Source organism: Cornus florida, unplaced genomic scaffold (genome assembly GCF_030987335.1).
Source record: "Cornus florida cultivar Cherokee Brave unplaced genomic scaffold, ASM3098733v1 CherokeeBrave_3.0.0_Hap2_Chr11, whole genome shotgun sequence".
Lineage (NCBI taxonomy): Eukaryota > Viridiplantae > Streptophyta > Magnoliopsida > Cornales > Cornaceae > Cornus > Cornus florida.
In genome coordinates this window covers 30,978,971-31,123,149 of record NW_026775581.1, presented here as the reverse complement: position 1 = coordinate 31,123,149, position 144,179 = coordinate 30,978,971, and the positions used below count along the sequence as shown (strand labels likewise).

At 36.6% G+C, this 144,179-nt stretch overlaps 5 protein-coding genes and 2 pseudogenes across 8 annotated transcripts; 4 read left to right on the top strand and 3 right to left on the bottom strand.

Moving 5' to 3' along the window:
* The first annotated feature begins 4,789 nt into the window (after positions 1 to 4,789).
* On the top strand, positions 4,790 to 4,888 carry LOC132287491 (small nucleolar RNA R71; annotated as a pseudogene).
* Positions 4,889 to 35,481: 30,593 nt separating this feature from the next.
* On the top strand, positions 35,482 to 46,107 carry LOC132284836 (respiratory burst oxidase homolog protein C-like; annotated as a pseudogene).
* Positions 46,108 to 74,996: 28,889 nt separating this feature from the next.
* LOC132284632 (respiratory burst oxidase homolog protein C-like) lies at positions 74,997 to 81,600 on the top strand. 3 transcript variants are annotated; one of them, XM_059786749.1, is made up of 13 exons: positions 74,997 to 75,151; positions 75,246 to 75,633; positions 75,743 to 75,905; positions 76,019 to 76,067; positions 76,280 to 76,390; positions 76,499 to 76,921; positions 77,005 to 77,391; positions 77,488 to 77,583; positions 77,694 to 77,809; positions 77,893 to 77,998; positions 78,074 to 78,111; positions 79,095 to 79,582; positions 81,060 to 81,600. In XM_059786749.1, the coding sequence occupies exons 2-13, from the start codon at positions 75,249 to 75,251 to the stop codon at positions 81,173 to 81,175; spliced, it is 2,478 nt and encodes an 825-aa protein (XP_059642732.1). In that variant the 5' UTR covers positions 74,997 to 75,151; positions 75,246 to 75,248; the 3' UTR covers positions 81,176 to 81,600. The 3 variants fall into 3 exon arrangements, with proteins under 3 accessions (XP_059642732.1, XP_059642733.1, XP_059642734.1); XM_059786750.1 differs by having other exon boundaries at positions 74,999 to 75,151; positions 77,896 to 77,998; XM_059786751.1 differs by having other exon boundaries at positions 74,999 to 75,151; positions 79,107 to 79,582.
* A 2,541-nt stretch (positions 81,601 to 84,141) lies between these two features.
* On the bottom strand, positions 84,142 to 98,279 carry LOC132284633 (uncharacterized). 2 transcript variants are annotated; one of them, XM_059786752.1, is made up of 12 exons: positions 98,069 to 98,266; positions 97,722 to 97,850; positions 97,331 to 97,454; positions 97,062 to 97,201; positions 96,806 to 96,950; positions 95,832 to 96,010; positions 94,180 to 94,417; positions 93,281 to 93,361; positions 92,933 to 93,078; positions 90,488 to 90,595; positions 89,946 to 90,034; positions 84,142 to 84,865 (listed from the first exon to the last, which is right to left on the bottom strand). In XM_059786752.1, exons 1-12 carry the CDS (start codon positions 98,135 to 98,137, stop codon positions 84,355 to 84,357), a joined length of 1,959 nt encoding a protein of 652 aa, XP_059642735.1. In that variant the 5' UTR covers positions 98,138 to 98,266; the 3' UTR covers positions 84,142 to 84,354. The 2 variants fall into 2 exon arrangements, with proteins under 2 accessions (XP_059642735.1, XP_059642736.1); XM_059786753.1 differs by having other exon boundaries at positions 84,750 to 84,865; positions 89,838 to 90,034; positions 98,069 to 98,279.
* A 2,591-nt stretch (positions 98,280 to 100,870) lies between these two features.
* On the bottom strand, positions 100,871 to 101,665 carry LOC132283187 (germin-like protein subfamily 3 member 4). Its single transcript, XM_059785113.1, has one exon. The coding sequence runs from the start codon at positions 101,643 to 101,645 to the stop codon at positions 100,953 to 100,955; it is 693 nt and encodes a 230-aa protein (XP_059641096.1). The 5' UTR covers positions 101,646 to 101,665; the 3' UTR covers positions 100,871 to 100,952.
* Positions 101,666 to 103,504: 1,839 nt separating this feature from the next.
* LOC132286550 (ribonuclease TUDOR 1-like) lies at positions 103,505 to 121,629 on the top strand. Its single transcript, XM_059788899.1, has 17 exons — positions 103,505 to 103,707; positions 104,626 to 104,791; positions 106,554 to 106,628; positions 106,752 to 106,865; positions 106,953 to 107,057; positions 108,649 to 108,855; positions 108,989 to 109,204; positions 109,282 to 109,389; positions 111,507 to 111,677; positions 111,783 to 111,980; positions 112,072 to 112,437; positions 112,520 to 112,750; positions 117,256 to 117,444; positions 117,518 to 117,604; positions 117,693 to 117,887; positions 120,062 to 120,442; positions 121,089 to 121,629. Exons 2-17 carry the CDS (start codon positions 104,642 to 104,644, stop codon positions 121,275 to 121,277), a joined length of 2,982 nt encoding a protein of 993 aa, XP_059644882.1. The 5' UTR covers positions 103,505 to 103,707; positions 104,626 to 104,641; the 3' UTR covers positions 121,278 to 121,629.
* Positions 121,630 to 123,169: 1,540 nt separating this feature from the next.
* Positions 123,170 to 127,916, bottom strand: LOC132287040 (calnexin homolog). The gene is made up of 6 exons (XM_059789502.1): positions 127,690 to 127,916; positions 127,519 to 127,588; positions 124,113 to 125,242; positions 123,954 to 124,025; positions 123,749 to 123,862; positions 123,170 to 123,636 (listed from the first exon to the last, which is right to left on the bottom strand). The coding sequence occupies exons 1-6, from the start codon at positions 127,783 to 127,785 to the stop codon at positions 123,487 to 123,489; spliced, it is 1,632 nt and encodes a 543-aa protein (XP_059645485.1). The 5' UTR covers positions 127,786 to 127,916; the 3' UTR covers positions 123,170 to 123,486.
* Between the last annotated feature and the right edge of the window lie 16,263 nt (positions 127,917 to 144,179).

Here is a 144,179-nt window from a genome sequence, read left to right as displayed (position 1 = left end):
TTATTCCAGTCGCTCCTCCTATAGAAGCTGGACCGTGCAAGGGGCTCCTCATCTAGGGGCACTCTGTAGCGCTGGTTAAGAAGGATCTGCGTGATAAGGTGTCCGAAGGGCAGGACCTTGGACCGCTTAGGGTCCTTCCTTGAAATAAAAGAATCATACAGTAACCTCATCACGCTCCAGATGAGGACTGGGATAAATACCCAGCAGCCCGTGTAAAAAGCGTAAAGAGCTGTCAAGTAGTCATGACGCCTCTGGATCTTGTGGCCCGCCATGTAAATGTTCTGAAAAAGAACTGTGTCGATGAACCAGAGGTCGTCAGGCAAGAAGGTCCCGGTGGCGAATGTCTGACCACCGGCATGATGGCCTGTCAAGGAGATAGCCATGTCAGAAAATGAAGGCCTATGCAGCCTCGGGTATGTCTCTGCAAGCTCAGGTGGACACCGGTGTGGGCACAGGCAAGCACGGGCCAGAGTGTCAACTGTGATGACAATCTCGTGGCTGTCCAGTGTAGTGATCATCTCTGCGGTAGATCGTGGCGAGGGCTGGAGATGCTGAAAGAATAGTTGCACCAGTCGCGGGTATACAAGGCCGGTGACTGGGGCAAAGATGGCTGAGAGGCCCCGCTGCATGATATCCTGATAGCCAGACCGGGTCAGGATAGACTCGGAGAAGTACGCAGTATCGAAGTACGACTCCTGAGCCACGGTCATAGCTGCATATCTCGACAGCAACTGGTCATGGCGCTGAGCCGGTAGAGGTGGCTGCGGTGATGGCATGGCGGCTGCATCTGCCTGATGGCGCACAGGAGAAGGTGATGGTGTGAAGGCTGGAGGAGCCTGGGATGTAGATGGCATGTGTTCAGCTCCCTCCTCAGCCTCGTGGGATGGGGACTGAGGGGGAGTAGCCTGTGTGGGCTCCACCGGAGCATGAGATGGCTCGGCAACCATCTCTATCCTGGGCCGTATATGTCTGTGGGGTCGCTGTGGCCCCGAAGATCTCCTGGCTGTAGTCTTGTACCGCGGAGGCATGATCTGTAAAAAGACAAGAAAATTTCAATATAAGTCAGTGCCAGATATAAGAATTTAGGTGCATAATAGAAACATGTATGTCAAATAAGATAGACAAAATACGGATGACATGAATCTATGATGATGATGATATGTGAATCATGCTAAGCAATGTAGGTATGAAATGCATCCAATGTGGAATATCACAGGCATTGTGCATATAAAGATAGCATGAAGACGATACAAGATGAATGGAGTGTGTATGTATGATCTGTGAAAGTTCGATCGATCGAACTTTAAGTTCGATCGATCACAGAAATTTTCGATCGATCGAAGTGAAAAATGTTCAAAAGTTGGATCGATCAAAGTGAATTGGATCAATCCAACACTTGGATCGATCGAAGCATGAAAGTGCACAAGATTGGATCGATCGAAGATAGTGAAATGAAGTTCACTACTTCGATCGATCGAAGCACAAGTTCGATCGATCGAACTGTGCGAATGCCGAATTTGAAAAGTCACAGATCTATGAGATCTAGAGCATGGGGCCCACACAAACGTGTTTGTGGGCCCATCTACACACCAAACATCCCATCCTCAACACCCAAACACTCCCCAAATGCCAAATCAAATCAAAAATCCCCAATTTGGTTCGGCCGAATGCATGCGTGAATATGTATACCAAAATCATGAAATTGATGCTTCAAAATGGATGATTAATACACATACAACATAAATCAATATAGAAAATCATGAATCATGCATTGATTAAACTTTTAAATCAAGAAATGGCTCGCGGTTTACCTCAAAACCTAGAGGGATGAGATGAGAGAGAGGGTGCGAAGCCGCGGTGAAAATAAGGCTCTACCTTGCCGGAATTGGCTCGCCGGAGATGGGGAAGATGATTGGAATGGAGGTTGGCCGGATTGAGATGAGATTGAGAGAAGAGGGAGACTAGGGTTTGGTTTGTTTTTGAAGTTGGATCGATCCAAAGTGATCGATCTAACTCGGTTATATTTTTAAAAACACGATATGCAGAGTTCGATCGATCGAAGATGGAGTTCGATCGATTGAACTTAGGTCTCCACTCTTAATGGCATTTTTTTTTTTTTTTGAAATTTTTTTTTTTTTTTTTTTTTTGGAATAAATTTTGAAAAATCAAAGGGAATTAAATTAATGAGATGCAAATTTCGATCGATCGAAGAAAGATTTCGATCGATCGAAGAGGATAAAGAATGTACAAGTTTAAGGGTTCAAGAGTTGATATGTGCTGGAACCTTGGATCGATCGAACTTGGAATTCGATCGATCGAACATGAAAAATTTTGAAAAGTCCCGAGAGCATGCATTTTGGAATTTGGATGCAGGTCCAAAATTTTTCTTAGTGTTGGGACTCATGATCGATCGAACCACATGTTGGATCGATCGAAAGGTAGTTCGATCGATAGAAATGAGGGAGGAATAGGGTTTTGACATCTTACGAATTTCGGTGCTAGTCTTTAACGTCTCTAGCAAAACCTTAGGCTCTTTCAGCCCGGATCAAAGATCTTGCAATGCATCCCCTCCTTTTTGGGATGAGAGATGTTTCGAGTCACTCCCAACAAATGGTTCTTAGAAGAACTTGTTGGGGTAAACTCAAAAGACGTCTTGAGTTCTTTGTCAAAACCTTCCTTAGGCTTCCACGCCCTTTCACAACAAGAGTTCAAAATCACTTTTCTGGCATGCAATGCTGAAGATGAAGATGAAGTCTTTGAAACATTGTTCATGCACAAAAGCTCATTTCTTTCACAAGCAAGATCATGATATTCCTCTACCACATTAACCTCTTCTTCATAATTGTCAAATGGATTGGGTGTGGGGTTAAAGATGTTCAACTTCACTCTCATGTGCCTAAAAGAAATCTTCATTATCCCCGTCCTACAATTTATGTTGGCATTTGAGGTTGCCAAGAAAGGACGGCCAAGGATAACCGGAATTTGGTTCTTTGGATTGGGCACCGGTTCCGTGTCAATGACGACAAAGTCAACCGGGAAGAAGAACTTATCAATCTTAATCAACACATCCTCAATTATCCCCCTAGGCTTCTTAATGGATCGGTCGGCAAGTTGTAAAACCAACGACGTCGGTTTCAATTCACTTAGGCCCAATTTTACATAAACCGAATAGGGAAGAAGGTTAACAATAGCCCCTAAGTCAAGAAGTGCCCGATTGATGACATGTTCACCAATGACACAAGATGTTGTAGGTGCACCGGGGTCCTTAAACTTTCGCAAAGTGTTGTGTTGTAGAATGGAACTCACTTGTTCGGTTAAAACCACCTTTTTTGATGTTTGGCTCTTGTTCTTCCGATTTTGGGTGCATAAGTCTTTTAAGAATTTGGCATAAGCCGGAATTTGCTTAATTGCATCCAAAAGTGGAAGATTAACTGTGACTTGCCTAAACATATCCATTATCTCATTGTTCTTGGTCTTTTGCCTTTCTTTTGAAATGGACCCTTTCAAGACGTCCGGAAATGGAGCTTTTTCAAAAACTCTTTCAGCATTTTCTTTCAAAGAATTTTCAGCATTGGACTTGTTCGATTCATTGGATTTCAAATCACTTTTCAAAGAAGAATCATGAATAACATTTTTCAAAGAACTTTTCTCAAACACATTTTTCAACACTGTTTTCAATGAATCTCTTTGGAAATCATCTTTCAACTCACAATTTGAGGGCTTCTCATTCTCAAGATCATGCACATGCAATGAAGGAGGAATAGTGTGTGGAACGGGACGGGTGACAACTTGAGGTTGTACTGGTTCACTCTCTTCATTAGGCATTCTAACTTGATTGTCTACTACCCTACCACTTCTCAAGGTTGTTACCGCATTGACATGCTCAACATTATGCCCTTCCAATGAGGATTTGGTTTCTACAACACATTGTTGTTTGATTGGGGCATTCACGTGCATCTTTCCTTTCTCTCTAGCATTAAGTGTTTCAGCTATTTGCCCTACTTGGGTTTCTAGCTTGGCAATTCACTGAGAATGAGAATGCAACAATTGAGTATTTGCTTCTAGAGTGCCCAAAGCATTTAAAACCTTTTCCTCAAAAGCGGAACCTCTAGAATTTCCTTGAGAATATGATTGGTTAGGAAAATGAGAATTAGCAAATTGATTTCCTTGTGAGTTATATGGTCTTGAACCTTGGGATCCTTAGTTTTGAAGTGGAGGTGGAATGTATTTCCCTTGAAAACCGCCTTGGGAAGAGTTTGAGCCCTCCCCTTGGTTTTTCCAAGAAAAATTAGGATGATTCCTCCAACCGGGATTGTAATGATTACCATAAGGATTGTTCCCTTGGTTCACAAATGTTGCATTAACTTGCTCAATGGGTTCATTTTGAATTTGTCCATGAGGACAATTAGAAGTAGAATAAAGAACACTAGAACAAGTCATACATGATTCATTTTGAGCTCTAGGAGAATGATTAGGAAAGGAAGACACTTGATTCGCCGAGTTTTGATTGATCAATTGATCAAATTTTTGAGATAAAGACTTCATCTCGGCGGTTATATCATTTGAGTGGTCAACTTGATGTAAGCCAACACTCTTCCTACCTTGAGAATTTCTACCATTCCTAGATGACAATGTTCTATGCAAAGAGTTTTCACTCATGCTCTCATAAAGACGCCACACGTCTTCCTCTTGTCGGTCTATATAAGAACCTCCCATTGAAGCATCAACCATGCCTTTATAATTGTCCGATAAGCTTTCAAAGAAGAATTGGACCAATTGCCATTTAGGCATGTCATGGTGAGGACACTTCCTAAGCAATTCATTGAAGCGTTCCCATGCCTCGTGGAAAGTTTCTCCCTCCCCATGTGTGAATTCCCTAATTGCGGTTCTCATAGCATTGGTCTTCGAAACCGGATAGTACTTTTTCAAAAATTCTTGTTGCATTTCTGCCCAAGAAGTTATAGAAAAAGGCCTAAGGTTGTTGAACCAATACTTTGCCTTATCTTTAAGGGTGAATGGAAAAAGTTTCAGCCTTAAAACTTCTTCCGGCATGTCCGTGTATCAAACGGTAGAACAAACTTCAAGAAACTCATCCAAATGCTTGTAAGGTTCTTCACTAGAAAGTCCATGAAAGTTAGGTAGCATTTGGATAGTTTGTGCTTTAATCTCATAATGGTGTGCTCTAAATGGTGGCAATTGAATGCATGTGGGTGCATTATACTCATTAGGCACATAGTGATCTCTCAATGCGGTGGTGGATTAGCAACTTGAGGTGCAACATGGACACCTTGGTTATATTGAGCTTGATTAATGATGGGGGGTTGTGGTGCATACATTGGCCTTGGAATTCCCATTGGAATTTGGCCTTGTTGTTGAGGAGGTTGATGAATGTATGGCCTAGGCATGCCTAATGGAACTTGCATATTATCATTTTGCACATTAGGGTGAAGGATGCCTTATTGGTCTATGTGACCAAGGTCTTCAACATGATCATCATTGAGAGCATCCATTGGTAGATTGGTTCTATGTGAACTTCCTCTTCCCCTTGGATTCCTAATAGTGGATTCTAAATGCAAATCAAGAGGGACAAGAGTAGGTCTCAATGAACGACGACCATGCATGCACAATGCAACACGAATAAGCAACTTTCTCAACAATGCAATTAAACTTCACAACCACAATTTTCAAATGCAATGTATGTCAAATAAATGCCTCCACGTGGGCCCCCGATTTAACTAAGGAGATTGAGTAAGAAGGTCTCACAATAGTCCTTTAGCACTTCAACTCCAAATTTAAAAGCTTAGCTTAGCAAAAAAATTTTAGCAACTCTTCATTTTAAGCATTTTTCCTTTGCTTTGCTTTACTCCTTAGCTTGGAAGTTCTTTGCTAGCTCCTTGCTCAATGCACCTTGTTCATGAAGAACAAACTTAACAAGTAATCAAAAACAGAAAATAAAAAGAAAGTAAAGACACGATCAAAAGAGTACTAATCCTAATTGAATTTCACAATTTGACGTTGCCAATTTAAAATCCCCGGCAACGGCGCCAAAAACTTGCTGTCGGTTTCCTTGATGGAGTCGCCACAACCAATAAAGCTTGAGAGTTGTGTGTGTTTAGGAGGTGGCCAAGTTTTACATTTATAAAAAGCCACTACTACCTTTCTTTATATAAAATATAGATAGGGCGAGTAGGGATCGTCCCAAGGGATTTGATGGTGTATCGAATTGTGAAACTATGGTAATTAGGGTTAGTAGGTCAAGTGATCACACAATTGGTTGGTTGGTTGATTAAGCTAAATTGAATTCAACTAAATAAAATAATATGAGGTAAATAAGAGAGAGAGGTCTTGGGGTGTAGAGATCACCACCAAGCAATACTTTTCTATACTACTAACAAGTGATCAATTGAGGGTAATGGATGTGTTGCAATATGATAAGGGTGTGTGTGCATTAGGTTGATTTAATTGGTAAGGATGACAAATCAAGCAAGTATTGTCTAAACATTATGTGAAGAGCACAATATATCTAAGTAATAGATCAAAACAAGTCATTAATCCTTCATTAAGCTCACAATCCACATGCAACACAATATTAGAGGAATATGCCATTTGGACTCACAAGCATGGAACATCAAACATCAAGATTAGATTGTCCTCCCATCTAACATTATACTACCACTACACTAAATCTACACTACTAGCATGAAAATAAAGCTATCTAGACTAGGGGAGAGGCACAAACCATCAAGAATAGGCATAAACCATCAAATAAACCAAAATAGCATTCATTAAGCATATCATCTTGATAATCTCTAGATCTATAGCCTCAATACACATAGACATGCATCAAAAACACTAAATCTAGATATAAACACATGAATATCCTACTCTAGCATACATAGACATATGGGTAGAATAGAATAGTCAATTGGAAGCATTAAACCATACAAACCATGAAATAATCAAGATTTATATATACATGAATATCAAAATGTATCATACAACACTAATCCCTCAATAATACACAAGATTAGAGTATAGAAAGCATGCTTGGGGCTAACTCTAGCCCCAAGAAGATGTCTAGCCACTTATGGTAGTGATGATCCAACCCTCAAGGGCTAACTCCATTACTGCTCCTTGTAGATGAAGATCTCCTCCAATGGTTGCTCTAGCTTCCTCCCTTCTTCCTCTCCAAGAATAGCCTCCAAGATGATTTTCAATGTGTGACAAGAGACTCTAGGCTCCCCTCCAAAAAGTGTATCATATTCCTTATATAGGTAGGTCAAATACACCCTATGATGAGCTGTGGTCGTGCAAGGCATATTCTCCAATGATTGGGTGAAGGACGGAATAAATGAGCTGGACTTTAACTTTTTCTCGCTGGAGGAAGTTCGATCGATCGAACCTTAACTTGGATCTATCGAACTGCATCTTGGATCGATCGAAGTGGTCTGACTCCTCTGGATAAGGACAAGGCTGAGATATTTCGAAGATATTTATGGGGAAAAGGACAAAAGTGGTTGGTAGGCGTACAGCTGTGGATAAGATCAATCATTTGAATAGGACAAAATAGGGTTCGATCGATCGAAGGTGATGTTGGATCGATCGAACTTGGAATTTCAGCAAAGGCCAAGGTTGGATCTATCGAGAAGTACTGTGATCGATCATAGATGTTCGATCGATCGAACTCTAAGTTGGATCGATCGAACTTTTCAACTGCACAACTTTGATTCCTTTTTGCTCCTTGCTTTCTCCACTTTGCTCCCTCCTTTGGTTTATCTCAGGATTGCTTGAATTAAGCTCTTATTTGGCTGAGTTAGCTCAATTTTGGGATTAGTGCCTGAAAATATAAATAACACGTAATAAGTCTAAAACGGTAAAGTAAGATAGATAAAGGTACTAGAATGCTTAAGCTTAACGGGTTTAAATGCGCACTTTTCAGTGCTCATCAGAGGATACTTGTTACGAATAGTAACCTTGTTCAACTCCCTATAATCGATACACAAGCAGAGTGAACCATCCTTCTTTTTTACAAACAAAACCGGTGCTCCCCAAGGTGACGTACTCCTACGAATAAAACCCTGGCTGAGTAATTGCTGAATCTAATCCCTCAACTCTCTCATCTCCACTGGTGCCATCCTGTATGGTGCTCTAGCAATAGGCGTAGTGCCTGGAGCTAAGTCAATCACAAAGTCAATCTCTCAACTAGGTGGCAACCCTGGAATCTCCTGAAAAATATCTGAAAAGTCATGTACAATTGGTATGCGATCCAATGACACAGAAACCTCCTCCTCCGTTTTCGCCTCCATATGAAACAAATAAGTGTTACTGTCCCCATTAGAATGTGGCATAGCGACAACGTACATATCCTGACCAGGTATGGTAAACACAATAGATCTATTAAAACTATTAACTTGGACATGGTAGTGAGATAACCAATCCATCCCAGGTATCACGTCATAAGTGTGCATGTCCAGGACCAGTAGATTGGCTAAAAATCTGAGTTTACCAATATCTAGTGTCAAAGGCCCATTACTCTCATGTAAAAAGGTAGTATTGCCCTACGGTGTAGAAATACCCTGAGGTCTATCACATACCTTCGTCATCCCAGATAAAAGCAACAAAAGATCTAGCTACAAATGATTGTGTATCACATGTATCAAATAAAACACGTCCATGTGAACCATGAATAAGAAACTTACCCTCAACAGCCTGAGGTGCCCGAACATCCTGTGGCATGGGGTTGTATACCCTGCCATAATGCAACTGCTGTGGTACCTGTCCCTGAGACTATGGTGGTGTTGGTAAAGTTGGATATGTTTGACCATGAATCTGCCGAACTTGTGGAGCAGGTAAAGGTACCGGTGCCCCCAGTCCCTGCTACACATGTTATCCCTGTCCCTGTCTTACTTTAGGACACTATCTGGAGGTGTGATTATACTCTCCACAAGTGTAACAACTACCCTGGAATGTACCAAATGGACTCGTCTGTCAATTAGCTTATGGCTGACCCTATCCTGCCTATGGTCCCCCATTCTGCTGCCTCTAAGTAGGTGCCCCATTCCTGTGAGCATCTGAACCACCCTTGTGCTTCTTTCGAGGCTGTTGTCCTTGGAATTTGCCCTTATCACCCTGTTGGTGTCCATTGCCATTCCCTTTCTTAGCTGACTGATTAGCAAAGTCTCTGTCACCCCGCTTCTCACCTCTAGCCTGTCTGATGTCCACTGTCAACTAATACTGCTGCAAAGCGGCGTCCACTACCTGAGTATAGGTAGTGTAGGCTGGACTACCTATAATAGCTTGCATAATAGACCACATGAGTCCTTTAACGAAACTATTTTGTTTATTCTCCTCTGTATCCACCTCCTCTGGAGCAAAAAGAGATAAGCGCGTGAACTGCTGCTCATACTCTGCTACTGTCATGTTTCCCTACTGCAGATTAAGGAACTCTGTCTTCATAACTGCCCTAACTACATAAGGAAAGTATTTCTCATCAAAGCGAGCACTGAACTGATCATAAGTCATTGACATCCTCTCCTCTGCGGTGGTAACTGACTCCCACCACTGTAGTGCATCTCCCACTAGCTTGAAAGTAGCAAGCATCTGCTTCTAAACATCCGTGCACTGAACCAGATGAAGATGTTGCTTAATATCCTGTTTCCACTGGTGAGCTGCTTTCGCATCGGTGGAGCCTGAGAACTCAGGTGGGCTCCCCTTTGTGAAAGAACTCCTAGCCTTCTCCCAAGTATCAGTCTGAACCACTAGTGCTGGTATAGGTGCCTACTGAACTTATGGTTGATTTCAAAGTACAGCTGTTACTCCTACATCTATAGCCCGACCAATGAGGTCATTGATATGAGGAGGATACTATAGATCTCCTTCGTGATCCTGAGTCTGCTAAACTTCCTCCTGATCTTCGTGAAACTGACCGTCATCATCCTAAAACCCACGCCTTGGCTGCACTTTCTCCATTTGCTGACGCAGTAGGAGATATTGTTGCCTACGTGCTGTTCTCCTTTCCTTTCGGGTTCCTTGCATGTTATATCCTCTCCTAGCATTAATCATTCTGTTAACACAGAAAGACAGACATCAGTACAATTTCTAAATGGACCGTTAAGGAATACAACGAATCCTAAATTTAAGCTCTAATCAAGAAAAAACGCTACGCGGAAGTCTTAAACAATATAACCCTAGAGACACTTGAACCTGGAGTGCTTTGATACCAACTGTGATACCCCTCGACTCCGAGACATGGGTTGATCAGGCCCAAGCTTGAACCCGATGGAATATCAAACAATTAATATTTAAAACGATCACAGATTACAAAAAAATGAATTACTAAATAAATAAATAAAAGCTGAAGGAAATCTAAAAAATATAATCCTTAAAAATTAAATGCTTAAAATCCCGCATTTCAAAAACCTCCAATAGTTTAACAACTTGAGAATCCATATCTAGTGGACCCCTAATTAAAACCAAACTGAAATAAAAGTAGACTGAAAGAACATCCAAAGTTAAACCACGGAGAGAAGTCCTACGTCGTCAGAAGAGTGAGTGATAGTCTCTACTCAGCACAATCGAGTCTACGACTAGAACTGTCGAGCACCTGAAAAATAGAAGTGGGTCAGGCTCACGAACAAGTTCTATCCTACTACAATCCGAACAGAGACTCGATACACATGTACATCCTAAACAATTTAACAATAACTATATAGTCTGTAAATATATATATATATTCACACTAAAGGACTCTCACTAGACTATAGGCCGATCTTAACCTGAATAAAGGCAACATGCAAGATGCACCCGAAGTGGGCATGTATACCTAAGCCTAACAAGGTACACCTCCAACCATCATAGCCAGCTATGCATCCTAATGCATATACGTGCCCTAACCATCGATCCTGAGACTCAAGCTCATATCGAGGTATCATAACAATATACTTAAAATCCATCCGGAATATATAGTAGTGCAGCTCAACTATTCATTACCTTGACACTACAAATCAATAGGATCTAACTTTTAGTTAATCCATTCCTTAAATCCAGAGTAGGTAGGACGTAGCATTTTTTTGAGCTAATCCCACTTGTATGCCACCGTCCCATACCGGTGCATACAATCCATCCATCCAGTAGTTGATAATACAGATAATGAAAGTAAATATCAACTAATTCATACATCTAACAATTGATAATTAAAATATTAAATGTAAACATCAATTGTTCCATACTAAGCATGATAAAATTTTGTAATTTAACAGGCTTATTTGACACTATTCCGCATAGTCCAATAATTGATAATATAGATCATACATGTAAACATCAATTAATTTTAAGGAAGCATAATAGAATATATAAATTCACATGCTTATTTTATAACACTGGAACATGATTTAATTATAAAATCCATTCATGAAAATTGTTAAAGTAATGTTAAACAATTTAAATCCTCCGCATCTAAAAACAGTATACTAGTTTGTGTAAGAATTTTATACTGTTCGAGCTATAATATAAAGTGGTTTATTATGCACTAACAAGGCCCTTGGGAGATTTAAATAAGCTTAGGATACCTCTGAAACCTCCTGTATAGCTTCTAATTAACCTGGAACTTCAAAATCCAAGTACCAAAACAAACACTGTCGTTGAAACTAAAACAAAATTGAAAATCCACAAAGGAGCAAGCTCTAAGAAATGTAGAGCATGCTCCAAAAATATGTAGAACAGGCTCCAATAATATGTAGAGCATGCTCCAAGAAAGTGTAGAGCAGGTTCCAAAAATGTAGAGCATGCTTCAAGAAAGTGTAGAGCAGGCTCCAAGAAAATGTAGAGCATGCTCCAAGAAAATGTGGAGCCGTCTCCACTCCTCCCAGCCTGCGTCTTCTCCGACGCCAGCTAATTCCAAACTTTCTGATCATCTGTCCTCCATTCCTAAAGTTCCTAGGTGTCTAAAAGTAGGTCCAGTGTGTTCCAGAATTAATTAAATTCATTGTTCATTAATCGACATCAATTAAAACATGAATTATGCAAGAAAATTTTAAAAAAACAATCAAACATAAATTCATGTAAAGGCATACCGTAATAATTGAAACTAACATGCGAACCAGATTAATCTTTAATGTTTATTTACTCCTGGAGTTGTGTTAGGCATGTAAAGAACACGAGTCAAAAAGAGAGAGTTAGGAATAGAACTTGCCTTTAGGTCTCAGTCTGAAACCTTGCACCGTCATCTTCCTAAATTCTCCGGCACAATCCGACTACTGTAAACCCTCCTCTGTTCTCTCTCTGCCTCCACAATCGTGAATAGGGTTCTAAAACCCTAGGCAGAACTTAATACGTATTTTTATAGGTTTACTCAAAACCTAAGTTCAATTCAAACCCTAAACTGAACCCTAGTCGGCTCATAGAATAAAACCTAATTTATAATCTATGTTGGCTACCAATACGTGACTTCTAAAATAAAAACCTAATGTGCAACATTTTAACATAAACCCTAATTTAATCCAATTAAAACAAGTTCCAACAAAAATACATTTAGTCAATTAAAGAAAATAAAAAAAACCATTAATTCAATTAAATAAAATAATTAATCAAATAAAGCAATTTAAATACACAATTAAACAATTAAATTAACCCAAATAATAAAAAAAAATTAAATAATTAAGCACATAAGCAAATAATAACACAAAAATAAAATAAAAACAACAACTAAAATGCTGAGACTATCCTTTTAAAAATTAGGGGTATTACATAAATCTAGTGAGTTAGCCGCTCAAATAGAAGCCTTAAACCATAGGTTTTATCAAATCTTATCATCTGGCTTTGCTCCTATTGTTAATCCATAAACTGCCTTGCCAAAGAACGTTTGTTCAATCTGTGTTAATCCTAACCATTTTGTTGACACTTGCTCTATGCTGGGACAATCATCTGAGATCCCACTTAAGCAAGTGAATGATGCATTCTCTGGACCAGCTTATAGTCTATATTCTTCTACATATAATCCTGGCTAGTGAGATCATCCTAATCTATCATGGCGTAATTAAAATTAGGGAACTGATGTTCCTCAATCATAGGGGCAGTATCAAAAGTCATCCAATCCTATGCCACAAAATATTTCTTTCAACCAATCTGGTATTTACCGTCCACCTCAGTTTAGGAATCAACCCACTCAAGCTTCTAATCTTCCACTTCCTCCTAGAAATTCTGCTTTTGAGGATCAAGTACTCAATGCTCTTGTTAATCTTAAAGCAAATACCCAACTTATTAATTCTCATTCTCAAGCCATAGCAAAGCTAGAGGCACAAGTTGGGCAAATAGCAAGTACTCTATCTCGAAGAAAGGATGGAAAGCTGCCTAGTTAGCCAATAGCCAACCCGAAAGGGCAGGCTTACATGATTGATGAAACCAATTCTATAAGTATTCATCTTGAGCAAGTTCAGCCTATCACTACATTGAGGAGTGGTAAAGTGGTTGATAACCAAGTTGAAAAAGGACAGGAGGAAAAAGAAAGGCTTAGGATTCCCATTGTTCCTATCATTCATAATCCACATCCCAATGATGTTTCCTCAAGTTCTATTCCACAATCTACAAGAGGAGTTGAAGGTGGAGTCACTTCTTTATCTACTCCTAACCCTGAGACAGCTTATGAGCCAAAAACGCCTTATCCTGAACGTCTCAACGAACCCTCCCACTTTGGTAAACAAGGGGAGAAAATTTAAGATATGATGGAGGTCTTTAAAAAGGTCAAAATCAATCTTCCTCTGCTTGATACTATAAAGCAAATTCCAACCTACTCCAAATTTTTAAAGGAGTTGTGCACTCTTAAGAAAAAATCTAAAAGCCAAGTTCCTAAGAAAATTTGTCTCATCGAGCAAGTCAGTGCTATTCTTAAGTATAACACTCCTCTAAAGGTTAAAGATCCTGGTGCTCCTATAATTTCCTGCGTCATTGAAAATAATGTGATAGAGCGAACACTTCTTGATCTTGGAGCAAATGTGAATCTTATTCCTTACTCGGTGCATGAGAAGCTAGGCTTGGGAGAATTAAAACCTACGTCGGTTGTTCTACAGCTTGCTGACCGTTCTATCAGACAACCACGAGGTATTGTTGAAGATGTACTTATAAAAGTGGAAAAGTTCTATTTTTCGGTCGATTTTCTAGTTCTTGATACAGAACCGGTCCACGATTCCAAAAAGTATATTCCAGTAATTCTTTAGCGACCTTTTCTAGCCACAACAAATGCTTGCATCAACTGTAGGACTGAAGCCATGGATTTATCTTTTGGGAATATGAAAGTCAAGTTAAATATCTTCAATGCTATTCATCATCCCCACGATGATAGTGAATGCTTCTTCCTTGATATTATCGATGAGTTGGTTGAGGAATCACTCCCAAATATTTTATCCAAGGATCCTTTAGAAGCTTGTCTAAATCACTTTAATTATGAAGATTTCGATATCGATTCTTCAATAGCTGAAGTGAATTCCTTGCTAAATTCCACTCATATCACAGATTTTCCTCCATGGAAATCTAGGTTAGAGCCTCTTCCACCACTTTCTAGTACTCCGCCTATTCCTTCCTTAGAGTCTCCACCTAAGCTTGAGCTTAAGCCACTACCGAAAAAGCTCAAGTATGCTTTCTTGGGTTCAAATGACACCCTCCTGGTAATCATTGCTTCCAATCTTACAAGTTCCCAAGAAAGTAGTCTCTTAAAAGTTCTTGAGCAAAATAAAGAGGCTATTAGGTGGAGTGTGGCTGATTTAAAAGGAATTAGTCCCACAATTTGCATGCATCAGATTCATTTGGAGGAGGATTCTTAAACATCTCGGGAACTCCAGCGAAGATTGAATCCTAATATGAAGGAGGTAGTTTTGAAGGAAGTTATGAAGTTGCTAGATGCAGGAATAATCTACCCCATCTCAGATAGCAAGTGGGTGAGTCATACTTAGGTAGTACCTAAGAAGATAGGTATTACAATAGTTGAGAATTCTGAGGTAAAATTAGTTCCACAACGCACCACCACTGGATGGCGTGTGTGTATTGATTACCGAAAACTTAACTCTGCTACTAGAAAAGATCATTTTTCACTTCCATTCATTGATCAGATTCTAAAGCGATTGGCTGACCAGAGCTATTATTGCTTTTTAGACGGATATTTCGGCTATAATCAAGTGGCCATTGATCCTAAGGATCAAGAAAAAACTACTTTCACTCGTCCATTCGGTACGTTTGCATATAAACGGATGCCTTTCGGATTGTGTATTACGCCAGCAACATTCCAGAGGTGTATGATGTCTATCTTTTCGGATGTGGTTGAAAAGTTTCTCGAAATCTTTATGGATGACTTCTCTGTTTTCGGGTCCACATTCGAAAACTATCTCCAAAATCTTCCCCCAGTGCTTCAGCATTATAGGGAAACCAATCTTATTCTTAGTTAAGAGAAAAGCCATTTTATAGTTCAAGAAGGAATTATTTTAGGCCATATCATTTCAGAGAGAGGTATTGAAGTTGATAGAGCTAAAGTAGATTTGATCTCTAAATTGCCTCCTCCTACCTCCGTAAGGGGAGTGCGGTCATTTCTTGCGCATGTCGGGTTCTATCGACGCTTTATTAAAGATTTTAGTAAAAATTTTGGTCCTTTGTGTAATCTACTTGCAAAGGATGCTCCTTTTATCTTTGATGAATCATGCCTTGACGCTTTCTAAAAGCTTCGCTCTCTTCTTTCTTCAGCTCCTATAATGAATCCTCCAAACTAGGCTCTTCTATTTGAGATTATGTGTTACGCATCTGATTATGCTATGTATGCTGCCTTGGGACAATAAGTAGATAAACTTCCTCATGTTATTTACTATGTGAGCAAAACTCTTTTAGATGTACAATTGAATTATACCACTATTGAAAAAAAGTTGCTTGCAGTTGTCTTTGCTTTGGACAAATTCAGATCATATCTATTGGGTTCCAAAGTCGTAGTCTATTCTGATTATTCTACTTTGAAACATCTTCTTTCTAAAATAGAAACCAAACCCTGTTTGATTCAATGGATCCTTTTGCTTCAAGAGTTTAATTATGAAATCCGGGATAAGAAAGGGTCAGAGAATGTTGTAGCTAACCATCTTTCTAGAATTCTGATTGAGGATACCTCAACTTCACTTTCAGTTTGTGATTTCTTTCCGAATGAACAACTGTTTGAGGTTTCTCATAAGGATTTACCTTGGTTTATTGATATTGTGAATTACCTCGTAATAGGCAAAATTCCTTTGTCCTGGTCAAAGCAAGAAAAAGATTGATTCTTCTCCCAAATTAAGATGTACTATTGGGAAGATCCCTAACTATCCAAATATTGTGCTGATCAAATCATTCGTATATGTGTTCCTGGGAGTGAGTTTCTTAGTATTCTGACCATCTCTTATCGTTTGGCATGTAGAGGTCATTTCAGTGCAAAGAAAACTGCAGCTAAAATTCTTCAATGTGGTTTCTTTTGGCCTTCACTCTTTCAGGATGCATACTTGTTCTATAGGACATGCCTTAGATGTCAGCAGCTATAATCAATTTCTAGAAGGAACATGATGCCCTTAACTCTAATCTTAGTTATTGAAGTTTTTGATGTTTGGGGTATTGATTTCATGGGTCCTTTTGTTTTGTCCAGTCATAATGAATACATTCTTGTGGCTGTTGATTATGTGTCTAAATGGGTTAAAGCAGTAGCTACTAAAACCGTTGATTACGCAGTCATGGTTGAGGTCATTCAAATGAACATTTTTAGTCGGTTTGGTATGCCACGAGCTATTATTAGTGATGGGGGTGCTCATTTCTTAATAGGTATTTCCGTACTTTGGTACAAAGATACACCATCACTCATAAAGTTGTTTCTCCCTATCATCCCCAAACAAGTGGCCAAGTAGAAATATCTAATCATGAAATTATGAGAATTCTTGAAAAAACGGTGAAGTCAGATCGTAAATATTGGTCTTCTAGATTGAATGATGCTTTATGGGCTTACCGTACTGCTTTTAAGACTCCGATTGGAATGTCACCTTACCATCTTGTCTATGGTAAAGGGTACCATCTTCCTGTAGAGTTAGAACATAGAGCTTTCTAGGCCATAAAAAAACTCAACTTTGATATGACATCTGCTGGTTTTAACAGGAAGCTTCAACTAACTGAGCTTGAAGAATTATATAATGATGCTTATGAGAATGCTAAGGTTTACAAATCAAAGGCTAAGGCATTTCATGACAAGCATATCTTACGTAAGACTTTTGAGCCTGGGAAGAAGGTTTGGTTGTTTAATACACGACTGAAACTTTTTCCTGGAAAGTTAAAGTCACATTAGGAAGGTCCATACATGGTTATTTTTGTTACACTTTACGGTGCAATAGAGATACAAGATTGTAAGACTGGATAACTGTCCAAGGTCATTGGACAGAGACTTAAACCCTATATCAAGGGTAGTGTGCAAAGAGGCACAGTTGAGGAGTAGAGCTTCATGATCCCATTTACTTAGACTAGAGAGTCAGTTTACGTCGAGCTATCGACGTTAAACTTAGCATGTTGTTGAGATGTCGACGTTAAACTTAGCATTTGTATATTGTATCGTAGTTTGATTTCATTTTTTGTTTTCATTTATTTTAGTTTATGATTTAATTATTTTTCTAGGTTTTAGTACTTTTTAGATTTAATTTTATTTATAGTTTAGTTTAGTTTTAGGTTGAAAATGAAAAAGAAAATAAAAATTGAAAAATAACAAAAATCCAAAAATTTGTCTCAATGTTTGAGCCTAAAAGTTGGGGCTCGAGCATCAGTAACTACAGGCTCGAGCATCAATACCTCAAGCTCGAGCCCTCCATCATCGTGAATTTAGAGATTGATGGCGGCAGGCTCGAGCTCATACCCTTAAAGCTCGAGCCTAAGGTTCTAAAAGTTTTTAAATCAGAAAACTAAGTACTCCATCTCATAGAACATAAAGGACATCCATTCTCTATATAGGCTCTCAAGTTATCTTAATATTCATATTCATTAATGCTTCATATTTTTGTCCCAGATCTGCAGGAAATATAAAGGTAAACTTCTCTTTCTTCATCCTCTTTCCATTGGCTTTTCCTTAGTTCATTAATTTTCTAGATCTAATAAAGGAGAGTATGAGTTATTCTTTGGATATATGAGTCTCTGAATTTTGTTTATACATCATCCACATAGACTAGTTGTTTAGATCCACTCTTAATTGATTATTGAACTAAGTTTTGTGATCTGATTTGGTGAAGTCTAGGTAACGCTCGAGCTTTACAAGTTTAGGCTCGAGCATTGGCTGAAGCTCGAGACTGAAAGTTGAAGCTCGAGTTTCAAAGCAAGTAAAGCTAAGAAAAGCATAAAAAGCAAAAATAAAAAAAATTATAAAGTAAAACAAAGCAAAAAACTTAAAAGTTTCTTGAAGTTGCTTAAGGACCCACGTGGAGGCATTTTATCTTATTGTTTATCATCGGCCCGCATGGAGGCAACTTACCTTTCTTGCAATTGTTGAAAAGCATGGGAGTATGGGATCATTGTATGTGGAGACTTGTTGTTGATTGATTTGTGTTGTGGAGGAGAAGTATTTGCTTTTGTCGTGTTGTTGATTTTGTTGTTTTATATTGTGCATGCATGGTCGTAGGTCTTCAAATCCTCCTCTTGTTCCATTGAACCATAATCTTGAGTCGATTGTTCGTAATCCAAGGGGAAGGGGCAATTCAAGTGAGTCCATTGCATTAACGGATGACTATGTTGAAGACATTGGTCATATAAACCAACAAGACATTCTTCACCCTAATATGCAACAACAATATGATAATATGCAAGTTCCATTAGGCATGCCTAGACCTTTTGTTTCACAACCATAATGCCAAGTTCCAATTGGAATGCTAAGGCCATTCTTTGTGCCACCTCCACCTCTTAATGTCCAAGCTAACAATGAAGCTCATGTAGAGCTACCAATTGTGAATCCTCCAATTGTTTTAAGAGATCACTATGTGCCTAATGAATACAATGCACCTCCATGCATTCAACTTCCTCCATTTAGAGCACATCATTATGAAAGCAAGTCACAAACCATTCAAATGCTTCCAAATTATTTTAGGCTACCTAATGAAGAACCATATAAGCATTTAGATAACTTTCTTGAAGTTTGTTCCACCGTAAAATATATGGACACGCTGAAAGAAGTTTTGAGGTTAAAACTCTTCCCATTCACCTTAAAGGATAAGGCAAAATATTGGATTAACAATTTGAGACCTCTTTTTATAACTTCTTGGGCGAAAATGCAACAAGAGTTCTTGAGCAAGTATTATCCCGTGTCTAAAACCAATGCCATAAGAACTTCAATTCATGAATTTTCACAAGGGGATATATCTAATGATTTGTTTAGGAAATATCCCCATTACTACATTCCTAAGTAGCACATAGTTTAAATTTTTTTTGAAAGTTTGTCAGATAACCATAAGGGCATGGTTGATGCCTCAATGGGAGGTTCCTATTTGGATAAACATGAAGATGATGTGTGGCGTTTATATGAAAGAATGAGTGAAAACTCAATGCACCGATCTTTGTCTTCTAAAAAAAGTAGAAATATAGGTGGAAGGGAGAATTCAAGCTTATATCAATTAGACAATTCTAATGACATAGTCGCCGAGGTGAAGTCCTTAACTCAAACGTTTGAACAATTTTTGATCAACTAAAATTCGGCTCATCAAGTGTCTTCCTCCCCTAATCATCATCATCATTTCAATGAATCTTGCATGACTTGTTCAAGTGTGTTGCATTCTACTTCCAATTGTTCCCATGGACATGTGCCTAAGGAACACCATGAATAAGTCAATGCCACTTTTGTGAATCAAGGGAATAATCCCTATAGCAATCATTACAATCCCAGGTGGAGGAACCATCTGAATTTCCCTTGGAAAAGCCACGAGGAAGGCTTAAACCCTCCCCAAAGTGGTTTCCAAGGCAAGTATGTTCCACCCCCATTGCAAAGCCAGGGTTCCCAAGGTTATCGTTCATCTTACCAAGCTCCCAATGGAAATCAATTTTTGAATTCTTATTTTCCTAATCAATCATCATATTCTCAAGGTCATTCAAGAAGTCCCGCATTTGAAGAGAAAGTTTTATCGGCTTTGGGTACTTTGGAGGCAAATACTCAATTGCTTCATTCTCACTTCCAATCAATTGCCAAGCTAGAAACCTAAATAGGGCAAATAGCTAACACTTTGAATGCGAGAGAGAAAGGAAAAATGCCACTCAATCCACCACCGAAGCAACAATTCGTTGTAGAGACCACTTCCCCTTTGGAAGGTTCTACACTTGTACATGTAGTTGCGATGACTACTTTGAGAAGTGGAAAGGTTTTTGATAACAAAGTTGGTGAGTCTAATGAAGAGAGTGAGCCAGTGCAACCTAGTGCTGACACCCGTCCCGTTTCACATCCTATTCTTCCTTCATTTAATGCAAATGATAAAGTTGTTGAGAAATTTTCACAAAAAGTTTTTGAAAATGTGGTTGAAAAATCTTTGAGCCAAAGGCTCCATTCCCGAATGCTTTGAAAGCATCCTCATCTTTTGAAAAGCAATAAGGTAGAATGAATGAAATCATTGACGTATTTAGGCAAGTTAAAATTTTGGCTTATGCCAAGTTCTTGAAAGATCTATGCACCTTAAAGAGGAAAAACAAAAGCAAAGCACCGAGAAAGGTTGTTCTTACCAAGCAAGTGAGATCTATCTTGCAACACAACACTCTTCCTTAATTCAAAGACCCCGGTTCACCCACCACATCATGCACTATAGGTGACCATCTTATCAATTGTGCTCTTTTGGATTTACGAGCAAGCATAAATCTACTTCCCTATTCGGTATATGTCTAATTAGGCTTAGGTGAATTGAAACTAACGTCGGTTGTTTTGCAACTAATTGACCGATCCATTAAAAAGCCTCGAGGTATCGTTGAAGATGTTTTGATTAAGGTTGACAATTTCTTCTTTCCGGTCGATTTCGTTGTCATTGACACAAAACCGGTTCCAAATCCTAAGAGTCAAATACCCATTATCCTTGGCTATCCTTTATTGGCTACCACTAATACCAACATTAATTGTAGGATAGGGATAATGAAGATCTCTTTTGGCCACATGAAGGTGAAGTTGAATATTTTTAATCCAACCCCCAATGCTATGGACAAACATAAAGACATTTGTGTTGTTGAAAAATGTTTTGAAAATGAAGTTGAAAAGAATGAGTTCTTTTCTTGTGTTGAAAAATCAAATGGTTTGCCTTTGAAAGATTTTTCAAAAGATGTCTTAAATTCCAATGTTGAATGGGCATGGAAGCTTAAAAGTTTTATTGATCAAAAGCCATCGAATACACTTGAATCAAATCCAACAATTTCCTTAGGGAGTGATTTGTTGAGTGGGATTCAAAGTTTAATTCACCCTATTGAGAAGGGAATGTTTACCAAGATCTTTGATCCGGGCTAAAAGAGCCCAACGTATTACTAGAAACGTTAAAGACTAGTGCTTCGTAGGTTTTCCAACCTTATTCCTCCCTCATTTCTTGTTTTATTCTAGCCTGCGTTGTCTAGATATGTTTTGAGTTGATCATTCTAGTTTCCAGGTAATTTGAATCATTTCCTGCATTTTCAGTGTCACTTCAATCGATCGAAGTTCATTTCGATGATCGAAATCCCACTTTGATGGATCGAACCCTTTGAAACCACAACTTTTCATCTTCCATTTGGATCGATCGAAGTTAATTTGGATCGATCAAAGTAAGTGATCCATTGATCGAAGATCCCTTCGATTGATCGAAAATGCGTCTTTTCAAATTCTAAGAATTGCTTTGGCCGTTGGCCTTCCCACCCCTAACCCTAATTTTTTTTATTTTATTATTCTCTCTCTCCTCTCTTTCTTTTTCTTTTTCTTTTCTTTCTTATTCTTTCTCTCTCTACCTCCCTCTAATTCTTGGCACACTCTCTCTCCCTGAACCACAAACCCTCTCTTCTCTCTCTCTTTTTCCTCTTAATCTCCATAACTCTTTCACTCTCAAGCTCTCCCAACTCCAGCGAAGGCGAGACCCACACAACCCCCACCATCTTTCTCTTCGTTTCCGATGACCACCCCAAGGCGAATCCAAGTCCCTGATCTCTATTTTCGCCGGCGCAAAAGCTTTTGGCCATACGGCCAAGCTTTCTCTTTCCCCTCGCCCTATTCTCCATCGAAAGTCTCCAAACTCTCGATTTTCGGCCGATTTAGGCCAAGGAGAAGCCGAACCATTCTCCGACGAGCTCTGCAATTTTCGGCGAGTCTCCGGTCACCACTTCCGACCACGGTTAGGCCGGAATTTTGATTTCACTCCCAAATCTCTCTGTTTCCATCTTCTCTTCCATTTTTATTTTTATTTTTTTTATTTTTTGATCAGGTATGTGTTTCTTCTTTTTCTTTTATTTTTTTTGCATTTTTCATTCTTAGTTTTATTATTTTTGCTTTTTACATATTTGTTGAAAATATTCTTGGTGTTCATCATAAATATATATGGAAAATGGTACATAAAAATGAAAAATGAAAAATGAAAAATCAATCAATAAAAATAAAAATAAAATAATAAAAAAGACAGAAAGAACGAAGAAATGGACTGGAATTGATATGGACCAATGGACCACGGGCAGTGACCATTTTTGTTGAGGAGAATGGACAAAAATTTGTTGAAATGAATAGAGTATGGTTTGACTTGTAGTGTAGAAGGAGAATGGGCAAATTGAATATAGATTTTTGTATTGTGGGCGGTGTCCCTTTTGCCATGTTGAATGTATATATGCTTATATGTTTGCCTCTTTGTTTGAAAATTTTATGGAAATTCTCATTTTTAAGGGGAACCCATGCCGGATTTTTGTAAAATATTGAAAAATTTTGATTTACATTCTTTAAATGGTATTTGGTGTGTTGTAAGAACTTGAATTGAAAAAGAAATTTGGAAATTAAGATTTAAAGTTGAAAAAGAATTGAATTGGAAAAGGAAGATAAAACTTGGGAAGTTATTTTTAAGTTTATACTTGTGAATGGAATTTGAAATTTGTTGCTATGGATATGAATTTGAATGTCATGAACTTGAAATGTTTGTTTTGTGATTTGAAATTTGAGATGAAATGGTCACTTCTTGAACTTGAAAATGTCTTTAAAAATTTTAAAGTTGCAATGGCCTATGATGTTGCATGTTAACAAGCATGATTCCCGACTTGTTTCATTTGTTTGTTTTGAGTATGAAAATGCAAAGTGTTGTTTAAATTGCATAAATGAGTTTCAAATGGATTTTTTTTGTAAGTTTTGACCTTCAATTGACTATAGATCATGGTTAAGGTGCATTATTTTGATAAAATGATTCTTGATTGCTTAACATGCATTGTGATCACATTTGTTGGTTTCAAAATGTTAAAAAGGGAGTTTTTGAACTTTGTTTTGAAAATGCGAAGTTAAGTTGTTTAATTCCTTTTTTTGTCAACTTTTCAATGCATGATTCTTGTTATGAAGCTTTTATACAATGAAATTGAATGTTTGGACCTCAAAGTTATCAAAAATTCTAATTTTGCCCCAAAAGTGTTGAAAATTTCCAAAGTTGACCAAAATGCCCTTGATTGAGATGCAACTTGTTCCATTTGTTTTCTTTCTGTCCAATTGCATGTGCTAAGTGCCTTTGAACTTATTTGTGTTCAATTTCTAATTCTTGTCATGCTAGGGCACAAGTTTGATACCTTTTGACTCCAATTGTCATGATTTTGGATCTTTCTTGAAAAATGTGTTAAATTGCCATTCCAAATTAAACTGTTTGAAGTCAAATGTCCAATGTTACTTTATGAACTTGAAACTTGTCAAATGTGATCTTCTTTTAATAATTGTGTGCATTTTGGAATAAATTGTAACTCGTTGCTTTTATATACACATTTTGCACACACTTTTGTCACATTGATGGTTTTGGAAGTTTGTGTGCATATTTTGTACAAATCCTCTTGGAATTGATCTTTGAATAAGTTTGGGGGAGGGCAATGGATGTTTGGTGTTCAAAATGCATGATTGGGATGTCATTGTTGTTCTTTTAAACTGTCATTTGAAGTCAATTTGGGAATATATTGCTTTGTCCTGAAAAATGTTTGTAAAATGCCATTTGCTTGATTCTAAACACTTGTAATCCATTTCTAAAAAGCCAAGTAAAGGCTTGAGATCGAGGTTCTTTCTGGTCATGATTTTGATTCAAAAATGTTAAGTTTCTTGTATTCTTAGTCGTTGACCATTCTTTGCTTCATTTAAGCTTTAAAGGGGGTCGCGAGCTATAAGCGATCATTTTTTTGCTTATATATTGCTTAGAGGGGGTCACGAGCCATGAGTGATCATAGGATGTTGATTTTGTTAAAATGGAGTATGGGATATTTTTTTGACTGGAGTTGACTTTGATATTTGTGCATCATTCAAATATATGCAATTTAGTTGCATGCCATGTCCAGGATTCATTTTTGAACTTGTGTATCATAACATGACTAAGATTGAAGTGTCTTGCAACCGTGCAATTAATTTAGTCTTTATATTATGATATACATGTTTCTTAAGTTCTAGGTTGACATTTTCCACGGTTATATCCTCCATGTTATCCTGCTTACTCCATGGGTCTTAAATGCTGAATCTGTAGACATTCTTGCTTAGGAATTCATACGATGTCATCCTAGGGTCTACTTGTCATGGAATTACAGAATCTTCTTGAGTTTTAGGTTTGTGAATGCACATTGCATCCTTTATGCACATCACATCCTCTGCTTGTCCTTTTGATCCTATTTTTGCTCAAATATTTCCAAAACTGATTTTTCTGCCTTCTGAGCTATCATTTCATTATCATGCATACTTGAGATTTCTTATTGTGCCATGATCTATTCTGTCTAGTTGAAGCATGTTAAATGATAATTTTGAAGCTATCTTGATCACTTCTTACACAAGCATGATCCTACTTTTCTATTTTCTGTTTCTACTTGATTCAGACATGCTTTGTGTTTTCTTATTAGGTGCTTACCTTATCCTATACCTATGCACTGATTTTTACTTGTTGTTTTTACAGATGCAGCATCGACAGAAGACTCTTGCAAGAAAAAGAGTAGCCAGAGCTACACAGCCTCCTCCATTTCCGGAGGCGAAGTTATCTTCATCTACTAAGGCTGCCCTATCTGCATCAGCTCATTCATAGCCATCTTTCATGGAGGCACAGGGTCCCATTATCAGAGCAGTGCCAACACCATTTTTCTCCGGTAGGAAACTGGAGCTAGAGTTTAGATTTGACAGAGCTTCATTTATCGGGTTGGAGCAAACCAAGTGGTCTTTTGATGAGCTCACTCGCAAGGGCATTAATGCTATCCTAACTTTAACAGACACCGTAGTCTATCCCCGGTTGGTTGCTCTGTTCTTCCAGCAACTCTGAATGGATGAGAATGACCGGTAGTTGATGCATACGACCATTGATGGTCAGGATATTAATATTTCTATCCCTGCCATTGCTGCTGCTTGCCGATGCCCCCATTTCTCTCCAGTAGTAGCTAACTCTGAGGATCCACTTTATCCTGTCATTCCAGCTTATCCCTCTAAGATGGCCATGGTTGCGACACTATCTCCACAGGTTGCCTTTGAATGCAATATATTTGGCGACTGGGTTGATATCGATCCTCGATTCTGGTTCTTTGATTCTATGCTACACCTCAATGCCTTTCCTTCAGGCCATGGCACATAGAGGTGGGAGGGGATTCTACAGGCTCTATAATGTTTGAGTTGAGCCAGGGTTACTAGATCTCCATTCCTGCTCTTATCTGGGAGATTATTCATAAATACTGGGATAATCTGATCTTCAATCACAATTCCAGATCTGATTCTTGGCCTTTACCATTTGGCCACCTGATCACATAGATATTGATTGACCAAGGGCAGAGATTCCAGAGCTTCCCACATGGAGGGCGATGAGGTGTATGACATGGCAAAGTGGACCAAGACTTTCAATTCTTGCACAAAGAATAGAAAAAATAGAGATCAGAAAAGGAAGCGAGACCAGTAAAGAGCCGAGGAGGATGCAGCCACAGAGGATGCAGCCGAGAAATCACCTCTTAGACAGCAGCGACACACTACTACTTCCACATCTACTTCACAACCAGATGTACCTCTTTCATCCTAGCAGGCCGGCCCCTCTCATGTCCCTCCTACAGAGCCGATCCCATAGGCCAACTCTCGATCCCATCATACCAGTTCAGACTCCAGCTGCAAATTTGATTTCATTCAGTTGTATACAGACTTCATTTTTTTTAGAGCTGACATGACCGGGTGCATGACGATATCACGAGGCGTCATGATGATTTGGTGAGGAGGCAAGATGATTTAATCTTGTGATCTAACGATTTAAGGACAGACATTTCTGAGACAATGAGAGATATTGTGAGATTGCGGACAGACATTCAGACATCACTCACTCGACATAGCTGGGAGATGCCCGATATACTCCAGATCATTGCCGACATGATGGCACCGGATGCTGCACCCTGATTCCACCATTTTTTCTCTCTATTACTCATTCCCTGCTCTGATACATTGACATTTTGATACACTGCTATTACTGGGATATTTTTGGCACTCTTTTGATACTAGTTTTGGATATTCATGCACTTACACTGATATTTTTGGATATTATTTTGCACTGCATTGAATATATTTGCTTTTGGATATTGGTTTTGGATATATTTGTCATATATGGATTTTTGGATTTGATATTGGTTTTGGATATTCTGAGCTTTACATTGCTATATGCCATTATTTTTGCCCAGTTCTCAATTTTACCTCTCATTTATATCATTGATGCATATGCTTTGACAGTTGGTAGTGTGACCATTTTTCAGACAGGTTTCTGGAATCTAAGTTTGGGGGTGCACCTTCCAACGCTAAGCTTTCGTTGTCGAGTCCTATTTGCTACACCCATTTGGTATACTCTTTCCATTATCTGTTACTTCTTTGCACATTAAGGACAATGCACAGATTAAGTATGGGGGTGTGTTAGCATATTTTACATGTCGCACTTAGTTTCTATGCATGTGGTATGACTTGAGACTTTTTAGCTATAATTTTGATCTTTTGAGGACCATGATACTTAGAATTTAAAAATTGCTTGACTTGAGTGTCCAATACTCTTTGTATGCCTTGTGGATGCCATTTAGGAGTAAATTTTTAGAAATATTGATATCTTACTTGCATTTGTGGTCCACATCATCCTGATTTTGTAATTGTTTTGAGATTTACTCTAGGATTCTACACTAGCACAGGCGTACACAAGCATTCATTTGTAGGGTACATGCTTTGTTGATTATTGATTTGATTGTATCCCAATTGAGTTAGTAGTGCTTTGAAAGTTTTCATTCTTGACAAAGGTGGATAAAAACCCCTTTTACTAAGTAGCCGAGATTCTAGCCTCATTAAGCATTGAATTTCTCACGCCGAAAGGTGGAAGGCCCAACCTCTAGGTTAAAAAAAAAAAAAAAAAAAAAAAAAATTGAAAAAAAAAAAAAAAAGAGAAGTTTGCAAAAGCAAGCAAAGTGAAGACTTTTTACCAAAGGTAAGGCGTGGGAAATGATTAGATGGAGGTTTTTTTGATTTGTAGCCTAATTGATTTAAGCTTGCAAGTCCTTAGGGGTGTTTCTACACCTAGTGCCCTAAAGCCGTCCGATTTGAGAGTCAATGACCTAATGCTCGCCTCACGAATCTTCTAGAAAGCTTAAGAGATCACTACATTGCACCATGCTTCCATCTTTGATCCTATAAAAAAAAATACAAAAAAAAAAAAAAAATCGAGTGAAAAAGAATAAGTGCACCTAGATTTGTATGCTAGCTTGAGGCCGGATGTGATCATCTCTTTAGTTGGCTTAGATAGCAACATATTTGATGCTGATTCACTTAAAAAGGATTCTAGAGTTGTTTTGATTTGCATGATCATTCTCTTGATGTGTGGAGGACCATACTTGCTTGCTTGGTATTGAAATTTTGGAGAATTGCTTAGAGGTGGTTGAAAAATTGCATACTTGAGGTAGTTTTCTCCCAATGCTTATTTTGTATGTGGTGCCCAATTTGTGAGAAAGAGCTTAATGTTTGTGGGTATCATTTCTGGAAACCCTCACGAGACTTCACTCGTCCACTAGGGGTAACCTAGGGGTTTAAAAGGCTTGTTACATACGCTAAATACAATCATGTTCCCTACGAAAGTAATGCTATCCTTTCATTGCTTTCTAGTTCATAGTTACTTAGTTGTTTATTTCTTTCTTTTATTTGTAGTTTATTGCTAGGGACTAGCAATATCTAAGTTTGGGGGTGTGATAAGTGCTCAAATGTGATGCATTTTAGCACCTAAGATAGGGTATTTTAGTCTATTCATCTATCTTACTTCTCCGTTTTAGTTCTAATTTGTATTTTTATCTATTTCAAGTCAATAAGGTTCAAACAGGCTAAAAAAAAGCCTTTTAGCTTAATTTTGGAGCTAAGGAGTAAATCCAGAAAAATTCAAAAAACTGCACTGTTGAAGATTCGATAGATCAAAGGAAGTCAAGATCGATCAAAAAAAGCTACAATCGATCGAAATGAAGGCAGTGCCAGCTCAATGGATAAGGTTGCTAGCTGTCCAAAATATCTTGCCACATCAGCTTTAATCGATCAAAGCAAGTGTTGGATCGATCGAAGCCCTGTTCAATCGATCGAAGCCCATGCTGGTAGTGAGCTGTTTTAATTCCCAAGTGCACCCAAACTCCACCAACTTTTGTAGCTGCGAGTTTGCACCAATCAAAGGCCTTATTTCTAACTTATTGCTTACTCAAAGAGGCTTATATTTAAGTCAAATGAGCCAATTTTGTATAGGGTTGTTCAATTTCATATTTTACCAATTATAGAAATAAATAGTTTCTTTTCTAGAACTAGGGTTTTGGAGCAAAGTAAAGAGGAAGAAGATGGTGCCTACATTAAAGATAACCCTTGAGGGTTCCATGACCACTACCATGAGTGACTAGATCCTTCTCTTGGGGCTAGAGCTAGCATGTAGAATTGCTTCCTAAACTTAGTATTTTGTGATTTTTCTAGAGATTTTAGTTGTAAATGATGTTTTGACCATGAATAAATATAGATCTTGTATTTTTACATGATTTATATGAATTAATGCTTTCAGTTGATCTTTTAATTCTATTCATATGTATATGAATGCTAGTTAGAATGGCCATGTGTTTATCACTAGGTTTTATGAGTTTGATGCATGTCTATGTGTGTTGGAATTGTAAATCTAGTGATGGTCAAGGCATGGTGCTTAATTGATTACTCTTGTGGTTTGTTTGATGGATCATCCTTACTTCTTGATGGATTGTGCTACCTCCTTAGCATAATTAGTTTAATTTCCATGTCATTAGCATAGTTGTAGTGTAATTGCTTTAATTTTCTAGATAGGTAGGCAATCCACTCTTGTTGATTGATGGTCCATGCTTATGAGCGCAAGTAGTACATTTCTCTAGATTCTTGTGTATGCATTAATTGTGGTTTTAATGAATGGTTAATGGTTTTGTTTGATAGGTTATGCTACTCACTAGGTTGATTAGACAATTTATGTTTATTTGCCATCCATACTTAGTTTTCAATTAATGACACACACACACACACTCACACACATTTAATTTACAACATGAAATTCCCTTAAATTGACAATTGCTAATATTTAGTGAAGTAAAGCTTAGCGGTGAACTCTATACCCCAAAACCTTTTTCTCATTCGTTTTACCCTAATCTCTAGATTAATTTTAGTTCGCATCTTTTTAATTGAATCGTTAGTGTAATTTAACCAACCAAAATCCTATTTGATCATTCGACCTACTAATCCAACATTGATTCCGGAATACCTTACAAATACCTTGGGACGATCCCTACTCGCTCTTGGTACATTAGTAGTTAGTAGTGGTAGTGGCTTTTATAAATTCAAACTTGACCTTATTCACTATCACACACACATTTTGGCATATCATAATGGCCACTGTCACTGTTCGCACACTTGGTCTAGCCTATCGTTAAGATAGCCATTCTAGTAGAGTTGCAAAGTTGAACCATCTATGTGCACACATAAAGGGATCAATACGCATGACCATCTATGCGCACAGATGAAAATATCTATCCGCACAGATGAGTGTATCTGTACGCACACTATCTGAGTCCTTAACAGAACCTGAGGTCATCTAAGGGCATTATGGTCATTTTAAATGTCGAAATATAATAATTACATCATAATATACTCTATAGTACACAATAGCAGCATTTAATAAGTAAAAAATGGCAAGAAAGGGAACAAATCAAAAATGGAGGGACAACAGGAATCGGTCGACGTGTGCAGGGTACACGTCGACCTGTTCACGCAAATCGGTCATCCACTACTTCCTTTCCGTAACCTGAAAAATAGTAATAAAGGGGCGAGCACAACGGCTCAATAGGAGGTGCTTAAAATGCACTCCTTAATAATTCCGTGGATCACAGATAAAGCATAGGAGATAGAAAAAAGGGCCATACTTATTTTGGTGAAAAATAATCATCATGAACATCATCAAACAACCCAAGTCCGATGAATGCAATGAGATACAATGCCAATGCAATGCAATTGCCCGGTCCCATTTTCAAAACCCTTATATAACTCAACAACCGTCAAACCATTAATGTAACCCAGCCCAAGGTGACTCCTCGGCGCCACGAGAGAAGGATTAGCTAACTATCCCTGACCTAAGGCAACTCCTTAGCGTCATTTGGGGCCTAGGTAGCTCAACCACGCATAGGGCAGTCTCCCTACGTTTCCTCTAGATTCCATTAATGCCACAGACACAAGGCAACTCCTTGCCGTCTGGTTTTCACAAACTTTCTGTTAAAACCTTTTAAAATCAATTTCTCTTTTCAAAAACAATTTCCACACTCACCCAATGCCAATGATATGAAGGTGCCATGCATTGTATCGTCATGGCAACATAAGGCTCACAATTCAAATATATCATGCTCATATGCTCAAGTAGCAATTTAATATTATAAATTCCAACACAACCAACTTCATAATCATGGCATTTTGAACATATAATTCACATAGCAAGGTCAGTCAATCACATAAGCATATAATTCAACACATTTTGGCACATAGAGCATGTATATTATCATTTACAATAACAACCTTAACTATCATGCTTCATACTTAACAATTATACAAGTCAAGCACAATTATAAGATATTGATTCACAAAAATCAAAGAAAATGGGTTTTAGAAACCCCTACCTCAAGAATCAAGCAAAAGCCCCAAAATACCCTAAAATCTAGAAAATCCAATGAAGCCCAAATTGAAATCGGCTTTGATCAATATGAAGCTCTCATCGAGCTCGTTAACTTTACTTTCAATGGCAAAGGCCAATTCCAAAGGGAAGATGAAGAAATCAAATCTTGTAAAATGAGATTTTAGAAAAAGAAATAGTTTAGAGAGAGAGTTGCTGGTTCGGTTATGGAGAAGAAGAAAATTGAGCCAAAAAAATGAATATGTGGTCCTTCGAAATGCTTGGGTCAAAGTGGGGTCCACTTTGACCCCTAAAATGTCAATTTTGCCCCTCATCTGTATATATAAACTATACATGCTACACGTGCAATCTCCGCACATGTAATTCCAACACAACCAACTTCATAATCATAACATTTTGAACATATAATTCACATAGGAAATTCAATCAATCACATAAGCATATAATTCAACACATTTTGGCACATAGAGCATGTATACTATCATTTACAATAACAACCCTAACTATTATGCTTCATACTCAACAATTATAGAAGTCAAGCACAATTATAAGAAATTGATTCACAAAAATAAAAGAAAATGATCATTAGAAACCCCTACCTCAAGAATCAAGCAAAAGCCCCAAAATCTCCCCAAATCTGGAAAATACTGGCTCCGATCAAAATGAAGCTCTTGTCGAGCTCGCTAACTTTGCCTTCAATGGCAAAGGCCAATTCCAAAAGGACGATGAAGAAATCAAAGCTTGTAAAATGAGATTTTAGAGAGAGATAGCTGCTAGTTCAGCTGCGGAGAAAAGGAAAACTGACCCAAAAATATGAATATATGGTCTTTTGAAATGCTTGGGTCAAAGTGGGGTCCACTTTGACCCCTAAAATGTACATTTTGCGCCCTCATCCATATATATATACACTAAACATGCTACACATGTGCAAATAAACATACAACCACATAGATACAATCCAAATAACATAATATGCAATGTAATGACCTTAAAAAATAATCCTGAGTGCGAAAAATCCAGATGTGGGACCCACTCGAGACCTTTGTGACACGCTAACCAGTGCGTGGCACGTAAAATGAGGCGCAAAAATAAATAAATCCAAAAATTCAAAAAAAAACCCGAAAAACGAAAAATTTAGAAACATTACAGGATCAAGACATTCACTGTGTGTTGGTTGATCTGCCAGTGATCTTTCTACAAAGATCAAGAGTAAAGCCTGAGGTTGAAAGCTGTTAGACGGGGGAGTCGCAAAGTCAAGGATTGTCAGCAATTAGCTTTTGGTCGAACGATAAGGTGTGGGCCTAAGTCAGATTCGACTGTACTTTGCTTCAAACATAGTAGATCGTTTCGCCCAATGGCGAAAGTCTCCGTGGTTTTCATCCTAGTTGGTGAGATTTCTTCCTATTAGGGTTTTCATGCACAAAAACCCGGTGTTATTTCTGAAACTTTATTTACTTTACATACACTTTATTTTTGTCTTATGGGTTTAATTTTAGTTTTATTTTGATAAAATTAAAATAAGTAAAAATTGAATAAAGGGGCAAGTAAAACCTATTTACCCCTTCTAGGTTATTTCTACATCGTACTTTCGCATCCATTTCGCATTGTGTAACTCACATCACACATGTATGAGTTGTGCTATGCGAAATAGATGTAAAATTTTGTATTAAAAATAATCTAGAGGAGGTGAGTAGGTTTTACTTACTATTTTATCTAATTTTTACTTATTTTAAAAATAAGGTAAAGGGGGTGCAGGGTTCATATCTGTAGTTCAAATGGCTTATAAAGTTAAGGGTTAATTACAGTCACACTCCCTAAGATTTGCCTTATTAACAGCTAGATAAAAGTTGGCTTATTTTTTAGCACTCACACCCCCATCAAAAAATTGATCCAAACAAACCTTTAAAAAATGTAAAAAGACGAAATAGCCCTTCAATAAAATATTAACTCTGATCTAAAAAAATTAAAATATTTAAATAACATTACCCTTCAACATTATTAACCACACGTTTCTCTCCAATAAATCTGCAACTCTCTCTCTCTCTCTCTCTACCATCCACTAAGCCATTATTAGTAAAACATATCAAGTCGGTTTACACACGCCCCCGGTGGGCTAGCAGTGATGGTGGGGCTTGGGACTGCCACACAGGATGTTAGGGTTCGAGTCCTCTACCAAGCCTCTAGTTTCGTCGACTTACCCAGTATTGCAACTGTGGGGCAAGCTGCCATATCCCCAGTTTGGTGCTTCTGTTTACACACACATATATACAGATGTAAAACCTTTCTCTGTTTGTAATTTGTTGAAGAAAAGTTTAGATTTTTATGCATTCATATCATCGGCATAGGCATGGGCACTACCTATCTTGATTTCTTCTAATTTTTTACTTACGAAATTTAAATATATAGACCCAATTCATTAATTATATTTGGGATTGGTTTTGTGTTCTTTAGTTACTGTATTTATTTTTTTTTTTTAGTTCACAATGTTCAGAAACCCGATATCCATATAGATGCTATTGAGTTCTATTCTTTAATGTCAATCGCAGTAATAAGTTAAACCCTCCCTCTCTCAGAACCCTGATAGAGTAATTTTTTAAACCCGGCCAGTTCTTAAATTTGCTGAATAATCCATTCATTTTGTTGTTGTTTGGGTTGGGGTTAGATTTGAATTTGAAATAGGTTGGTCGTTGAGCTCTAGCCAGAGAGACGATGACCCACTGGTTGCATGTTCACTGTGTCCTTCCTTATTTTTGGGTTTCAATCTGATGATGCCATCTTTTTTGTAACTTTCCTCTAGTTTTCATAGATTGTACGAGGAGGGTAAGGATGACAGTGAGGGGTGTTGGGTTGGTGGCAATTTTGGACTTGGTTGGTAGTGCTGGTGGCTAGTTATGGAGTGGACCGAGTGGCGGTGGTGCTAGTGGCTTCCCTTTTTTCTTTGCCAACATTAACTCTAAAATTAGAATTAAAATAAATATTATATAATAACTTATTTAAGGTCATTGATATGAATATTGATTTGTTCACAGGAAGATAATGGAGAAGGGAAAAAGAGAGAGGGGAGAGATAACGGAGAAGGGATAATTGATCTTGGTGGTGGTGGGGTAGAGGGAGATGCCACAGGTGGATAGAGAGAAAGGGTACTTTGGTTCAATAAACAATTTGTAAAAAGGGTTAAAAAGGTAATTTAATTATTTAAAATGGTTAACTCACAAGTCAAAGGGCAACAATGTCAATTAATTATGGATAGTTGATCATTGGAGTGTCTTTGTGAACTTTATCAAAATTGAGAGGGTGTGATTGTAGAAGGTAACTTTCATCTAACTGTCAATAAGACAAATTTCAAGGGGTGTGATTGTAATTAACCCAATTAATTAAAGAAAAATTATACCCAATGTAGAAGAAGAAAGGTGTCTCTTAGCGACCTAAAGCAACCGAACAAAATACAGAAACAAGTATATAAGCAAAGCAATGCAACAACACAAATGAACTACTCAAACACACCAACACCAACTTATATATATATATTTATTTATTTTTGAAGTTAAAGCAAAAACACAGTCATAGTCCATGATCTCGGTAGGACTCGAACTCTCAACTTCATTTTTGAAGGGAGAGATCATACCTTTAAGCTAGAGACTCCTACCAACGTCAAAAAAAATAAATAAATAAATGATAGACCTGATGTAAACTCATAATATTATTATTTGTTAAGCAGTAACTAGGAAAAAATGTTAGGCTCCCCACCATGTGGAGAAAAGGTAGAACAATGTAACATGTTTAGCCCAGTCCCAATAATAACGAAACAATAATTAGAGAATGACACGGTCTATTTTAATATATTAAGATGGTAATGCATTCGTCATAGGGTATGACACAATAGATGGCAGGTCAGGCTCTCTAGACCTTTGTTGCAAGCCTAATAAATAGCAGTGCCTTGTAAGATTTTATATATATATATATACACAGAGAGTTTGTAAACTTATATATATAGTGGAAGTCATTCTTGGAGATTAAGAAGGCTAGACTTCAAAAACTTGTATGTAAAAATTGCTCATACACAACTCTCAACATTTTTATCAAAACACTCTGTGAAGATTATTATTATTATTCTTATTTTCTTGTCCAATACAGAAAATGGATAAAGACAATGTCACCATCAACGTCCATGATGAATCGGCCGCAGATCACAGCGTCAAGACCACTGCCGGAGCTGACGTTCAAGATTCTGAGCCGAGTTTGCAGGCCAAAGGCGTCGAGAAGAAGTCTTCTTTTGGGAAAAGCTACCTCACGGTTAAGGAAGGAGTTTCAAAAGGTGAAGAGCATTCCATCGTTGTCCAAACGAGCAAAGGCGAGTAGCTTCGACAGGAACAAGTCGGCTGCAGCTCATGCTCTAATGGGGCTCAAGTTCATCAGCAAGACCGATGGTGATGCTGGATGGCCCAAAGTGGAGATTGAGTTCAAGAAGCTCACCGCTTCCACCAATGGCTTGCTGCTTCGTGCGAACTTCTGCACATGCATAGGTAAAACACAAATTCTTACCATCTTTAGCATAGTTTTTGGAAAAAAAATTTTATTTTATTTTTTTATTTTTTTATTTTTAAATTTCAGTGTTTTGAATAGATTCCAATATCTACTTAAATGGCAGGGATGGAAAAGGGGTCGGAAAACTTTGCAGGTGTGCTCTTCGACGCGCTTGCCAGGAGGCGGAACATAAAAGGTGAAAAAATCAACAAGGAACAGCTAAAAGAGTTTTGGGATCAAATCTCAGATCAGAGCTTCGACTCTAGGCTTAAAACTTTCTTTGACATGCAAGTGTTGAGATTTTACCTATTGTACAGCTGTAAGATTGAATTATTTTCTCATTGATTTATGGCTAATTGGTAGGTAATTAGTTTCCCGATTATTGTATATTTAGTTATCTATTTTAGCTAGATATTACTCTATATATTGAATGTAAGAATAATATCGAATAAGAATTTTGAAGTCTTATATTCGTTCTCTGAATTTCAAGATGGTATCAGAGCCATCCGTATTTTTTTTGATTTCTTTGAATTTTGCCTTGAACCCATACCCAGACCCATACACAACCAATTTATCCATATACATTCATACAACATAATCATACCCATACAACATAACCATACACATTCACAGTGATTCACCCATCACAAGCCGCTGCCAAACCGCTGAAGATCTCACTGGATCGGGATCTGAAACGACGACGATGAAGCCGCAGCCTCTGCCATCACAAGTCTCAGCCGTCGCCGGACCAACAGCCGTAACCAAACCGCTGCACCTCAACGGCTCTGTATCGTCGTCGCCGGACCTGTACCGCCGTCGCCGAATCGGCCGCGCCGTCTAAACCAGTCCTCTCCGCATCACAGCCGAGCCATCATCGTCGGCGAACAAGGAGAAACACCCACAGCCGCAGGCTCCAACATCGCTGCTAGATCTGATCTCCATCGCCGGAACTACCGAACCGAACTGGAACTGCTCTCTCGCAGCGCCGATCTCTTGACAACCCCCCACCGCCGGTCGCCTTCCTCGACTGGAGCTCACGGCCGAGCTCTACCGCCGGTTCGTTTTCTCCTCGCAGGACTTCTCTTCCACAAATCCTTTCTTCTTTTGTTCTTCTAATTCTGATATATATATATATATATATTATATTTCAAAAAAAAAAAAAAAAAAATCTGTTTGGCCACAAGTGTACTCCTATTCCAATTCTGGATTAGTTCAAAACTAAACTAATTTTTTGTAACCACATTTGAAAACTGGTTCTATGATAAACCAGTTCCAAAAAAAAAAAAAAAAAATGTTTGTGAAAAAAATATTGAATCATCTGGAGCAGACAAGTCTACTTACAAATGCACTCATTGCAACCAGACTGGTCATACCAAAAGTCGTTGTTTCAAACTTGTGGGATATTCGAAATGGTGGGATCTTCACTGTTGGAAGAAGAATTCAACAAAATCCTCCACTGCAGCAGTTGTTAAGACAACCGATACTGGTGGTAAGAATTTCAATATTTCTACACATGTTGTTAATAGTGCATGAATAATTGATTCTGGTGCTACAGATCATATGACATTTGATTCTAGACAGGTCTTACCTCTTAATTCATCCTCACACAAATTTGTTTCTATTACTAATAGGACTTCGATCCCAGTTATTGGGGAAGGATCTTTGCAATTCACTAATAATTTGCATTTAGATTCTGTTTTAGTTGTTCCATCTTTAGAGTCTAATCTTTTGTCAGTTTCCCAAATAACCACAGCTTTATCTTGTGTTGTCATTTTTTGGCCTGATTTTTGTGTGTTTAAGGACATCCAAATAAAGCAGATGATTGGTTGTGGTATTAGGCGAGGGAAACTGTATTACTTGGACTTAATATCCAAAAGTTCCAATAAGCTACGACAAGCATTGACCGTGGATGGTTCTGAGGGGGAGAGAAAAAAATTTGAAATTTGGCTGTGGCATCGACGTCTGGGGCATGCTTCCTTTGGTTATTTGAAAAAATTATTTCCTAGTTTGTTTGCCAAATTTGATGTTTCGAGTTTCTGCTGTGATGTTTGTGAACTAGCAAAGAACCACCGTGTGTCGTATCCATTATGTTTGCATAAAAGTTCACTCCCTTTTATAATTATACATTCTGATGTTTGGGGTCCGTCCAAAATTACTACTTTAGGTGGATCTCGTTGGTTTGTTACTTTTATTGATGACTGTACCAAGATGACCTGGTTGTGCTTAATGAAATCCAAAGGTGAAGTGAACTTATTGTTTCAGAAGTTTCATAAAATGGTTGCAACTCAATACAATGCACATGTTCAGGTTCTTCGTAGTGACAATGGTGGAGAATATTAGAGTTTTGACCTTCAGCAGTATTTGGAAGCACATGGAACTATTCATCAAACCACTTGTTCCAATACACCCCAGCAGAACGGGGTTGCAGAGCGAAAATATCGCCACTTATTGGAGGTTGTTCGTGCTTCATTGATCGAAGCGCATATGCCATTATCATATTGGGGAGAAGCACTTACCTCTGCAGCATATCTAATCAATCAAGTACCTTCCAGCTCTATTGACTTTCGGACACCATTGCAGGCTCTCACTGAAGCAGTTGTTGCCCCAACCGTCCCAAATCTACCTCCTCATGTCTTTGGTTGTGTAGCATTTGTACACCTTCATAAGCATCAACGCAACAAGCTAACACCTCGAGCATTGCGATGTGTTTTTCTCGGATATGCTACTCATCAAAAGGGGTATCGCTGTTATCACCCTCCAACTCGACGAATGTTTATCACAATGGATGTTGTCTTCCATGAAGACTCGATATATTTTTCCTCTGCGTCTGAACTTCAGGGGGAGTACCAGAACGAAATTCAGACTCTAGTTTATGATTATCACATTTTTGAGGATGGTGATTCTAGTGTTGATGACTCACAAGTTGGACCAACCAATCAGGAATCGGGCGAATTGGATTCAAGTGGTATAAGTTTGGATCAAAGTAGTGATGAACGCCCAGAAATGGAAAGTATGGCGCCAACCCCAATGGGAAGTATGGCGCCAACCTAATGGAAAGTATGGCGCCAAACCCATCGTTGTCCGAGTTCGAGTCCCTCGCAACTGACATATCAAACCAATCGCCTACTGAGGATATTCCTGATTTAGTGCTTGAGCCACTCAGAAAACAATTACCACCGCGTCACACTAGAGGTATTCCTAAACCCACATATGAACCCGAACTTTCTAGTAAAGTTAAGTATCCCATGAACAATTATGTGTCGAACCATCGTTTGTCAGAATCAAATTTGTCATTTGTAAATCAATTATCTGCTATATCTATTCCTAACAGTGTGCAGGAAGCCTTAGCTGACCCTAGGTGGAAAGCAGCTATGAACGAGGAGGTGAAATCCTTACAGAAAAATGAAACTTGGGAACTCATTGATCCTCCACTAGGAAAGAAACCAGTTGGATGTTGATGGATTTACATTGTGAAGTATAAAGCCGATGGCACAGTTGAACGCTTTAAAGCAAGATTGGTGGCGAAAGGTTATACCCAAACCTATGGAATCGATTACACAGAGACGTTCGCACCTGTAGCCAAAATCAACACAGTTTGGGTCTTGTTGTCTTTAGCTGCGAACTTGGATTAGCCATTGCAACAATTCGATGTGAAGAATGCCTTTCTGCATGGTGAATTATCTGAAGAAGTCTACATGGATCTCCCACCAGGATGTATGATACCCGAAAAGTATAGTCGGAAGGTCTGCAGGTTAAAGAAATCATTATATGGGTTGAAACAATCTCCAAGAGCATGGTTTGGAAGATTCACAAAGTCTATGATATCCTTTGGTTACTATCAAAGCAATTCAGACCACACGTTATTTCTGAAGAAACAACATGGTAAGATCACTGCACTCATTGTATATGTAGATGACATGGTGGTTACAGGAAATGATCCTGAAGAAATGAAGACTCTCAAGAAGTACTTGTCCAGAGAATTCGAAATGAAATATCTAGGTCCTTTGAGATATTTTCTTGGGATTGAAGTATCTCGATCGAATAAAGGAATCTTTCTATCTCAAAGAAAATATGCCTTAGATCTATTACAAGAGATTGGTATGACAGCATGTCAACCAGCTGAGACACCAGTGGAAGAAGGACTGAAGTTATGTGTTGAGTCCAATCAAGTACCTACTAATAAAGGAAGATACCAAAGACTTGTAGGGAGATTGATGTACTTAGCACACACGAGACCAGATTTGGCTTATGCATTGAGCATTGTTAGCCACTTTATGCATGATCTTGGAGAGCAACATATGAATGCAGTTATACGCATTCTGAGGTATTTGAAATCTGCTCCTGGAAAAGGAATTTTGTTCACTAAAAATGCTGGTTGTCAAAACATAGATGCATATACTGATGCTGACTGGGCTGGAGCTATAGATGATAGGCAATCTACTTCTGGTTACTTCACTTTTGTGGGAGGTAATCTTGTTACATGGAGAAGCAAGAAACAACATGTTGTTGCTCGCTCGAGTGCAGAAGCTGAATTCAAAGGTATAGCACTTGGACTTTGTGAAACTTTGTGGTTAAGACTTCTCTTGCGGGATTTGGGTTATCTACCTGGGCAACTAATTCGATTATATTGTGACAATAAAGCAACATGTGATATTGCCCATAATCCAGTTCAACATGATCGTACAAAGCATGTCGAAATAGATAGATTCTTCATTAAGGAGAAGTTGGATGGAAAAATTGTGGAGTTGCCTAAAATTCGATCTGAGGATCAACTAGCCGACATTCTCACCAAAGCAGTCTCAAATTAAGTGTTTTCAAAATTTTTAGACAAGTTGGGCATGTGTGATATCTATGCACCAACTTGAGGGGGAGTGTTGAGATCTTACCTATTGTACAGCTGTAGGATTAAATTATTTTCTCATTAATTTAGGGCTAATTGGTAGGTAATTAGTTTCCCGATTATTGTATATTTAGTTATCTATTTTAGCTAGATATTACTCTATAAATTGAATGTAATACCATCATGAATAATATCGAATAAGAATTTTGAAGTCTTATATTCGTTCTCTGAATTTCAAGAGTAAGAAACTAGAAAATCCATTGAATAGTGTCTATACATGAATCATTTCCTTTATTATCATCATATACTTGTTCTATTGATATGGAAATCTAAAATTGTTGCAGGGTTGATAAAGATGCAGATGGCAAAATCAGTAAAGAAGAAGTCAAAGAGGTATGACAATATATATATACATGTATATGTATATGTATACACGCATATATGTTGAACTGTCAGCTTATTGAGTCCAAAGATGATGTGTTTTGAAGTTTCACTGTTTCTCCATCAAAACAGAAAAATAAATAGTTTGCAGTGCTTCTGTCAAATTGGCATCTTCTTCTCTCTATCTTGATGAAACAATAATTTGTTTATGCAGATTATCAGCCATTGCGCTTCTGCCAACCACCTAAATATCCAAGAAAAAGCCAACGAATATGCAGCCTTTATCGTGGAGACATTAGATCCAAATAATCAGGAATTCATCGAGGTACACAGCATTAAGCAACATAAATTATAAATGGTATACCAATTTCAATGATTGAAGTGGGAATCAATCTGTTTTTATGAATGACAATCTCTTACAATGTTTTCACAGAGAAAAAACTTGGAGATGATATTGTTGGAAGCACCAAACCATCCTGAAAGAGGCAAAATACTGAGTCAGAAGCTTAAGCCTATGCGAGAGAACAACCCTTTAACGAGAAGGTATCAGGACTTCAAGTATTTCTTGGAGGATAACTGGCAGAGGGCTTGGGTTATAGGATTCTGGATTGCGGTTATGTTGGGGCTATTCGCATACAAGTTTGTGCAGTATCGGAATAGAGCTGCATATGAGGTGATGGGTTACTGCGTTTGTATGGCAAAAGGGGCAGCCGAGACCCTCAAGTTGAACATGGTTCTGATTTTACTACCAGTCTGCCGAAACACCATCACCTGGCTCAAAAACAAGACCAAACTAGGCATCGCCGTTCCATTTGATGACAACATAAATTTCCACCAAGTAATTCTAATATCTTATTCATGATAGATATATGTGTGTGTGTATGTATTTGTATTCAATTAAGGATGCTGAAATTGGGGATTTTTCTTTTAGGTAATACCAGTGGCAGTTGCAATTGGGGTTGGGATACATGGGATTTTTCATTTAGCGTGTGACTTTCCTCGCCTTATTGATGAAGATCATGAGAAATATGATGAGCTAATGAAGCAATATTTCGGGGACCAGCCTTCAAGTTACTGGCATTTCGTAAAAGGAGCAGAAGGGTGGACAGGGATTGTGATGGTAGTGTTAATGGCAATAGCCTTTGCACTTGCATCGCCATGGTTGAGGCGAGGCAACTCAAAACTGCCCGAACCTGTCAAGAAGCTCACTGGCTTCAACGCCTTCTGGTATGCACACCACCTCTACGTTATCGTGTACACTCTTCTCATTGTGCATGGAATCAAGCTTTACTTGATCCGTGAATGGTACAAGAAAACGGTTAGTACCATGTCATATATATTTAATTCCATTTCAACCCATACAAAAATATGAATCTTGAAACTTCAAATCTACACAACTCTGTGTCATTGGCAGACCTGGATGTACCTGGCAGTTCCGATAATGCTATACGCGGGTGAAAGATTCATTAGAGTGATTAGATCTACTACCAAGCATGTTAAGATACGAGAGGTATACGATTTAGTCCTCTTTGCACATGTATAATATAAGTCTGACTACAGGAAAAGAGTTCTATACTAATATATGCCTGAATTTTTTTATGTTCACAATGAATATGAAGGCGCATGTTTATCCTGGAAAAGTTTTGATGCTTCCCATGTCAAAGCCTGACTGCTTCGAATACAAAAGTGGGCAATACATGTTTGTAAAATGTGCTGCTGTTTCTCCATTTGAATGGTAGGTGGTCTTACCATATACTATATATAATATCTTAAAATGTATATATAAAGATTTTATTTATTTATTTATTTATTTATTTTTAAATCTTCTTTTTATCTTAACAGGCACCCATTCTCCATAACTTCAGCCCCTGGAGATGAGAAACTGAGTGTGCATATCCGAGCTCTTGGCGATTGGACACGACAAATCAAAACAGTGTTCGAAGAGGTGAGATTATTGTTTGTAGTACTATGTCTATAATTAAACTAAACTAAACTCTACATGTTTTTTATTAGGCTTTGAAGGCCGATGAGCAAGGAGAGAACAAACCGGTGTAAGTTCTGAGTATTTCATTCATCCAATACTTTCACTATTAATCATGTTTTATTCAAAAAATAAATAAATAAATAAATAAATAAAACATTGCCTATATATAGACTAAATGATGTCATAAGATATGACAAAACCATAGGGACATGTAACAAACATGCATGCCATATGGTGTTGGGCTTCTTTTCTTGCCAGGATAAAAAAATAATAATAATAAGAAAGGGGCAATAATAATTAAAGTGCATGCTGTCATTTTCATCCACTGTTGGAGATTCGATCTCCTGCAGAGACATTTATCCATCTTTAAAAACAAATCAAACATGCTTTTGGAAGTAGGACATGTTGTGTTTAAGGGATGAGGAATGCTCCGTTGAGTAATGTCCAGAAATGAAGAGATCACTGTATGGGCTGCTCTTATCTCATCTCCACGCTAATCGCTATTTCCTATAGTTCTTAATTTAGTTGATGACGATGATTAAGACTATTGACCGATTGATAGAATGGTTGATTGTCAAGAATATTGATATACAGTTTTCCGAGATTGTTGATGATTAAGAACATTACATGTTCTTTTGAGAAACAAATCATCCATGTTTTTGAAACTATATAACAAAGATGCATTTAGTGGAAGAGGTATGGTTTCGAGACCATCAAAATTCCCTCCAACCTCATCGTCACGATTGTCACTAGCATTTTTCTTTACAAAAATGATGGTGATGATTATTGATTGATCGATCGAATACAGTTTTCCAAGAGTGTCGATTGATGGTCCATACGGAGCACCAGCACAAGACTATAAGAAATACGAAGTGGTGTTGCTAGTAGGGTTAGGAATCGGGGCAACACCGATGATCAGCATTGTTAAGGACATTGTGAACAACGGGAATGGAGAGGCTGGTGGTGACAGCCACTTCAATACAAAAAGGGCATACTTCTACTGGATGACGAAGGAACAAGGTTCGTATGAATGGTTTAAAGAAGTGATGAATGAGATTCCTAAAATGGATAAGAATGGAGTGATAGAGATGCGCAACTACTGCACTAGTGTCTACGACGAAGGTGACGCTCGTTCGGCTCTCATTGTCATGATTCAGGCACTCCTCCATGCCAAGAACGGTGTCGATGTTGTCTCTGGTACCTGTGTCAAGTGCCATTTCGGCAGGCCTAATTGGCGTGATGCCTACAAAAGCATTGCTGACAATCACAGCGGTGCTACAGTTGGTGAGTCTCACTAATTCTAATACCTAATGTCATTAATATTTTATTATTATTATTATATGCTAAACTTATTCTGTTTTTATATTTCTTTTAAACGTCTTGTGTTTTATTTTTAGGAGCATTATAAAAGCTCCCTCATGCACTCATGCAAAACTCGTGGTTTGCAGTGACTGTAGATATCCAAAGGGATTAAAGAGAGTGGGGACACCCTCCATTATTAAATAAATAAATAAACTAAATAAAAAGACATATAAAGAAGAAAGGCGCCCACAACACAATGGTGGTAGTGCTTTTTGTTAATGATGACAGCAACTATATTAATTTTATGGAACAATTTAACAATTTAATTAGAATGTGTTATGATATTATTTGTTTGATAATGGTTTTTAAATTTGAACTCATACCATGTTTGGGATGGTTGGTACGATTAATATTGATTTAAAATAGTCATAACATACCAAATTTTATAACTCAAACCCATATCACTAAATTAATATTAACCAAAAATACTCCTGTAACAAAATTTTATATTGACCAAAAATATAAACACTTAAAACTCAAGCCAAATGGGCCTTTAATCTTTTGTTATAACAATAATTTCTTTCTACGTTGATGCACATCCCCTATTTTAAATATCTCCTATCATTTTTATCCAAACATATGTTGCCACTTCTTTGGCCGATGATTTGGAATTTTTTTTTTTTTTTTTTTTTTTTTTCACTTTCTGTCATTTCCATACAAAAAGATGAAAGATACATGTGTGTATGTATAGCAGCGGTAGTGCTTTTGTTAATGATAAGAACAACTTACATGTTTTTGTTTTTATGTTTTTCTCCTTTGATAAACGCAGGGGTGTTTTTCTGTGGACAACAAGGACTTGCGAAGGAACTAAAAAAGCTAGCTTCAGAATTCTCTCACAATCCCGAGATCAACACCAAATTTGAATTTCACAAGGAGAACTTTTGACGTGAATGCAAGAAACAGCAGATCAAATAAATATCTAGAGTACGTGCCCACCATCAATATCATCCCAATCTCTTCCATGTACCACTTTAAAGCATGAGTTTGCAATTATTAATGGAGAAGTATGAGATATCGTGAGTGAAAAGTAGATGCAGGCAGAAGATAGTGGAGGAATTGGGAAAATGGTTGATGGAGACAAGTGGCGGAAGAAATTAAAGGTGTATATAAAGGGCTCGGAAATCCATGTGAGTCCACTTCGAGTCTTGAATAATTAATATTCTAGTCAAGAAGAATCTGGTGAGCATTATGATGCGAGCTGATTTACTTTTATTTATGCTATTAAGTCCTGAGTTATGAATTTGAAAAGTTGCAAGTATTATTAGTATGTTAAAAAGTAATGAACTTCTATGCGAATGTAAGAGGCACGAGACGAATCCTTTCAAGGAATGGAGTGTAATCTTAATTGGAATGAATATAAAATTATGTTGTAAATTTATTATTATTATTATTATTATTGGAGTGATTCACAAATTATGTGTGAGACTTTTTTTTTTTTGGTGTGATGCCAAAATCGATTCTAATTGGATGCTCTTATTATTTTTATTTTTATTTTTCTTCATAATTTTAAAGAGTTGAGTAATAACAATTCAACTAATCAGCTGGATTATTTTAATTTTTATTTTTCTTCATGATTTTAAAGAGTTGAGTAACTGACAATTCAACTAATCAGGCTGGAGTTTGAGATTTGACACAAGAAACAGTAAGTAAAAATTCATTTTTGAGACAATGACTAAACTACTAATCTTTGGTAAAGAGTTGAGTAACTGACAATTCAACTTAACTCAAGCCAGTGCATCACTCTACCCTCAACCAAAATAAAATAAAAAACTTATTTGAGAGCTCTGTTACAAGATTTCAAGAATTTCTGTTTAAGACCCATCTCTTCTCAATTACGGTAACTATTCCGCTATTCATATTATCAGTAACTAAGTTTTTCATGACCGAATCAAATATATTGAGATTGATTGTCATTTCAATCGTTATAAGGTGACTTCCAAATAAAATAAAACTTCATTCGTATTGTCTGGTAATCAATTCGTATTGTCTGGTAATCAATTACTTAGCAAATATATTTACTAAGGATCTTCCCTAGCATGCTATCGATTCTATTTACAACAAGCTGAGAGTCGTTGACATCTACTCTTTAGCTTAAGGGGGAGTGTCTGGGAGTGTCTGAATATAATTCATATTCCTTAATTGGGGGCATAATTACTGATTTACCTAGACACACAATAGGTCTAGATACATTCCTTGCACTGCACTCACCTACCACCTTCATTTAACATTTCCCTTATTTTATATTCTTGAGATCATTATATATACATATTGTAATCATCCTTTGGAATATGAAATAATATAATGTCACTTCTCCTTTTCTCTCTTTAAGATTTAGCTTTCAATATGGCATCAAAACAGGTTTATCATACTGTTGGCACATAAAAGTGGCAGTCCAATAGGCAGCTACTTCAATGATGATATGGTGTAATGAAAAGAGGACAAGTGGACTAAATCATGGTCCAATGTTGAACTAACACATGTCAACATTGGAAGGAAAAGGAATTCCACCACGCTTGAAACATTTGGCAGAACAAGAAAGGCGAATATGGCAGGATAATGACAACTGGCAATGGAATCGTAGGCTGAGTGGTTTCCTATAATCAAGGAGAAGATTGGCCAAATGAGTTAAACACGTACGGAAACTGCTATAACTCAGTTTAGAAGCTCCTATCTTTAAGGGGAAAAAATAAATAAATAAATAAACCGGCTAAGGAAGGTGGTTCCTAAAAACTAGGGATGAGGAGATTGTGGTTTGTTGTATATTCAGAATCTATTTTAAGAAAAAATGAAACTGGAGCAGTTGAATTACGTGGTATATATTAAAGAGTAATTGAAGCTCTCACGCTATAATTGGTATTATATTGATTCAAATATTTATAGTGTTGTACAATGTATATGGAATACAAATCAAGGGCAGATTACACTACACTAAATCTATAATTTACATATATAAAAAGTTGTACGAGGATAAGTCACCGAATAATTTAGCCTTTGATGTTTCAATCGGTTGTGTGGTTAGAGGAGGAAATCTTGGAGATTTGCAATGAATTCTCCTATCTATTATCACACCCCCGCAAGCTGAAAGGTCGTTCACGACCTAAAAGCTTGGTTTGTGAAAATCAGAACCGTTATGAGGGGAGACCTTTGGTGAAAATATCTGCCTAATTCTTTCTGAAGAACCTTTTCATGAAAATAGTGGTAATCTATTTCAATGTGCTTAGTACGAGCATGGAATATAGGATTGTTGGCCAACGAGATTGCACTGATGTTATCACACCAAATAAGGGGGGCACTCTGGAGAAGAATATGAAAATCTCATAGTAGCATACATAGCCATGAGATTTCAGCGGTTGTATATGCAAGACAATGATACTCAAATTCAGTGGAGGAGCGAGCAACTGTGGATTGCTTTTTAGCTTTCCAAGTTATTGGACTAGACCCGAAGTAAATACAAAACCCATTAGTAGATCGGCGATCTCCCGAATCACCTGCCCAATCTGCATCACAATAGGCAACCAGGTGAAGTGACCATCGTCGAAGATAAAAACCAAACTATAAAGTTCCTTTTAGGAAGCGGAGGATTCTTTTCACTGCTGCCATGTGATCTATTGTTGAAGCATGCATATACTGGCATACTTGATTTACAACCAACGTAATACCTGGCCGAGTCAAGGTAAGATACTAAAGTGCACCAACAATACTTTGATACTCAATTGGGTCAGCCAATGGAGCTCTTGAATCTCGACTGAGCTTGATATGAGTTGTAACAGGTGATGACACTGGTTTAGCACCAAGCATTTGACTTCGAGATAGAATATCCAAAGTGTATTTGGTCTGAGATAGGATGATTTGATCAGCTATGCGAGTGACTTCAATACCCAGAAAATAATGTAAAGGACCAAGATCTTGCATAGAAAATGGAAGAAGTTGATTAACAACATGCTGAAGAAATGACTGATTACTTCCTGTTAGAATAATATCATCCACATAAATCAATAAGTAGGTAGCATGTTCGTGAGATTGATGAATGAATAGAGATGTATCAGCATGAGAATTAGAAAAACCAAGTTTAAGTAAATGGCAGCAAAATTTGTCAAACCAGGAGTGAGGGGCTTGTTTTAGCCTATAAATCGACTTGCGCATGCGACAAACATGATTAGGGAAGAGCGGATCTTCATAACCTCTTAGTTAAGCCATGTAAACCTCTTCAAGTAAATCACAATGTAAGAAGGCACTCTCAACATCAAGTTGACAAATTTCCCATTGGTGATTAAGTGCCATGGTGAGAACTAAACGTATAGTTGCCGGTTTAACAACAGGGCTAAATGTTTCAAAAAAGTCTATGTCTAGTTGTTGGTGAAATCCTTTAGCCACAAGTCTTGCTTTGTAATGATTGATTGTGCCATCAGCATTACGTTTGATTCTATTGACCCATTTGTTGCCAACCACATTCATGCAAGGTTTATAGGAACCAATGTCCAAGTACCACACTTTTGCAGTGTATTAAACTCATGATCCATAGCTTGACGCCACTCCAACTATTTAGAAGCTTGAGTGAAACATGGGTTCAATTGGCCCAAATAAGTTGAATAATCTAATAGGTAAAGGATGTTTGGAAGCAAAACATGTGGGCTTTTTAGTTCTGATTCCATTTTTTGAGCAAGTTACCATTGAGTGAGTATTGGTGGTGGTTGAAGTTGTAGGGGTATTTGATTGAGATATACCAGGTGAATGAGGGATTAGCTGTTGAATCGTTAAAGATGACTTGGGGAGTGAATGGAGAGTGGTTTCCATAAGTTCTAAAGATGTGGTTGTGACATGACTTTGTGTTTGATTTTCTGATGGTGGACAATCAAGATTGATGATTAAAGGGGTTGGGGTTTGAAAAATAGGAGGTGGTTAAGAAGAGAAGGTAGTTTTATAATGACTACATGGGATCACTTTGGTTGGTAACCAATTAGAAATAGGCCCAAAAACACGTAAATTATCTCTGTGAGTGGGACTACTGAAACTGGTCTGACTATTAGTTTGGAATGGAAATGCATGCTTATCAAACACAACATAACGAGAGAGATGCACTCGACCAGTAGTTGGGTTAAGATAGCGGTAGCCTTTGTAATTAAGGCTGTAACCAAGAAAACACACTTGACAGAACGAAACTCCAATTTGTTACGAGTATACGGTCGAAACCAAAGGTAACAAACGCATCCAAAGACACGAAGGAACATGTAATTGGGTGGTTTATGAAAGAGAGCTTCCCATGGTGAGACATTAGATAATATTTTTCTGGGCACACGATTAATGAGGAAAACAACTACATTAAAAGCCTCAAGCCAATAGGAGGTAAATATGTGAGAATGAGCTAAAAGTGTAAGACCAGTCTCGACAATGTAATGGTGTTTTTGCTCAGCCATGCCATTATGTTCGGGTGTGTGTGGGCATGATATCTGATGAGTAATGCCATGAGTGGAAAAAAAATCTTAAAAAGGATTACTTGTGAACTCACCCCCGCCATCTGAGCGAAATATTTTAATTTTATAGTAAAGAAGATTTTCAACTTTTGCCTTAAAAGAGACAAATACATCATAGACATCTGACTTATGCCTGAGACGATAAATCCAACAATATCGGGAAAAATCGTCTATAAAAATAACATAGTAACGAAAATGACTTATTGAAGACAAAGGGGTTGGTCCCCATACATCACTATAGACGAGTTCTAATGGTCGAACAGTAATAAAAGAGGAAATAGGAAATGCTAATTTTTTACTTTTACCAAGTTGACATGAGTCACATATGTTGTTGATCTTATTTGCATCAAATTGTGGTAAAGAAAACTTGGAGGTAATAAAACGTAGAGTTGTGGTAAATGGATGTCCAAGACGGGAATGCAAAATGGAAGAGGAGACACGTTTACCTAGAAGGGCAGCAGGTCCAACTTTATTGATGTGGTTTGCAGAGAGACAAAATAGGTATAATCCATTCTCAGTCAGCCCTTGGAAAAGAATCATCCCCGAAGCTTTATCCTTCACAACAAAGCCATTTGCATCAAAGCAAAAATAACAATTATTATCTTCAGAAAATTTCTATACTGAAAGTAAGTTTATAGAGGCTCTAAGACAATATAAAATATTTTGAAGTTGGAATCTACCATTTGGGCCATAAAGAGTGGAGCAACTAGTGTGGGTAATTGACAAACCTTAGCCATTGCCAATTTGAACTTTGTTTCCTCCTCGATATTCTGAATTTATTAAGAGGTTGACCAAATTGGAAGTAATATGGTGAGTAGCACCAGAATCTGAATACCCTGTTTGCTCATTTGAGGAAAAATTAGTTGCAACCATTGCAGCAGTCTTTTGTGGTGGCACACGGCCCTGAAATGCATAGTCCATGCGATGATAGCAATCAAGTGCAGAATGTCCTGTTTGGCTACAGATTTGACAGATGGGACGATTTGGATATCCAAATGATGATTGTTGTCCTGGTGGCATAGAGGCGAAACTGGAATTTGATTGTTGGTGGTTACCACGATGTGATCCATGGCGTCCTCTACTACAACCACGGTAATTGGAAGTTCCTCGTAGATGGCCACGATGTGAGGGAGCGCGAGAGGTTGTCAGTGCAATTGTTGATTCGGCAGCAACAACAGGTTGAATATTTGCAAGATTAAGTTCTTCACATACGAGAAGAGTGTGTAATTCTTCCAGTGACCTGGGATTAGCCATTGACCGGATGTTGATTGCAATTTTAAAAGCACAATAAGTATCTGGAAGACCATTCTAGGTGTGCAGAATTAAGTCGCCGACATCAATTACAGCACCACGTGCCGCTAGTTTGTCAGACATAATTTTGATCTGTTGGAGATAATCTTGCATCAGAGTTGAACCTTTCTTTATATTTTGGAGTTGATTCTTAAGATGGATCACATGAAAACGAGTGAGAGATCCATACCGTTTCTGTAGATCTAACCAAATCGCTTATGAAGATGGAAGTCCAACAATATATGGTAAAACAACTTCAGATAAAGTGGCATTGATCCATGTAAGTAGGTGTTGATCTTTGATAATCCACTCCTTGTACTTGGGATTGATGGTAGTAGAGATTTTTCCATCAGGTTCCATAAGGAATTGAGGCAGACAGGGCATAGAACCATCAACAAAACCCAGAAGATCATGGGCACGAAGAATTAGATAAAAAAGTGATCTCCAGATATGATAGTTGTTTTGATCTAGTTTTATTATAACTAGATTTGAGATGTTTGACAAAACAAAGGTATTAGAAGCATCTGATGATGACAAAGTAGTGGTGTTGGATGGTGAAGAAGAAGCCATCTTTTGAATGACAAGATCTACAATTCTCGTTAAAGTTAAAATGCTCTGATACCATAAAGAGTAATTGAAGCTCTCACGCTATAACTGGTATTATATTGATTCAAATATTTATAGTGTTGTACAATGTATATGGAATACAAATCAAGGGTGGATTATACTGCACTAAATCTGTAATTTACATATATATAAAGTTGTACGAGGATAATTCACCCAATAATTTAGCCTTTGATGTTTCAATCAGTTGTGTGGTCAGAGGAGGAAATCCTGGAGATTTGTAATGAATTCTCCCGTCTATTATCATATATGTATAGATATATATATACAAATTAGATGAGCAGTTTAAAAAATGTGGGACACATGGCAGCAGTGGAAGAAATTCATAGATCGTGGGTCTAAAAGTTAGAACTCAGCAGCTGAGCATGAGACAAGTAATAAGCGCTGAAAAGTGAACTTTTAAACCCTTAAGCTTAAGTGTTCTAGGACCTTATTCTATCTTATTTTACCATTTTAGTCTAATTTCATGTTATGTCCCTTTTCAGGCACTTATCCCCAAAATAAGTCAATTTAACTGAATTAGAGCATAAAAGAAGCAATCTCAAGCTTAGTAGAATAAATGAGCAAAGTGGAAGCAAAATGGTGAAAAGAAGCCCTCTTCGATCGATTGAACCAAGCTTCGATCAATGAGACTGTGATCGTTCCAACCATATTAGGATGGATCGAGCCTTCAGGAAAATTTCCCTTTTCGATCGATCCAATATCTTCTTCGATCGATCCAACATTTTTTATCTTATTCTCACGTACTACTTTTGTCCTTTTTCCAAAAATATCTCAACTTTGTCATTATTCAAAAAGGCACCGCCATAGTTCAATCAATCCAAGCACCCTTGTGATCGATCAAATTGCCTCAAGTGTGTGAAAAACAGAATTCCAGCCAACTTAAAGGTGCGCTCATTGACACACCCCAACCCAATTTACAATATTCAATAAATTAAACAATTGGAATGTATTTAACCATCAGTATTAACCTCATACATACATGATGTCATCATATATCAGAGTGCCTGCTTATAAGGTTACAATTAAAAATAAATTATAAATCCACCTTGCAAGTTCTAAGAAAATTAAACCGTTAATTACAAGTCCCAATATTAAATTCTACTACAATATTTACATTTTATACAAAAGACGTTCCATTGTTATTTTCCCTAGTCACACATCAAGATTCTAGACCTGGCAGTAGCAACCCAACCTGATACCTGAAAAATATAGATATGGAAGGAGTGAGCTTAAAGCTCAGTGAATGCAACACTACTACATCAGAGTAATATAAACAAATATTATCTGATATATTCAATTAAATTTCATTAACATATTACAAGCATTAAAATATAGTAGCCAGAGTATGGACCTTATATAATATAGTACTCTCCTTCTAGGCCAGAGTATGGACCTTATTTAAATATAGTACTCTCCTTCTTGGCCAGAGTATGGACCTTATTAAATGTAATACTCTCCTTCCAGGCCAGAATATGGACCTTATATAATATATTACTCTCCTTCCAGGCCAGAGTATGGACCTTATATAATATATTCATATTATATCAAGAATCCTCATTTCATATAAACATTCTCAATACATCAATTATCACATTCAAATATAAAACTTCCAGTGAGTACACTCACCTTGGCTATTCCCCAATTTATTCACTTATCCTTTGGTATTGTTGAAGTTTTCTGCTCCTTTTCCTTGCCTGAACAAAATTATAATCACATCATACCCATTTCTAAAAAGAAATAAATAATATTCATCACAACCTTCATGATAAATCCAATATTTGCATACAATTGTAACTAAAATTCGAGTCACACATATCTATATTAAATTCCAACTTAATACTTCGAATAAAAAAATAATCATGGGATCAACTCATTCAAGGCAACCATTACTAGTATATAACTAGTTAAATGAATTGATTACCAAAGACAAAATAATGAGATTTTGATATAACATTTGAAGTAAAAACTTCTTTATTTTGCTGCTAGTGCACAAAAGCCCAGCAACAATTCTTTCTCTCACTTTTCTCTTTCTTTCTTCCTCTTTTTCTAGCCATTTCTTCCCAAATTATTTCATTGGTACACTGGATTAATTAGTACCAGTCTATGGTGACAGGTAAGGCAGTTCTCAAAGCTTCTTCAGGAAGCTTTTTGACTAAACTTATCTAGATATCAGATTTAATTCCACAACTCCATAACTAACAATTATCTCAACTCAGACAATCTATTAGTTAAATTAATCAAGTAAAATAATTCAAGATATATGCAAAAGAACCCATAAACTAGATTATTCATGAAATTTTTTTTTTTTTTAAAAATAAATAAATAAATAAATAAAAATCTACTTCAGAATTGAAACTGTAAATTTTCTTTACCTTAGATTGAGTCCAACAAAGATTGTAGAGAGAGAGAGACCCCTTATTTCCTTTCTTTAGTTTCTCACTCTTTTTCCCTCAACCAATTCTCTTCTCTTCGGCTTAACCTTCTTAAAGTTCACGGTATTCTATTTTCTTTTTCTCTTTCGTTACCCCTTGGTTTTATTGTAAAGACCCAAGTAAACTATCATTCAAAAAGGCCAATTATTTATAGCAGATTCTAAAAGTTCAACATATGACCAAAAGATTGGCCTAAAAGAAAGCACAAAAAAATATTGTTCAAAAATTACAGACCCATAAAATTGTTTTTAAAGTCAGTTCAGAGAAGTTTGGACTGATTCAAAGAAGCCACAGCCTGAGTTTGAAATCTTACAGCTTGGGAAGAACACTTTGAATTTTGGTGTACTACACCTTATAGCCTTCGGTCTCTTTCTTCAATCCATCTAACTTGGAGTTATGAACTTGTTGATCAAGTTGAACTTGAGCTAAGTTGTGATACCCCTCGGATTCCAGACACGGGTTGATCAGGTCCAAGCCCAAACCCGAGGGAATATCAAACAATTAAAGTATTTTAAAGCGAATACAGATGACAAAATGAAATAATAAAGATGGAATAAAACTGAAAAAACATTAATTATAAAACCCTCCATGCATAACTAAAATAATAAAACTCCAATCCTCCCAAAACTTCAAGGTTACAACTTGGGAATCCACTAGTGGACCCCTAACCAAAAGTTCAACTGAAACTGAAAATTTAAAATAGAAAATGCTAGAAACATCGAGAAAATCCTACGTAATCAGATGAATGTGAGACTATCCTTGACAAGCACGATCAAGCTCCAAGGCTGGAACCGTCCTGTACCTGAAAAGAATAATAAAGGAGTGGGTCAGACCTACGAGCAAGTTCTAATCTAACTGCAATCCATACAATGAACCGATACACAGATACACCATAGACACCTCACAATATCTATCTAGTCCATAAGTATAAATATATCCACACTAAGGGACATTTACTAGTCTATAATAGGGGTCTCAACCTGAATAGAAGGTAACATGCAAATACGCACCCAAAGGTGGGCATGAGTACCTAGACCTAACAGGGTACACCTCAACCTATTATAACCAGCTACGCATCCACCGCATATACGCACCCTAACTAACGAGTCTGAGACTCAAGCTCAGCTCGTGGTACCATAAACATATATATAACATCCATCCAAATCTAGGGTATGTAGTTCAAATATTTAATAAACTGACATACAACAAACCAACTGGTTAGTCACTCAACTTACTCAGTTGATGTGACTTAACCTCCGTCCATTAATCCAAGAAGCCACTCAACTTAGTTGCAGTTGACATATCTTAACCAAAATTAGGATTCAACATTTATAAATCCATTCCTTAAATTCGTTAGGTTAGGTTTAGGTGTTTGGAGCTAAACCGTCACCAGTATGTCACCGTCCCATACCGGTGCATACAATCCTCCATATCCAGGTAAATTACAATGTATACATAATGAACAAGTAATTTACAGTCCAAAACCACTATCCAAATAATTGCAAAAAAATATTTAAGATTTCAGCAATTTAAATCCCAGAATTAAACCATGTAGTTGTAGGAAACAGTTTAATAGTTTACACAACTAGCATCCAAAACATGCATAGACCCAATCTAATATATCAATGACTCTATCATGCATTTAGAACAAATTCTATAATCCCATTATAGTCCAACAAATTGCTAAATTAACCTAAACAATTTATTTCGTCCCATCCGATAACAGTGTACTAAGTCATACGCTTTTATACTGTTTTATCCTTTCTCTTAGAGACTTAAACCATGCATCAACTAGTTTAATCACACTTAAAATCAAGTAATTAAATCCTCTAAAAAGTCCCCACAATCCATTAGAAGCATCCCAAGGCTCAAATAGTGTCCAAAATACCAAACAGTGCCTTAAAAACTAAAAAAAATAAAAATTAATCGTATATTGCAAAAGGGAGCCTGCTCCAAATTTTGGGAGCAGGCTCTTTCAGCCTAGAGCGGGCTCTAGGAGTCCTTAGAGCCGGCTCTACTTGTTGTGGGAGCCGGCTCCCACATCCATGGAGCCGGCTCTCACCTCCTTTGAGAGCCTCTGTCCCCGTCGCTTCGTTTCAGTCCGTCTACTCCCTCTCTGATCAACTCCTACCACTCTGTTGGTTTCTAAAGTAGATCTTAAGCATCTTATTAACACCCAGGAGCATCCCAAAGGTTTGATAACAACCATTAGAAACAATTATAGAGGTTAAATTTGCTACCGAACTAACACGCGTTAGGAACAAATCTGAAACTTTGCAATAACAGTTCTAGTCCAACCCCTCTGTTCCTCTTCACTATGGATCTTAAGAGTCCTATAACACCCCATAATCATCCCCGTGATTTATTTACAGAGGTTATAAACAATTACAGAAACTAAAATTGCTAACAACAAAACATGCTTAAAATAGAGAACTGAAACAAGACTTGCAAACATTAAACAGAATTGATTTTTACACGCAAAGATCATCAATATATTATATGGTAAGCATTTAAGTTCTGATTTAATAATTAATTAAACCCTAGAGATTATCTAGGTGCACAGAACACAAGCCAGATGGAAGGAGGAAGAGAAGAACTTGCCTGTAGTTTTAGACTCAAAACTTGTCGCCGTCGTCCTAACTTCCGGCAATCACAGACTACCTTCTAGCCTCCTCTGGTTCTGGTCTAATCCACTAAAATCCTCCCTTGGTACTCACTGTTCTTCTCCTTGTCAATTCTTACAGTGCCTCCGTTCATAACCCTCTGTGCTAAAAACTTACTTCACGTTTATATAATCTGAATTATGATTGTAAACCCTAGGCTAAAGCATACTGGTTGTATTTATAGGTTTAACTCTAAAACTCTAATCCTTGTAATTTTAGAGACAGAGCCCTAATCTTAATCCAAGTCGGCCCATAAACAAAACCTATGATTAAATTCTATGTTGATGCCCAAAAGAAACTGTGAGTCAATTACTAAATTTAAAACTCAAGTAACTTAAATTTAACATTACAAGAATTATAGTAAATTAATTTCCTAAGTTTAAAACAGTGAATTACAAATAATACAATTAATAATTTACGAAAATAGACACAACAATTAAGAATTTAAATAAACCAAATAATGCACATAAAACCAATTTAATTCAAATTTCAAATAACCAATTAAACAAATGAAAACAATAAAATAAATAAAAATGCGATAAAGACAATAAAATAAATAAAAAATGCGATACAATAAATATTAAAAATGCCGAGACTATCCTTTTAAAATTAGGGGTATTACATTCTTCCTCCCTAACAAAAGGAATTCCGTCCTCGGAATTCGCTCTTACCTTCTTCCAACATTTCAGGAAACTGCGAGCGAATGACATCCTCCCGTTCCCAAGTGGACTCAGCCTCATTGTGATGACTCCACTGCACACGAACCAAAGGGATAACCTTATTGCAAAGGATTTGATCCCGACGGTCAACAATACGACATGGTGGCTCCAAATAAGTTGCATCCGGCTGCAACTCAATCTCCCCAACATCGATATGCTGATACCGATCCTCATCGCGCAGAAATGTTCGCAACATAGAAACATGAAACACGTTGTGAACGCGATCCAAGTTATCCGGAAGTGCCAACCGATAAGCCACAGCTCCCACTCGATCCGTAATCATGAATGGACTGACAAACCGCGGAGACAACTTCCCTTTCTTCCCAAAGCGCATAACACCCTTCATAGGAGATACTTTGAGAAGAACCTGATCCCCAACCCAAAACTCCAAAGCACGAGTGCGACGATCAGCATAGCTCTTCTGCCTACTTTGGGAAGTACGCATGCGATCTCGAATAAGAGCAATCTTTTCAGAGGTATCCTTGATGAACTCAGGACCTAAGAATCGATTCTCTCCAACCTCTATCCAACAAACAGGTGATCGACACGGTTGACCGTATAACGCCTCAAAAGGTGCCATCCCAATAGTCTTCTGGAAACTATTGTTATAAGCAAACTCCACAAATGGCAAATATTCCTCCCAGTGGCCCTTGAAATCCAGAACACACGACCGAAGCATATCTTCCATAATCTGATTCACCCTCTCAGTCTGTTCGCCAGTCTGAGGATGATAAGTAGTACTAAGGTGTAACTCTGTACCTAAAGCCTGCTGAAAACTCTTCCAAAATCTAGATACAAATCTCGAATCCCTGTCCGATATAATAGACAATGGAATGCCATGTAGCTTCACAATCTCTGAAATGTAAAGCCTCGCCAACTGCTCCGAAGTGTAGTCAGTGCAAATACGCAAGAAATGAGCTGACTTGGTCAACCTATCCACAATGACCCATATGGAATTATGCCCCTTGAAAGAATTTGGCAACCCTTCCACAAAATCCATAGATATGCTCTCCCATTTCCACTCCGGAATTGGTAGTGGCTGTAGAGCTCTTGGCGGCCTCTGATGATCAATCTTAACCATCTGACAAGTACTACACTGAGAAACAAAAAGAGCAATGTCCCTCTTCATACCTGCCCACCAAAACTACCGCTTCATATCTTGATACATCTTATCGCCTCCTGGATGAACAGAAAACTCAGAGTGGTGAGTCTCAGTCATCACATCCTTCCTCAAACCATCAGCAGAAGGTACTACTATAGGCCCCTTGTACCTCAAACCTTCGTCAGCCCCAACATAGTAAAATGGAACCTCTCCAGAAGCTATCTCTGCAACCTTGTCAATACACTGCTGATCCGTGAGTTGTGCTTGTAAAACATTGTGAATGATGGAAGGTGTAACCACCATGCAAGCCATAAAAGCATCTGACAACTCATCTACATTCTTCAAAGCATTCCACTCAGTAGTGAATAGAGCAGAAAGACTACCAACAGGTCGGCGACTGAGTGCATCTGCCACTACATTCGCTTTCCCTGGATGGTACTGTATAGAAAAATGATCGTCTTTTACAAACTCTAACCACTTGCGTTGTCTCATATTCAGCTCCCGCTGAGTGAACAAGTACTGCAGACTCTTGTGATCACTGAATGATCTGAAGGACTCACCCAATAGATAATGCCTCCAAATACGCAAGGCAAAGACAACTGCTGCCAACTCCAAATCATGTGTTGGATAATTAAGCTCATGAGGCTTAAGTTTTCGAGATCCATAAGAAATCGGTCACTCCTCCTGCATCAATACACATCCAAGACCCTGCAACGAAGCATCCGTGTAAACAAGATACTCTATCCCGCTCTGCGGAGTAGCTAGAACCGGTGCAGAAGTCAGCTTCCTTTTCAGCTCATCAAAAGCTCGCTGACAGTGTTCATCCCACACGAACTGTACACCCTTCTTGGTCAGATGAGTGAGTGGTCCTGCTATCTTGGAGAACCCCTGGATGAATCTCCTGTAATATCCTGCCAGACCGAGAAAACTCCGAATCTCAGTAGGTGATGTAGGTTGTCCCCACTCAACCACCGCTGAAACCTTGGCCGGATCCACTGCTATCCCCTTTTCTGACACCACGTGACCCAGAAATTTCACCTCCCGCTGCCAAAATTCACACTTCTTGAACTTGGCATATAACTGGTGCTCACGAAGCGTCTGCAAGACTATGCGAAGATGTCTAGCATGATCGTCCTCCGACCGAGAATAGATCAAGATGTCATCAATAAAGACAATAACAAACTGATCCAAATAAGCCCGGAAGACTCTATTCATTAAGTCCATGAATACTGCAGGTGCATTAGTCGTCCCAAACGGCATAATACGAAACTCATAAGAACCATATCTCGTGAGAAAAGCTGTCTTAGGAACATCCTGCTCCCTAACCCTCAGCTGATGATACCCAGAATGCAGATCAATCTTGGAGAAGTATGTGGCTCCCCTTAACTGATCAAACAAGTCATCAATCCTGGGCAAAGGGTACTTGTTACGAATCGTAACCTTGTTCAACTCTCTGTAATCTATACACAGACGAAGCGAACCATCCTTCTTCTTCACAAATAGAACCGATGCTCCCCAAGGTGATGTACTCCTACGAATAAAACCCTGGCTGAGTAACTGCTTAATCTGATCCCTCAGCTCTCTCATCTCTACCGGTGCCATCCTACAGGGTGCCCTAGCAATAAGCGCAGTGTCTGGAGCTAAGTCTATCACAAAATCGATCTCGCGACTAGGTGGCAACCCTGGAATCTCCTGAAATACATCCGAGAAATCCTGTAAAATCGGTATGTTATCCAATGACACAGTAATCCCCTCCTTATTTTCCTCCTCCACATGGAACAAATAGGTGCTACCGCCCCCTTTAGAACGTGGCATAGCTACTACATACATATCCTGACCAGGTATGGTAAAAACAATAGATCTATCAAAATAATCAACTTGGGCATGGTAGTGAGACAACCAATCCATCCCAAGTATCACATCATAAGTGTGCATGTCCAGGACCAATAGATTGGCTAGAAATCTGAGTCTGCCAATATCTAATGTCACAGGCCCATCACTCTCATGTATAATAGCTGTATCACCCAATGGTGTAGAAATACCCTGAGGTCTAGTGCATACCCTCGTCCTCATCCCAGATAAAGCAACAAAAGTCCTAGCTACAAATGAGTGTGTAGCACCTGTATCAAATAAAACACGTCCATGCAAACCATGAATAGGAAACTTACCCTTAATAGTCTGAGGTGCCTGAACATCTTGTGGCATGGGGTTATATACCCTGCCATAGTGCAACTGCTGTGGTGCCTGTCCCTGAGTCTGCGGCGGTGCCGGTAAAGCCAGATGTATCTATCCCTGAATTTGTGGAACATATGGAGCTGGTAGAGGCACTGGCGCCTTCTGTCACTGCTGCACATACTGTCCCTGTCCCTGTCCCTATCCTGCTTTAGGACACTGCCTGGTGGTATGACCATACTCTCCACAAGTGTAACAACTACCCTGGAAAGTACCAAATGGCCTCCTCTGTCAGTTAGCCTGTGGCTGACCCTGTCCTGCCTGTGGTCCCCCATTCTGTTGCCTCTGAATAGGTGCCCCATTTCGGTGAGCATCTGAACCACCCTTATGCTTCTTCCAAGGCTGTTGTCCTTGGAACTTGCCTTTGTCATTCTACCGGTGACCATTGCCGTTCCCCTTTTCAGCTGACTGATTTGTAGAGTCTTTATCACCCCGCTTCTCACCACGAGCCTGTCTGATGTCCACTGTCAACTGATACTGTTGTAGAGCGGCGTCTACCACCTGAGCATAGGTAGTATAGGCTGGACTACCTGTAATAGCTCTCTTGATAGACCACATCAGTCCCTTGACGAAACTGTTACGCTTCTTCTCCTCTATATCCACCTCCTCCGGTGCAAAGAGAGACAAGCGTGTGAACTACTGCTCATACTCCGCCACTGTCATGTTTCCCTGCTGCAGATTTAGAAACTCGGTCTTCATAGCTGCCCTGACTGCATAGGGAAAATATTTCTCATCAAAGCGAGCACTGAACTCATCATAAATCAATGTCATCCTCTCCTCTGGGGTGGTAACTGACTCCCACCACTGTAGTGCATCCCCAACTAACTTGAAGGTAGCAAGCATCTGCTTCTAAACCTCCGTGCACTGAACCAAATGAAGATGACGCTCAATGTCCTGTTTCCACTGGTGACCTGCTCTCGCATCGGTTGAGCCTGAGAACACAGGTGGACTCCCCTTTGTGAAAGAGCTCCTAGCCTTTCCCCAAGAATCCGTCTGAACCACTGGTGCTGGTACAGGTGCCTGCTAAACCTGTGGTTGGTTCCGGAGTGCAGCTGTTACACCAGCCTCTATAGCCCGAGCAACAAGGTCATTGAGGTGTGGAGGAATCTCTGGATCTCTGACCCGACCCTGAGCTTGTTGAACTTCCTCCTGCTCCTCCTGAAACCCTGGCATTTGCTGCTCTTCTTCCATTTGCCGACGTTATAGACGTTTCTGCTGTCTACATGCCGCTCTCCTCTGTCGACTGTTCATGTTCTGTCCTCTTCCAGTGTTAACCATGTTGTTAACATAGAAAGACAGACATCAGTACGAGTTTAAACGAACCATAAAAGAATTCAACGAATCCTAAACATGAGCTCTATATCAAAAAACGCTACGCGGAAGTCTTAATACGAAACATCCTAGAGACACTTGAACCTGGAGTGCTCTGATACCAACTGTGATACCCCTCGAATCCGAGACATGGGTTGATCAGGTCCAGGCCCAAACCTGAGGGAATATCAAACAATTAAAGTATTTTAAAGCGAACACAGATGACAAAATGAAATAATAAAGATGGAATAAAACTGAAAAAACATTAATTATAAAACCCTCCATGCATAACTGAAATAATAAAACTCCAATCCTCCCAAAACTTCAAGGTTACAACTTGGGAATCCACTGGTGGACCCCTAACCAAAAGTTCAACTGAAACTGAAATTTTAAAATAGAAAATGCTAGAAACATCGAGAAAATCCTACGTAATCAGATGAATGTGAGACTGTCCTTGACAAACACGATCAAGCTCTAAGGCTGGAACCGTCCTGTACCTGAAAAGAATAATAAAGGAGTGGGTCAGACCCACGAGCAAATTCTAATCTAACTGTAATCCATACAATGACCCGATACGCAGATACACCGTAGACACCTCACAATATCTATCTAGTCCATAAGTATAAATATATCCACACTAAGAGACATTCACTAGTCTATAATAGGGGTCTCAACCTGAATAGAAGGTAACATGCAAATACGCACCCAAAGGTGGGCATGAGTACCTAGACCTAACAGGGTACACCTCAACCTATTATAACCAGTTACGCATCCACCGCATATACGCACCCTAACCAACGAGTCCGAGACTCAAGCTCAGCTCATGGTACCATAAACATATATATAACATCCATCCAAATCTAGGGTATGTAGTTCAAATATTTAATAAACTGACATACAACAAACCAACTGGTTAGTCACTCAACGTACTCAGTTGATGTAACTTAACCTCCGTCCATTAATCCAAGAAGCCACTCAACTTAGTTGCAGTTGACATATCTTAACCAAAATTAGGATTCAACATTTATAAATCCATTCCTTAAATCCGTTAGGTTAGGTTTAGGTGTTTGGAGCTAAACCGTCACCAGTATGTCACCGTCCCATACCGGTGCATACAATCCTCCATATCCAGGTAAATTACAATGTATACATAATGAACAAGTAATTTACAGTCCAAAACCACTATCCAAATAATTGCAGAAAAATATTTAAGATTTCAGCAATTTAAATCCCAGAATTAAACCATGTAGTTGCAGGAAACAGTTTAATAGTTTACACAGCTAGCATCCAAAACATGCATAGACCCAATCCAATATATCAATGACTCTATCATGCATTTAGAACAAATTTTATAATCCCATTATAGTCCAACAAATGGCTAAATTAACCTAAACAATTTATTTCGTCCCATCCGATAACAGTGTACTAAGTCATACGCTTTTATACTGTTTTATCCTTTCTCTTAGAGACTTAAACCATGCATCAACTAGTTTAATCACACTTAGAATCAAGTAATTAAATCCTCTAAAAAGTCCCCACAATCCATTAGAAGCATCCCAAGGCTCAAACAGTGTCCAGAATACCAAACAGTGCCTTAAAAACTAAAAAAAATAAAAATTAATCGTATATTGCAAAAGGGAGCCTACTCCAAATTTTAGGAGCAGGCTCTTTCAGCCTAGAGCCGGCTCTAGGAGTCCTTAGAGCCGGCTCTACTTGTTGTGGGAGCCGGCTCCCACATCCATGGAGCCGGCTCTCACCTCCTTTGAGAGCCTCTGTCCCCGTCGCTTCGTTTCAGTCCGTCTGCTCCCTCTCTGATCAACTCCTACCACTCTGTTGGTTTCTAAAGTAGATCTTAAGCATCTTATTAACACCCAGGAGCATCCCAAAGGTTTGATAACAACCATTAGAAACAATTATAGAGGTTAAATTTGCTACCGAACTAACACGCGTTAGGAACAAATTTGAAACTTTGCAATAACAGTTCTAGTCCAACCCCTCTGTTCCTCTTCACTATAGATCTTTAAAGTCCTATAACACCCCATAATCATCCCCGTGATTTATTTATAGAGGTTAAAAATAATTATAGAAACTAAAATTGCTAACAACTAAACATGCTTAAAATAAAGAACTGAAACAAGACTTGCAAACATTAAACAGAATTGATTTTTACACGCAAAGATCATCAATATATTATATGGTAAACATTTAAGTTCTGATTTAATAATTAATTAAACCCTAGAGATTATCGAGGTGCACAGATCACAAGCCAGATGGAAGGAGGAAGAAAAGAACTTGCCTGTAGTTTTAGACTCAAAACTTGTCGCCGTCGTCCTAACTTCCGGCAACCACAGACTACCTTCTAGCCTCCTCTGGTTCTGGTCTAATCCACCAAAATCCTCCCTTGGTACTCACTGTTCTTCTCCTTGTCAATTCTTACAGTGCCTCCGTTCACAACCCTCTGTGCTAAGAACTTACTTCACGTTTATGTAATCTGAATTATGATTGTAAACCCTAGGCTAAAGCATACTGGTTGTATTTATAGGTTTAACTCTAAAACCCTAATCCTTGTAATTTTAGAGACAAAGCCCTAATCTTAATCCTAGTCAGCCCATAAACAAAACCTATGATTAAATTCTATGTTGATGCCCAAAAGAAACTGTGAGTCAATTACTGAATTTAAAACTCACGTAACTTAAATTTAACATTACAAGAATTATATTAAGTTAATTTTCTAAGTTTAAAACAGTGAATTACAAATAATACAATTAATAATTTACGAAAATAGACACAACAATTAAGAATTTAAACAAACCAAATAATGCACATAAAACCAATTTAATTCAAATTTAAAATAACCAATTAAACAAATGAAAAACAATAAAATAAATAAAAATGCGATAAAGACAATAAAATAAATAAAAAATGCAATACAATAAATATTAAAAATGCCGAGACTATCCTTTTAAAATTAGGGGTATTGCATAAGTCATACCTTAACTCAAGTTCCCTAGTCTAGAGGTTATCTATTTCTGGCTTGAGAGATTTGAAAGCAACAACACAGCTTTTGAGTTTATCAGTAAAAAAATCATTTTCTTGTTCTTCTCTTCCACGTGTGAAATAACAACTTGGGAGTCCTAGATAGACTTTTTTTTTTTGATAAGTACAGGAGTCCTAGATAGACTTGGATAGGCTTAGAAGATGTGTTTTAAATGAAAAGATGGTTGATTGAACCTCCACCGAGAAACCTTGGTGTTGGCTGAGTTTAATCAGAGCCATTAAAAGTTCATTTTCAATGAAAGGGAGATCAACGGAATCGTGCTGGAGAAGGGTCATCAAAGCTTACTTGTCTTTTTCAAAAGTTTTGGAAGGGTTGGGAACAAGAGCTAGCGTGCTGCTGGAAGAAGTCATGCTTTCCTCAACCAAGGACTCAACGTCTTGGAAGTAATCACTAAAGCCGAAAATGATCCCACAAAATTTACAGCCATGGAAGTTTGAGGTTGGGCAAGAGTGTCCTGCAAAAAAAAAAAGATAAGGTCAAGGAAATATGGAGAAAGTAATAAAAGGAAAAATTGAGAGTTACCTTTTTCTGAAGAGAAGGAGATTCGGCTATTTCTTCCGTACCAAAAGCTCAATATGGACAGATTTCCCTACTGGAGGAGTAGGAGGGTCTTTTGGAAGAACGACAGTAAGAGATGTTTGTTCCTTCAATGATGATCTTAGAGGACTTGGCAGAATAGGATCAACAGAGCTATGTGAAGAAGTATCATGAAAGAATTTTATTAATAAATAGTAAAAGAATGTATGAAGAAGAAATATGAAGTATCATATAATACCTCAACGGAAGATTTTCTTTCAGAGTTGGCTGTTTCTTCACTGTCATTTTTTTCTATAGCCTCATCTTCCTCAGAGTCATTCTCTTCATTCGCTTCTTCTTCTGTTTCCATTTTTTTCTTCTTCTTCTTCTTCCTCTGTTTCCTCTATCTTACTTGTTCCCTCTTCCTCAATCTCCATCTTTTTCTTCTTCTGGGTCAACACTTAGACTTTTTTCACTCTCATTAGCAGTTTCTTCAGGAATAGGAAGTTGTCTTCTAACAAGAGGACGTCCAGATCTTGTAGTGCCTTTTGAAAGAGACGGTTTAGCAGGAGCCTGAATATAAGAGAGAATGTAAAGGATTTCTTCTAGCTAAATCAGGAATAAGGAAAGAAGCAGTAAGGTATATACCTTTTTGGCCGAAGAAATCTTTCCTTTGGGAGGCGTTGTCTCGGCCATTTGACTATGACTCTGAGAGGATACATCTTTTTGATGATTTGAAGGATCCTGGTCATCTTCAGAGTCAACAAGTAAAGCTGCCAAAGAAAGAAAAAAAAGGTAAGTGACTAAGTAAAAAGAATTAAAACTGTTATAACAAGTTATTACCTTGTTTAGAGCTAGTGCCTCTTTTGGTTCTCTTCATTGGAGAGGCAAAGGTTGTTTTAGCTTTGGCTGGCTACTTCCTCTTCTTTCCTCCTTTTTTAGGGCTTTTAATAGGATCGGTTCCTTGGAAGATAGGATTCACGAATTTGAAAGAACCAAGTTGGGTAGTGAAGAGGGAAGAGCAATCTGTTTCCCTGGGTTTTTACAATATAGGAAGATCGCCATTTTTCAAAGGCAGGATTGGAGGTTGGATCTTCAATGAAAGGCTTAAATTGGAAGATTTTCTTCAAGGCTTTGAACCTTTTGCTCACAGTTTTGACAAATTCTTCATCATTAAACTTCACATGAAAATGGAAGGTGCTATTAAAAGAAGGACACAATGGCTGAGGAATCATCTGCCGTAAACCAAACTGCCGAGCAAGTTAGGCAAGATTGTAAAATTCTACCCCAACTCTACTATTCTTGGAAGAATAGGGAGTGGTACTATAATGGAGATCTCTAGCCATTAAAAAGCTGGCCCATATTGATTTCTGTTCTTCCAATAATCTCTTGGTTGAAATAGGGATAGGGGAAAGCCTGGATGGAGTTTGAATACCGGAAAAGAAGGGAAGGAATTGTTGAGGAGTTCTAGTTTGGCAGTCTTGGTAGAAAAAAGTGAAACAATCTCTGAAAGATTAGGGTTTAGGTATGACTGAAACATAATTGAAAGAAATCAAAGCATCATTAGCTGTATGTCTAACTTTCGGCCCTGACTCTGGAAAGTAAATTTGAGCTAGAGTTGAAAAATCCAAAATGGACCACCCATTCTGGAAAAATTAGATACAATTAGATCATGGAGACCCCTATAAAGATAAGCTAAAACTAGAGGAGCCAATGCTAAAGGAGAACCTTTAGACAAAGCAATAGCTACTTCTATCAAGTCTTTGGTAACCTACAAAGCTGGAACACATAATATGAACCGATTAAGCTATACAAGTAAAAAAGCAATGTGTTCTGCATCTTCGGCCTGAAGGGTATACTTTATACAGGCCTGAAGAAAAGGGTCGTAAGCCGCTTTATAATTTTTTGTACCAGATTCTTTGGTGGGGAAAAAGAAGGCAGTGTTAGGATCATAAAGAAGGCAATTAACTTCAGTACCAATGGGTTTTAAGCCAATCAAGTGACAAATATCTTTCAAAGTAGGAGCCATCATGCCACAATTTAAATGCAAAGTAGTTGTGGTAGAACTCCAAAAGAAAAGGGCAGCAAAGAAGAGAGACTTATCTTGCATTGGGGTGACTTTAATGAGCTGAATTCCATCATAAATCCCAAGTTGTTTCCAGCTTTCTTCCTTCAATGGAGTCATCCTATCAACCCAAGCGCTCCAACCTTTAAATGGCGTAACCCAATTTTTTAAATTAAAATTGGGTAAGTCACCATTTGATGCTTTTGGAAATTTCTTCAGAAAAGGAAGGGAATCTTCTGTTAGTGGATAAAAGGAAGAAATTGAAGATGGGAATTTTGGAAAAAAAAGCTGGACCTACAGATTTGACATTACCAGGTAAAGTAATGAAAGATTATGGGTAGACTTGGTCAGCTGAAAGACTATAGATAGCTTTGGCCGCTTGATGGTAATGGGTTGTTGGAAGATTCGAAGGCAGAGGTAGATGAGAGGGAGATTTTCCTTTGGGAGCCATCTGAGAGATTAAAGGGAAAGCTTCAACAGAAGAGGAAGGGTTTAGTAAGGAAAGAGGAAGGAGCTTTGTTTTGAACGGAGAAGATGGCATAATAAAAAGAAAGTTTCATAACTTAAGAAGAATCGATGAAAGGCATTTAATGGTGGTAGTTGAAAAAAGTTGTGGCCATTAAGTAAGAAAAGATGGTTGTCAAATCAGGAATAGTAATCGACAGATAAAGAATTTATATTGGATAATTGGATAAGGCCTATGCGGATATCTAGGAAGTTTCAAATTTTAAAATTTTTATAGGCTTGATCTTGGAAGATAGAAAGCCCTCAAATTTTGGGGGGCATAATGTTGTCACATAAAAGTGGCAGCCACTTCAATGATGACATGGTGTAATGAAAAGTGGACAAGTGGACTAAATCATGGTTCAAAACTAACACATGTCAACATTGGAAGGAAAAGGAATTCCACCACACTTGAAACATATGGCAGATAAGAAAGGCGAATATGGCAGGATAATTGTAATGTTTTGGATTTTTTCCTATTTTCTATTTTTAGGGATTTTAAGATTTTTTGTATTATTTTGTTTTGCCCCGTTTTGCGTGCCAGACACCGTAGGGTGTGCCAAGTGAGTTCCAAGAGTTGGTGGGGCATTTCTTCAAGTCCAGGACTCTTAGAAATGCATTGTTGGCTATTTTGGCATTTTTTAATTTTTCGGGCCGGGAGGTCCTGAACGGGACCCACAACTGGTATTGTTGTACACGGGAATTATTTTTCGGGACCATTACTCTTCATACATTATTTTATGATGTATATTTATGTGGTTATGTGCTTAGAAATGTGTGGTTGTAAAGTGTTTAGTGTGTATATATGTTTATATATAAAAAAAGTAAAAAGAGATATTTTTGTTTGAGTGGGCCCCATATGGTTTAAGTTTAATACATACATATCACACATATTTATAAGTTGTGGCCTCAATCTTCTCTCTCTCACGCAGCTTCTCTCTCTCTTGCTTCTTTTCTTTTTTTTCTTTCCTTTTTTGGCTTCAACTTTCCTCCCATCTTCCGGCCAATCGGTCGGGTTTCCGGTCTTAGTTCCTTGACGAAAAATGTTCCTCTCATCATTCTTTATCACAGAATAAAAGGATTTAATTTTCTGAGGAGCGGTAATTATTTTATGAATTTTTGAAGTTTTTAGATTTAAAGCTTCAGAGGGGGTTTTGGGCCACTTAGAGTCGGATTCCGGAGCCGAGCCTTTAGAATAGTAGAATCTCCTCGTTGTCGGCTACATTTCCACTGAACAGTTTTTCGTTCTGCCAGCGTTGACTTTTGTTGACCGGCATTGACTGCGTTGACCGGCGTTGACTTTTCCGGTCGGGGATGCATTTTGGCTACTTTTGAGGTAGGGATATCTAAATCATTAATTTTTGACTTTAGTTGAGTTCGTTTACTTAATTTCTTGTTAAACATGATTAAAATGATAAATTTGGAATTTTAAATGTTAATTATGTGTTTATGTGTTTATGTGGCAAAGCATGCTCTAGATGATGTTGATTATGTATGTATATATATATATGTGTGTGTGTGTGTGCTTGGTTGCAAAGGTGTTTAAAGAGAATGCCTTATATTGAGATGTTTTTTTAAGGTTATATGTATATACATAATGACGATGATGAGTATATATGGCTAAATTGGTAAAATGCAAGCATGTGTATGTCAATTTCATTCATGCATGATTCCATTCATGGCATGGGCATGGTTTGGGAAAAGTGAGGTTGAAATGATTTTTTTAAAGAAATGTGTTTGGAAAGGATTGTGAGGAAAGGATTTAGAAATAAACCGGATTTCGCGAATCCAGGGTTAGCTTGACCTAAAGGGAGCACGGCCTGGTATAGGGTATGAAAGAGTTGATACTAGGCCCTTTAACAGTTGCCAGGCTTTACCAGAATTGGAACCGAGGATAGCTATCAATCTCGCCTCGGTAAAGTCAGTTAGCGGGTTTTCGAAAAATGAGTGTTGAGTCGGTATAAACCAAGTTTGGGATAGGATGCATCACACTTCATATAATATGCATGATTTTGAAGAATTGTGATATATGACTGTGTGTATTGATTATTATGTTATAAATGTTGTATGAACTCTAATTGCATGACCCCGGCTTCTTTTTCTATTCCTGTTTTTTGGTTGTTGGCTCAAGGGAGTCCAAAACCGGTGTTTTAGGCATTACCTACTGAGCTGTTGAGCTCACCCCTTATCCTAAACATGTTCAGGAAACTGGAGGAGCATAAACGTATGACTTGTATCAATGGACTTAGACGCCGCTACCATTCCACCTGCATTTGTAAGTTTTCTGTGATGTTAATGATATGATGTACTATAAGTCTTGGGATGACGTATTTATTTCATGCATTGACATAGAAAAGGACGATAATGCCTTAGATGACCTCGGGTTCGGGTAAGGACCAGGTTAGCGATTCGGACCCTCGGGTTCGGGTCGTTACAAATTTGGTATCAAAGCGTTAGGTTCAAATACCTTTCGAACGACGGATAGTGGCTTGCCTAGAGGGGTGGAAGGTTGACCTACATTGATTATGTGTTTGTGTTTATGTGTTTAATATTTTATGAAACATGCTTACTTGCTACTTGCTTATATGTTTACGGTTTTGAAGGCATGCCCATTTGCTAAGTGTTTACGTGTTTAGATGCCAGTATATGTAAACGAAGTGTATACATGATCTGAAAGCATGTTAATTGTGATAAGATGACAATTATGAAGTACAATTATTATATATATATGTATGTGTGTATAGGAGTATGCGGTCGAGTAAAGGATGGTTGCCGGTACGGTAGAGTACTTGTTGCGGCGTAGGTTGTGTGAGATTTGACCTGAGTAAGCGAGGAGCTCGATTACTTCAGGGTTGTTTGGGTGCCAGTTCTTATCGAACGAATGGTGTAGGTCTTTAGCTCGTGGATCGAGCTATTCGATGCATGGTTGCTTCAGTTTTCTCATTGTTTTTTAGGCGTAGTGCTTGGAGCACGACTTTCGAATGATTCCATATGGCACAGTCCGATGTCCAGGGTGGGACGTATGAGTTTCATGTGTTAGCGTGTCGGTTCCTGTGATCGTGGATGTCAGGTGTATGATGTGAGGTTTTCATGAGGCATGTATGACTTTTAGGGGTTAGTGTTTGTGACTTAGGTCACGGTTTAGTACTGAGGTTCTCTTCGAACCGGTTTGTAGTAGGAGTGATTGAGGTTGTTTGAGTCACGAGTGTAATCTATGGGTTATAGACGCGTATTTCAAGTATTCTGGTACAGTCTAAGGAATCATGTTGGTCATGGTTGTTAAGGGGATTTGTTGGACTCAGTAGGTCTGGTGTGACGTAGGCATTGACTGGAGTCCTTCCAGTGTTGAATGATTGACTGTTTGATGTGATTCAATTCATAGGTTATAAGAGTATGTTTTAGAGAATGGTTAGTTGAGGGATGATCCCATTTCGGAGAGTTACAGGAGTGTGTTGTGGGTAATTGACTCTCGGTGAGTCGATTGCATCTTTCGGTCGATGAGTGGAGTTATGGGTTGGCACGGTTGTCTAGAGAGTCTCGAGGTGGTGTATAGTGGTCAGTTTTAGCTGTGTAGTGCAAGGTTACACGATAAGGCAAGTAGCATAGGGTCATTGAAGTGCTTGGTTAGTTGCGGATGAAGTGATTGACGGTAGGTATGGTGTACCAAATGGATTACGTTTTAGAAATTGAAAGATATGGATAGAAGTTGTATTCCAAATTGCATCTGGAGTATCAGGAGGTGGTACTTGTTGTTTGAGGATCCAAAGAGATAGACTGTCGATTGGAATGATTGGGATGAGGGTGATCCCATAGGTTTAGTTAGTAGCCCCATTTAACTTTTGTCGGGGCCAAGGGTGTTTTGAGGAACAGTGCAGAGGAGAAATAATGATGTTGAACCTAAGGCGTGAAGTTTTCTTGTTTAGGCATATAGATTACCTTAGGAAGAGTGGTTTGAGTAGCCGGTTAAGCGTTAGTGACTGATTGTGTTATTGATGGTCTTGAGGAGACAGTTGGGTGTTAAGCATTCTGGAGTTTGTGCTCACTTTTCTTTTGTGATTTGTCGGCATGGCGTTGTCGTATAGAGCTTTTTTTCTGGTAGTAAGTAGTGGTTGTTGTGGGGAGTATCGAGAGTGGGGCATACTCTCTTGTTGTGATTGTGTCATCCTATGGATACTTGAGGGGAGATCGTTTAGCGGTAGCCTGTTGAGTTGGTGGGACGTGAGTTCGAGTTGTCATTCAAGGATGATGGTAGTAGAGGCGTTATGGCGGGATGTTTTGCACTGATGAACATAATGGTTTAAGGTATGATCCAAGGGTAGATTAGAGAGTATGAGTTGTTTGTTGTGTGATGTCAGGTGGGTGATGGGATTATGCGCTAGTTGAAACGATTGTGGATGGTTTGGTCTATAGAGCCAGTGAGGGCAGTGTTGCCATATATGCATCTTTTTCTTTTGACGAGTCAGTGGGTTATCATAGCTGAAGTCAAGGGTCTTTTGTGCACGGTGATCGAGGCAGTATCACCTGGGAAGGAAGAGATGGAATAGGTGGTAAAGTGTCGTTTATAGCATAGAGGTTGTCATTTGGGAGTGACGGGTTCTAGATGGAACGGGACGCGGTGTCCAAAAGGTTGTGATTGTTTCTAGAGTTAGTGTGCCGTGAGCATTGGTGCTCTTATCTGATTGGTTTTAGTTACCATGGGTGTTGAGAAGTAGCGTCTGCGTAGTTCCGATGTTAATTGTGTTTGACGGTCCGTTAGTGGCAAAATTGCCTAGATTCGATATCATAGTTCTGTACGGGTATCTGGTTGGTCCTCCTCCTTGTGTGTAAGGAGTTCATTTCATCTCAGGTGAGATTGGGTGTTCATGGTTGGATGATTGGTGAGTAGCGTGTGATAGGGTGTTGGTTACATTCGGGTACGAGTTGTTAGTCTCTGGTGAGTGCGGGGTTCATTACCCTTCCATTTATTCTAGTCTTGACAAGGACATCATTTATAGTATGTTTTGTCCTCCATCAAGGAGTTGTGCGCGTCCGCGGATGGGCTGACCCGTGTGTGGGTTGGTCTACTGTCAGAGTTCATTAGTAAAGGTTTGGTTGAATGGGGTTGACTCACTCCCACGAAAGGAGGTGGAGTCTTTGGTTTTTGTTTTGCTTGTTCTGAAAGTGGTTCTGACTAGTGGCGTATGAGGCACGAGTTGCCGAATAGGGATTGTGTGTTTCTAGTGTCTGGTACTAGCAGTGAAGGCTAGGGGATGTGTCGTGAATTGTACGTTTGAGGATGATTAGGTGATGTGATGTGAGTCATGTACTTGGGTGTTTTTATAGACGATTGATTTGAGCAGTGTTTTGAGGACTAGTGTCGGTATCGCCTCAGGATTTTATGATTTGAAATGTGAATGTATGATTCCTTTGAAGAGTAATAGTAGTGATTGACTCTGGTTTCAAGTTCTCAGGCATGAGATAGTCGTACTGTGTGTTTTGACGAGGTAAGAATTAAATTGAATGATGTTATAGAATTGTCTACCTGGTATGGATGTTATAAGGAGATCAAACTTGTATGCCGGTCGATGATTGTGGTATTTGGTGTCGTATTGCTTTTAGCTTGTTATGATTGTGTGATTAAGACATGATTGGGATTCTTAAAGTAGATATATGACTGTATAGTTGATGAGGTTACGTAGAGCGATGGATTGATAGTGAGTGGATCTCATTGTTGTTTTGTGCACCGTGTGAAATTGTGTTTGAGGTTTGGACTTGAGGACAAAAACAACGTCTGTGTTGAGGTCGGATCGATGATGAGAATGGCCTGGCCAACCATTTCTCCTGAATCAGTCCCTCTTTAGCACGATGTCGGGTCAAAGGTCAATGATTGTTTCGATTAGTCAAGGATAGTGAGAGCAGGGTACTATGCGTTGTGTCGGTGTGACAGTGTGGATTCAGAGGATTTGTCTCAGGTGACAAGGTGTATTAGGTAGGACCAAGGGTCTGATAAGAGGTTATGGTACAACCATTGATTATTGAAGATCTTGTTTTGAGTATTTGTGTCCTGGGTACATGATAGTATGTTTTATTGTTCTAGTAACTCATGATTATGTAGTCGCAACTTCAACAAACTCGCATTTAGAAGCCTTAGACTTAGCGGGAGTTACCAATTATTACATCATATTCTTAATAACTCTTAACAAGGTTTTAAGCCCCCTCAGACTCTCAACTTCATTTTTGAAGGGAGAGATCATACCAACTCCAACTTATATAATTTATTTATTTTTGATGTTATATTTCAATAGGACTCGAACTCTCAACTTCATTTTTGAAAGGGGAGATCATACCAAGCTAGAGACTCCTACCGACCGACAAAAAATAAGTGATAGACCTGATGTAAACTCATAATATTATAATTTGTTAAGCACTAAGTAGGAAAAAATGTTAGGCTCCCACCATGTGGAGAAAAGGTAGAACCGTGTAATATGTTTAGCCTAGTCCCAATAATAACGAAACAATAATTAGAGTGTGACATAGTCTTTTTTAATATATTAAGATGGTAATACATTCGTCATAGGGTATGACATAATCGATGGCAGGTCAGGCTCTCTAGAACTTTGTTGCATGCCAAATAAATAGCAGTGCGTTGTAAGATTATATATATACAGATAGAGTTTGTAAACTTACATATATAGTGGAAGTCATTCTTGGAGATTAAGAAGGCTAGACTTCAAAAACTACTGTAAGTAAAAACTGCTCATACACAAACTCTCAACATTTTTGTCAAAACATTCTGTGAAGATTATTATTGTTAATTTTTTTCTTGTCCAATGCAGAAAATGGATAAAGACGATGTCACCATCGACGTCCATGATGAATCGGCCGCAGATCACAACGTCAAGACCACTGCCGGAGCTGACGTTCAAGATTCTGAACCGAGTTTGCAGGCCAAAGGCGTCGAGAAGATGTCTTCTTTCGGGAAAGCTACCTCACGGTTAAGGAAGGCGGCTCAAAAGGTGAAGCGCATTGCTTCGTTGTCCAAACGAGCAAAGGCGAGGAGCTTCGACAGGAACAAGTCGGCTGCAGCTCATGCTTTAATGGGGCTCAAGTTCATCAGCAAGACCGATGGTGACGCTGGATGGGCCAAAGTGGAGAGCCAGTTCAAGAAGCTCACCGCTTCCACCGGTGGCTTGCTTCATCGTGCGAACTTCTACGAATGCATAGGTAAAACACAAATTCTTACCATCATTAGCATAGTTTTTCGATAACTTTTTTTTTATTTTTTTTTAAATTTCAGTGTTTTGAATAGATTCTAATATCAACTCAATGGCAGGGATGAAAAAGGAGTCGGAAGACTTTGCAGGTGTGCTCTTCGATGCGCTTGCCAGGAGGCGGAACATAAAAGGTGAAAAAATCAACAAGGAACAGCTAAAAGAGTTTTGGGATCAAATCTCAGATCAGAGCTTCGACTCTAGGCTTAAAACTTTCTTGGACATGTAAGAAACTAGAAAGTCCACTGAATAGTGTCTATAGACTCTATACATGAATCGTTTCCTTTATTATCATCGTATACTTGCTTTGTTGACATGGAAATCTCAAATTGTTGCAGGGTTGATAAAGATGCAGATGGCAGAATCAGTAAAGAAGAAGTCAAAGAGGTATGACAATATATATATGTGTGTGTGTGTGTGTGTGTGTGTGTGTATACACACATATATGTTGAACTGTCAGCTTATTGAGTCCAAAGATGATGTGTTTTGAAGTTCCACTGTTTCTCCATCAAAACAGAAAAATAAATAGTTTGCAGTGCTTCTGTCAAATTGGCATCTTCTTCTCTCTATCTTGATGAAACAATAATTTGTTTATGCAGATTATCAGCCACAGTGCTTCCGCCAACCACCTAAATATCCAAGAAAAAGCCGACGAATATGCAGCCTTGATCGTGGAGGCGTTAGATCCAAATAATCATGAATTCATCAAGGTACACAGCATTAAGCAACGTAAATTATAAATAGTGCACCAATTTCAATGATTGAAGTAGGAATCAATCTGTTTTTATGAATGACAATCTCTTACAATGTTGTCACAGATAGAAAACTTGGAGACGCTATTGTTGGAAGCACCAAACCATCCTGAAAGAGGCGAAAGCCGGATCTTCAGCCTAATTCTGAGTGAGAAACTTCGGCCTACTCAAGACAACAATACGTTAACGAGATGGTATCAGGACTTCAAGTATTTCTTGGAGGATAACTGGCAGAGGGCTTGGGTTTTAGGACTCTGGATTGCGGTTATGTTGGGGCTATTCGCATACAAGTTTGTGCAGTATCGGAATAGAGCTGCGTATGAGGTTATGGGTTACTGCGTTTGTATGGCAAAAGGGGCAGCCGAGACCCTCAAGTTGAACATGGCTCTGATTTTACTACCAGTCTGCCGAAACACCATCACCTGGCTCAGAAACAAGACCAAACTAGGCATCGCCGTTCCATTTGATGACAACATAAATTTCCACCAAGTAATTCTAATACTCCGTGTCTTATTCATGATAGATATGTGTGTGTGTATTTGTATTCAATAATCAGGGAATTTTGTTTTTAGGTAATAGCAGTGGCAGTTGGAATTGGGGTTGGGATACATGGGATTTTTCATTTAGCGTGTGACTTTCCTCGCCTTATTGATGAAGATCATGAGAAATATGATGAGCTAATGAAGCAATATTTCGGGGACCAGCCTTCAAGTTACTGGCATTTCGTAAAGGGAGCAGAAGGGTGGACAGGGATTGTGATGGTGGTATTGATGGGAATAGCCTTTGCACTTGCATCGCCATGGTTGAGGCGAGGCACCCCAAATCTGCCCAAACCTGTCAAGAAGCTCACTGGCTTCAACGCCTTCTGGTATGCACACCACCTCTACGTTATCGTGTACACTCTTCTCATTGTGCACGGAATCAAGCTTTACTTGATCCGTGAATGGTACAAGAAAACGGTTAGTACCATGTCATATATATTTAATTCCATTTCAACCCATGCATAAATATGAATCTTGAAACTTCAAATCTACACAACTCTTTGTCATTGGCAGACCTGGATGTACTTGGCAGTTCCGATTATGCTATACGTGGGTGAAAGATTCATTAGAGCATTTAGATCTACTACCGAGCAAGTTGATATACAAGAGGTATACGATTTAGTCGTCTTTGCACATGTATTCAAGCCTAGGTAGACTACAGGCAAAGAGTTCCATTCTAATATATGCCTGAATTTTTTATGTTCACAATGAATATGAAGGCGCATGTTTATCCTGGAAATGTTTTGATGCTTCGCATGTCAAAGCCTGACGGCTTCGAATACAAAAGTGGGCAATATATGTTTGTAAAATGTGCTGCTGTTTCTCGATTTGAATGGTAGGTCGTCTTACCATATACTACTACATATTTAAAATGTGCTGCTTTTTCATGACTTCAATTATTAATTAGTTTGGTATTAGCAGGCACCCATTCTCCATAACTTCAGCCCCTGGAGAAGACAAACTGAGTGTTCATATCCGAGCTCTCGGCGATTGGACACGACAAATCAAAACTGTGTTCCAACGGGTGAGATTATTGTTTGTAGTACCATGTCTATAATTAAAATTTTAAGTATACTAAACTCTACATGTTTTTTATTAGGAGTTGGAGGCCGGTGTGCAGGGAAACAAGAAACCGGTGTAAGTAATTTCTGAGTATTTTCATTCATCCAATACTTTCACTATTAATCACGTTTTATTCAAATAAAAAATAAAAAAATAAAAACAAATAAAAAACATTGCCTAAATACTAAATAATGTCATAAGATATGGCTAAACCATAGTAACAAACATGTTTGCACCATCCTCTCATGACTGGCACTGATTCAGAATGGACCAATAATTAAAGTGCATGCTGTCATTTTCATCCACTGTTGGAGACATTTATCATCTTTATATATCTTTTTTTAAAAACAAATCAAGCGTACTTTTGAAAGTAGGACATGTTTGTGTTTAATGGATGAGGAATGCTCTCCTAGAGAATTATTGTTGAGCAATGTCTAATCTCATTCGTTGAATGAAGAGCTTTGTATGGACTTCTCTCACCTCATCTTTCACACTATTCCTCCTTTAATTAGTTCTTAAATTAATTGATGACGATGATTAAGGCTATTGACCGAGTAATGGAGTCGTTGGTTGCAAAGAATATTAATATACAGTTTTTCGAGATTTTTTTTATTTTTTTATTTTTTTGTATAACTCGCGATATATGAGGCTTTGTCCCACCTAATTCTCAAAAACCCAAGAAGGACACCTCCCTATCTCGGGTCGGGTAAGTCGCTAAGTATGACAACAGAGGCGTGACCCCAAGTATCGTAAGCTGAATCGAACCCCAGACTTGGTACTAGGAAGACACCAAAACCCAAATAATTTTACTACTAGGCCAACCCCTTGAGGTTAGTTTTCCGAGATTGTTGATGGTTAAGAACATTACATGTTTTTTTTTTTTGAGAAACAAATCAAACATACTTTTGGAACTATATAGCAAAGATGCATTTAGTGGAAGAGGTATGGTTTCGAGACAGTCAAAACTCCCTCCAAAGTCCAACCTCATCGTCACGATTGTCACTAGCATTTCTCTTGACAAATATAATGGTGATCGATGATTATTGATTGATTGATAGAATGATTCACAGTTTTCCAAGAGTGTTGATTGATGGTCCGTACGGAGCACCAGCACAAGACTACAAGAAATACGAAGTGGTGTTGCTAGTAGGGTTAGGAATCGGGGCAACACCGATGATCAGCATTGTTAAGGACATTGTGAACAACGGGAATGGAGAGGCTGGTGGTGACAGCCACTTCAATACAAAAAGGGCATACTTCTACTGGATGACGAAGGAACAAGGTTCGTATGAATGGTTTAAAGAAGTGATGAATGAGATTCCTAAAATGGATAAGAATGGAGTGATAGAGATGCGCAACTACTGCACTAGTGTCTACGAAGAAGGTGACGCTCGCTCGGCTCTCATTGCCATGATTCAGTCACTCCACCATGCCAAGAATGGTGTCGATGTTGTCTCTGGTACCTGTGTCAAGTGCCATTTCGGCAGGCCTAATTGGTACAAGGTCTTCAAACGCATTGCTCGCATTCACAGTGATGCTACAGTTGGTGAGTCTCACTAATTCTGATACCTAATATCATTAATCTCCTATATATTGTTTTATTATTATTATATGCTAAACTTATTCTGCTTTTATATTTTATAGAGATGATTTTAGGTTCACATTACTCAGCCTCCATCCAATTTAATTAGGATTTATATTTATCTCATATAAAAAAGTGAAACACTTTTTTTTTTGGCTGGCACCGGAACTCCCTTGGGAGGGCCCTTTAAGGACCCACCTCAGGCTGCAAATCGGGAAAGCTGTCGATGGCCCCACACTTCAGTAACAATTTTAATCGCGGTAATAAAGGATGAGGAAGAGACTCGAACCTGGGCCAGGGATAGCCCAAGCCAAGCCCCCAACACTTTTCCCAAAAGGATAGTAATAAATTTGGCATATGGTATGTAATTTGGAGGGCTTATGCCAACTTAATTCCAAGTTTTTGAGTACCACTACCACACGTAAATATTCCTGATAACGTAGACTTTCTTGTATTTTAGAAGTCGTCGTGTTTTATTTTTGGGGCATTAAAAACATCCCTCATGCACTCATGCAAAACTCGTGGTTCAGAGTGGCCGCCGGTATCCAAAGGGATTTGTCTTGCCTCTAAAGAGAGTGGTGACACCCTCTATTATTAATTAAATAATAATAAATTAAAAGAAAATTAAAACAAAAAAAGAAGAAGCACACACAACACACTAGTGGTAGTGCTTTTTGCTAATGATGACAACAACTAAATTAATTTTATGTAACAAATCAACTATTTGGAATATGTTATTAAATTATTTTTTTGATATTGGTCTTTAAATTTAAATTTGGGCCTATATTATATTTGGGACGAAAACAGATAATATTAGTTTGGAATAGTTTATAACATATTAGATTTTATAGCTCAAACTTATATCACCAAATTAGTATTGACCAAAAACACTCCTACAACAAAACGGTTGTTTTGATATTGACCAAAAACATAATACCTAAACTTATCCCAAAAAAAATTAAAAAATAAAAACTTAAAATGCATGCCAAATGGGCCTTTACTCTTTTGTTATAACAATAATTTCTTTCTTGGCTAATTTAGGGTTCATGCACATCCCCCATAGATGATACTCATAGCTTGGTCTTGATTTGGAAATTTTTTGTTCTTTTCACTTTCTGTCATTTCCATACAAAAAGATGAAAGATACATGTGTGTATGTATAGCAGTGGTAGCGCTTTTGTTAATGATAAGAACAACTTATATGTTTTTGTTTTTATGTTTTTGTCCTATTTTTTAAACATCTTTTCTTTCTTAGTCTATCATTTTTGTCCGATGGATACTCATAGCTTCCGTTTTGATTTGGGATTGTTTTTTTTTTTTTTTTGGTCATTTTCATACAAAAAGATGAAACATACATGAGCATGCATGTATAGCAGTGGTAGTGCTTTTGTTAATGGATAAGAACAACTTATAATATGTTTTTGTCATTGGATAAACGCAGGGGTGTTTTACTGTGGACAACAAGGACTTGTGAAGGACCTAAAAAAGCTAGCTTCAGAATTCTCTCACAATCCCAGGATCAACACCAAATTTGAATTTCACAATGAGAATTTTTGACCTCAATGCAAGAAACAGCAGATCAAACAAATATCTAGAGTGCCCACCATCCCAATCTCTCTCTCTTATGTAAAAAGCTAAAGTTTGTGTTGTGTGTTTCCACGTACCACTTTACAGCACGAGTTTGCAATTATTGACGGACAAGTGCGACATATCGTGAAGACGAAATTAAAGGTGTACATAAAGTGCTCGGAAACCCATGTGAGGTTCTTGGAGTCTTGAATAATTAATATTTTGATCAAGATGCATCGAATTTGGTGGGCATTACGATGCAATTAAGCTGTGTTTATTTGCTTTTATTTATGCTGTTAAGTCATGAGTACGTTCAAAAGTCATGAGTTAACCTCCATGTAAATGTAACAGAAGGATGGAGTGTACTCTTGATTGGATCAACGAGTGAATGAATATAAAATTATGTTGTAAAATTTTTTTTTTTTTTTTTTTTTCGTGATTTTAAATTCTATGCATCTTGTGTCAAATCTCAAACTCCAACCCTGATTAGTTGAATTGTCAGCCACAGTATTTTTTTTTTTTTTCTTTTCTTCGTGATTTTAAATTATATGCATCTGGTGTCAAATCTCAAACTCCAACCCTGATTAGTTGAATTGTCAGCCACTCAACTCTTTAAATTTTAGCTATTCGAGATTGTTCTTAACGTCCTACATAATGGTCCAATTTTGATGGGGCCACCTTCCACTAAGCAAATCACTCCACTCCAAGTACAAGTAGTCCAATTTTGATGGGTCTTAACTAAAACAATCTGCTTGCTTTATTTCATTTCATTAGAATATGTACAAGTAGTCCAAAAGTATAAAGCATACATTTTTCAAAAAACCTTATTTAAAGACTAACAACTTTCTAATCAGTAAAAATTCATTTTCAAAGACAAAATGACTAAACTACATAATCTTTGGTAAATACAACTCATTATTGATATTTATATACTCAAGCCAGTGCATCAGTCTACCCCCTACCAAAATAAAATAAAAAATTTATTTGAGAACTCTACTACAAGAGTTCAAAAATTTCTGCTTAAAACCCATCTTTTCTCTATTACGATAATTATTCAGCTATTCACATTACCAATAACCCGGTTTTTCATGAGTGAACCAAATATATTGAGGTTGATTGTCATTTCAATCGTTCTAATTAAGGTGACTTCCAAATAAAATAAGACTTCATTCGTATTGTTTGGTAATCAATTAGTTAGCAGATATCTTTACTAAAGATCTTCCCTAGAATGCTATCGATTCTATCTACAACAAACTGAAAGTCGTTGACATCTACTTTCCAACTTAAGGTAGAGTGTCCGAATACAACTCATAGTCAACTATTCCTTGATTAGGGGCATAATTACTGATTTACCTAGACACACAATATATGTCTAAGATACATTCCTTGCACTGCACCTACCTACCACCAACCACCTACATCTCACATATCCCTTATTTTATATTCTTGAGAACATTATATATACATATTGTAATCATTCTTTGGAATATGAAATAATATACTGTCAATTCTCCTTCTCTCTCACTAAGATTTAGCTTTCAATATGGCATCAAAATAGGTTTATCATACCCTACTCTAAACTCGTTTTGAATCTATGAATTATCTCGCCTTGAAACTCTAAATCAACTGAGATCTTCGGATCAAGTTATCTTGGGCTCTCGACAACTTTGTGTTCAGTTTCAAGTTGGACACTTCAGAAAATTTTCACATACCAACTTGAGGGGTGATGTGGGATATATCATAGGAGTGAAATTAACTTATGATAGAATTTTTATTGGAGTGATTTATGGGACTGATTTTAAGAATTCTCCATCAATATATTTTCCATATTTATCACTTGTATTCTTTCATCACCCATAGATGGAGGTGCTCGTCTTAAACAATATTAAGAGAGAATATAAAAAAAGTGATAGTCTTTCGAGTTTTGTGCCATGGATGTCTGACCCACGTTATATCCTTGTGTTCATGTTTAATTTCTCTCTTCAATTTTTTTTTATCTTTCAACAATTGTAAACCATGATTCGATCAAATAATTCAGACCTTCTAGAGATTCATCTAAAATCATTCTCTACCCCAACCCAATCTGAGGGCTGCATGCATGCACAAAATCTCTGCTTTCATTTTCTTTTTTCTAAGAACCCTCTGAATTTGTAATAATACTGTCATTGCCTAAGAAACAATTTCAACTGAATCAATTTGCAGATGAGACTCATGTCAATTAATGGCCTAAGAACTAACTTTTGGTGTTCACTTTATATACTCATTGCCACATTGTAGAATCAGAATCAAGAAGTATTTTCTGTGACAGAGATTGTGCTTTCATGTATACTATGAATGGATGATGGCAGAGTTAATATCAGAAACAGATGAATATCCAAATTTGATGTTCTAAGTCGTACTTGTTGCTAGAGTGGAGGATGACAAAAGTAATACGAATAACTAGGATATGTATCTGCATTTTAAAATGATCTCAGATGTCATTTTTTCCTTCTGATTAGAGGTACTAGATTACGTATCTGGTTCATTTGTAAGAGTCTTTTCAGCTAAATAAGGGTAAGATTACTTTAAAGGAACCCTAATATAATTCAGTTTTCGATTTCTGTCTTATTTTACATATGATAAGCTACTGCAAGTTCATAAGAGATTTAGATTCCTGTGTTGATAGTATTATCCATTCGAAATCAAATTAGTACGGAGTAGGGAGTATACAAGAAGGATATAAATCTGGGTTGGAGGCTCTCGATTGAAAGACTGTCCATTTCAATATCCACGGTAAACTGGAACTAGGATCCAACTACTCAAAATATAACTTAGTTAATTCAACAGCAGGTGACTAAAATAGATGGAAAGGGAAGGTGACAAAAATGGACGGAAAAGGACAGTTATGGTATGGAGACACTCCAAATCCCAAATATATAACAGTTCGGATAATGGAATGGCAGAAAGAAAACATGAACAGGAAAACTGTGGTTTGTATTTCCAGCCTCATTGATCATACTGTTCATATTAGAACGGTTATGCAGGTTCTTGTATTTACAGTACATGTAGCAGGAGTATGCATGAAATACTAAACCAAACAAATAGAGAAAAAAAAAAAGGAATTCACTAACCTCGTGGAACATTTCTGCAAGAATGCGTGCAGGCTTTATATGAATCAAATCCCCTTTTCACCTCTGTTTTCTTTTTAGCCTCTGGAAATTGGGTTTCATAGGTTGGGATCCTGTTGTGTTCTGGTCTGCTGCTTGAGTGGATGGGAACGGGATCAGAGGCGTCTTTCTTGAAACACAAGCATCAACATTGACACCGCTTACGATAATGGGTGAAACTACCTTTGTTTTCTGCTGTTTTGGGATCTCCAGCCTCTCCAATATCCTCGATGTTCTTTCATCCAATTGCCTATTAGTATCTACCTGTGACAGGACTGGTCGATCCAACTTCGGTTTAGAAACACAAGTGGGAGAATATATTTTGGGGATTTCACTGACAATCAGCTGTTCCCATTCTGCCGCAATGCTAGCGGTAGTCTTGTCTTCTTGGACAGTCAGATCCATCTCTGGAGTTTCCTTATCTATTATTACAACATCTATTGTTGGCTTTGATGGCATAGCCTCTGCTGAAGAATCTCTCTTCGTTGAGTTCGGTTCAGAGGTCTCAACTTTGCAACTGGAAGTTATTGAGCTGATATTCAAATTTAAAGTTAGATGGCTTCAACTGGTTCATCAAAGAAAAACTTCACCATTAGTTTTGATAGTATTGCCAAATAATTGTGATTTAGCAGTGATGAAGCCTACTAACACAAGCCCAGTCAAGTGTCAGAGAGTTTAAAGAAAGAATTACATCAGAATTCAAATTTCAATCACTTCATGGAACAAAGCCATCCTCCATAATGAATTTACTTCATACATGGAACCAAGACCATATATCCGAAATATAGTAAACTGAAAAGAATTTTGACAAAACCTAAACCAGATATTTTAGAACATAATGAATCAGACTAAATATGAATGCTACAATTAAACATTATGCATTCACTGAAATTTTCTTCTCAAATCAAAATTGAGAGGCTGAATTTCAATTGGATGTACAACAGAAAATAGAGCTTCTTTGTCTCAATTTATGCAAGCAATAACTAGTTTTCTTCAAAGATGACCATGGCAAAAGATTTGGTTACTCTATGGGGATTTCAAAAAATCTGGGCCAGTTCTATCATGGATCACAGTCAACTTGGCCCCAGCTTCAATGAACTCGCATTTACAAGCCTTAGACTTAGCCTCAGTTTTTCTGGAGTTGACAATTATTACGTCATATTCTTAATAACTTAACAAGGTTCTGAGTTCCTTTGATATTTTTTCTTGAGCTGAAAGGTGTTGGCCGGCAGAATGATCACACTTGAACTCACGCACCTCACCATGTATGATCACAACTCTGATGGTGATGGTTGTTTCCTGGATGAGAAGAAGAGGTGGTTTATATTTATATACTTTCAGGCACAACTTTTACAGGAACAGTTGTGACCCTATGAATGGTCATATAGGTAGCTCTAAGGCACCTGGGGTGGATAGTAAAATTTAAATACACCACAGGAATTCCCAGTTTAATCATTCAAATTCAAAAAAAAAAAATATCCTCCTTCCCTTGTCTTTCTGTAAACATTCATATGCCTTAACAAGATTTATACAACCCTCTCTAACCTGGGGTTATATCACTGCCACTTAGTTATTATATGTGGGCCGACTATAATGGTATCAGAGCACTGGTTCTAACAACTTTGATGCCAGGGAAAGGTTTTATGAGCAAGTATTTTCTGGAAGGATGACCTGACTAATTCTAGATTAGCAGCCTCCTTTCATCCTCGTAAGTATAGAATTACACCGCAATTTTTGCTGGAAAATTATGTCAATTTTACTATCAAGAAGACCTATTATCTTTACTGCATCTGTGTGAACTCTGTCAAAGTTCATCGTCCACAAAGTTTTGTTGCGTTCCAAAATCACCCCATGGAAGTATATGTGCCATGAGTATGGAGCGAAAAACACTGCTTAGGACACATCTGGTGTGTTTTCTGGCCATTGAAAGCAGCGACAAAGATACTTAGATCTCTTTCTGAAACATTTAAAGCTAAGGTTACTGCCATAGAAGAAAGTAAAGATATAGATAATATTAAGGTAGTTGACTTAGTAGGATCAGGACAAACCTATGAACTCCACAATCCTCCAACTAATAGGCTAGAAGCCTTGCACTGAGTTATAAAGAAAGATCCCAGTGATGATTTTAGCAGCGAGTCTGCCGAAGAAATTGTTTTACTTGCTAGGAAATTTAAAAAGTTTTTGAAAAACAAATTTAGCAATAAAGGTAAGTTTTCAAGAAAATTTGAACCTAGGAAGGAAAAATCTAAAAGAACTTCGAAGGATATAATATGCTGGAATTGTGGCGAGAAAGGTCACTTTCTAAAAGAATGTCCTAAGAAACCTAAAGAAAAATAACAAAGATAAGAAGAAGAAAGCTACGGAGCATTCTAATTCATCTGAATTAGATAGTGATGATTCTTCTTCTAAGGCTGAGGAGGTATCACAAGTTGCGTTGGTTTCAAGTGTAGAACCTCAAAATTCTTCCAGAGAACTTCTGAATTGAATAGTGATACCAAAGAAGATAATAATAGTTATATTGGAAGTGAAGATTAAAAAGATGATAATGATGATCCTTCAAAGCTCAAAGCAACGGTTAATTAAATATTTGAGGAGACTGTTCAAGCTAACAATCTTAATAATTAAGAAGCTAGAACAAACTTTTAACAAACTAAGAAAATATTGCCTGAGAAAACATTGTACATAGATAAACCTGAAAAGGTAGAACTGATTTGCTCTAAAAGATAAAAGTCTTAGAACAAGATTATGAGGTACAAAACCTAGAGAACTATTATATTAAAAGCATTGAAAAATTAGAGGCTGAACTTGAAACCTCTAAGGTAGTAGCATCTAAGTTTACATCTAGATAAGCTACTTAATGGGTAAATCTTCATATGATAAGACTGGCTTAGGTTATATTGAAACTTCTCCAACAAAAGTTGTGTTACCTACTACTCCTGCTTTTACTAGGACTAAACATATTTCTATTCATGTTACTAAGCATAATGACAAAGAATGCTCAAACTTCTCGTATTCAATCTAGGAATAATCAAGTTGTTCGCCCTTCAAAAAAATTTCAGCCACTTTTCTGTACTGCACTTGCAGTGATAAGGTAGGGCACTTTAGATTTTATCGTTATCAACGCCATGGCGATGCTGAAAAATGGATGCTTTTGGAAGAATGCCATGTTTAATAATTATCCACCCAACAGAAATCAGAATGTTAAGAAGAAATCCAAAAAAGAATAAGTCACCTAATAGGAACCAAGATGTCTCAATGAACAAAAAATCAATTTGGTTAAGCAGGAATGACTTGAAAAAATATTTCTGGATATTCCATTGGATTCCTTGGGCCATCAAAACCTTAAAAATCAAATGATAAGTGATTACATAAAAGAAAGATCATAGCTTAGGGTTATTTTTAATGGATTATATTCTGGAAACCTAAGACTATGTGATTGTATATGTTTCTATAGTATAGTTTCTTTTAAAATAATTTCAAGTAAGACTATGTTTTTTATTTTTTTTATTAGTGAAAAACTCTTTAAATTACTCACATATATGCTTACTTGTCTAAGTTGTGAACTTTAACTTAAATAATGACTAACTTGTTAGGAAAAACAAAATTTTCTGTTAAGGCAGTCTCAAGACTGAATATTTTTCATGAAAATGGCTACCTATGGGAATTGTCCAAAGCTACCAAGACTAAATAGAAAATAGAACAATAATTAAACATCTTAGGAAATAGCTATCTACCACTAGCATGAAAGCCATCGCGAAAAGAAAGAAAAGTTGAAAAGAATTGAAAATATGTGTAAACCCTCAAATCTTTCTTATTGAAAATTATTTTTGTTTTAGAACATAAATTCGACTTGGTTTATATATGCGTCAAGTTTAATTCTAATGTGCACGTGATTTTCTGAGTTGATTTCTGAGGAATTATAAATGCACAAAACTTTGAACCAAATTGTTTAAATTTTTTAGTTTATTGAGCTTGAAATAATTAAAATTTGAGACCACTATGACATACCCAACTCGTATAACCTCTTGTCCCTTAAAGGGGAGGTGAGGAGTTTGCGCCCCATAGGGGCATTTGTGGGTGTGTGTGAGTATCTAACTAAAATAAATTAAATTTGTGGGTTCAATTTCAATTTGAAGCATTTGGATTTTTTACTTGATTTAAAAAGTTGAGTAAATGGCATGGTTTAGGCCTTAATTTTATATATTTATTTATTTAAAACACAGAAAAAAAAAAAAACGAAGAGACAAAACCCAAAAAAGGATTATTTTTATACGTTTTATATTAATTTTATATGTTTATTTTAGTGTATTAAAAGTCTTAGACATAAAATTAAAATTCAAAAATTTTCAAATTAGTCTAAGAATCCACATATAGACTATGTCAACTGATCTATCGATCGATTAAGGGCTTGCAGGGTTGGAAATATATTTTTCAGTCTATGTCAGTCGATCAAACAAGAGGTCTCCAGTGAGTGTCGGTCAATCGACAAAGAAAGTGTTGAAAATGTTGTTTCTCTTCTTGCTCTCGCTCAGCCGAAGGATCGTTTGGTTTACCAAAAGAAGAAGATGAAAGGGTATCCATTCAATAAATCAAAGCCATGCAATGCAATCACCCAGTCCTTTATATTGCAAGGTTTAAAATAAAAACCTCAAACCTCAGTTTCAAGCACTCTACAAGATCTTAGAGCTCAACATAGAACCCAAAAATCATCCCGAACTCACCCATCCCCACTTAGAGTTCATGTCCTACATTGCCATGGGTAAATTCATCAATTTGCCTGCTTTTACATATGATGATTATTGGATTGGAGAACAACAAACAGAAGATTTTGACATTTTCCAAGCTCATGAGTACTCTCATTAACATGGCTATTCCCAAATCCTAGAGAGGAAATTTCTCCCGGCAAAGATGATCTTTGCAAAAGCTCATTGAAGAAATTAGTGAAACACCTCACTCTGAACCTCTGTTGTAAGCATATGGAAGTGACCTCATCGAAAGATTATGATTTAGAGAATTGTGATGAAGGAATGGAATCGGATTCAGATGCTCATCCACCAACAGTCCATTAAAGGCTTGATTTTGTCGAGAAGCACCAGGAATCTGCCTATATATAGCTACTATTATACATAGAAATAGCAACCTTCATGTTTTCATAGTACACTAACCATTTCCTTCTAAACTTACCCGTTCACCTTTAGGGCAATTCATCTCTTTCTTCTTTTTTTTTTCTTTTTTTCGTGTGTGTGTGTGTGTTTGTTGTTTTTGTTTATAGGGTTAGAAATGAAATTTTGAGCTTTCCCAAACATCTTATGGTTATTATGGACAATTCATGCAGTCAATGTGGCCAAAAAGCAACCGAATGATGATTCTGTTTATCTTGTCCGCCGGCAGAAAGATTTGTGCTTATTTTTTAAACCTATGGTGACCATGAGACATATTAAAAACCCTCAGGGGAGGTCAGTAATATTCTCCCTGGAAATAACTAACAACCACAGAAAACTTACTCAATTTTAGCAGAAGGACCACAACTACAAAGGAGCTGTTAATGTATGTATCCTTTCAGTGTAGTGTATATATGAGGAAGTCTCAAGCTGAATGGAGAAGATAAATACCCAAACTGCAAGCTCTCTTTTACAAGCAAGTTTAGTTTTTGATGGAAGCCTCTCTCATGCAGGAAGGGATTGTAGTCATTTACTTCCATCTGAAAAAACATAGGCATGAAAACATCATTTAAGCAAGCTCAATAATTTTCCACTAACAAGGAAAGCTTATCTATTTTCAGCAAAAAAATTGAACCATCAGAGATCTAAATAATTTATATTAATAAAGTTGCAATGATGCTCTTTTAGGATCTAGTACAATATACAGATTTCCCTACACATAATCATTTGAACAAACAACTTTTTTTCTATAATATGTCATATCCATATAGAAACCTAGAAAATCTTGTCCATGTCGCTAATGGATTTGCATTCCTGTACCCTGTAATTTATCATCAGGTAGCAGTAGCAATTTTAAAATATGTTCGACTTTATACAGAATCTATTAAGGCATTGAAGACAAACAAACTAAAATTGACTACAAGAATGAAAGATTATCAAAGTTAAATAAAGAGAAAAAGAAATTCTCAACATAGTTTTAAACTAAATCCAACCTTCAGTAAAGAGCCTTGGACAGAGTTTTCAATCTCCTTAGATGATGAAGAACCAAATAATTGACTGACATCCGGGGATGGCAAAACATCCTCTGATCCTGCAAGGCGCTGCATGCTCATTCTTAGTTTAATTAGAAATTTAGAACAAGAAGCAGAGAAGTACAAAAGCAGAAAGGTTAAAAATGTAATGAGTATGATTGGATGCTCTAGTGATCTTGGATGCTTGGACGCTCTAGTATGTTGTGTTTTTTTTTTTTTTTTTTTTTTTTTTTTGAACTTTTAGTGCCTTTATTATGGACTTCAAATTCAGAAAAACTCTAGGGTTTTGTTTGTTTCAATTTAAAAAGGAAACTGAGATTCAAACTGCTCGATTGATCTAGGTCGATCAATTGACACCAGGCCGGTAAGGCTTCAATGGATCCCTCGATTAATGCAAGTCTGCTGTCCTATTATAAATGGGATTTTTATTTTAAGTTCCTAAAAACACTGCACTGCATACCAAAAAGGATTTATTTGAATCAAACATGTGATGAGTGCATGTTTAGTGAGTGTCCCAATATAAGTTGCAATTACAATTTTTCCTTGAATATATGTGGAATTCCATATTGTTGGAAATTAAACTCCTTTGTTCGGCACAGCTGAAGCATGACTAAAAAAAACATATAATAACACAATATTTAACGTGATTCGCCTATGTACACGGAGAGAAGAAAATCCACTATACTGAATCAAGAGAATACACAACTATAGAGAATTCCCACACACTTATTGCATATCTCTACCTCACTCACTCTCTTCTCTTCTCACTCCCTCCATTCTCTTTTCTTCTCCACTCAACTCCCTCTCCATCTATTGACAGTTCCCAACCATAGCTTGATGAACAAGTAATACAAATCCTTGTTGGGTAGGAATACAGTTACTTGGGCCTCAAGTACAATTACTTTGGCCCCAAGTCTAATAACACATCCCCAAACCAATACAACCCAAGACCCAACCAATAAGAAATTGAGACATACATAACACATATCTACCTTGGACAAGGTACCACAACTAATTAAACTAACTAGAGACTTTAACAAACATAAAAATAAGCAAAAATAGAGACTAGTTTCTATCAAGATTTGCCAACCTAAAGTCCTATGACCTTACAGTTTTAAAAGTAATAAAAATAATTTAATAAGAAATGAGAAAGGGTAAAATAGACTTTTGTGATGGGTTTGTCCTTAATTGCAACAAATCATTAGTTTAGGGGGGCAGTTTTGTAGTTCAGGGGGTTATTTGCAAAAGCACAATAGTTCATGGGTTTTTTTGGCACTTTACCGGAGATAAAAAGGCTATACTTCCCTTAACAATTTAAACAATACATATAACTATCTAACAATATAAGGTATATGAGAATTCATTTATTTCATGATTGAGTTTATTCTTCATTAATTTCATTAAAAGTATAATATTAAACATTTTTAATAACAATAATGACACAAAATTCATTAATAAGTTACTTGTGTTAACTGATCTTCAAAAATGCAATAAAAATCATTAAAATTTAATAAAAATTCCACCCTTAACAAATTATGTTGTAAAAAGTCACATACGGGTGCACTTGCTGCACTTCGGGCACTATGTGCAAGGTCAAGAAAAATTCACAAGTGCGATAATCGATTTTGGTACGTTACGCCGACACAAGCAGATTCAATTACACCGCGTTCGTGACTACAGCAGCAACATCGACTGCGAGCCATGCTTGGACAATTAACAAATAATCCATTATCTGAACTTCGATTCCATATGAATGGTGGGAAGTTACGTCATCTTCTTTTTTAGCCAACACTGCTCAAGCTTGTATCTCAACTTTAAATTCATTTCTCCTGGTGTTTGGGGTAATCATCAAAATTCATGTGACTCATGTCCATTTAAAGAAGAGTTCAAAATTTTAAACAAATTCTGCTTATAATCAAGAGGTAAAAACCTGTCCCTCAAATTTGATTCCAATTCACCCCATGCTCAACTTATGGCTCTACAACTAGAACCTAGAATCCACGACCCTAGAATCCACATTCAGAATTAATAAGGAAAATCTAATCAGTAGCCACTTTTGGTATTTGAACTTCACTTTTTGCCTGAGTTGATTAAGTTTTAATGGGTATTGCTTCCCACTCTGCATCACAATCATTATGCGTGGCAACAACAGAATCCAACAGCTTTATTTCTCTCCTCTCCACTTCCTCTCTTTCTTTGCCTCCCTAACAACTCGATCATTTTCTCCCCCAACTAAAATAAGGGTAAACTTGGCAAGCACGTGATGTAAAAAGTTCTCATTGCTGACAATTATGAATAGTTAAAGTAGTAGTCTGTCAGCACATCAGTGTCAATTTAGAAACTTGAATTGAGGTAGCAATTGGCAGGAACAGAGTTAGCCCAAAATAAATGACAAAGGTTATTTACCCTGAGAATCATTAGACCTTTGTCTGAAGGGAGAAGAATATAATAGCAGTAGAAGGAAGCCTCCATCATAGTTTCTATTTGACAATTTGAATAGCAAACTAAACCCTGGTCAAAGGAATGAAGTACACTTGAAAGCCCCTGAAAAACTGCCAAACCACAGCCTGTCTCATAAAATGGAATAGACACCAAATTTGTAGAGAAATACTCAAAAGTAAAAACAAGAAAATTAACTAACATTAATCAAGATAGATCATAGAGTGAAAGCCAAGGGCAGTGTTACTACAGAAATCTCTCTTATTTAACATTAACAATGCACAACAGAAACTTAAATGGAGCCTTTTCACACACCTTGAGTATTTAGCTCTGACGTATCATCTGACTCATTAAAAGTTGATGAAGTTACCATGTAGGACGTTCCTAAAACAAGCCCTGTTGAGAACGCCAAAAAGTAAGAGTTAGTTGTAGATGCTGAATCCATCCTTGAGAGGAAAGTTGACATAATAAAGTGTGATGCTGAATCTTTAGCTAAAATTACAAATCTGTGAGACGTGGAAAAGTAATTGTGCCTTTCAACCCAATACAAGAAACAAAGAGAGGGAAAAGTGGAATGCTCTTTATTTTTTGGTATTACAATACCATATGCATAATGTATCTGAAATGTTCAACCCATTGATCTGAGCTGCCCAACCAATAAGACCCATCAGAATTTATTCTAACTCTCAAGGTAAAATACGAAATTCTCTGAAGTGATATAAAAGAATTTATAATGCAGGAAATCTCTTCAAGCCTCAGCATAAGATATGTGAAGCAGGCAATAAAAGAATTTTGAATGGTTAAATTATTAAAAATAAGAATAATATTTTTTTAATAATAAAATTATAATGACAAGTAAAACTTTGATAAACAGTCACTGGACCATAATTTTTTATTTAATATGGGAGGTGTACATTCCAAAGGCACAAGCCAGTATCAAATTGTAAGATGTCAAGTTCACAGTCAAAAGGCATGACACTAAAGGATTGAGACACAAGGTAGTAATCTTGAGGTGAGCATCAATTCTTAGCATTAAACAATATTTTAACACTAGTTATAAAGCAGTATTCTTTCCTTCATCACAAGGAATGGTAGGCGCCAAAATGGCCACAAAACAGATGAAAAGCATTAGTTTTAAGAAAATGAAACTACCTCAATAAATTAATCTCCATTTTTTACAGAAATTGGCAGGCAGTGTTCTAATTGTCACTTACCTTCGCATAGAGATCCTAAATTAGTCCTCTCAATAACATTGAAGTCAATCGGCAAAGAAGCTTGCTGATGCTTCACACAGCTCTTGAAAGAGGGCAGAAACAGGATTGTTTGTTCTCCAACCTTCACAGAATTTTCATTCAAATCAAGCATTCCTAGATCACTGCCTGTAACTGGACAAGACGACCTCTTTGTCTTTCCAGTTGCACCATCTAATGGAATACCATGACACCTGCACGTCTACTTGTGGAAACACCAATACCTATATGATTAGAATATGAACCATTTACAACAAATACGAAGAACAATAAACGAAATTATTTAATACCAGTGACAACTTATAGACCATCTGCAATTCCCCCCAAATAAGAAAGGAGTGGGGTTGGGGACTGTAAAAGGTCCGTAACAATGGTACATATTAATAAAATACAATGTCACACACACACAAAAAAAAAAAAAAAAAAAGAAAGGAGCAACTGGATAAGGTATCCTGTCAAAGGAAATATATGATGTAATACATTTCTCAAATAAACAAAGAGTAACCTAGAAACACCTAGCTAGTATTACTTAATACTTACCAAAAGTACACTACAGACTATGGCTGTAGATGCAGCCAGCCAAGTTTCAACATTGGGAAAACTTATAACCTGAACAACCCAACCCAGATTTACATCTTTCTATAGACTTGAACTTCAGTGTCAAGACAAGATAAGACCTCTGAAAGCACAATTAAAATTCCTGTTAAGAGATTAGAACTTAGTGTCGCCAAATTTTGTACTCCGTATGTGATTACTTTTTTATTTTTCCTCTCTATACTTAAATAACTGATACCTACTATATTTAAATCAGTTATTATTAGTTAAAATTGGTAAAGATCTATTTATCTCTCTAATTTTGTTTTTGGCATAGTGTACATTGACATATTACAGACTTGGGCAATGGTCCTAATCTCAATTGGTTTATGGCATATCAATTGCAGATTTTATGAATTTTCCAAAGGAAAGAGGAAGCTAAATTATAGCTAATAAAACAAATAGAAGTGATACGAACTGATTAGAAAAAATAGACCTAAAATTCTGAATTCTAGTATTCTACTAGAAACCAATTAACTCCTGATTCCTAGACCAGCAATTAGTAGCAACAATGTTTGAATTGTGGCAAATCTAAGGGCCCCCAACCAAACAAAGGGAGTATGAAATCGTCTGTTTAGGCCCGCAATTCTAATTCCACCACACAAGGTTCTAAACGTATAAAACTACTTCAAAAGCTATAACAATATAGTTCCTGCTGTAATTAGTGATGACTGAAGTGCTTAAAAAACATATACTTGCAAGTATATTAACTATTTAAGATATATGCTATGTGTCCTACCTAGAAGTATTCAAGGTGGAGGGTGATATACAAATAAATAAAGTTATTGCAAAGACAAAGTGGAGAATACATGTACATGGTGTACAATCCATCAAACCAGTAATAAATGCCATATAGTGTTTCAAGATATATGATGCTCAGCTGAAATGTCAACGTGATTTGGGTTTTACATGACATAAGATAACTGTTTTGCTGAATGAAGTTATTTTAGTTGTTAACCACTGTGGAACATGCAAGAAAAGAAACTTTAGAACCAAGAGAAAGCAGAACTAAAAGTTACTACCTGACAGGGACTGAATCTGTCGATTATGTTAATGACAGATGGGTACAAATTGCAGGATATCTGATTGAAAGAACCAAAAATGTTGCTCTTAAAGATGAAGCGAGCCTGTAATGATTCTTCCACGTCATCATTCAACTCCTGTAACCATCGTTTTACCAGGCCACACAATACCTGTGCATCTGCAAATTTGTTCTCTGTAAGTATTCAGTATAAACGTTTTTCCCAGCTTTTATAGGCCTAAAATACAATGACAAATGTATCATTTCACTAACAGTCCCTCATTGGGCACTAATACTCCATTCTTAATTCTTGAATAAGATTATTGGCCCTGGAATCTTGACAAAATGTTAGACTTCGGCCAGAGAGAGAGAGAGAGTTCACTAGATTCTTTTGTTTCACTTTCTTTTCTCTTCCCTCCTTCCTTATGTCGATTCTGCCAGTAAAAATGTGAAAGCACTGAGACTCCTTCATTTCAGTTTCCTGGTATGAGATTCCACTGATGTTTAAGGGCATGTTATATCCACACACACACACACACACACACACACACAAAATAAACAAAAAAGCATTCCTTCCCAACACTTCATTACAATTATTATTAAGAAGAGAATACATGGCATATCTTAAGGTGATGTCTGGGACTAACTCCATGCTGATTTTAAATTGAAGAGATTATTACTAACACCAACTCTGGTACAACTCGTCAATGTTATCATGAGAAAGGGTTGATGAATGATATTCCAAACCTAGCTACTTCATTTTAACAAATAACATATGTGCATTAATAAAAAGAATTTTTTTAGGATTTTTAACTACTTCATAATCATGATTCCCCAAAAATAAATAAAAAAATAAATAAAATAGAAATCATGTTGGATAAACAACTGATAATAATCTACATTCATGAATAATAGTTATAAAAAAAAATCAGGTGTTTTATATGATTGAAGCACTGTTCCCAATATAACTTTAACCTGGAAGATAGGTTCGAAATGAGCAATTCTCGAGATCACTGATATGCTTGTCAAATTTGATGATATTTCGTGGCATGTCACTAAGATGGCTCAAGTTTTGCTCCAAGAATACAAACTCAACTGAGACACAGTTTTCTCCTGCATCCTATCAGAAGATGAACCACCAAAAGGAAATTCAAGATTCTAAGGTTATAGGCATGATGCCAGCAGTCTTAAACATAAAAGAGAATCGAAATACAGGTGAAGTTTGCCTCACCATGAGAGTCTTTCTCATAGCAGAATCTAGGTCTTCAACAAAGCAAGAGCTAATCAAAATCACTTTTCTCGCAATATCTTTTTCATGACAACCCCATGAGTATATACCTTCATGGCTTAGGATGCTTAAAAGTTTCAAATCTGATTGTAATGACCATATTGAATTGCCAATAGGAAAAATCAGAGATAAAAGACAATTAAGATAACAAAGAAACAAAAAGTAATGGAATTATATATGTCTATGTAAATTAACACGCATACAAAGATTACCACGGCAATAGAGAGCTCCAGAATCGTTTAATTCAGGCAAGAAGGCATCAGTTGGCAGGTTGTTGACCGCATGGTGGAAATCACGAAGACTGAAGTTTCCTCTTGGACTGTATGCAACCTTTAACTGTTTTCAATGTGGATTAATTCACAGATCATCAATATATATATATATATATATCCAATCTATCCATACAAATATATATAATAGCCACAATCTGTGTGTGTACTGTGTACACACAGACTGAAATTGCCAAATTGAAAGCCGTTATTGTGTGTTTAAATTGTGAAATTTCATAATCGAACCATTATAGTCTGAAAATAGAAAAAAGTGTAAAACACATATACACACGTATACATACATGAATATGGACATAGATATAGGTAACCATACCTCATCGGAAGAAGAAACTCGATTTTTGAAGAGATAGCAAAGTCCGATCCGATCAGTGAGTGGCTTGGAGCGTAGTCTCTCAGCGATCGGAGCCGAAACGGCATAGAAATTGGCGAGCTGCAACAGCGACTAGAGAGAGAATACACGATACAGTGAATCGATTTACTAATCAATATCTCAAAATATGAAAATGCATAATTGAACGTTTGAGAGTGATAATCATAAGAGTGAGAATTGAGAAAGGAATTGCTATTAGACTCAGAGATTAAGCAAAAGTAACTTCGAATATATACAAATACACAAACATATATATATATATATATATATATATATATATATATATATACCTTCTTTAGGTCTCGAAGTAATGGAGGCGATAGGCTCCTCAGATCCAATACGAAGCACAGCATAAACATTTTGCCTTCCTCTCTCTGCTTCTCTTCTCTCTATCTGCATCTCTCCGACTCTCCTTATATATCAATGTATAATAGGGGTTTTTGGACTAGTTTGGCGCGCAATGGTTGATAAAACAGCTATACTTGTGCCTGTGTTATATATATTAAAAAAATTATAAATTATAGAAGAATGGACATGAAAAAATTAATATGAGGTTAGCTTAGTGCTACCTGCCAAGTGCCTGAGTTAAAAGCTGGATATTAAGGATATATAACGCCAATAGAACGGAAAATTTGTCGAACAATTTAAAGTTTAGTTGGTAGAAAAAGAAAAAATACAATTTGTAAATTTAAAAAATAAAAAAATAAAACAAAATACAGAAAAGTATGAATTTACAAATAACTCATTTAAAGTATATTTTGTGCACAGTACTCCATAAACTATCACATTTTGTTGCAAAATGCCCCCAATGCCTAGACTATATTTCATTAAATGACTATAATGTCCTTTCTGATACCAATATACGGAAAGATAAAAGGAAGATAGAAGAACTAAGAACGTTTACAAGAGGGATAGAGAAGATAAAGATAAAAATATAAAACTTCAGATGCCGAATGTTAAACAAAGCGTTGGTTTAAATAAGAAAATAAAAGTGATTTTTACTATTTGACAAGTACTGTTCATGAATAATATCCGGATAAGATGGAATCTGCTTTCACTGTTCATGAATAGTGTTTTGTTGGTCACTTTTCACTGTTGATGAATAGTAGACTCTACTTTTCACTGTTGATGAATAGTAGTTTTGACATTTCTTCTTGTTGTGTGCTGGATTGCTGTGCAGTCGATCAGGGAGAAGATAATGTCAGTCTTCCATGCATACTCATCTAAAGGAGGACTGCTGACTAGGCTTTGAGCATAATATTCATGCCAATCAACATCGGACTGTTCGGCACCCATGATGATGTCTGGGGGAACATCGATTGTGAGATTCGTAATTTTTGTTAAGAATTCAGTGGATTCAAGGTGTTATTCGTGTCCATAATCGGGATAGTTCATGAACAGTTGTGTGACAAAGAGTCTTCTTCAGTCACAAATTGTGTGAAGGCATGCATCTTTTGTTTGAGATACACTAACTGCAACTGCTTTGTTTTTTAGGTGCAATAAACTATTAATTGCTGGAAAAGCATTCCATGAAGTACAATCATGTGAGGAGAAAGTAATTAATTTTGTTAATTAGTACCCAATCAACAAGTTCCATTGACCATTCAAAACCAGGACAATGAAAATAGTCATTTTTGGAATTAATTTTCTATTGTAAATCATGTCGAAGTGATTTATTTCTTGGTGATTAACAAGATAGAAATAACTGATAGTTTTAAAATTATCTTCTATTTTCCAGAGGATTATTTTAAACAGGTCAAGAGGAAACATGTTTCTTACTTTTTCAAAAAGACATATTCTATTGATTTTTGCAAATGTCTTATTTAGAAAATCATTTTCTCCAACTAACTGGGCAAGTTTTAAAAAACAATTAATATGAGTTAAAGAAAAATCTTTTCCTAGTCAACTGATAAACAAATTTGAACGCAAAGCTTTTTAAGCTCTTTGGTGATGGCTGTTTGTTTAGCAATGAGAGAAGTAAGAGCACTCAGGTGTTGCTTGAATTTCTTATTGCAGTCTAGTTGATGCATTTTCCATACACCATTGACTTCTTCGTAGAAATTGATTGGAATTCCAGGATTGTAAAAGTTTTTTACTTCTACTGTTCCTGTCATTTTGCAAAGTTTGCGAAAATATTTTGTGCAGCTTGACCCACATTATAGAACAATTGTTGAGCTTCTATAAGAATGTTGTATGCTTTAAAACAAGACCCATTATAATTTTTTAATTGGGCATGACAATCATTCCAGTTTGCATAAATTCATGGTTGAAATCCTGCAAAGACAAACCATTTGTTTAATGACTGAGTTGGTTGAACTAGTTGTTTACCTGCTTTTTTAGCGATTGTGATCTAACGTAGTCATTTAATGAAATATAGTCTAAGCATTGGTGGCATTTTGCAACAAAATGTGATAGTTCATGGAGTATTATGCACAAAATGTGATAATTTCTTAATTTTTCATGAATATATTGCATGAAAATAATGTATTTTTTATTTAAGTAATTTATTAATTTTTTATCAATATGGAGTATATTGTATGATAAAGAAAGTATTTTTCTATAGAAATAAATTTAAATTGAGTATAAAGGTTTATTATAAATAATGAAGTTTTAATAATAAGTTAAGCATTTTAATTACAAATTCATTTCTTTTTTGCTATTTTTTTATAATAAATTGATACTAATAATAAAATTAAGGTAAATAGTATAATTGAGAAAAGATAATATAGATAATTTAATAAGAAATGATAAAATTAATTTTAAAAAAAGGGTAAAATAGTCTTTTACACTGAATTTATCCTTAATTGTAACAAATAGTTCAAGGAGCAATATGTAGTTTAGTGGAATTGGTTATTTTTTGCACTCTTTTTTTTTCTTTTCTTTTTTTTTTTTTTTCACTTTGCGTACCCATGATTCTTATTTTCTTTTATTCTTATTTTTTGTAAAATAAAAAGGTAGTGTTAGAAATTTGGCGACCACTAACCTCTCACAATTAATCTCAGTGGTTGAATTCAGACTATCGATATAGTTGCTCACGATAATACATCATAAAATATATATATATGTATATCCACTGAATTACTATAAATATATGCAGAGACAGTTATTTCAGTATATTAGTATTAGATCATTCACAAACATAGTAGTTGTTTCAACCCTTAGCTTCATTTAAAATCACAAGTCCCGGAACGAGTCACATTGTTGATCGTTCTCATGCGTAGAAAGAGAGATCAATTTCTTCTTTAGCATTTTCATTGCCTCCGAATCATCGAAGTCGAACATAGCATTTGAGATACTAACCACACCAGGGTTTTGGCTGTTGAGCACAGAAAACACAGTAGCCAACTCGAACCCAGAATTCAAGCAATAGTGAAGCAGACCTTTAGGAAACACAAACACATCACCTTCCTTAAGAACCTTCTGAAACGGTTTATTGGCGGCATCCACAAATCCAACAAACACAACACCTTTGCTAACGAAGATCATCTCGGATGCTCTCGGGTGCGAGTGTGGCACCACCATGCCGTCCACTTCCAGGTCGGTCCTGGCAACCGATAGGCCGAGGGTGTTGAGGCCCGGGAAGTCCGCGGCGGTGACGATGGTGGTGGAGGACAGGTCGAAGTTGTCTGTGTTTCCCACGTGGTTCAGCCTCGAGGTCTTGAAATCCGAGGCTGAAATGTTTGTCGGGTTCTTGCATGGGAACCCGTTCATGAATATGGTTTGACGTTTTGAATCATCCGTTGGACATGCATCAAAGATGTTATTGCTGTCGAAGGAGGAGCAGAGTTTGATGCAATTGAAGTAAGAGGAGACGACAATGCAAAAGAGAAGAAAAGGCTTCGTCATTTTTTGTTTAGTTTGATCCATCTTATGTGTAGATATTTATCGTTGCTATACACTATATCCTTATTTTCATATGTGACTAATATATATATGGAATGTTTTGAGGTTGCTACAAGTGGAAGTAATACTTTCTATGGCTTGGAGTTCACTTCACTACTGTCCTAGAAGTAGATTATGTTGTAAGAACTAAGAAGTGCATTGCTTAAAAGAAAGATGTGCTGCAATTATCTAGATAATCGTAACCTTGTAACTAATATAGAAGAAAATATTAGAGTTAAACAAAAATATGAATTAAATGAAAAAAAGATCTCTTAAAATTTTACAAGTGCGTCCCAGGGACGATGCGACGTTGGCAGGGATTCGGGAGGTAACTCGTTGAGATTTGCATAATCAGGGGCGTTGCGTCATTGGTAGGGCTCTGGGAAGTAACTCGTTGAGATTTCGCTTTCGAACCACACTCCAGACTTGAATGATATGTGTGTTGTGGGACTGATACACGCGCTTTAAGAGGAAGAAAAAATTACAATTGCTTATTTATGAATACATAAGTACAAAATGTATCATATTACATAATAAATGGTCTGATTGACATCTCATTGCTCTTTTTAGTAATCCTGGAAGCAAATTTTTTTCTCTAGTTGACATTGCAGCGAACACATTCTGGTCACTCACAACCATTGCCCTCGTTATATAATATTATGGCATTAGAACCAAGTATTGCGTGGTTTGGTGAAACTTTTATAATTTAATTTTAAGTAAAAATAATAATTTAAAAGGTAGAGCGCGCCAAAATTTAATATTTAAACTTGGACCTAAATTTACTTTAATAAACACGACATAAGAGTAAATAGTTCTACCTTTGGACACCGTGTAAAATTTTGACTAAAATTAAATATCTGAGGTTACTAAAAGTGTAATTCCTAATTATGAAAAAAAAAAAAAAAAAGTTCTAACATTCTATCATTCCGTTGGAGAATCTTAATTTTAAAAAAGAAAAAGAAAAAAAGTAATCTTAATCCTACGTAGATATTTAGGTTGGGATGAGGATGTGCTAAATGCACGGTGAAAACTCTATCATCCATCAAAATTACCCATAGATAAATTTATATATATATATATATATATATATATATATATATATATATATTTTCATCGCATAAATTGATGGGACGAAAATGTGCCAAATGCATGGTGACAACTAATTCTATATAATTTACTGCTACTTTTAATTCAACTTCAAAGGAAGATGGGTGAGAAATGAATGGTTAAATATAAACCTTTTTTCATATAATAATAATTATTATTAATTAAACATGACCTACCAATTATTTGGTTGGTGCTGACATGGCAAAAATTTTGACGCAGGCTCTCCGCGACTAACCGTCGTTATCGGTCCAAGGAAAGTCTGTTATTCAATCAGAAAAATAGTTATTTTCTAAGAGTAATGTTAGCCTATGTTCGACTCATGATAATTATTATAAACTTTTCAATTTTTATGGTAATCATGTATAAATATTAAAATAGGCTAATAACATTTAAGAGAAAGTTGCATGAAAATTATATAATTATAATTTTATATTAAAATTTATTTTTATTAAATCAAACCAATCAGATGAATGTATATATGATAATTTGGAAGAAAAAAAAAGTGATAATTTGAAAATAGAAATTCACGGCAACTATCATGAAATTCACCTCATGATAGCAGAACTCTTGGGGTGAGATAGATTTTGAGAAGTGGATGTGGACGCAACATATTGGTATTTTAAGTAATTTTCCCCAAAAGGGAGGATATTTTGAGGATATTTTGGTCCTCATATCTATCTTCCTACGTATATATTAGGATACATATCTAAACACACAAACAAGTGTTACAAATTTTCTCTGATCCATCGTCCGACCCCTTCACGGACGAACCTCCTCGGTGCTCACTTTCATCATACATATATTTACATATATTTCAACATATATATATTATGTATATCATATTTACATTACGTTCGATTTGATCAATTTGATCTTTGTCTTCTCTCACCTCCGGCTCCGATTCATCCCGAGGAGGAGGCTTCTTACACATATCATCCAGGTCTCTCTCTCTATGTGTTTATATATATACAAACACATGTGATTCTACGTGTGTGTGTGTATATATATGTGAATGCATGCATCCATACAAACTGAATTTAGCTCTTTCCTTCAGATTCTCTTGGTGTTTATATGATGCTACATTAGCCTCATTTCCAATTACAGATTTGCATGCACTTGGAAACACGTGCAATCTATATATATGTGTGTATATATATATATACACACACACGCACACATATTGTTGGAAGTTCTAGGGATCGGCAAATTATAGATTTGCATGCACATCAAAACACGTACCATTTTTATATATATTCCACACACACATACATATTGTTGGCGGTTTATTGATAATCTGGATAATTGGGGCGGTTCGTATTAAATGTTGTTATCAATTTTTAATTTTTAGTAGGATATACGAGTAGTTATTGTTTTAGTTTTTTTTATTTTTTATTTTTCCCTTTCTGAAGTTGTGACTTGATTTGAAGATTTTGTTTGAGTATTTTCTTATTAAAGACATATCTAGAATTATAATTTAATTAGCTTTCTGGTGTATGGTTACTTTAATTTTGTCTCCTTATAGTTGCATTGCGTTTCCTATCACTTGAAATCGAGCCAATTTGTCCCATTTGTATAACGGTCTTGTATTAATGAAAATGTTTCGATTTTTATACATTGAATAATGATTTCTATGAGGATGGGATACTCCAGTTGTCTCTGGATGAAATTTAAGGATATTAAGAGAAGAAGATAAGCAAGAATGGTTAAATTTGGGCATAAGAACAAAAAATAAATAAAAATAACTTTAGAAATCTGATTGTATGGGCATGTGTGGAGGTCTCATTTTCTCGTTAAGATATACACACATACACATATGTATTGAAGTAGAGAATGCTGACATGAAATGCTGTTTGTGCAGATTTGTCGTCGTCAAGATGGCATCAAAAGCTGGAGCCACGGGATGGTTGAGAGGAAGAGTGAAAGCCGTTCCTTCAGGTGATAGTTTGGTAATAATGGGGAGCACCAAGGCTGAGATCCCCCCTGAGAAGACTATTACTTTGTCATCCCTAATTGCCCCAAGATTGGTAAACTCTATTTTATTTATATATTTATTTCATTTTGTTTTAATCCTCACCAGGCTTACATAATTTGTTTTGCTGTCAAAACTTGGCACTATTAATTTGTTTGATGATATTTTTTGTTTTAATTTTCATAGGCTTTATTAATTCCATGCTTGGAAGTCTAGTTAAATTTGTAGCATGTTTTGGAAGTAGTTTTTTTGGTGCAATATAGAACTTGTTTGAAAAAAAAAAAAAAAATTTAAACTTGTCAATGCGAGAATTGACTTCTGGAGAATTGACTTCTGGATAATGTACGAGTTTCAGTTGTATTAAGACCCTTTTGTTCCTTGATCCATTCTGGGGGATTAATAATTTTTAGCTAGGTAGTTTTTGGGAAGCGTAGAATTCAAATCCCTACTGTTTACTATGAAATTGAATCCGTAGGAAATATTCCGTAGTTAATAGCCTGTTTTGTTGCAGTGTAGGTAGTAATTGGGAAGCGTTTGAGAGGCTCTGAAAGGACTTTCAACCTTTAAGCCTCCTTCCTCTCTAGGGAAATATCGAGTTCCTTTCAATTAAAGTTCGCGAGATTAGCTTTTGGAGATGACTTGTTGCGAAGTGATATGGACAAATTTTAAACGATGATTTTTATCCGATTTTGTTAAATGACATTCCATGATTCCATCCACCAGTGACCCTTGAATTGGATCCTATTATTCAGATTGCTGTTCGTCGTGCCCATTTATTATTCTTTTGCATCCTTCTCAGTTCCCTTTTGCTTACCCTCACCAAATAGTCATATAGGGCTACTCAGGTTTTAGTTATCTATGGACCAATATAACTAGAATTCTAAAAAAGCAAGTTATTACTCGTGTATAAATACATAATGTGGTATGTGCTTAATTTCCCTTTCGAGGAGGAACTGTGAATTTATGTAAAATGTTGAGTTTGGTAAGGAACATGGTTGGATCAATCCTTCTGTAGCTATCTGATTTACTTTTCCTGCTCTGCGATTGCACTGCTGTTTGTGACTGATTGGTGGTTGAACACCTCCGATGTTCCTCTTCAGTTCTTGCCTTTAGTGTTCTCTGCTGTGCCTCTCTGGCTAGCATCCAGATTTGCTCCACTGGTCAAATTCTGGGATTTCAAATAGAAATGTGATAAATAAGACCGTCCGTTCTCTTATACTGAGACACATTTGTTTCAGCTTATCTGTTGATTGACTTGCTTGTGCAAATATTTTGGCAGTTCCCTAATTTGATGTTCTATTGTAATTTTGGAATAGTTAATGAAACTCACTATTATATTCATGAGCAATTTAGGTAATTATTGAGAACAAAGGGTAATATTTTCAATTAAAATTGTTCTAGTGGTTAAAGGACTTTTAAAATTTCATTCTCCAAACATTATTTTATTTTATCTTATTTAAATTCATTCAAAAGAAGTCCTTGCGACTGAGATCTTTTTAATAAAGGACTTTTGGTGTTAGGAAGCTTACCTTAGTGTCTTTATTATCCGATTATTAGTGAGTGAATGAATTGGTATATTGTTTGAAAATAGTTATCAATTCTGTATAAAGAAAATTCTTTTTCATATTCTGTCATAATTGTTCATGTGAATCGTAAGCAAGTATAAGCATTTTGGCTTTTGCTCAAAGCTCCAAGAATTGTAATAAATTTTGAATGAATTAATTAAATTTCAATGTGCAAGTTCTGTATTACAATTTGTGGCTGATACCGTCATGATCTAATCTTTGTGTGGGTGTCTTCCACATTTCCTTTTGCAGGCTCGTAGAGGTGGTGTTGATGAGGCATTTGCATGGGACAGCAGAGAATATTTGCGGAAGCTTTGCATAGGAAAGGTGCTTATTACTAAAATGCTGCTGTTGTCATTGCAATTTTTCATTCTTTTTTTTTGACTTTTTATTTTTATTTTTAAAATGAGAGTAATTATTATTATCATACTCAATTTTTTTTTTTAACAGGAGGTCACTTTCAGAGTAGATTATGCTGTTCCATCCATAGGTCGAGAATTTGGCTCAGTTTTCCTTGGTGATAAGAATGTCGCGTTGATGGTTGTTTCTGAAGGCTGGGCAAAGGTTATGTCTCTTTTGTTTCTAAGCATACATTCTTAATTTTGGATTTGGTTTTTTATGTGTGGTAGTTGATGAATCTGGTGGTTGCAGGTTAAGATACCGGGTCAACAAAAAGGGCAAGTTAGTCCTTTCTTAACTGAACTATTACGTATTGAAGAACAAGCCAAGCAACAAGGTCTCGGACGTTGGAGCAGGGTTAGTCAGTTCTTTTTAACATTTTTTTTTCTTCTAAGCTTCTATGTTACAGCAGTGATATATCATCTTGCAGTATATAAGATCTGTTCTTTTATCTGTTCTATTACATTACACTAATTACCGTTTCTGAAAGAAGACCGCTGGATTGAAAGCCTTAACAAAGGCTGCTGCTACCACACAGACTAAAGCATTTCTGCTGTTCCTTCTATGATCTTTTAAATTACTGCATTCATTGATTGATATCATGGATTTAGGAATTAGTGATGTCTCAATGATTGGCCTGTATAAGTTGGGTCGAGGTGATGACTTTTTTTTATTAGTAAAACTACTAGTACACTGCACTAGACATTTTCATTGCAAGTGCATAAGAAACCACATCCTATGAAAGAAAAGGTAAGAGGAAGTTCGTATAGAAAGACACATAGATTCAATATTTATTGCCTTTTACCTACTTAAACCCTTGAAAATTGCTACATCTTGCATTCTTTACTGGTAAACAAAAGCCAAAGTACAGAAAACATCAGTATTGAATGTCCAGAAAACAGATTATTTTTCACTCTCATTTGTAGAAGCATTTTTGGAGATCATGAGCCAAATAGAATTTTTTTCCTTATTGTTTATCATGAATTGAAGTTTTCTTAACTATCTTCTTCTTTTTCGTTTGTGTTTCCTGGTTGGCCGAGTTATCTTTGTCCTGGTTGCTGCTCCTGACTATTTTATTTTATTTTATTTTATTTTGCTCTATTAACTTTTATTGGCTATATATGAAATCAATGTCCAAAGTTAATAGTGATAGGGAAATCTAGGTATTAGTTGTTACGGTTGAAGAAGAAGAAGCCCCTTCTTACTAATTATAATGAAGGGATATGACATTTTGCATGTAAGCACCCTTGCAGTTGTTGGAGAGTTGGGGTTTAAACCTTGATTTTTTTAAAGATTTTTATTATAAGAAACGCGAGTGCATGGAAAGGAAAAGAAGAAGATTTGGTAAGAAGGAATGGATTGTTGAAGATAGTATGACTTTTCTTGTCCTTCCCTTCCCAATTGTGCTAATTAAAACTCCTCCACCAGTGAAATTAAAGAGTAACATGTGCTTTTAGAAAAATGGTATTACAATTCTCAAAAATATTATATGGCAGAGGAGTTCTACAATGTAGGGGATATAAAAAATGTATTTTTCTTCAATAAAATGTGCAACAAGTCTTCTTTTAATGTTTCCCTTCTTCTCTTTCATTTCGAAGGGGTTCCACCCACAAAGAGGGGAGGTGAGGGGGTGGAATTGTTCCACGCAGCAAACAAATAGAGAACCGTCTTACTCTATGTTATATTATCTACATATGACTACTAATGGCACATGAATTTTTTCCTTGGAGGAAATTCTGTTAATGTGCTTCACGGTTACCGCCACTATTCATTTTAATTTGGTCCCTTTATGCATTATTGTCATTTATTCACTTTGTGGCTTAATGTGTCATGCATAAAGCTCAAAATTACTTGTTTTTATGAAGTAAAACAACAGAACATTTGTTTATTGGAATACAACCATTGGCACGAACTGAAAAACAACAGCTAATATTTTTGCTTTTTGCAGGCACCAGGGGCTTCAGAGTCATCCATCAGGAACTTACCACCCTCTGCAATAGGTGCTCCTAGTAAGTTAGATGCAATGGGCCTGTTAGCAACAAATAAAGGTAAGCCCATGGAAGCTATCGTGGAGCAGGTTCGTGATGGAAGCACTCTTCGTGTCTACTTGCTTCCAGAGTTTCAGTTTGTCCAAGTGTTTGTTGCCGGAATCCAGGTAAAGAATACAAGCATAGTCTGTATTCCCTTACCAGAAGTGTAGATAGGTTTATTACTAATGTATTGTTAGTCCTATATTCTATTGCTGGCTTGGCTCCGAGTTTTTCGTTGTTCTTTTATATTTGAATCAGGCGCCATCAATGGGAAGAAGGGCTGCAGCTGAAGTTGCTATTCAAAGTGAAGTAACCCCTGGTGAACAAAATAAAGAAGCTTCTGCTCAATCTCGGGTTCCCTTAACATCAGCGCAGAAACTTGCTGCCTCATCGGTTTCCTCATTTGATGTTGCCCCAGATTTTTGTGGAAGGGAAGCCAAACATTTTACAGAGATACGTGTATTGAATAGAGATGTGAGTGAATCTATTGCTAAGCCCTTGCAATGGGATTGTACTGTGTTTAGATGATCTCAGTTCAATCCACCTTACAGGTCCGTATTGTCCTGGAGGGAGTTGACAAATTTAGCAACTTGATTGGTTCTGTCTATTATTCTGATGATGGATCAGCAAAGGACCTGGCATTGGAGCTAGTTGAAAATGTAAGTAACAAATTTTGTAGTGCGGTTGTTGAAAATGGAACATTTCTAGAATTAAACTAATTTTTAGTGTGAGGAAAAAGTGTCATGTGTCGGCATATTTCATTAACAAAAGTTCTGTCATGGTCTATATGTGGTGTCACTTCAGTGGAAGTTTCAGATCAACATTTGAAGCTGTGATTGTAGATTGAAAATTGAGTCAAATGATCGCATTGACAAAGATTCCGAATTGATGGTTAAATAATTAGAAGGCAAGAAATTTTCTTTCTAGAAGAAGACAACCACCCTCTTCTGGCTGACTGATCCTGTTAATTATATAACTGGAGGCAGGCGTGGATCTGTTGTGTGCCTTTCCCCCACTGAATTTTTTTTTTTTACCATTATTATACCCTAATATTTTTAGAATTTTGATATATATATATATATAATTATACTATTGCCCCCCTTGAAATTAGTAAAAATTTTCACATTGCCCCCCTTCACTTATGTTTCTGGATCTGTCCCTGACTGGAGGTAACATGACATATTAGAGATGAATAATCAAAAGGTGTACTTAAAACAGCACAATGGGACCAGTCTCTCTTTTAGTAGAGTAGTAGACTCAGCTATGAATATGAACAAAGAAAGGAATTAAGGGAGTTTTGGTTCACAGCTAACCCCGAGAAGTTTATTAATGCTGGCACCTTCTTGTTTGTCGAGCCCTGAGTTTGTGGTCCTCCCTCAGTGGAGTGAGTCTAGTTAGCAAACTGGTAGGATGCAGAGATTGGTTTATTAATAGATTCTCAAGTAATTTTAATTGGATGAATCAATCAATTCAAGTACAACACCCGTAGCATTCAAAGGTTATGAGGAACAATTGGATTATGGACTTAAAATATAAAATTATAGGACATGATGATAATGCTTGAATTACATCACTTGACAGGAGATATATTCAACAGAACATCATATGCTAATGCTTGAATTATATACCTTGACAGAAAAAAAAATTCAACGGAATATTTTTCAACTTCTGATGAGCGGAACATATCTTATCTTCATTACTAGTGTTTGGATTTGAGGTTCATATAACTTAATTAGATACTGAAAATTACTTGGTATACTATAATCTTAATCACTTGGGGTGGGCTACGTTAATCCTTCTTTCTGACGTTTATCTAGCGCTATATTCATCGTAAATTGGTTCTAGTCGTGTCTTTTCTCATAGCCCACTCATCGTTTTTCTTTGCCTTCCTAGTCTTTTTGGCACCTTTACTGCAAAATAAATATTTTTTTTCCTCACTTAAGAATTTCAATGTCGTCAGACAGTGTTGGCAGACCTTATGAAGGGCTGACCAGTTGATTTTCTTTCAGTCAAGCCCTGGAGCGGAGAAGGCTCTCTCCTTATATTCCTACCTACAGAACTTTCAATTATCGACACATTCTGAAGATTTTCTATTTTGAATATTCTATGATGCTTTTATTTGATTAGTTGCTAGAAGCTGCAGGAAGCTTTGAAATGAAAATTAGATTTGATATGCTTGGTCGACCTGTGCTAAGATATGACCTTTTGGGGTGTATCTCTCATAACTGAGCCTCCTTATTGAATGGAACAGCTAGGACAAGAATATTTTCTTAGCATTATTCTTTATTCTATTTAATATTTCGATTTTGATTACTCTGTTTTCTCTGTGTCGTTTCAATTGTGTCCTCTAAATTTCTGATATTTCCAAGGTCTTACTGTGAGGAATGTCTGGATATCTTATCGATGTTGAATGGTCCCATTACATTTTATATAGCATTTCAAGGTAGAAATTTGTCATCTTGAATGACGGTAAAAATTGTAAAGTTAAGACAATCCACAATGTGGTGCATTGGCCATCATCCTTGGCTACACCATGGAGCTGCTTTCTATTGTTTCAAGTTCAAAATACTTGTGCATTTGTGCAATGATTTCTTTCTTTCATCATTTTGCCTTCATCTTGATACTTCAATGCTTTCTTCTCCTCTCTATGTCTAATATCTCCAAATTTTCACATGACATTTACCTCCCGTTTTTTTTTTTTTTGACATTTACCTCCCATTTTTTTTTTTTTTTTTCTTTCTTTCTTTCTTTTTCTTTTTGTTTCCCCCCTATGTAGGGTTTAGGTAAATATGTTGAGTGGAGTGCAAGCTTGATGGAAGATGACGCCAAGCGGCAGTTGAAGTCTGCAGAACTTCAAGCGAAGAAGGCCAGGTTGAGGATTTGGACTAACTATGTACCTCCGACTTCAAATTCAAAAGCAATTCATGACCAGAATTTCACTGGAAAGGTTAGTTATTGGTCCAAGTCATGCTTATGTGAATCCTTATCTTGTTTTTTTTCTTCTTCTTTTGAATGTCTAGTGTGCTGTCATCTAAATTTTGTTTTTCTCCAGGTGGTTGAGGTTGTTAGTGGGGATTGCATCATCATAGCTGATGATTCTTTCCCGTTAGGCAGTCCATTAGCAGAGCGACGAGTGAATCTCTCAAGTATCAGGTGTCCCAAAATGGGAAATCCTCGTAGGGAGGGAAAATCTGCTCCCTACGCTCGTGAAGCGAAGGAATTTTTACGAACACGGCTAATCGGCCATCAAGTATGGATGCTTTTATATGCATCTTTCTCTTTTTCTTTGTATTACATAAATGTAGGTTTGATGTGATTATACTTTTTTTATTTTTTTTCAGGTGAACGTTTCAATGGAATATTCCAAGAAGGTCCCAATGGCAGATGGACCTGCTGCTGCCTCTGGCACAAAAGATACAAGGGTAATGGATTTTGGATCAGTCTTCTTGGTATCTCCTGTCAAGGCTGAAGGCGACAATGCCTCCTCACCTGCTCTGCCTACTGCAGGCAGTCAGCAGGCTGGGGTAAATGTTGCTGAGCTGGTGGTTTCCCGTGGCTTTGGCACAGTCGTTAGACATAGAGATTTTGAGGAGAGATCAAACTATTATGATGCCCTTCTTGCAGCTGAATCACGTGCTACTGCTGGGAAGAAGGGGATCCATTCTGCCAAGGATCCTCCAGTAATGCATGTCACAGACCTGACAACGGTTAGGAACCTAACTATTACGACTAATGTTTTCCTACTATAATGACCTGTTTATAAGATTCACCATTGGAATGTCTTTTCAGGCTTCAGCCAAGAAAGCCAAAGATTTCTTGCCATTTATACAACGAAGTAGAAGGATGCCAGCCGTTGTGGAATATGTCCTCAGTGGCCATCGGTTTAAACTATTTATTCCTAAGGAAACATGCAGCATTGCTTTTTCATTTTCTGGTGTTAGATGCCCTGGTCGTGATGAGCCTTTTTCCAATGAAGCAATTGCATTAATGAGACGGAAAATAATGCAAAGGGATGTTGAGGTACTGTTATCTATCTTTCAACTGGCACTCAGTTATCGGATTTACTTTCATTCTATATTGTTATTGACAATACGAAGAGAACAAAGAGATTTCTGGAGAAAACTTCTGTCCCTTTCCCTTCGGGAGACTTTCTTTATATAATAATATTTACTATACAAGGAATGCTTACCACAATCATATCCCAAGATTTGGTATCCACAAATAATATTCCTAACTACAAGCAATCTGTAAATCATCTAAATTGGAATGAAATCCCTAATTATAAGTTATCTTATAACTCATCAAATCATCTAATTTTGGTATGTAGATCACCTCCTTTGATACCCCCTCCTCAAATTGATGTTGGTGAATCCACAAGCATCAATTTGTCAACTAAGAACTGGTGACGAGTCTTAGTTAAGGCTTTAGTGAAAATATCTGCAGTTTGGAAATTTGTTGACACATGAGGCAAAGTAATGAGATGATTAACATAGGCTTCCCGAATGTAGTGACAATCGACCTCTATGTGTTTAGTCCGTTCATGAAATACTGGATTTTCTGTAATCCGGATGGCACTTGTGTTATCAGCATGTAGAGAAGTAGGATTTAATTGAGGGAAACCTAATTGAGATAGAAGACGACGAAGCCAAACGATTTCAGAACAGGCAGAAGACATGGCTCGATATTCTGCCTCAGTAGAAGATTTTGAAACTCGTTCTTGTTTCTTGCATTTCCATGACACAAGGGAGCCATTGAGATACATGCACCACCCCGTTGTAGATCGACGAGAATCAGGACAACCTGCCCAGTCAGCATCACTATAAGCTGTAAGTTGGAGAGATGAACCAACTTTATAAATAACCCACGCTCTGGAGTGCTGAGTAAATAGCGAATGATCCGTTTGACAGCTGCAAGATGAAGATGTCGAGGTTGGTGCATAAACTGACTCATCAAATTAACTGCATAAGAAATATCTGGTCTTGTGATTGTCAAATAAACCAAGCTGCCAACTAGTTGCCTATATATCGTAGGATCAGAGAGTAGTTGGCCTTCATCTTTTTTATACTTGACATTAATTTCAAGTGGAGTAGCTACTGGAGTTGAGTTCTCGAGTCCAGCCAAAGCAATAAGATCTTTGGCATATTTGTGCTGATTAATAAAAATTCCGTTACCTGACTGATGCACTTCAAGGCCTAGGAAATACGTGAGGTTTCCAAGATCCTTCATGTGGAAAGAAGAGTGTAAAGAAGCCTGTAGTTGTTAAATGCCTATTGTATCTGTACCAGTGATGATGATGTCGTCCACATATACAAGGAGAATGGTGATACCAGTTTCACGACGACGAAGAAACATAGAAGGATCAGTGGTACTCTGATTAAAGCCAAATTGACGAATAGTGTTACCAAACTTTTCAAACCAGGCTCGTGGCGCTTGTTTCAGGCCATAAAGAGAGCGTTGTAGATGACACACATCTGATGCAGAATTGCTTGTGACACCAGGGGGAAGTCTCATATAGATTTCTTCGTTCAGATCACCATGTAAGAAGGCGTTTTTTACATCCATTTGAAAAAGAGGCCAAGATTGAGAAGCTGCAATAGCAAGCACTGTACGAACAGTTGTCATTTTTGCCACAGGAGCAAAAGTCTCTTCATAATTAATCCCATACTCTTGCCAATTCCCGAGAGCAACCAAACGAGCTTTATATTGATTGAAGGAGCCATCAGATCTAAGTTTAACAGAGAAAATCCATTTGCAACCAATTGGTTTGTGACCAAGAGGACAAGGAACAATATCCCAAGTATGATTACTCTCTAAAGCTTCCAATTCTTCCTTCATAGCTTGTTTTTAACATAAATGTTGTACGGCCTGTGAATATGAGTTGGGAATAGATTTTGATGACAGAGTAGTCATAAGAATTAGGCGATCAGGAGGTTTGATTTGGCGAGTGGATCTTCGAAGAGGAGGCGGTTGTGGACTTGGATCAGGAGATGGAGAGGAGTCACGGTTAGGACCTTCTTCTGCACCAATTGTTGTTTTACCTCGTCGCTTATAAACCAGCCCAGGTTTAAACCTTGTGAAAACAGAAGGATTATTACTACTAAAGTCATGAAGATAAGAAAAGGAGGACGGAGGACGGAGGACGGAGGAGAAGGGACATGAGTATTTTGAAAGAAATACTGTTTTTCAACAAAGACAACATTACGAGAGGCACGAATGCGACAGACAGAAGGATCATAACACAAAAAACCTTTTTGATGAGATGCATACCCAAGAAATGCACAACGAGCAGATTGTGCAGATAATTTGTTTCGATCTTGTGCAGGTAGATGGACATAACAAACACAACCAAAAACACGCAATTGGTTATAATTAGGATTAGCTTGATGCAAGCGAAAATATGGAGATTGATGTTGAAGCTTTGGAGAAGGCAATCTATTGATAAGATGCGCAGCTGTGGAAAGTGCTTCCACCCAAAAATGGGATGCATCAAGAAGTAGGGTCCAAGTAACATCCAAAAGATGCCTATTTTTCCTCTCAGCTACTCCATTTTGTTGAGGAGTAGATGGACAAGTTCGCTGGGAAATGATTCCTTCATGTTGAAGATAATTTTGAAATTCATTTTTCATATATTCACCTCCAGAATCGGAACGAAGAATTTTGATGGATGTGGAAAATTGATTTTTAGGTAAGCCAAAAAACGCTTAAAGGCATCAAAAACTCCAGATTTAGAATGCAAAAAATAAATCCATGTGTGTCGACTATAATCGTCGATGAAGGAAACAAAATATTTGTGACGAGAATGAGAGGGAAATGGAGCATCCCCCCAAACATCAGTATGAATCAAATCGAAGCATTTTGTAGTAATGTCACCATGAATTGGAAAAGGAAGAGTCTTACTTTTACCCAATTTACAACTACTACAATCAAATGAGACATCATTGAAAGAAACAGGGTCTTTATTAGAAAACAAACCAGATTTCAACAAGAACGACAATCTTTTGGCATTAGGATGCCCCAATCGTTTATGCCACATCTGATATGACGTACTAGAAGAAGGACAAAATAACGAAAATAAAGATTTATTCCTGGGATAGCTAAACAAGCTTAGAGGAAACAGCCTTCCACATTTAGGTCCCTTCCCGATCACTTTCCCCGACTCCTGATCCTGCACATTACATCCAGATGTAGAAAATGAAACTTTACAGTTATTATCAACCAATTGACCGACAGATATAAGATTAGAGGTCAAACGTGGTGTATGATAAACATTATGTAATGGCAAAGAATGAGGGATATCACCAACTGACTTAATGGGAAGATGTTCCCCGTTAGCAGTATGAATTTTCACATTTCCCACATATGGTTTCACATTAGTGAGATGTGTTGAGGAAGAGGTCATGTGATTGGAAGCACCAGAATCAACATACCAAATAGATGAGGAGAAGGGTTTACCTGTGAGACCAAGAGCAGAAAATGCAGAGTGAATCATTTGTTGCACTACCTCTGGAGTTATGGAACTAGAAGCAGTAAAAGCTTGAGAATGCTGCATGGTCGTAGCAGCAGAGGGAGAACCCACTGCGGTGGTAGCATTGAAAGCCTGGGATGATCGATTTTGAGGTCGCTTACGGCAATCAACAATCAAATGTCCAGACTTCTTACAGTAGTTGCAGAATTTTTTCTTACACTGATTGGCTATATGCCCATATTCCTTACAGCTATAACATTGTATTTTGGACAAATCCCTTCCTTTAGCCTGAGCTGCATAAGCTACATCCAGTGGATTAGTGCAAACACCCTTTTGTTCAATTGTAGCTTGAGTCAAACAACGTTGTTCTTCTCGGAGAAGTTCACCAAAGCACATATCCAATGATGGAGAAGGATCTCTAGCCATCAGATTTGAGTGAATAGATTCAAAATCACGTCTCAATTTCATAAGAAACTGATCTCTTTGAGTAATTTCATGCACTTTTTGAAGAGATGGTAGCCCCTCACTTGGGACAAGATTTCTGACTTTTCTGACATTCTAAAAAAAAAAACTTCAAAAGAGACTCAAACGAAAGAGAAAAGATGAATGAGAACCTGAGATGATGCTAACAGCAATTCTTGACTGCAACTCTAACCAAGATTGTTGCTGCAACTCCTTAGAAACAAGACACCATAGTTTTTAACAAAAAACTGTGATGTATCTTATAAAAAAAAAACTCAGAACGTCTCTTGTATCAAGCTGGGCTCTGATACCATGACAATACGAAGAGAACAAAGAGATTTCTGGAGAAAACTTCTGTCCCTTTCCCTTCGGGAGACTTTCTTTATATAATAATATTACTATACAAGGAATGCTTACCACAATCATATCCCAAGATTTGGTATCCACAAATAATATTCCTAACTACAAGCAATCTGTAAATCATCTAAATTGGAATGAAATCCCTAATTATAAGTTATCTTACAACTCATCAAATCATCTAATTTTGGTATGTAGATCACCTCCTCTGATAGTTATAATTTTATTGTTTTGTTCTCAGATTGAAGTGGAAACTGTTGATAGAACTGGAACATTCTTGGGATCTTTATGGGAGTCAAAGACCAATATGGCAGTGCCACTACTGGAAGCTGGCCTGGCGAAGCTTCAAACTACCTTCAACATTGACAGAGTCCCAGATGCTCACCTTCTTGTGCAGGCTGAGCAATCTGCCAAAAAGCAGAAACTGAAAGTGAGAAGCAGAACGTTATTGTAATACAACTGTTCTTCATCTGCCTTTGGTGCTGATAAATATTTTTTTGCAGATATGGGAGAACTTTGTCGAAGGGGAGGAAGTTTCTAGTGCTTCAACTTCTGAAAGAAAACAGAAGTACCAGAAGGAAGAGATGAAGGTGTTTTATAATATGATTCTGCTATGTATTTCTCCTCATGATATGTAATGAATAAATTATGATTTGTCTCAATGATTTATGCTTTCAGGTAATGGTTACTGAAGTCTTAGAAGGCGGAAAATTTTATGTCCAGATAGTTGAAGATCAAAACGTGGCATCTATTCAGCAGCAGCTTGCTGCTTTGAACATTCAAGAAGCTCCTGTCATTGGTGCCTTCAATCCTAAGAAGGGTGATGTCGTCCTTGCTCAGTTTACTGCAGATAATTCCTGGAACCGAGCAATGGTAAGCCTGATAACTGACATCTCTGTGCAATTTTCAATTGGGAACATATTTAATCGAACCTTCAATCTTCTTCTGTTCCATGCAAAGTAAAATTCTAGTACTGCTTTTCATTTTAGTTAACATATAATTCCTAACTGAATAGTAGGCTTCTCTGGGCGGTAGGGGCGGAGCCAGAAATACTCAGTTGGGGGGCCAAAGTAGCATAAATATAATTAAAATTATAACAGTAATGATAATGTTATGATATATTTGTTTTTTGTTTTTTTAAAAACATAGATCTTAATATAGATTATTACGAGCATGCCTATAATGAGGACACTTTTTCTGGGTTGCATGCTTGGAACTGTTAGATTGAGAGGCTTACTTTTATAGCTTGTAGTGCACAAGCTTATCTTGTTCTTAATATAACCTTACTAATGAGGACCTTATAACCTAAAAAATTAGATTAAAAGAATTTAAATAAATAAAATGAGAAATTAATATGAAAAGGCAAACAACAACAGGAGAGAGAGAAGAACACACTGTCAATTAAGTGCTGAACATCCCTTTTTTATCTCTTGAATACATATAAAGAATAGGTAATATATATATATATATATATATATATTTGAATGTAGCATTGATATGTTTTAGTTATGACTACCACTATAACGGAATTACTTTTTCCTTCAGTAGATTTGACCAAAAAGAAAAAAAAAGAAAGAAAATTGAGAGGGGGCATGGTCCCCTCCAGCTCTGCCGCATCTTTTGAAATTGCCTAAGTGCGTGCAATACTAGGATGTCATATTGAACTGCAAGGAGGATAGCGGCATTTTCTGTCTTCATAAGGGAATATATACCATAAAAAACCTTAGAAGATCCTTCTTTCAAGTCCTCGTCTTCTACTACGCCAGTTGGGAAAACAACACTTAAGACCGTTCTGCTATCCTTTATAAACCTTGACTTTATTTCCAGAACCTCTTCTACCAACCCCTAGTGATTCCTCTGTTCATTCTGGATCCCCACGCTTTTACAATGCCGAAGTTTGAATGCTACTGGATGGATGACCTAAATGGTGGACTACCTGAAATCAATGGAAAATGTGAATTTCATCGCATGGCAAGAGTGTATACAGGGACTCTAGGACCAAACTTATTGCTTATCGAAAGATCCTGAGAGCAGGAGCACTTAGATAGTGAATAAATCTATACGTATATGTATACATATTTATAACATTATTATAATTAATTGGGACTATATTGTAGTTCCATTTAATAGGTAAGACTGAAATAAGGAATTTGGAAACATTAATTGTTTTTTTCCCTATTTACTATACACTGATGTAATAAAGTAAGACATTAATGACAAGAATATGGACCATATCTTGAATATAAGTAAAAGATAGGGCTGCCAAGCACGAAAATACTGTCCAAGTTTGAGAGCTGTTACTTTGTGTTAGATACTTAGATTTGCATTATCTTCCCCTACTAGGTAATGAGCGTGTATATATATATATATATATATAGCATTAGAGAATGATGATAACATGGTGGTTAGACGGGTTTATAGCTATACCGAGGTAAGGATTCAATTCTTGCAATATTCCCAAGACTACTATACTTCATGGAAAAGAGGTGTCACCATTGGTGGGATCACTTGATCACACGTGCATTTTCACAAATAGATCACCGTATCCTATATTTTTTTTTGTAACAGGAAGAGTGAATTTCCAGAAAATATATATATATATATATAGGAAGAGTGCCGAGAGTATGCACTCATATTGTTCGGTCAATTTGCTCTTAAATAAATGGTCAACCTTTGTCATGGTGGCTTTGGGTCTTAATTCCCAAGCCCCATTTCAAGGCTTCAAGACTGGTAGGGGAAAGAAAAAAACAGTCCGCTCTTAAATAGGAATTCACCATCTGAGAGCACAAATGTCTCCTTTGGTTAGAGGTTAGTGAGGCTGTTTATATCTCATTTATTCTGACTATTTCTAGTATTTTTAGTTTGTAATTAATGATGATTCTTGAGGTTTTGAACTTAATTTATGTATATTCATTAGAAACCAAAGATCCTTTTTTTTTTTTGTGACCTTTTACTGACATAATATAACGATCTATCCTGTTTGCTTTTTCATTCAATTACATTGTTTCTCCTCTGTATCTTAATCCTTTCTTATTTAACATGTGAAGATCGTTAATGCGTCTCAAGGAGCTGTTAAATCTCCAAATGACAAATTTGAAGTATTCTACATTGACTATGGAAATCAAGAAGTGGTTCTTTATGGTCAATTACGACCACTTGATCCCTCTGTGTCCTCTGCACCTGGCCATGCTCAGCTTTGCAGCCTTGCGCATGTAAAGATCCCAGGCTTGGAGGAGGATTATGGGCAAGAAGCAGCTGTGCGTCTGAGTGAGCACACGCTAAATAGTCCGAAAGAATTCAATGCTGTGATTGAGGGAAGGGATACTTCATTGGGAGGAAAGGTGAAAGGGCAGGGAACTGGGACGATTCTCGTGGTTACTTTATTTGACGCAGAAGCTGATTCAAGTGTGAATGCCACTATGCTGAAGGTTTGAATCACACCCTCTCTTTTGTTTTCTTAGCGTCTCAAATTTGAGCTAGAAAGAATAGCAAGACAAGAAACAGCTTTTATGCATAATGCTTGTGTTAGACCATCTCTTAGACCGTCTCAAATTTGCTCTAAATTACGAACGCTTCTGGAGCAGAGTAGTCTAACAAAGGGAGTTTGACATATGCTCGTGTATGATGCTTCCTCATTGTTTTTATGCATAGTGCTTGTGTTAGCTCATTTTGCTTGCCAATTTATTATCTTGCTACTCTTTCATCTTCTGAGGATGACCTATATTAAATTCCCGCGCCAAGGTTCTTCTTTCTAGTCATTGTACATCCTAAGCTTCTATGGTATCAGCTGTTAAAGTATTATGTCCTTCAAAAGGTTTCGTTCTGCTTTTTTCTCTTCCCACAATCTCTAAAGAATGTGTGTGACATGTAGTGGTAGTGTCATATTCTTCTATTTTTAGAATTTTCAGTGAGGTAGAGATAACAAATTGATAGTTTTGTTTTAATTCTTTCGGTTTTTTTGGCATTCATATGCCTTAGTTAACATGCATATTACACGGCACTGGCGTCATTTTAAACTTGTACTTTGTTGCTTTTAAGTGAATACATTGGTCTCAGAAGTGGTGAAATCTGCAGGAAGGGCTTGCTAGGTTGGAGAAGAGGAGGAGATGGGAGTCCAAGGAAAGACGACAAGCTCTAGACGAGTTGGAAACTTACCAGGCAGAAGCACGAAAGAAGAGGATCGGAATGTGGGAGTACGGAGATGTCCAGTCAGATGACGAGGACACAGCTCCACATGTTAGAAGAAATGCCGGGAAACGATGAATCAGGTTAAACTCCGGCTGCCTGAGTTCATTTAGATGAAAACAATGCCGGCGGCCTAAGAAGTAAGAGTCAAGTTATAGGCGCGGGGATTTGCTGCTAGTGAAATATAATGAAAACAATTTGGAGGATAAATTTGCCTTAAATTAGTTTTCTTTTGTTTTATAACAATTAATTTTTTTATTATTATTTTTTTTTTCTCCAACATTGCTAATGGGAGGTGAGGGGACAACTTCTAATTTATTTATTTATTTATTTGTACAACTCTTAATAAGGCAAGCTCTGCCATGTCTACTTTGTGGGTAGTAGACATTTTTTCCTCATTTAGAAACAGAGCCATAAGGCTTTTACGTCATTTTCAGCTCTACATTTATGTTGAATTATTCCTTCTGCATTAAATATTTATCAGGGCAGCATCCCTCTATTTCATTTGAAAACGATGGCTGTCCCTAGGGACAAGGTTTCATGCTACAAGTTAAAACACAACTTTTCAACATACTTAATTTTGAAGTTCAAAAGTCGAACAATTTTTACTAATTTATGTGGGTAATGACTGAGAACAATTTTTACTAATTTATGTGGGTAATGACTGAGGTCGACATAACGTAGGATTTTCCTATCATTACTCTACAAGAATTTAGTAATTAAAGAGATTCACACTTTTCTTAAACAACCACGTTAAGAAACACCTCACTTATTAAAATTTAGTTTGCGATCTAAACTTAACTTCTAATTTTCATTATCTGTGATATTTGCCTAGAATATGTTACATCGCGATCAACACCACGACTTCGAACCATGGGGACAAAATATTTGGCAAATGCCAAAAATTCCTTCAACTTTTTTCAAATAACACCAAATAAGTCTCTCCTATACATGTTGTAAAAACATGCAAATTTATATTGGGGACAAAAAATATAACATGGAATGGTCCATTTTTGGTACTCAAATATGGGGAAAAAAATGAATCAAATTATTTCACCAAAATTTTAACTTACTTTTTGACAAATTTTTATTTCAAAATAATTTAGGTTATTAGCAAATCTTTTACAATTCAGAGTTCTGTTTCGGATTCCAAAAAGGCTTATTTGTAAATGCAAGATAATTCAAAGTCCACAAGGGCTATTTGTAAATACGAGAAAATTCAATGGGATCAGGTGCATTTTGCCCTAAAAAGTTAGCAATATCAAACGCACCCAAAATACAAAACAAAAAAAATGCACCAAAAAATATATATAATTTTTTTAAAAGCCAATATATCATTGACCGACTTTGAATTCCTTGATAAAATATTTTCTCATAACTATATTTTACATAGAGTAGAGTAAGGCTGCAAATGAATCGAGTTATTCAACTCGTTAAAAGTTTAATTCGGATTCGTTCGTAAAGTAAACGGACCGAGTTTGAACACACTTTTTAGGCTCGTTTAGAAAAATATTAATTTGTTAAGGGAGGTTTCTTCACTAATTTTCTTCACAAATTATTTTATTTTTTTATTTTGGTTTGAAGGCGAGCTCGAGCCGAGCCCATACTTGCCAAAATATTGACGCGCTGAGGCTGAGTTCATTTGCAACCTAGAGTAGAGTTAAATGAAACCTGTAACTTCTTTTTCTTTTTTCCAGTAAATTACCTTACAAAAGTCAAATTTATCTATAATTATTTATAAATTGTAAGAGAGATCAATAGCTCTAACAATAGGCAAATATCAAAAAATTGGAGAGTAGGGAGAGTAGTGTAATAATTAATGCTTCGTTCTTTTTTTTCCAACTGACGGAAACTGAATTGTAAGAAAAAGACAATTACCCACCATAAAAAAACAAATTTGAATTAACCAAAAAAAAAAAAAAAAAAAAGACATCAATAAAAAAAGCAGCAGCTTCAATAACAAGGACAAATTAAGTTCAAACACTAAAATATATTTCAAACTATCTACCAACAATTGTAAACATAAAAATGTTTTAATTTTCTCAGCCCATTCTAATCTTGATGCAGGGAAAGAACTGACAGTATCAGACCCTGATAGAAAATCTCATTTACAATCTCATACATTAAATTGTTTCGAAACAAACCTGGATATGGAGTAAAAAAAAATATGCGGGATTGGTAGTTCAGTTAAAATTTCCGGATGGAGAGAACAAACAACTAAAGATCAAAATCTACCAAAAGGTGAAACAACTATCCCCTTGCTACCTCCCTCTCTTTCTCCTCCGACCTAATTCTCGCGCCTCCTCCGACGAGGAGCAGCAGCAGTGTCCTCCTTCTCATTCTGCTCTTCCTTCTCTTCCTTCTCTTCACCGCTTCCTTGATTGTCGGAAGTTTCGGCTACTGGTGCAATATTTGCCTCACTGCTGGCTGCTACTGCCTGCTCATGTAAATACCGATGTATTCTTAGACAAAGTGCAGTTGTGCTTTCGCGAGTTCTAAAAGAAGGAAAAATAAGGTGTAGTTTGTGGAAGGTATGAAATGAAACTTACCGGCTTCTTCCCACCGAAAATGATCTTCAACAAAATTGAGAGCACAACCACGACAACGGAGGCGATGATGCCGATGGTAAGGTTTGGTTGTTTCTCTGCCTTCTCAATGACATCCTGCAATACAAGACTCAGATATAAGGCATTTACAATAAAGCACCAACAAACTGAGGAATAAGGACACAAAATAGTCTCTTTTATGACCCACCAGAATTTTAGGCTTGTAAGCACTCAAGAAAGGAACATCTGCAATCTTGTAGAGGACGTCAAAGACCACCTTCTGCAACAATGAACCCAAAAGCATCGGTTATTGAACAATAATCATAGAACCACCTCAGCAGAATCAAAAGCAGACCAAATAAATTACCTGGTAGCCTTGGAGACCATCTGCAACACTGGCAGCTTCATCCTCAGCCTTTTGTTTCTCCTTCTCGACTTGGAATTTCGGTTTCCATGAGGTCTCCCTGTAGGATTCGGCAACTTCCGCATCACTAGCTATCAAAATGTTGTCAAACAATATGCCATCCTGCATCGTCCAGATCTCAATGCCAATGGCAGCAATGGGCTCAAAATCAGGTTTGTCAATATCAAAGTAATCAGGGTTTGGAATTTCCTGAGGCTTCCAAATACCCTTGTAATTAGGGTTGTCAATAAGTGGGGCATGCCATTTTCCCTTGTAGGCGGGATTCCTCTTCATTGGCCTCTTCCACTCGCCACAACCAGGGGCAGCCTCACACTTTGGGTTGTCAATCTTTGGTGCCTCCCATTCACCATCCTCCTCATCATCCCAATCTTCCGGTTTTGTTGCTTCAGGATCATCAACCTCTTCAGGCTCATCATCTAACCACCCCTCGGGTTTTACAGCTTCATCATCTTCAATTTCCATGGGTGCATCCTCATCCCAGTCTTCTGGCTTCACAGCCTCTGGATCTGGAATTTTTTCTCTCTCATCCCAGTCCTCGGGCTTCTTATCATCGGGGTCAGGAATTGTCTTGGCAGGAATGAGTGCTGGCTCAAAGTCTTCGGCAGAGAGGAAGTTACCCTTCTTCTTTTCTTCCCCATCAATCAGGATTTGCACCTCATTATCAGGTTTCAAAATAGCAGTATAAACGTGTGTTAGTTTATCAGATGGCACTGATGGTGGGTACTTGAGATGGTGTTCAACGTACTCCCCACTCTTTGGGTTCTTATGCTTTAGAATAAAGTGCACCTTGTTTGTGGCCCCACATTTATCAGGTCCAAACATAATAGAGTAGGGGGCCTCGTTGTCAAACTCCTTGGATGACCACCCAGCTTCCTGGGGTCGGAGGTATTTCAGATATGCACCACCACATTCAAGTCCATTTTGAAGACGAGTTTCAAATTGAAGGACAATAGTTCCATCTTTGAGAATCACAGGCTCATCGAGTTCCTTCACGATTGCATACTTCCTCGCCTTCTCGCTCACGAGAAGCCCATAATCATCATGTCCGTCGCTCTTTGCATGTTTCCATTCACCTATGATCACAGAAAAAGCAAATGATGTAATATAACCAAAGAAATGACTGGTCATGTAATAAATTGTCAAAAAGGTGAAAGTTAAAATGAAGTTAAATAACTCATAAACCACATATCAAGAATTAGAATAATTTGGAGGGCCAAAAAATGGTAAGATATGGGATAGAATCAACATAACCAAGGGCTCTGAAATTAAAACTACAACATCAATGCTAATATAAATATTATAGGGCAACATTTGAAGACAGGATTCATAAACCATTATTTACTGCTAAAAGGAAGATTCAAATTGATCCTCATACTTCTACGCATGGGACAGATAAGAAATTTTGCTTTGTGAAAGACAATAATTCTTGGACTTTGAAACATGCTTAAATCAAGTAGGGACTCAAATAAGACATTTAACCAACATACACAAGGATCCAAGAGAAAATTATGCATGACAATGACATGGTTCTCAAATTTGTTTCATTTTTGGATAAACCAGCAGAAAAGTTTCATTTCAGCAACAAAACCATACCAATTATCAATTGGTTTGGTACATTAACAATGCTAGGTAATTCCACTTAATTGTTAACATAGCCATAAAAGAGTATTATTCACCTAGTAGAGATTTTAGCCAAAGTGCTTTATATACTGCATTGTCAAATACTTTAGCCTTCCATAGGTAGCACTTATTTGACAGCTCTACACAAAATTGTGATAATTATAAGTTATAGCAGCTCAAACACGACTAATGTACATAAAGATCCAAGAGAGAATTGTGCATGTCCATTCCATAGTTATCAAACCCAGCCAATTATTGCAGTATATTTTAGATTATCCAAGAGTGTTTTGGCTGTATAAATAATATTCATCCGAGTATTGGGGAGCCACAAGCTAATTGGACCATTTTTCTTTTTCTTTTTCTTTTTCATGTAAATTTATCGCTCTCGGGGAATTTTGTTAATATAGGCTAGATAAAGGAGATCCTTAACTTCTCCCATTGTTGTCTTCCTTGACAATAATTTATTTATTAACTAAATTTTTCAACTTGTTTTGGTAAGTACGACACACACAGAAACACCTACTATTGCCCCAATGGTGGCTTACACCCTCGATCTTACACATGGGATTAGACAACACTTGAGCTGAGGCTCAACTCAAAATTTAGTAACAAATGAAGAATCCATCTTGGCATTTCTTTTTCTTTGTTGAGACACTAATATTCTCTTTTGTATATTCTGAAACATTATTTGACTAATCAATATTCATTACTAAACTGTTTTTCATTTGGCAAACCGATATTAAGCATTGAACTAAATTTTGGCATTATTCAAGAAAATCAGAAACAGTGATCGTTCTAAAATACCAGCTCAGTCTGTTCCAACAAAAAACCAAAATGCTGACTGAAAAAAGTTTGACAATTATATGTATACTTGAGTAGCAAGTAAACAATATTAATCTATCAATCCGACTAATGCAGGAAAAAAATAATGCAGCAAAAACGAAAAATACATTACATTTAAAAGAAGTAAAAACTACAATGGGTTCTGCATCTATTTTGAAAGAGTTGATGAGGTATGGGAAATGAAATTTTCATCCATTTTATACAACCAAAATTAATTCCCTTAGTTCCACCTAACCTATCTCCAAAACCAATGTGATACAAATACATCACAAAAATTAAAAAACACCGTTTTTTCCTTGGATAATCTTTGCCAAAAGAATATTGGAAATGCTGCTGATAGTAAAAAGGTGAGTAAAGCCACAGCATTCAAACCACTATCGAAATCCATCCAATTAAATCACAACTAGATACACTAACAAAAGGTGAAAAAGTATATTTGGCAAACTCAGGAGCTGCCCCACAATGCCTTTTTCTAGCTCAAAATTCAACAGAAGAAAGGTTCTTGTTTAGCAAGCAGAAGTTGCCCAACTGATCTTAATGTTTCAATGCAGCTGCAAGTCATCAAACTAACAACCTAACACTCACACAATCATTTCCATGTAAAAATCAAAAAACTGCATCGTGCTATTTTTCTTAATAACAGGATCGTTTCCAAAAAGATTGGACCCCATATATCACTTTTTGTACTCACATCTAAAGGCAGGATTGCACTAAATTTGGTTGAAATTAGTAAAACACACACTTCAATTCAATCAATAAAACAACAAATCCAATCATTTTAAACATCAATGAATTCACGTATACAAAGAGAACAATTCTTAGTTTAATTACTAGTATGAAAAAGATCCAAGTATAACAAATACAATACATATATATATATATATACCTTTATAATCGTCCTTCTGAGATACGATCCAACGCCCATCGAACGGTTCATCAAATGACTCAGCAAAGATCTACAAGGTTAAAAACAAAAAAAAAACAAATTTATAACGCCATAAATACATATGTGCTTGTCTATATATACGTATATACACATGTAACTGAGATCTCTCACCACATCGGAAGAAGCGTAGAGCTGGGACGCAAAGCAAGCGACCAATAGAAGCAGAACAAATTGCAGGTAAGCCCTGCTTCGTTTTCCTCCTTCCATCGGAACAATCTACCCTGCAATTTTCAAAATTACTACCAAATCTAAGACGTGGATTATCAAACCCTAACCCTAAATCCAATCGATCTGAATCTGATTGAAGAGAGACTCTCGATTTAGTACTCTTCGAGAGTCGTGAGTGTATAGATATATAGATCTAAAGAAGAGTGGCGTCGAGTTGTTCCAACCAATGATATCAAATGCCACGTGAAGTCTACCAATTAGAATCCGCCACGTTAGAAGTCCGGACAACCCCGCAGCAAATATTACGGTACACTGATGCGATTTATATCAAAATTGTTTCGATCGACTCGGGCTGCCCAAGTGGGTTGACCCGTAAGACTTTGACCGGATTAGATCTACTACAAAATTAATTTATTGCATTTTATCCTTTCTCTTTTTTTCGGAAGTTGATTACTGCATTTTTTCTGGTGAAGACCATTGAACAAATTTGACACTTTGTTTGGAACCAAATCTTTTGGGATTTAGATTTAGATTTAGGATTGGATAAAGAACTGGACTGGAACTAAAATAGAATTTCATTTATATATTTGGAATATATTGAAATTTTAATTAAATTGGAATGAAATAGAATGGAAGTAATGTTTAGTATCAATTTACCATGTTTGCCAGAAATTGCCACTTAAACCACAATTTTTATGGTAATTTTTTTTTTTTTTTTGCAACTCAAACCACATATTATGACAACACTTAAATCTCATTAATGAGATGTACTTCATCATTATCGCAGGACCAATAACAAATAGACACATCATTTTTTATTATATAAAATAAAAACTGTCAAAGAATAATAGTGATAAGTTATACATACCTAACCAATTTTTATTTGGTAATTAAAAATATCCTCTCACCATCTTTAATTTAGTAATTAAAAATGATATATTTATTTTTTATTAGTCCAAGTCTGAAAATATAGTACATTCTCATCTGGAGTATCCTCACCGAAGAGTACTAAGTATTATCCTACATATTAAGTGATTTATATTATCGGAACCCTTAATGTTACAACTTCTTTTAATTTTAAAATTTTGGCTTCTATTATAAATATAAGTATATACACAAAAATATATAAATTATAATACATATAATTACACGATATTTTGTTACCATGTGTTTTTAAAAAAGTGAAATCGAATATATTTAAGTCACGTTCTCTAATGGTTTTACCCATCTATGCGTTAATCTTAGGTTTTGAAGCCTTTCTCTGGCCAGTCAGTCAATCTATGGGTAATTGCTTCGCTCTTTCCTCGGGTCTTCTACCGAAACCACTTCAAAGATGGGCCTCTTATCCTTGTGTTTTTCATACTTTTACCGTGCTGGTAGAGCACAATCGAGGCTACCCGACCAATACCATATGTCAAATTTTCCATAACATCATATTCGAACTTTATTTGAATTATTAATTCCAACAACAAATAAAATATCTAAGGCTTAGTTTGATTAGATGAAAATAATAAAAAAATAAATAAAAAATAAAAAAAATTGAAATAAAATAAATAAAAAGAAAATTAATTTTTTAACATAAATGGTTAGAAAGAAAATTTATTTTAAAAAAAAAATTGTAGAAAAATATCATATTAATTAGTAGTCATGTATAAAATGAAATTTTTAATTAATTTAGAACTTGCAAATTACTTTGATTTCCATATATGATGAAAAATAACTAGAAATAGAAGTTAAGTTAATTCAAACCCCTATCAATGATAAAGTTGTTGTTGGACTGCAATACTTTGAAACAAAGTAAAAAAACGTGTTGTTGGCCTCCAAACATCAATGAAATTGTTGGGTAAAATGGGAACATAAAATAAAAAGATCGGCTTCCACTGGAATCCTAATTTTTCAGAATTTTTTCTCCTTTATCTAACCAAACTCCAAAAAAGTTTTAAAATTTTCTTTCTTTTCCCGTTGATTCTATCTAACCAAAGGAAACCTAAATAAATCCCCATATGAACTAAAATACTTTATCTTGCTCTCTGAATTAGCCTTGCTCTCTGAATTAGCTTTAAAGATGAAAATAATAATAATAATAATAATAAATAAAGCAACCAAAAAACAAAAAAAAAAACCATCTAAGGCTTCATAGTTATTTTCGACAACCAATCTTTACGCAGGGCCGGCTCGCCTAACACCCCAGCCAATAAGAATGCCCCATAATTTTTTATTTCTCTATATTATAACTTTCCTAAAACAATTATAGTATTTTCTTTAATTATTAAACTTCCAAATATAGAAAAATTTGACAGTTAACCTAATAGATTTCTATTCTTTATCTTTTTTTTGAAGGCCCCCAAATTTTTTTCCTTTATATATTATAACTTACCTAAATATTTTATTTTCTTATATTATTAAACCTCAACAAATACAAAATTTAACAGTGTGCCCAAAATATTTCTATCTTATATTATTATTTTTTATATTTTTTATTCTCTCTCTCATCCTCATTACATCAGCATATACACACACACATTAAAATTAAATATTATATATATATATATATATATATATATATATATATATATATATATATAAGTGAAAATTGGTGAAACTTTCTATATTTTTATAAGACTCCTATTAATTTTTATTTTCTCTTTTTTTCTTATTCCTCACATATTTTTTCTCCTCTCTCATTATAATTTTTTTTTTTTTTTTTTCATCTTATCCGAGGTTACAATTTACAATTTCACAATCTCACTCCGTGAGAAGATTTTGAATACACTTATATTCTATTAAAGAATTTATTGGAGCATTAAACCAAATTATTCGAAATCAGTTTTTATTATTCTATAACTTAAATTAGTTTATAGTTTTATTAATTTTTGTTATCATAAAATTATATATTTTGTTTATAATTTTTATTTATATTGTTAAATATGACTATTAGAAAGTATATAGCCAATTAATTACTGATGAAACTAGAGTTTGGAAAAATTTTAATGATAGGTTTAAAAATAACTAAACAAATAATTAGCATATTAGTAACATAAATATATGGATAGATTTAATTAAAATGCCACTTTATTTTTTTTGGCCTAAGGCCTCAAATTGTATTGAGCCGGCTCTGTCTTTACGCTTATGAATTGGGCATCTAAAATATCTTTCAGGCTACCGGATTCAAAATAAGAAACTCATAAGCAGCAAATAGAATGGTATTGTCAATTCCTTGAATAAAATCAACGTTTGCCTTTCTCAGCCACGACATTAGCTTTATCAAGAGCACTTGCAATTTTGTTCATCGTGCTTGTAATATTACCGATATGTTTGTTAAGATCATCTGTTTTGGATTGTTAGATTACAAGTTTACCCATTTACCTACCATCTAGGTTTATTGCATATTACAAATTACCATATGTGAGTGCACTTATCATATTAGCATATATATGTTACTTGTTCATCACTCACCTACCCCCAAACCTTTTCCTATATATAGGAATTTTATGTAATATCTCATACATCAATATAATATATAGAGTTCTATACTCTCTCTTTATTTCTAACATGGTATCAGAGCCTTTCGATCTCTGGTAAACAATCTACTAGTTTATCGTAGTCACCGCTAGGGATGGCACCATTAGCCCCATCATCGGCGACGGCGGTCAACCAACACACTTCCGCACTCCAAGATGTTCATAAAGATCTTCATATGCCCCGTCCAGGGAAGCCTCATTGTCTAAGTCTTCCTTCGGGAAACCCAACGAGATAACTCAGAGAAGCTACGCCTAGGGATGCCCCATATACGAAAGTCTCGTTGTTTAATGAGATGCCTTGTTCAGAGATACTCAACATATCAGATCAGCTCCGTCACCATGCCACCATGCGCCTCAAGTGGTAATCCTACTCTTCCATGCGCCTTCACGCGCACCAGTGGTAATCCTGTACCTCAACGTATTGGATCAGCTCTGCCAACACGTCATCAATGGTCACCATGCGCCTCAAGTGGTAATCCCACTCTTCTATGCACTTTTACGTGCAATGGCGGTAATCTCGCCTCATCGTGTCAGATCAGCTTCGTCACCGCTCGCTATCAGTGGTCAATTGATCATCATACGCTCACACACACCTTCAACGTGGTGAATCTTCACAAATTCATCACCATCAGTTTATAGTAGTTACCATCGGGGATGACAACGTCAATTTATTCACGCTCTGCACCTACTTCCAAGATCTTCACAAATCCACCCTACGTCATTTGACATGTTAGCATTGGTGCAACGCCAGAGGCATTATACAACGATGCCAATAGTTGTACCACGTTACCTACCACGTTAGTTGCCACACAACTGAGGTGCCAACAATAGTGCCAAGTCACCTGCCACGTCAGTTACCATGTCAGACACAATCAGCATCGGTGCCAACAGTAGATCCACATCACCTGCCACGTCAGTTGTTAATCGTGTCTCCATCTTCATCATGGGTGAAAACCCATCTTCACCAAATCTTTTCTGCCATGCCGCTTTCAAGATCTTAATTATTTCCAAACTCAAGATAGTTTTATTCAATCCACCTTGATTTTGAGGGAGTTTGTTAGAATATATTTTACAATATAAAAATAATATTTTCTATAATATATTCTAACCATGTATAAGTTTACCATGTAGGGTTTAAGTTTCTTGCTCTCCATACATCTCGTCACCTATATAAATCCCTATATATCTTCATATCTCATATATCAATATAATATACAGAGTTATACTCTCTCATTTATATCTAATAGTTTTTTCTTATTATCATTTGATGAAGATGCAGATACAGATGGCACATAGGTAGTACCAGATTGGTGAATTGTATATTTGTCTTCAAAATTTTCAAGATCAATTTTATTTCTAGCTAATAAGTCGTCAATGTCCTCAAATGTTTTTCCTTCATTTGCCCATTTGCCAAACAACGTTCCTTTTCTTTATTTGTCCAACGACGATTCTTTTCTTTTGTACTTTCAACTGCTCTTCCGTAGCTTGATCTTTTTCAAAATTTCACAAATCAGATTAAGGCTTGAGAGTGTAGCATTAAACACTTTTTTGTATCAGGATAAGACTATTATTATAAAAGTACTTCACAAGTTAAAATTATAATATAAGAAAACTGAAAAAAAAAATTGCATAAGAAATTTATTTACTTACTTTAATTAAAGCATCGTTCTTTTGATTTATTGCATCAAAATTTTTGTAATGTCACGTTTCAAAACTTCCGGAGCAATATTCATTTTCCTTTTTGAGAGTCTTTAGTAGATTATGCACTTTATCTCTATTCACTGTCACAAGAAATCGTGCATTGATAGCATTAACAACAATATCATAAGTGGAAGGGTTGAAATTCCTATTAGGCTTTTGCCCTTATATCCTTGTAGTTTATGTTCATGCAACTATTCAAGAATATTCAAATCCATTTGAAGTGTCCACGCCAAATATCCATTAATTTTTTTCTTTCACCTCTTTCTTGTACATCCCTTTTTTAGACTGCTACAAGCATTATCATCTATAAGTGTAGACAAACAAATAATGAAAAAAAATAACTTCAATTTATCACTCTCTTAAAAAGTTTAAACAATTATACGTCAATGTCAAACAATAACTAACAACTATCATCCATTTATTGACTATAAATAAAGAGAAATAGGAAGTTACATTCAAGTTGGTGGAGAAAATTAATATATGATACCAAACAAATCATAAAATTATTTTTAATACATTAAAATAAGGGTTAAGTGCAAAAACCCCCCTCATTATATGCAAAAATGTGCAAGAAAAACCCTATTATAAGTTAAGAGCATAAATTACCCCTAATCATCATTTTTGACCACTTTTTTTTTTTTTTTTTTTTTTTTTTTTTTTTTTTTTTTTTTTTTAATAAAACCCCAAAATTCCCTCAATGTAAGCAATAAGAAAATAATTATTTCTCCTTTCTCTCTCCTCAGATTCTTTCTCCACTCTTGCGAGGACCTATCACTTTTTTTTTTTTTTTTTTTTTTCTTCCATTTTTTTCATTTTTTTTTCTTGACATTTTTGTGTCTTAGGTCAAGTGGGATCGGGCCGGGTTAAGTGTTCGAGAATTTTTTTCCAACACTTTGCATTTATTATTTTCGGACATTGTGGACATATATATTTCATTTGGGACATATTGGATATCATATTTTATTTTGGGACATTTGCGTTATTATTCTCTAAATATTATTCATTTTTGGGTCCTTTTGCGATTTTTTAAAAATTACGGGACCCACAGGAGAGACTTTTATGCCTCATATAGCTTCATACGGAGGAGAGAGAGAGATGAAACCATCCAAGGGGCTGGATCCCCCCCTCTTATTTTTCTTTCTATTTTCTCCTCTCTTTTTTTCTTTTCTTTTCCTTCCAAGCTTTAAGGCTTGGTATCATCTATCTCTGTTGAGATTCGTGACTTGCTATAGGAGGGAGATATGTCGGGGACACCAAGGGCTTCAAAACCCTTGCTTTTATTTTCAATTCGGGGCATTTTGAGTTTTGAGGGAGATTTCAAGGTCAGATTCGGAGTCGGCCATAGGAGGGTTTATTGTTCTCCTCGTCATCTGTGATATCCTTGAATTAAATAAAATCAAATCTTTGAAAATTAGGGGTATTACATCCTCCTCATCAACTCTTCGAAGTTGTTGCTCGATTAAAGCACTTTCACTTTTGGATTTTTGAGATTTTCATCTCAATGCGGTAGTGAGTGTGTTGTGTATGTAAGACTACAATTTCTTTGCATTTTGTGAGTTATAATGGGTTATACATGCTTGTGTGTGTGTGTGTATTTTAAATTTCATACTTGGGTTAGTAATGCCTATTAATGATAATTCAATGACATTGTTATTGATTTCATGCCTAATATGTTTATTGGATTTGTTATTACAATATTAATTGATAGCCAAGGTGCTTACTTGATATTGTAAATTTCGTATTTGTGTATATAAGTGTTATACTTACTTTTTAGACTATATGAGTGAGGGTGTATACATATGTTACACTTTTGAGATTATGTGATGCTATTGTGAGCTTTCGTTTGGAAGTATGACTATGTCAATATCTATGTTATATTAGATTTGATAAAATGCCCTCTTGATTATATAAGGTTAGTTATAATCAATTATTGCATATGTTGTTGTCATTGCATTAATGAACATGTCATGATAGCATTAGACTTTAGGACATGATTTGTATGGAAAGTATGAGCTTATGTGCACTTGTGAAGTGCAGTTTATATATATATATATATATATATATATATATATATATATATATTGGTATATGCTTATCTTATGAAATTGGATGATGATTTTGAGATATTCTCAGGGATTATTGTACGGTTTGATCCATGATAGCGAGGGTTTGGCACTCGCATGGTGAGCTCGAGCTCCCCAACTTTAATATAGTGGTTACTTGGTTAGTTACATATGGGTTCGTAGCTCGGAAATAACTATTTTATTAGGTGTTACATGCAGTTCGATTATGAAAATAATCAAATTTTACCAGTTTATGTAATGTGCATAACTAAGGTTCATGTGTATTGAGATATCCCTCTCTTGTTAATTTCGAATCTATTTTAAAATTGATATCCATGTGTAGTTGCAACTTAGTTTATTGTTATTATTTCCAATTCTCGGTTTTGTTTCAAGTTGGCATCCATATGTAGTTGTGACTTGATTACTTGTTGTATTTCATTTGCTACGTATATGCCTACTAGAAATGAAATGAATGTTGTATGTTTATTAAGGTTCATACATTGATTATGATGATACTTTTAGGAATTTACCAAAAATAGATGTTAGGGAGCATGTCTCTTTGCATTGTTCACACATGCTATTCTTGTGAGGCTAAAGGAATGTAGTATGTGTATATACCTAGCATATTTTGTGAGTCATACGTAGCGGAATGTATATAGAAAAGTTTTTGTTTGTTTTTATAAAACAGATTTGTGTCCTTTCTTTACTTATTTTATGTTTTAGCAATTAAACAGTTAATCACATGCAGATAAAATAAAGTAAAGTATAAAGTTAGAGATGACACCAAGATTTTAGCGAGGAAACCACAGTTGATAAAATACGTCAACTGTGGGAAAAAGCTCGTGGACTTGTGCAGTCCAAAGTAAACCAATCCACTATGCTTGGAACAAAGTATACTGAACTTTGACTCTGGCTCACACCTATCGTTCTACACCACACCAACCGCTGACGATCCTCTGGCTTTGCAACTCCTCGTCCAACAGCAACTTGATCTCAGACTGACACTTGATATTTGTAGAAGAGTAGCAGGTAGATCAAACAGCATTCCATGAATGCTCCAATCCTTCCAAAGTGTGACTGCGTTTACTTCTGTTCTTCAATCGTCTGAATGATGTAGAAGGAGATCTGCTTCGTCTGATCGATGTTGATACAACTGTATGATCACGATCAGGATACGAACACCACAACTCTAACCTATCTAGGAGAATATGTGTATGTGTTCTAGAAAGATATCAGAAAAATTAACTCTGATTTTCTGCACAAATAATCTTCCTAAGGCTTTAAATAATATCTGAATTAGAATGTAAAAGTCGTGTCTCAACCAATGTATATGACATGGTTTATATAGATTCTAGAATGACCTAATCCCTCTGAAAATAAGGTAAATTTCGTGCATAGGATTTGGTACAATTCTAGATCAACTGGGAAATAAATCAGAATAAGGAAACTGCAGTTGTATTGCATATAGGACATCTTTAACATGTTCAAGGTAAGCTGAACCGGTTCAAGTTTGGCAGTATGTCAAACTTGAACATCTTGAACTGGTTCAAGGAAGCTGAACCGGTTCAAAGTTGGCAGATTTGTGGATTTCGAATTCCTTCAGCCTTGGTTCATTCTACGGAAATTGTAGTCTAACATAGAAAGTGTAGAATGTCCAACCTCGTTCATATTCCTTCCTAATGTAGTGTCCTTACCCTTTTCGTCACATACTCTTCAAGTATGGTAAGTTTGAACTCCTTCCTAATTGTGTAATTCCTATTAACCTCGATGACTTGTAGGACAAGTAATATAAATTACAACTCAACTTGGACTTGTTATGTCTACGATAATTGCCAATACATAAATAATATCTCACAATCTCCCCCTTTGGCAATTTCGTGACAAAACCCTTAAAAACAAAATTTGCACTCTACCCAAAGCAGAAAAGTAAATTACATGATTTGCTTAAAGGTAATAGGGCTTAAAGGTAATAGGAAACATGTTCGTCTTGGATTCAAAACTTGACCTGTTTCCTGCACACTATCAAGCAACAACTACCAGTGAAGTTTAATAAATAAGAATTTAAAAATCCCCCTGAAGTAAATATCCAAGTAGCATTTTTTTTCCCATTCGTTTTTACCTTCAGTTTTGTATCTCCCCTTTTTTGTAACAAATTAACAAAGGAGTGGAAAAAAAACAGTAAATTCTAATTCAAAGAAGTCAAGAAAAGCATAATCCGGATAAGCATAATAAAAGCTATGAAAGCATATTCCAGGAATATCCAAAAAAAAAGACAAGTGGTGCAATAATTAAAACAAAACATGATGTCATGATACATGATGAAAAATCAATAAAAATAGCACCATGTCCCCTTAACCACTTAGAGATAAGAAAACATCATCTAGTCTTCACCACTTTCTTCTTCATCCTCATCCTCCTTATCCTCATATGTATATTCAGCCCCCTCTTCATCATCGCCCTCATCTTCAGCTTGCTGAGACGGATCTGGAGGCACAGGCCTATAGACATCCTCATCCGGCACCCCAGATGGCTGTCCTCTCAGCTGAGCGACTTGTAATTTGAGATCTTAGATCTTAACCATCATCTTCTCAAATAATGAATTCTGATGCTGAAGTAGATAAGAATACATGAGGTTGGCATCGGATTTCATGAAAGTCCCTCTTGAAGAAAATAGCTGAGTAAATTCTGAACCTTATGACGGTCCCTCCTTCACAGATCTCCTCGTCCTTCTAGCATTCTCACGAGCAATTTTTGACTTGTGCAAAGCGCGAGGGTCTAACTCAGTCATGATAGGCTTATAATTAGCCCTTGGAGGAATTGCCACATTCTTTGCTTTCAGAATTTCCATGATAATCATTGGGAAGGGAGAAGAGTACTTGCGCGAGTTTTTCTTGTAATGAGCTATCATAAGCTGTACAATAGATTCTCCAAGCATAATATACTCATTATTAGCAAGAAAATAAAGCACTTATGCGCGCTCAAGGGAAAGTTCATCCTTTTTCCCAAAGTAGCCCAGATTTGCCATTGCAAACAGATTGAAGAAAACAGCTTCATCTGTCAGAAATTGAGCTGGAATACTATCTCGGTTCAGTGAGAAGTTCGGCACACATATCTTTGGAACAATCCAGGAAAAATCAGGACCCGAGACTATCAAAGGGAGAGTATGTCCACTCAAAAGACGACTGTCCTGAAAACCAAAGATAGTCTCAATATCCTCCTTCTCAATAGTATGATCAACTCCAAACAGAGATACAATGAAGTATGTGTCATGAACTTCACGGATATTAACATAGAAATAGCTAATCATATCCGGACAATAAACACATTTGCTGAGTCTAGTGAAATAAAGCCAGTGATGAGCTTTGATGTAGTTCACTAGATCTTGTCCTGTAGTGTCTTGTAGCTTCTGTAGATTAACATTTCTCTCTGTTTTGATTGGCCCATCCTTGTATACAGAGTTATACACTCTCCAAGCCTCTTCATTATAGAAATGTGATGCTGTAAATTCAATCCTTCCAGTGCTAGAAATTGAAGGATAACGAATAGGAGCCATGCTTGGAGCTTGAGAACCACTCTGGGGTTCTTGGATGGAGATGCCAATACGAGACCTTTTTGGTGGTCTTGGATATGCAATTCCTTTTCCCTTTGTTTCCTTAGTCAATTTAAGAGCCATAGTCTTTAGGAATTTTCTTACTTTGAAGCTTGTAACTTTTTCAGAAATTTTATCAAACACTTGGTGTACAACCCCAAAAGTGTTGATAGAATGGCTTGATTACTTTTTCAATATCCTAAAAATCAATCAATAATTGCAAGATTATATTCCCCTAGCCTAACGAAGCTTCAATTTCTTCAATCAATGCAAAAACTGAATCAATCCTCTAAGATTTTAAACCCAAATTCCATAACTTCCATTCAAACCCATTTTGCAAATTTCAACCCTCACAATCTTCAATTCTTGTTTTCAATCTCATATAGACTATGTAATGATCAATTGTATATCATGGATGAATGACAAGTGATTGATATGATTCATGTGAATATATATATATGTGAGTGATATATGGATTTGGAGAGAATGAGAGCAAGAGAGATGGAGTATGGTATGCAAAAATGAGGCCAGAGGCTTGTTTTAAAAACCAAAACCCGTACTCTTGAACTGGTTCAGCCTTCTTGTACCGGTTCAAGAAGGGCAGTGCACTTTAGTGCACAAGACTTGAACCGGTTCCACAATCTTGAACCGGTTCAAGATGGTCAGTCACATGCTTATGGCCAAATGACATACGTGAACCGGTAGGGGATTTTGGGAACCGATAGGAACATGGCAGTATGTCATTCTAACTTGAAATGTTGCCAGAAATTTTCATTGGACTTTTTGAAAACACTCAATGATCAAATCAAAACAAAAAAAAAAAACTATAAACTAAAAACAAAAATCTTTTTGAATTTTTTGCAGTTTTTTTTCTTTTTTTATTTTTTTCATTTTTAAAATAAAATAAAACAAACCAAATCATTGAGTAATTTAATCAATAATTTTCAAGTTCATACCTGATCCAATTTCCCAGAGAATTATAGAGCTATTTATGAACAAAATCTTGACACCACAGATTAGTCAGTCAATTTCACTTCTCAGAAAGTAATCACAACAAGAATTTTCACTTGCAAATATTAATGAAACAGTTAGAAATCAATCTAGCAAGTTCAAGTGTGTGTGTGCAATCCATCTCCTTAATTTCTAATCAATTATCAATAAAACATTGTCTAAACTATATTGATTGAAAATCATCAAGATAAAATTGTCTTTGAGCAATTTTTCTAAGTTAGGTGGCTTTCACTCTAAAGAGCAGACAGCAATTCCCCAATTCAACTTGTCTCCACCTTTCTTTTTACTCATTTAGCTCCTCTTCAAAGTCTAATGGGAGCTTTCGAACACATCTCAATAGGTAGCCTTTTCCTAAACAGAGAATTCAGCTTTTTTTTTTCTTTTTCTTTTTTAAGCTGATTTTTTTTTTCATTTTGTTTTTAAAGCTTCTATTTTTTTTTTTTTTTTTTTAAACAATAACCTTTATAGCTTTTGTGATCAATACACCCTAGTCAACAAATTAAAGATTTTCAATCAAAATTTTTAGATTTGGACTAGTGCACAAAGGTTATGAACTTAAGAGATTAAAATCTAAACATCCCTTAATCAATGCAAATGAACTTTCATTGTATAGATTATAAGCCAAGAATCTATTTTTAATCAAAAATCATGTGTCCAAATTTGCATTCAAGATAAATCATTAATTCAATGAAAGAATTTTCACAGATATTACATGAAGACTATGATCAGAAACTCAATTCTAAACTAAACCCTAGCTAGTGATCCAATGGCAACAAATTTTTTTTTTTATATAAAAAACAAGCCATGATCACTGAAATTCATAGGACTTAGTTTGAAGGTGAAGTCCTTTTGGAAACTTATTCCAAGGACTCAACAGGCACATACTTGATCAAATCAGATTTTTTGATCCAAACAGTTCTCACTCTCAACTCTCGAAATTCTTTAACATCCTTTACCTCTTTCTTAGGCAAATTATCAGCTTTAGAAAACTTAGGTGACACATTCTTTTTCTTCCTAGAACGCCCCTTTTTCTTAGCATAAGAATTCTGAGAATGAATTTTAGAGAAGTCTTTCTTTTTCCTATGAAGGCATGAGTTATACTTATGTCCATTTTTCCTATAAAACGTGCAATGCAACAATTTAGGCACATAAGACATAGCAGAATGTGATGCAACAGGCAAACATGGTTTAGGCATAATAGCAGGTTCAACAAACATTGTTTAGGCATAATAGCAGGTTCAACAAACATTGTTTTACTTTGATTACCAAGAGAACCTTTAACAAATCCTAACCCTGTTTTATCATTCACATCCTTACCCATATTGATTATCTTATTCAAACTGTTTTGACTCATATTGAACCCTTTCAGTTTATCTCTTTTAGATTTCAACTCAATTTCAAGATAATCAGTTTTCAAAGTAAGACATTCCTTTAATGAGTTAGCAACACTTACCTTATCCTCAAGAATGATGATTTGTTTCTCAAGCTCAGTGATGACTGTCTCTTTTTCAACAGCCTTCTGTTGGCATTCAGCAATCTGTTTCTTGAGATCTTCATTCTCTTCTTTTGCTTGGATAAGCTCCTTTACTAGCTTATTAATTGCCTGTTTGGTTTCAATGGTTTCTTTGACCATCTTCTTCAATTTTTCATCGTCCTTTTCAGCTTCTTCAATCTATTCATCATGAACTTCATTCTCTTCGTTATCTGAACTGTCAGAGTTAGATAAATGAACGACATGAGGACCCCTATCAAGAAAAGCGACACATGAAAGATCATTAGTATCATCCTGAGGAGAATCACTATCACTTAATGTAGAATTTTCAACTATAGAAACTTTCATTACTTTTCCTTTATTCCTATCCTTTTGTTCTTTCCTAGGATTAGGACAAACATTGGCTGCATGACTTTTGCCACCACAATTCCAGCAAGTAAATTCCATTTCTTTTGATTCTTCTACTTTCTTTTTATTAAATCCAAACTTTTATGTTTTGTCAAAATTTTGAGGATTAGCCTTGTTGCTATTCCTTTTCCTCTGTTGCCTTTGCAAAATCTGACTGAATTGCCTTGACAAGAATGCAATATCATCATCAGAGTCATCATTCACAGAATTCTCAACCTGTGTAGATTTTAAAGCAAGATTTTTCTCCTTCTGATTTAAATCAAAATTCTGCGTCTCAAAAGTTTTTAGTGAACCTACCATTTCATCAACTCTACAAGTAGTCAAATCCCAATGTTCAGAGATGGTTTCAACCCTAATCTGAAATCTCTTAAGTAAAGACCTTAAGATTTTTTCACAGATTTTTTTATCACTAACTTTTTTCCCTAAGTGACGCAGTTCAGAGATTATTTCAAGAAGACTAGAATAAAAATTAGAAAAGGATTCATCTTCTTTCATCACGATGTTGCCAAACTTATGAGAGAGCAACTGAATTTTGGACAACTTCACTTTTGAAGTTCTTTCATGAGTAACTTGCAAAATATCCCAAGCTTCTTTAGCAGTTTTACAATTAGAAATTGTAGCATATTCAGATAGAACAACAGAATTAATAATTGAATATAAAGCTTTGCCATTAGCATCATTACGCTCAGTTTCAATAGCAGTAAAAGCAAAAGTATCTTTTAACTCTTTGACTATTTTACCATCCACAGTTGTATCTACTGTAGGAAATGTATAGCCAGATTCAACTATTGGCCAAGTTTTACCACCAGAATTTTGCAAATAGGCTCTCATCTTTGATTTCTAAAAATTGTAATTATCTCCTTCAAATAAGGGACCACGTTGATTAGAACCGCCTTCTTTCAACGCATAAGATATGATTAAAACAATTTTTGAACACAAAACAAAACTTTCCAACAAGGATCAACTCAATGTATAGAGGATGGCTCTGATACCAAATTGTGAGTTGTACGCAGCGGAATGTATATAGAAAAGTTTTTGTTTGTTTCTATAAAATAGATCTGTGTCCTTTCTTTACTTATTTTATGTTTTAGCAATTAAACAGTTAATCACATGCAGATAAAATAAAGCAAAGTATAAAGTTAGAGATGACACCAGGATTTTAACGAGGAAACCCCAGTTGATAAAATATGTCAATTGTGGGAAAAACCTTGTGGACTTGTGCAGTCTAAAGTAAACCAATCCACTATGCTTGGAACAAAGTATACTGAACTTTGACTCTGGCTCACACCCTATCGTTCTACACCACACCAACCGCTGACGATCCTCTGGCTTTGCAACTCCTCGTCCAACAGCAACTTGATCTCAGACTGACACTTGATATTTGTAGAAGAGTAGCAGGTAGATCAGACAGCACTCCACGAATGCTCCAATCCTTTCAAAGTGTGACTGCATTTACTTCTGTTCTTCAATCGTTTGAATGATGTAGAAGAAGATCTGCTTCGTCTGATCGATGTTGATACAGCTGTATGATCACGATCAGGATACGAACACCACAACTCTAACCTATCTAGGAGAATATGTGTATGTGTTCAAGAAAGATATCAGAAAAATTAACTCTGATTTTCTACACAAATAATCTTCCTAAGGCTTTGAATAATATCTGAATTAGAATGTAAAAGCCGTGTCTCAACCAATGTATATGACATGGTTTATATAGATTCTAGAATGACCTAATCCCTCTGAAAATAAGGTAAATTTCGTGCATAGGATTTGGTACAATTCTAGATCAACTGGGAAATAAATCAGAATAAGGAAACTGCAGTTGTATTGCATATAGGACATCTTGAACCGGTTGAAGGAAAGTTGAACCGGTTCAAGTTTAGCAGTATGTCAAACTTGAACATCTTGAACCGGTTCAAGGAAGCTGAACCGGTTCAAAGTTGGCAGACTTGTGGATTTCGAATTCCTTCAGCCTTGGTTCATTCTACGAAAATTGTAGTCTAACATGGAAAGTGTAGAATGTCCAACCTCGCTCATATTCCTTCCTAATGTAGTGTCCTTACCCTTTTCGTCACAAACCCTTCAAGTATGGTAAGTCTGAACTCCTTCCTAGTTGTGTAATTCATGTTAACCTCGATGACTTGTAGGACAAGTAATATAAATTACAACTCAACTTGGACTTGTTATGTCTACGATAATTGCCAATACATAAATAATATCTCACATATTTCGTACTGAGCATTGTAAGCTCACCTCTCGTTGATTCCCCTTTCAAGTTAGGGCAGGGTTAGCGGATGCTACTCGTATTTGGCATGGACGACACCATTTGATGATTATTTGTAGAGATATTTATGTGTAATCTATTTGGAACCTTTTTAGGCATTTCGACATTTTTGGTTAATGTATACATTGTAACGTTTATTTAATGCTTACATGGTGAAATTAATGCATAGACCACATTGGCCATTTAAATGATGTATTTTAGGTCATGTTTATTCTTATTATGTGGAATTCATTATTAATGGACACATTGATGTATTGTGCACACACATTTTGACCACAATTATCCATGCCATGTTGCAGAAACCATGGGTTAGTAAATCATATAATTTTTTTAACCATTTGGACATATTGGGATTGAGGGGTAT

What these genes read in the sequence shown, in the direction of transcription:
- LOC132284632 (XM_059786749.1), top strand. Translation starts at nt 75,249, where the DNA reads ATGGATAAAGACGATGTCACCATCGACGTCCATGATGAATCGGCCGCA. An exon ending in AGCAAGTTGATATACAAGAG is followed by an intron (nt 77,584 to 77,693) that starts GTATACGATTTA and finishes ATGAATATGAAG; the next exon opens with GCGCATGTTTATCCTGGAAA. An exon ending in TCACAGTGATGCTACAGTTG is followed by an intron (nt 79,583 to 81,059) that starts GTGAGTCTCACT and finishes GGATAAACGCAG; the next exon opens with GGGTGTTTTACTGTGGACAA.
- LOC132284633 (XM_059786752.1), bottom strand. Translation starts at nt 98,137, where the DNA reads ATGTTTATGCTGTGCTTCGTATTGGATCTGAGGAGCCTATCGCCTCCA. An exon ending in TACTTCGAGACCTAAAGAAG is followed by an intron (nt 97,851 to 98,068) that starts GTATATATATAT and finishes TTCTCTCTCTAG; the next exon opens with TCGCTGTTGCAGCTCGCCAA. An exon ending in ATTTCGAACCTATCTTCCAG is followed by an intron (nt 96,011 to 96,805) that starts GTTAAAGTTATA and finishes ACAAATTTGCAG; the next exon opens with ATGCACAGGTATTGTGTGGC.
- LOC132286550 (XM_059788899.1), top strand. Translation starts at nt 104,642, where the DNA reads ATGGCATCAAAAGCTGGAGCCACGGGATGGTTGAGAGGAAGAGTGAAA. An exon ending in TGTTTGTTGCCGGAATCCAG is followed by an intron (nt 108,856 to 108,988) that starts GTAAAGAATACA and finishes TATTTGAATCAG; the next exon opens with GCGCCATCAATGGGAAGAAG. An exon ending in TAATGCAAAGGGATGTTGAG is followed by an intron (nt 112,751 to 117,255) that starts GTACTGTTATCT and finishes TTTTGTTCTCAG; the next exon opens with ATTGAAGTGGAAACTGTTGA.
- LOC132287040 (XM_059789502.1), bottom strand. Translation starts at nt 127,785, where the DNA reads ATGGAAGGAGGAAAACGAAGCAGGGCTTACCTGCAATTTGTTCTGCTT. An exon ending in TCAGAAGGACGATTATAAAG is followed by an intron (nt 125,243 to 127,518) that starts GTATATATATAT and finishes CTGTGATCATAG; the next exon opens with GTGAATGGAAACATGCAAAG. An exon ending in CTTACAAGCCTAAAATTCTG is followed by an intron (nt 123,863 to 123,953) that starts GTGGGTCATAAA and finishes CTTGTATTGCAG; the next exon opens with GATGTCATTGAGAAGGCAGA.
- LOC132283187 (XM_059785113.1), bottom strand. Translation starts at nt 101,645, where the DNA reads ATGGATCAAACTAAACAAAAAATGACGAAGCCTTTTCTTCTCTTTTGC.